Genomic DNA, 112,881 nt, shown 5'->3' with positions numbered 1-112,881 from the left:
ATACCTACATATTTTAAAACCATTCATCTGAATTAAGTTTCTTTCTCAATCAATGTGGCACATGTATGACGATAACAGATGATGAAAATGCTTTTTTTAAAGAAATATTTTTATTATTGAACAGTTGAATTTCTGATACAAGATCAATGATTTCTTTGCTGTGATACAATATGTACAGTATATACTATTTAAAAACATCATTTGATTTTTATATCAGCTCTGTAAAGAAACTAAGACAAATAAAATTACAATAAAAAAGATGAATTATGATTACTTTTTTTAAAGGTTTAACTCAAGTTTTACAGTACTAGAAAAGTTTTAAAATGTTATAAATCTGAAAGTTGACAGTGAGCTCATAGGATACAATTCTGAAGGAGGAATGTGCTGAATAGAATCTAAATGTAATTGAGAATATATTTTAAAGTATGCCTAAAGTCTAGAATATAGGAGGCGTGGAGGCTGAAGGGTAAAACAATTGGCTTCCAGGGTCTTGGGTTTGAATCCCAGTCAAGACTGGGATTTTGAATTTCAGGATTTTTAACTTTTGACTCCACTCAACTCTAATGAGCAGGCCTACCTGACATTTGTTGGTAGAAAGTTAAGGTGGTTGGCTGTGGTGCTGGCCACATGACACCTTCATTTATCATTCATCTGGTACAGAAACAGATGACCAGTACACCATGGATTTTGTACATGATCTGAGTATTGAACTATTTACTTTATATTCTTAAAAAAAAATTTTTTTGTTATTACAGTGGTTATGTCAAAATAAAAATAAACAACTAATAGGCCTACTTTGAATGGTAAAAAAAATCCAGTAACAGATTCATTGAAATTGCATACCAAAATAGCTGCTTATTGTTACTGACAATGCATTAGATTGAAGTAGGCCTATTCATTTTTCTTTTAAATACATTTCTACAACAGTTGGAAGCTACATTATGTATTTATTGTTTTTAACAAATACCAATTTTACTGATACTAAACAATCACAACTTTGTGGTGACAAATAAGAAAGGTTTCAATTAAAAAAGTATAAAATATTAGTAGCTAAATTGTTATATTTTTTTAAATATTTTAAATTAATAAATAATTAGCTCCATTTTATTTTCATTTTTTTTAGTTGAATGCATTATTGAATGCTTTTATAACAAAACACAGCCTGGTATATCACAAAGCTTCTATAACAAATTATTTTTTAGGTGAAATTTTTTAGAGAAATCAATAAATGACTCAAGGAAAGTGACATTTAAAAAGGAATGAACTAAGTCTTTTTAATAAAATAAAACTAATTGTTTGAAGAGACTAAAGTAGTGAATAAATGGTATTATTTAATCATGATTTGAATATATAAATTAGCACTTAAAACAGTGTTTTAAATGTAATAAAGGTTTACATATTTTTCAAGACATGTAATTAGAAATTAAATCTGGCAGTGATAAAGACTCTGTAGAATCAAAATGCCATCAACAAACCTTTTCTTTTGATAGTTGTTGTTGTAGAGCTTGATGGGCTAATCTATCTCCTCGAGTGTAAAACCTAACAAAATAAAGGGAACAAAAGAAAATTGTAGCTATCACCAAGCACATTAGGGATTCAATCATACATTATTAAACCTTGCCTAAAAAGCAATTGAGGAATAGTAATAAAGATATATTTTCAAAAATAGGCCTAAGAAGCAGGAATCGAATATTTCAAAATAAACTCATTTCTACACTATCATAAATACTGTGGTCAGTTTACACTGAAGTATTATGACCAACTGCTTAGATTACTTTTAACAGATATCAAACACATTAGAACTTCAAGAGCTACCAAACTTGATGTTTCTGCCCAAAGACAAACTCGACTAGCGTCAAGTACAGCGGCGTTGATTTGGTGTATTTATGAACTGATAATGTGCGCGCCAAGAACACAGACGAGAAATGATTTCAAGAAAGAGATTTAAAGATTTACATAGATCTAGATCCTTGCTCAAAACGAGACATAACATATTGGACATTTTTAAGCCAAATACGAACGCTGACCAATCACGCAGATGAAAGGGGTTGTGTTGGTCTTTCGACTGTCCAATAGCTGAGACGACAAAGGGCGTGGTGTAGAACGGTCATTGTTCCAACGAGGGGACACAATACCAGTGGCCAACAAAAACTTTGGGCGGGCGACACGATCGATTAACAATAATGGTCGGCGCGTTGACGAATAATTCAGTGTACACCATTTCATTGGAATTGTTTAGAATACACATAATATGCTCTTTTAGTGGGGATTGTATATAATAGGCCCTACAACACATGAATACAATCAGTGTATATTATGGAAAATTACATCAGCTATATTAAATCATTAAATATCCTCTTTTAAAGAGGTTTGATATGTACAATATCGACAGTTACACACGGCAAAGCTTTAGCTGTAGAGATTAGAATACGCTACATTAAAGATTAGGCCTATGTAGTAAATATCAAACCTCTTTTAAAAGAGGATATTTAATGATTTAATATAGCTGATGCAATTTCCTGATCCCCATCCCCTTTTTTTCTTTTTGTTTTTATTCCCAATGTGGCGAGTTGAATAAGATGGCCCCATGTTATTTTCATTGGTCAGGGAGAGGGGGAGAAATTTAAATGACTCGATGGTGTCCCCTTGTTATCCTTAGTATCGACTCTTTTCTACATACTATCAATTAGTATTATAAGTGATTTATTATGACAATTGTATCTTTAATGTAGCGTATTCTAATCTCAACGGTTGGTCACATCGCCATGCAGTATAGTAAATATCAAACCTCTTTTAAAAGAGGATATTTAATGATTTAATATAACTGATGCAATTTTCTATAATAGGGCCTATACACTGATTGTATTCATGTGTTGTAGGCCCTATTATATAGGCCTACAATCCCCTCTAAAAGAGCATATTGTGTGTATTCTAAACAATTCCAATGAAATGGTGTACACTGAATTATTCTATACAATTCCCTCTAAATATTTATTACTTGATTAAGAAGGCCTACATAAAATTGACTACGTTTTTATGGATATATTGGAGGAGCAATGATTATGCAAAATATGGTGGCAAAATATGTAGGTTTTCACGGGGAATACTGCTTTCTTTATTAAACTTCAGACTTGGAGACAAAATACTTTAAAAAACAATACCTCCTTTATACAACTTATAGAGCGATTATTTTTCTCTTAATAACTAATTAATGCGACATTTTACCCACTACACCCTCTAAAAAAAACTAGTGATCAAGCGAATGTATACATCCCCTACACTTTGTAATATTCTTATGATAGGCCTTAACCCTTAGACCTAGAAGACGGTGCGCAAAATGTTCCAGGACATTAATTTATTAAACTCTTGAATACTATAATGCCTACATGCAGAAAAACAAGAAGATAAATATTTTCTGGAGCCAAAATGTTATTTTCTTTCTTTCTATATTTTGAACAATCATAACTGTCAAACTAGAGTTTTCTCAGTCTGGCCAACGAAACGGTCAAACTAGAGTTTTCTCAGTCTGGCCAACGAAACGGTCAAACTAGAGTTTTCTCAGTCTGGCCAACGAAACGGTCAAACTAGAGTTTTCTCAGTCTGGCCAACGAGCTAGTCATTGAACAATCATAACGGTCAAACTAGAGTTTTCTCAGTGTAGCCAACGAGCTAGTTATTTATTCTCCAACGATATACATCAATTTTCCAAATTTCAAGGAAACTCATTAGAGCCGTTTTCGAGATCCCTGACTACCCAGGATTTTGAGTTTTGAGACCTGATTTTGTTTTCTACGAAGATCCAAGACGAATAGAAGTATTGTGCGGAAGTATCATCATTTATAAACAAATTAATTGGACACATTTTGCATTTCTAAATGTGTAGCCAACTTAATGAACCTCTAGTATTGTCATTTTACATGAAATTGATTTCACACAAAGATTTTTTCGAAGAAATCTCAATAACTACTCCAGAAATTAAATATGCATCTTGTCGTTGACGAGTACAGAAGTTAAACAATGGAAAAGTGAAGTAGTAGGTCACCACTGATATATATATATAATAAGTCTACATTGTCATTGATTCTTCTTATTTTTTATTTTATTTTGTTTTCCTTTTTTTTTTCCCTAGCGAGACAATTCGGCTACTTCTTTAAACATGTTTTTATTTCCTACATTTGACTGCGTAGCCTACTGGATTATAATCTTACAAATAAAACAGATAAACAAGAATGGCAAAAGTTAAAGCTGGAAATGTACATATAAAAACAAACACAATGCAACGCTCATAGACTTATACATAAGATATATTACTAGACTGGAAACCGGAAATAAATTCTTATCCGCGACTGATCGGTCGTGAACATTTTGTAGAAAGCTAGATCATTAGTATCTATAGTTCCATAGTTGGATCAAGGCGTTGTTTTGTAAAGTAGTTAGGCCTAAATAAAGTAAAGTTGTTTTTTTTTTAACCCTTGCCTATGTAACTTGTAGTTGTGATCTTTCGATCTAGACCTGCAGGCAGTTTTAATATTTACTATGCAAGATGTTTATACAGCTTTTAAATTCTCAAATAAGATTAGTTATAAGAAACTAAACAAAATTATATTTACTAATATGTAATAGACTCTGAGTAGACTACTATTTTTTAAATACGATCAGTTGATTTAAAGAATTATTTGATTATTTGAAAATTGAATTTGCACTTAGTTGAGGCTATTGGTATCTGGGCCTACAAATGTATTTTTGGTCTTTTAAAATCCTTTTTTGGCTCCATTTTAGAATCACATTTTAACCATTTGTTTCCCTTTATTTTTAATGTACTTTTTTTTTCCTTAAATGTACAAGATTTCTATGCAAGGGCAGTAATCAATGTTAAAAATACAGACATCGCCATAGTGCACAAAATTTTCGATTCTGTATTAAATTTACCGTTTATTATATTTTGTAGAAATTTTGTAGAACAAGGTAATTTTTTTTTTCATTTAGATTTTTTAAAAATATTGCAATTATTTATTTTATTAGGACTAATTGTTGCTGAAAATACAGACTAGTTGATACAATTATGTCATATTTAGCTAAGATAAGATAAGATACAATATTCTTTATTTGATCTAATCAAATGGAAATTTAGTTTGACTACAATTGACAACCTCAGCGTAACTACTGTACAATAACAATATATATGCAAATACGAACAACATTCACACATGAAAACACATACACACTCATAAACACTTTCATTCCCTGAAACACAATAGGAAAGGAATAATAGAAAACAAATGAGATTATGTCACAATGTAATCAGGTCAAAAATTTAATGTAACAATTGGTACAGACAATTTATATAGAAACATGTTTGAAATCCTCACTAATCATTCTATTTTTTTCCCTATGACGATCTTGTTGTCATAGGCAACCATTTATTTTCCTTTGGAGTTTGCAATGTGCTTCGGACGTGAAGACAAGCCTTATTTATTTACAATGTGCTTGTAAAAACTTTGCTAATAATTCGCTTTTATTAATCTGTAGGGAGGCTGGCATTCCATTTTACAGTCAAAAGAGTTGAGATGAAACTCTTGGAACTCTAGGCTTGTAAGCCTGATTGAACAAAGCCATCTCCCTAAAAGGGGTCCAAGCTAATGTCCATGTTTCACAGAGCTCTTTCCAATGAGATGGACACTCCGGACTAAAGCAAATAAAATTACAGTAAAAACTATATTAATTGTTTGCCAGGAAAATTTCTTTTAATATTAATAATCTTAAATCATGGTTTGACAATATGATAAAATACCGAATGAGAAATAAGATGACTAGCTGTAACTGAGAACATTTTAAAGTATAATCTACACCAGTGTTTCCCAAACTTTTGACCTATGTGTACCCCTTTTATAATGTAATTTATTAACAGAACATAGTAAAAATCAGCATAGTTAATGAGGTGCAACATGTACCCCCTCCAAAGTCTTCCCGTACCCATGGGGGTACGCGTACTCCACTTTGGGAAACACTGATGTTTTTTGTACTTGCAATATTTAAAATAATGATCTAATATTTAGCATGATTAGGGGAAGGGCATGTTAGCTGAGATGATCTCAGGTTCGAATCTTAGTGAAGACTGAGATTTAAAATTTTAGGATTAATCCACCCAACTCTAATGGATACCTGATGTTAACTTGGGGAAAAAAAAGGTGGTTAACCGTCTGCCATAGAAACAGATGACTTATCATAGATCACGAGGACTGGAAATGGTACTTAACTTATTTACTTACTATTTGGGAAGATACAAATTGAGTGCAGACTAGTGGTAATGTTAGGTTAGAATAATTAGGAAACAAAAATCAGGAATAACATGGCCTGAATGGTGTCATTTGCGAAAGACTTTGACAGATAAAAATTGCCCCAATCTAACACATATTTATGGTAACATTTCTACAAATACAGTAGCAAGCAAATTGAGATGTTTTTGTTTGACACTAATCAAAGCTTCGATTAAAAATTGGCATTTCTAATCACACTGTTTTTTGTTTCTTTTTTGTTAGTGTGGCTTCTAAGTTATTTTATTATCATCAAGATAAACCAAAAAAATGCCAGTTTGTCACTGGTGAATTAAATTTTTCAATTAAACTGTAACCACAGCAACACAAACAGATAAAAAAATACATTTAAAAAGTTACAAATTGTAATCGTATTATTTTATTCATTCTCTTAACCCTAACCCTATTTTATTATCATCAAGATAAACCAAAAAAATGCCAGTTTGTCACTGGTGAATTAAATTTTTCAATTAAACTGTAACCACAGCAACACAAACAGATAAAAAAAATACATTTAAAAAGTTACAAATTGTAATCGTATTATTTTATTCATTCTCTTTAGTTTTGAAAGACATAAAAGATACATTAGTTGGAAACAGCCGACCTTCATCAGTGTCACATATGAAAAACAGACTACTCAGGTTATAACTAATCATTCAATTTCACTAAGAAACACATTTAGACGTTTAAAAAGTCACTAAATCGCTGGGAAAAAAAATTAAATGTTATTGGCCCAAAAGATTTCTTGTCATTCTTTAACAGCATTAAATACACTTTTATTAAATAATAGTAGTTTGTGATGTAACAATAGAATAAATATTGTGACAACATGTAAATCTAAGTAATGTATATATTGTGACAAAGATCAATAATAAAATCATTGTGATAAACCAGAAAAGTGAGAAAATCTAAATATTAAATCAGATTTACTTTTTAAAAGCTACACTAAGATAGATAACATCAGATCAAATTTATACATCATACATTCTTGTTTACTAAATTTATATCTGCACTGACATTAAAAGACTTTCTAGCTAGTGAAATTTTATTTTTGAAGTCAATAAAAATACAAAAATTCAGAAGTGTTAATCTTTGATTTTAGATAATGAGCATTGCTTTTATCTAACGATTTTAAAATTAAAAGGAATTCTGTATAACAGTAACTGTGTTGTTTTTTTTAAACAGTCTCAGGTGTCATGAACTAGCTCAGTATAGTACTAGATATAACATACATGATCATAAACTTAGTATTGTTTCAATTACTAATCAAGGAAATATAATTCAGATTTATCGCAATCTAGATCTCTGGGCAAATAATCCCATTTATTATTTCCCAAATCAGTGATTTACATACGTCTTAATTTTAAATACTTAAATAAATGACTATAGAAAAATTATTTTATTTTTGATTTAGATGAAAAATGATCTGGATATTCTTTTAACACTAGGAAAAAAAAAGATTACAAGGTTTAATTAAACTTTCTTTTCAACATGAAGATTTATAGAAATATTTCAAAAGATTAGCATCATATATTGTGATTTGAAAGTGTCCTGAAAACATTCTCATTAATTGAAATATTATTAACTGTGCATCAATCATACTTTTTCTTTGATACTATTCTATCTAATAATAAACATTACCTAAATAAGTTATTTAGGTCGCTGTGAAACAAGTAAACAGCAAAAATTCATCAGAAAGATAGAAAAAATTCCGGTGACAAAGAGTTCAAAAGAGAAGCCAGTCACTATTACGTCTTCTCTTTGAATTATTTAACTGAGAATGTTCAATTTTAAACTTTAAATACAAAAAATGGATCAAGCAGTTCTTATAATTGATAAGTGGCTAAAATTGACAAATATATGGAAAAAAACATTAAAGAACCAGAACAATGAAAGACAAACCTAGATGTTCAAATAGTTGCTGCCATATACCCTGCTGCTATATGTTGGGTAACAATTTGTCAAGAGAATCAATATAAATTTACCCTACAAAAAGCCAAATAATGTTTGTTTTTTACAAAAACGTGACAGCAGTTAAAAAATATTTTTACAGAATCTTATTGATTTTATAATAATGGGTCACAAATATGAATTATAAAAAACAGCAGGCTCTCTCCAAAATGTTTATAGTAAATAAAAGTGAGACTTTAAATGAACAAAAAAAAACAACAATTTCCAAAAAACAAATTCTCTTGAGGACTCTCAGGAAAAGGATTTTAAGAAGGAATGATGTAAGGATTTCAAATAAAATAAAACTGTTTACAAACATTTTGAAGAGACTTAAGTATTTAATACTGATGAAAGTTGGCACTAAAAAAAAAAAAAATTTCTGACCAGACATGCAAAATGTAATTAAGTTTTAGATATTTTTTTTCCTAGGAAATCATTTGTTTCATGTATTTAATTTGAAATGAAATGTATGCCAGCGATGTTGAATCTGAAACAAATCACATTAAATAATTGATTATCTCAGAGATGGGAACTCTTCTTTCAGTAGAACATATTTCCTGCAGTTGGGACATGAACGCTCTTCCTCCAACCATTTCTGAATACACTGAAAAAGATAAATAAATCATGAATTCATAAACATAACAATTGAACTATAAAAAGTTAAGTAAGAAAAAAAAAAAGAGATGGAACTAATCATTTCAATATTGCTTACCATCTCATGAAATTTATGATGGCAATCCAACGTCAAAGCATCCTCAAAGTGAATAGTTTCATGACAAATGCTGCAATCTGTGTTGCGAGGTCCTTGGCCTGACAGTGATTCCTCTGAGCTGAAGGCAGTATGTCCTGAGGCCTGAAAGCAACAAGTCACAATCAGTGAGCACTACAGACACAACAACAAGCAGAAGGTTAAAAATATGAAGAAACAAACTTCCCTGATGCTTAGAGCAAGTGGTCAAAGGGTTTTATAGTCATAGAAAGAGCTGGGCACAATATAACTTTAGATGACAGATTTACAGAACCCATCATGCCATTGAATTAAGTACAAAAGTGTAAACTAAATGGTATGAGTGAAAACAAAATGACATGAGTGTAAACAAAAGGGCAAATGTAAAAACAAATTCTAATAAGAGTGAAAGCATTGTTCCACAGTTTCTACCTGTCCTGCACTATCCTCAATGATCTTGTCAGCTATTGCAGTAGAAAGTTGGATTTCTGAAAAATCAGACAGTGTCCCACCATTGGCCTTTCTCATTTCTCCAATTATTTTCAGGATTGCGTTTCTGCAAGGCAAATATATGAAATGATTGTTATGTGTAACATACATTCTCTTCATAGACTTATGTACTTTCTACACTTCACATAAATGACAAAATATAGAAGTGATAAACCACACATTCTTGCTGGGCTCAATATTCATTTTTTTTTCTATAGCTAATAAAGTTTCTTATTGTAAAAGCAACTCAGAATAAAGCCTCTGCACTACATATTTTCAATGAGTCATACCTTGGGTAGTTAGGAAATGTCTCCTGGATAGTTTGGACTATCTTTTCTAGTGAAGTCTGTGACTGCTGGGTTAAGGACGCAGATGGCTTGGGCATTAACCCAATTGACATGAGTGGACGGATTGGCAAGCCATGCTTAACGATGCTAGGAGCTGGTGACTTGATGGTAGAAGTCTTAGGAATTGCAATTTTGGGCATGCTTCCACCAGCTAAACAAAAAAAAAAAAAAAAAATTTATTGTCAAAGTTTCTGATTCACTATTTCCATTGTATGCGTAATAGTACATTTTGATTTGAGAATAAAAAAAATAAAAATTGTGTACTCTCATACCTCTTTTAGCAGCACTAGGAATGCTGTCATTGAAGTTGCTTCTGTCTAAACTTTCAAATCTGTAGCTTTCAGCGGGTAAAGTGTTCACCTCATGATCTGAGTCGACAACAACAAAATGATAAAAACATTACACAAAAAATCAGGCCTGATCATATTGGATCTGATTTAGACTAGATTAGATTCAGACTGATCACATCTAATCTAACCAATGACATCCACATTATTAGTATTACACTATCAACTTTGCTGCAAATTTGTGTGAATTCTCAGACCCAACCCACCCATGAAAAGAGTGCAAGCCAATAGTAGGAATTGAAAAGGTTTAAAAGATGTCAAGTCTAGTTCAGATGGTTCAGTGACCACAAAAATTTAGGGTATTATGTGGCCTGCATCCTTGTCAACTTTCTCTCCCCCATCAATTAAAGCTGGATATCCTAAATGCTACAATGAGAAATCATACACTAAAATTGAAACCTGAGACTCCCACTTTCAAGGATTGAACTATTTCCAACCATGCCACCATGAAGTTATTCATATTTAGTTAAAGACTTTTTTCAAAACGTGAATAGTGAAAACATTCTAAACTTCATATTTACCTGGAATAATTGAAGCCTTTGGTAACTCCTGAGAAAAACCAAAACAAAAACTTGCATTATTTTCATTCTTGAAATAACTTATGATAAAAACAATTCTATTTAAAATTGTTTAAAAAATTTTTTTTTTCAAATGTAAATCTAGTCACATCTAACCATTTTTTGGATTGGGCTCTCCATGACTATCAAGATTGGTGCTGACAACTGTTGCAGGCTATCCATGATGAGGTCAATGTCAACCAACTCTAGATGTGATGAAGTCTACAAAAAATAATATATATCAAAAATGAGTTTATTCCTAAAAGCACAAAATCAAAGCACCCATTGTGGGACATTTAATGTTAGATTCTTTCATAATGAGCTCATTTTACATTGCAGGCCTGTGTTGAGAAATGAAAGTATTTAATAATAAAATGCTAGTATCTAATATGGTTTACCTCACTTCGAACGAGACATTCATTGCAAAGTTCATAATGATGAAGCCACTCTGTCTTTTTCTGAATAAGTTTACTGAATTTATCTTCCCCCTGTCTGGTACTGAAATAAAATATAGCAAGAGCATTTTTGACGTATGCCAATATTTCCTGAAGATATTTTCTTACTAACACAAAACGACAAGGTACTAAGTTATAAAAAAAAACATTCTTAAGATAGGTAGTCTTTCTAACCTTGCAAGAAGTCAGGATCAATATATATATTCACACTACCTAATATTTGCATATTATTACCTTGCCAGGGATTCGTCTAAAATCTTGATATTTTTTCTAGCAATATCCTTATGTCTTTCCAGCCATCTTGACCTCTCTGTCTTTACCTCTCTCTGTGGATAGATCGTCAACCAAAATTTCAAAACAGTAAAAAAACAAAGCAAAAATTGAACAAAAACACTAGAACTTGTGTTATGAGAATGTCATTACAAGGGAAATAATATTTCTGATATGTGTAATTCTTTACATAGATTGACTTATTATAATATAAAATATTAAGTACAATGAAAGAGAAACCATGCCAAATGTTTAAATAAGATTTCAAAACCAACCTCAGCGGCCTGACGCACAATTCTTTCTTTCGATAGTTCCTGTTGTAGAGCTTGAAGTGCTCGGCTATCTCCTTGAGTGCCGAACCTAACAAACACAAAAAATGTGAAAATGACCACAATGTGTCAATGGGGGATTGAGACACCAAGTAGAAAAAAAATAATTCTGTTATCCATTCAATTGTAGGTTAGAGAAATGGTGGACATTTAGTGGTTTCTACCTAACCTGCATTGAGAAATTATACGTGAATTTATTAGTAAAATAAAAATTGATTACAAATAAATTAAGGAAGCAGGGATCGCAAAGTTCACTGAACCACCCAAAATAAATTGTTGATCTGTTAAAGAATGTTATGCAGAGACAGAACAACCATCTGTAACTTACTTGTTAAATGAATTCCATGTGTTATAGCTGCTCAACTGATTCTGCAGGAGGAAAATAATTAAAATAAGCCACTGTAAAAATGATTCTGTACTAGATAGAATTTTTTAAAGGTAAATAACTCTTTTTACAAAAAAATGTACTTACCTCTTGGTTGTCTTCTCCTTCAGTCTGGGTTGAACTGTTTTGTAGCTCATTATGATAACTAAAAAGGGATGAGTCACTGCTGTCAGGAAATGATGCAGAAGGAAATGGCTCAGCATACTGGTAACTTGTGTGGTCTACATCCCGGAATTGGGCCTCGGCCTGTGAGCTGCGTTCTGCTCTACTGCTGGTAACTGCAAAATTGTTTCTCTTTCCAGGGGTTCGAGAAAAACCTGGTGGCTTTGTTACCACAGGGAGATCATTCTGGGGTGCTTGCACACTATCAGCAAGCCTCTGATCACCAATGGATGGCTTGAGCCTGGATAGCATCCAGGAGACAGCGTTACTTTCAAGTGATACAAGGGCAGATGATTGAAGGAGAGAAGAAGTAGAAACATCTGGTTTATTTAACCACGGCCCTTGGCCAGGCAAAGTCTGCTGCTCAATTAGCTTTAGTGGAGTGGAGGTTTGATGTGTGGCAGCCATATCTGCTAGAGTCGATCCCTTGCCTGTCCAGCTGGCATTGCCCTCATCACCCTTGCTCCAGACATTTCTTAATTCAGCATCGGCAGATATACTAAAACTATTGTCCAAACCTTGATTCTCAGCAATCTGGCTCAGAACTCGTGATTTCTGGATCGGCGGCTGTCTATCAGCGGTGGAAAACGAAGGCACCGATGAATCCTGGCTAAACGAAGGGAAAAAACTACTCTGCGCTAGCCAAACATTCTTTAGAGGCTCTGCCCTCGTGGACCAGATGTTGGTATCAAAGACATTCTGCTGAGCAGTAATGGTTGTGAAAGGCACCAAAGAGCCATCGTTGGGACAGCTGTCAACCCCAGAGTCAAACAAGTCACGCCTGACTGGCTTCTTCAGCTCACTAAGACTGGCCTGCTCTTTTTCCACAGAGCCATTATGGCTGTTCACCTTGCCAGGCCACATTACCCCAGAGCCGAGTTTGGCTTGGTCTGTGATGCTGTCCTTGTCAGAAGTGGAGGCCAGAGATTCTCTGTCATCATCATCTGCAGCAATGCTACTTGAGATGCTGCTTTCACCAGACTGTGGAAGCCTCTGAGTAGCAAGGCTCATCAATGGCCTGGAGAGAAAAAATTCATGAAAATCAAGACTAAATTTGGGAAATTTCCCATTAATACATCATACAGCTATTTTTTTCCCTGTTGCTGTGGTCAGTTTACAGTGATGTAAACTGCTAAGGTTAACTAAAAAATATCAGGCACACATTAAATATGCAAAGCACTAGAATATGAATAAGAGAACGTCAGCTAAGAAACCCATTCTAAAAGAACTCATGACCCATCTTAGAAATCTGCTTTCTCTGGTCAGTAAGGAGAATCCCATCGCTAATGACACTAATACTGTTTACACAATGTCTATCAAAACTATTGACCACATAAATACAAAAGCTATCAATCAAAACTATTGACCACATAAACACAAAAGCTATCAATCAAAACTATTGACCACATAAATACAAAAGCTATCAATCAGAACTATTGACCACATAACTACAAAAGCTAAGTCATGAGCAATGTCCTTATAACTCAACTGATTACCTGCTGGTAAGCCGAGTGGTCAAGTTGCTCTTCTTGCCTCTGGATGGCAAAGAGATTTTCGGTACTTTCAGTGGCATGGGTGACGGAGCCTGAACCTTAGGCTTATCCAAAGAGCTGGATGTGGAGGCAGGTGATATTGATCTATCTCCTGACAAATCAGAAGCATCTGAACTATGGACATAAAGGTAATTTTAATTGTTTCCCTTTCTTCAAAGTTATATTGGTCAAATTTTCTTATTGGATTCAGAGTTAATCACCATTTACCACATTTCATTTAAGGTCAAAGTTAATATCGAAAAAAAAAAAAAAAAATTTAAACTATTAATTTTGTATTATTTGAAAAAACAAAGGGTGTCACTTACTGCGGAGGAGCCATGCTAGAAGTTACGTAGTCCTCTTCTGGCTCCTTAGCTATGGCTTCAACTGAAGATACTTTTGAAGACTTTGCTGATTTAGTCAGAGTGATCTCATCAAGAGAATGGTAAGAAGACTTCATAGATGGAACAGGTTTCAACTTGTCTCCTAGTTTTGGCAACTTTCTGCCTACAGTGATGAAACCACCATTAGCCTCATCGCTGTCCTCCTTCTCTGCCAGGGCATAGGAGGGAAGCTCAAATGTATCCAAATCATTGTAGCCTCCCTTTTTTTCTTTCAGACTTGGAGGAAAGAACTCTTTTGCAGCTGGGTTCAAGGTGAGAGGCTTTAGTGTGTCAACCAAGGGCAATGGCTTCTTAGAGTCAGCAGTCGTGCCAGTAAAGTCATTAATTTCACTTTGTTTCTTTCTATTTTCCCAGGAAAAAGGTTTGCTTACAGTAGGCTTACTAGATCTAGTTGAATCCTTTAAGCCTAAATATCTGTTATTGATAACTATGAAAGAGGGATGAAGGCACATAAATTGTGGTAACCCGCCAACAGATTCTATTTCCTGTCTCGATTCTGGGGCTAGGTTCTGCAAGATGTCGAAGACCAGGTGTCCGTTAAGATCTATCAAACTCTCATTTTTCAACAAATTTGCAAACAATCTGAGATAAAGTAAAATGGGAATGATTATTTTGTAGTCTTAAACAGAAAAAAAATACATACAAACACATTACTGTTCAATTTTTTTTTACATATACATACTTTACATATCTACATATAGGTCTATATTTAAAAAAATAAGCTTAATTAAATAAGAGATAACAAAAAAAAAAAAAAGAGTAATATTCCTACAAGAGTTCCTAGTTTGAACATTAAACAAAATGAACCACTAATATTGCCACTAAAAAAATTCTTTTCAATTTTTTATAAAAAATCTAAAACTACTGCAGAAATTAAATCATCTTCCTTTGGGTACAGAAGTTCAACTGTTTATACTTACTGAAAGAGTCCAGTTTTATAGTTGTCATGCCCAGGTTTTGGGAGTTGGAACTGCTGGTCACTGCTAGATGGATTGGTACCAGAAACTGCACCATTACTGATGCCTGGTGGTGGGATAGCAGCCTCGCTGTGAATAGAAATTTTTGAACAGCTCAAGAAAAGACCAAACCAAACAACTTTTTTATATCACTAACAGGCTATGTAAATTTAAATCATTTCTCCCAAGAGATCCATATTCTACAAGTCTACCTTTCTTGTTCTTCCTCTAAGGAGTAAGCACTCAGGCGTGTCCTTTCATCATCTCCTGCAAACTGGAGGTCAACTGTCAGGAAGTTTTTCACTTTCTCTTTCTTCTTCTTAACTTTCATAGACTTCTGCTTAGTCTGAACATAAAAATAAAAAATAAATTCAGAGTTGCTTTCTAATAATCGAAAACTTAAAATTCATTTAGAGTTTTTTTCTAATAGTTAAAAACTAAAATTTCATTTAGAGTTGCTTTCTAATAATTGAAAACTTAAAATTCATCAAGAGTTTATTTCTAATAGTCAAAAACTTAAAATTCATTTAGAGTTGCAATGATTTTCTTATCCGACGCTTCAACGGGACATTTATTACTCACTGAAACAAGCAATTCTGGGTCATCTTTCTTGAGTAGTGTCACTTGGCAGTCAGGAGCTACTATTTGACTGACATCTGGCAAAACTACAGAAAAAAAAACAAGTAAGTTATGTCTAGGTTTTTTTCTAAGTTAAATTTTAGACTTACACATACACATACAAAATGAGAGCTGACAGTTTTCAGATCTATGTTATGTAAATGATGTGCTAGTAGGTATTGAATTATGATTTTAGATTGCAGAATTATTATTTTTTTAATGAAAACAGCATGTTAATATAATATAGTAATAAATATTTTGTAAATATGTCTAGCATGATCCAACTAGCTTTTTTCACAGTTGAAAATATTTGATTTAAAATTAGTTGCATTATTAAAGTATAGATTATACACAATCTAATATATTTTCTTCAAAGCATAAGTTTACAATAACAAATGAAACTAAGCACTGGGCACTAGGTCACCAAAGCACCAACACTTCATACTGTAATTTGGATGAAAAAAGACCAGTATTTAGTTATTACTGATACTAACAGCCAAAACAAAATGGATAGAAGAAACACACTTCTATGACATTAGAAAGACACTTGTATATGATTAGCAACACATGACACCATGATGTCACTAACTCACCTTCATGTGGTGGTTCTGTGGTCACATTTTCTTCAGCCTCAAGAGGTTTTGTTTCCAGAGCAGCTAATCTGGCTTGAGCCCTTCTTTCTTTACGAAGCCTCTTTTTCTCACATTTGGTCTGAATTTTTCGAGGGCTGAATGGGTAAAAAAAAAAAAAAAAGATATGGTACAATGAAATGATATTTCGGTACTTGAATTCACATTGTAACTCATTACGATTCTAACAGCCTGCACTTTACATTATACTTAATAGTGTTTCTTCAGACAAGAACCAACCTGAAAGCTTTGGTCTTTAATTTGGGCTTTGGTTCTTTAGGTGGTTCATCGGTCTGAGTGGAAGTCTGAAACAAAGACATTTATTTCAGTTTATATACTTTTAATTATTTATACACAAAATGTAGTCAAACTTTGAAGTCATAATCCAACTGATAGGAAGGTAATGTAGATCTCCTACAACTCAACAATGCAAACTGCCTTGTTTTTAAGTTGTTTATTTATACCTACACAATGCACGTCTCATATTTATCATTGGTAAACTTTGGAAAGCCACATTTCAAAGTAATATTATTTTCTTCCACTATGTATAGACTTGATTATCACTTTTGATCTTGATGTAATCATAGACATGATGAGACAGAATCCTGGTGAGGACTGAGATCTTTAATGTCGGGATCTTTGGGCACCTCTGAGTCCACCCAGCTCTTATGTGAACCTAACATAAGTTGGGGGAAAGTAAAGGTGGTTGGTCATTGTGCTAGCCACATGACACCCTTGTGAACCGTAGGCCAAAGAAACAGATGACCATTACATTATCTGCCCTATAGACCACAAGGTCTGAAAGGGAGCTTTGCTTTTTTTATGCATGGTGAGACCATTAAAGTGTGTTGAACATGTGCATATTAAATTTTATAAACCAAGTAGAATGCTTACTAATTGTGAGTATCCTTTTCAAAATGACTAGATTTGAGGGCACTAAAGTTATTTTCTTCATTTTAAAATGTACACACTTGGGGAAAAGTCAGATTTCATAATATTATTATTTTCTGACAATAAATAATGCAGGTATGATTTATTTAAAAGAGAATATTATAATTAAAACAACTAAAGGGTTTAATTTCTGAAGACCAAAAGTACAAAAACAAGAGCAGTTTTTTTCCCAACTTTTGCATTTAAAACATCATATTTCAGTTAAATAAATAAATAAATATATATATATAGAGAGAGAGATAGATAGATAGATATTCTTATGAGAAAAAGTGGATTGGATTAAATGGGTCGAATCTGATGCTGTTCTGTGTATTAAAAGTTAAACGACACAGCATGTGGGTGGGCGGGAGGAATGTTATTCCAATATTAGATCTTACAGTTATTCAAAATATAGATAATGATTTTGTAGTCATTCACAATATATAGACTAATCATGACCTCAGTTTTATCATCATTATGCTGAATAATTATATCTCAGTAATTCTCTCTTCATAACCTGCTAACAACAGCTGCTGACCGAGTCACAACGAAAGTCAACGGACAGATCAGAATGAAAAACATATATAATAATTATAATACAGACTACTACACCTTGAATACTTACTCCTGTCTCTATATAGTGCACTTGGGATGTAGAATACAACCACCATATGTAAAACAAGTTTCAAGCTATCATCAATTAATGAGCTATATTTATATTTACCAGATCCAGTCATTGCTAAATATAAACAATGCGTTATCTAAACAGTTCAGTTTTAAAACTTGCCCAAAATAAATCAAAATAAAACAAATGGATGACGTCATCTAGTGATGATTTTAATCTCTAAACCAAACCAACAGAATCACCTCTCTCTCTCTCCTTTATATTTGTTTATTTTCATTTAAACGTATTGCAAATCTCATATCGCTTTTGTTTAAAAAAACAGAATGTGTCGCATTTTTAGATTAAATTGTAGCAAGAGGTACATGTTTAGAGAATAATAGATGCAATACGGATGAGTGAAGTAGTCTTATATTTGAAGTGACATCAGAATAGCACGATAGTTAGAGCACAACTTACGGTCTCCGTAGAATCCAGCATGGAGAAATTCACATTCAACCCTTCAAACGGCTTCATGGGAGCAGACGTGAAGATGAACTTGAGAAAGCTAGACATGCTCCTGCCTAACCCACGAAGGCCTGACAGGGGCGCCCAGACAGAGGCGAAGCGCCAAATTTTGGCTTCTGTGTTGTATCCAGGAAAGCGCACTCGGTGCAGCTGCCCCACTAGTGCAAGTCGTAGATCGGCATCAAATTAAGCCCAAAAACTAAGACAAGTCAGAGGTGGCTATTTCAAAGTTAGTAGGAAAGAAGTCCCAAATGAGTTGATTTAGTCCAGTCACAATTGACGTTGGTGTATTCAACAACAGAAAATGTACACACTGCGAAATTATCGGAACACAAATTACGAGAAATGATTTGAAAAGCGAGTTTTGCAGATTTTTAAAGATCTTTCATTGCTGAAAACGAGGCGTAACATTTTGAAAATTTTTAGCCACTAAAAAATAAAGCATCAACGCTGACCAATCGTGGGGATGAGAGGGGGGTGCAGTCTATCGACATAGATAGGGCGTGGTCACAGAGCAAACGAGAGGACACGATCCCAGTGACCAACACCAAACTTTGGGCGGGCGACGCGTTCTATGGACAACAATGGTCGTCGCGCTTATCTGTTCGCCCCCCCCCCCCTTTTTTTGGTTTCCATTTCATGATGTCGCGAACTAAGATAAAGATTTTGCTTTATACAATGAATAAATTACGAGGGCACGCGCCGAGTTTATTTTCAGTTAAGTCAATTCAAATTACTAGATGCTGTCCTCTGCTTCTCATTAGTTTTCAAAAAAAAAAGTAAATAGTGTCCCCTGGTTATCATAAGACTTCACTCATTTCATTAGTACATAGATTTAGTTCGAACCCTGGTGATGAATGGTATTTTTAATCTTTAGGCGCCTCTGAGTTCACCCAGCCCTAATGGGTACGCAACATTAGTTGGTCGTTGTGCTAGCCACATTTCACCCTCGTTGACTGTGGGCAACAGAAACATTTGGGTTTATTAAAAGAAATTTCTATAAATCAAATAAGAACATAAAACTAAAATGTTATTTAACCTTTGTTATGCCAAAGGGACCCCTCAACTCAAGAAAACATTAAGAAACTGAAACAGACACAAAATAGAGCAGTGAGATTCATAACAAACGAATATTCACATTTGACTAGAGTAACACCTTTAGTAAAATCACTAAATTTAGAAAGCTGTCAGGAAAGAAGACTCAAAAGTAAAGTAGCAATTATACATAAAACACTGAACCATAATCTTCAAATACAAAAACAAAATCTAATATGCTAGGACAAATTTGTACAAATGCTTGGAATAGGTTGCCTGAGCCAGCCAGGAAAACTAGTGACTTGGCAGAATTTAAGTCATTGGTTAACATGCACGACTAGATGCATAGGACGTAATCATCTTCTTTTTTTTGAAGTAACTTTTACATCACCTGCCTTATGGACTGCATGGTCCGAAAGGTCAACTTTAGTATGAAAAACATTACATCTTTAATATAATCTTTAGTGTAAACTATTTAAGCAGATAATGCATCTTGCATTCAATGTATGGAATATAAGTCCCCCCCCCCACCCCAACCTTATACAAAGTGCATCGTCAAAGTAGCACATACGATTCTATTGATTTTACATTAAATATATCAAATACAATCTAACTAACTAAATCCCAATCGTCAAAGAGCGTATGTACGGTTAAATGTACCGGTGTTAGCTTAATTTAATTCCCATCAAATAAAAGTCGGAGAATCTTTTCCATACTAACATTTAATATTGAATATTTAATGCAGTGCATACGATCCCATTTAAACAATGTGTCTTTAAAACAGTACTTAGACCTCTATTTGCATCTTTAATGGGTGTTTCTACTACTCTCTTTGAAAAGGTGCATCTTTAATATAGTATCTTTCAGTAGCGTATTGCAAATGTAATATGTACTAGATCTAATTTGGTGAACTAGAGTATTCGTGCTGTATATAATGTAGATGCATATACAACTCCGTACAAGCAGTGTATTGTTGATGCACAGCTTTCTTTAAATACTATATTTACTACATAGTGGAAGTGTTCAGAGAATGGAGGCAGATCCATAATTAGCAAGCTTTTGAAATGTGTGTGTGTGTGTTTGTGTATCCCGTGTATAGAATACACAAACATTAAACAAAAACTATTATAATAATGTAAGTTCGAAATGTCAACAAAAAAAACAACACAACAGATTACTGTAAATAACATTTAGCATAGAGTGGCATTGACAATCTCTTAATAGGCTAAAGTATACTTTGAATACAGTAGATCTCTCTTTGGCTATCGTTGTAATGTTGTTTTATATGATGCAAAGTTTTGGGACAGATTTCATGAAGAATAACCAAGATATATATATATATATATATATATATATATATATATATATATATATATATATATATATATATATATATATATATATATATATATATATATATATACATGACTAAGTCACTAATGTCAAACGAATGTCAAAGAGTGTCAACATACACAGTATTGCTAGGTCACATATGTCAAAATAGATCTATATATATCACTAGGCCATACATACACAGTATTACTAGGTCACCAATGTCAAATAGATTCCCATATACAACCTTCCCAAGTCACCAATGTCTAAAAGACCTAAAACTACAACCCTAATATATCACTAGCTTTAAATAGACCTACTTATACAACCTCAATAGGTCATCAGTGTCCAATATTGTCATCATTATTAATTCTATTATTTTACGAATTTCATTCCTATCCAATGTTATCTGTTGTTTTTTTCTGGGTTTGACTGAATGCGCAAGTACAATCGTATAAATGAAATTTAAAAAAGTCATAATAGAAGTTTTTATTAGGAGGTCGGAGACCAAATCGGAATATTACCAAGAAAAAAAAAACACAAACAGAACAGTATGCTTCTAATATGTGTGTACAATGCACATTGTGTTTACTTGACTTGTAACTTGGACTGTTTGATGGTGTACAGTGTTTAAGTTGGTAAGTTAGGGCCTACTGTTGGGAGTCTTTAAATAATTTTGTTTAAAGACTCAAGTCTTCTGATTTAGAAGTGTACAAGTGGCTAGGATAAGAAAAAAAAAAAAAAAAAGATTTAAACCTTGAAAAAAAAAGGGTCATAAAAGGGAGGTAAATCTAATGAAGTGGATTAGATGATGAAGTAGTCTTTCAGTTTTTAAGCTCCCTTTTTCTTCAGTCTCGAGTGGGAGATTTATTCAAATAATCAGTTGCCTTTCCTTTATTGACACCTCAGACGATTTAAAGGAAGGTGTTACAAGCAAATGTTCTTTCAGTTTGGGGCCCCTCCTTGTCAGACAACGCACGACGCACCACTTGACTAGGACTACAAACAAGACACTGAACACTTGACCATCTACCACTAGACTTAGTGCCCGGGGGCAGTCTACTCAGGGACCATCGTCCACTAAAGAACAGACGTGTGACCTGGGGACAGCGCGACGACAGGTAAACTAAGTGAAGCGTGGCTCCGGTGACCTCCCTACCATGACCGTAATCTCGAACGCAGCAAACAATACAATGACGTCACTCGACCCCACGCTCAGACGCCTTAACGAAATTGTCGAAAAATGTTTCAGTAACATGGAACCACCACTGGGAGTGTCAACAATAGGAGGTGTTTTGTTCAAGTTGCCGGTGCAAATGTGCGTTCACTTAGACCACCTTTACGTTTAAACACGCCAGTACATACACCTCCAAGCTCCTTGTCAATAATGACTCGACTTGTTCCATGCAATGAATGCCTGCTTCATTTTCCAATATTACACACCGAAGTTATGTTTATGAAGCAAACCAGAACTTGACATGGGTCTCTATTGTAGGACGTAAACAATGTCAACAATGTATTCAGAAAGTGTCCTACCAAATTAAAAACATCTTTCCGCATATTGATTTGGAATCGTGAATATCACATTTTCTAAAGAAACAGAGAAATTAAAAATACTTTTGGCTAACAAAACAAAGCAAACCAGAACTTGACATGAATCTCTATTGTATCAGCTAAACAACATCAGAAATGTATTCAGTAAGTGTCCTGACAAATTAACAAGCCTTGTTTTTTAAAACAAAGTTTATCTCATGGAAAAAAAAAAAAACGTTAATTACTGCAATTTATCTGAAAATGGCAGGGTTAGCTCCCTTTCTGCAATATAAAACAAAATTAATTAATTAGTATTAATTGACTAATTTATTGGTTAATTTTCTGATTGATTAGTGTATTGTCATCAACTACGAATAACTATACAAAATGTTCAACTTGATCCAAGAATGGGAAATGGGAGAAAAAAACGTGTCGAAACGTGATCAGGAAATTAAATCCATATATACACCCAGATCTCTCATTAAGTAGCATTTATTCCCTTTCATTCAATATCAAACAAAATAATTAATCACCAATAATTCATTAACTAATTGGTTAATTTTTTTTGTATTCATTAACGTCTCGGCAAATACAATGAATAATTGTGCAAAGTTTCAACTTGATTCGAGAATGGGAAATGTGAGAAAAAAAACATGTTTAAACCTTTTACCAGACAGACAGAGTGAGCTGATATAAGCTGATATAAGCTTTGTAAGAACATCATTCTTCATCTTGACCAGGAATCGCGATTAACACACTGTCCTAGCTGGCACCTGGAGTCGTAGTATTTTGGATGAGTAGAACTACTTTAAATCTTCAACAAAAATAGGAGAATTTAAAAAAAAATTCAAATATTGAGGAAATTATTTTTACCATGAGACACTAGATGTTCCTAAAAAAAAACGCGCAATAAAAGCAAGCAAAATATTTCCCCTTTTCGATATCAAACAAAATAACTAATTACCAATCAATAGTTAATTGACTAATTAGTTAATTTTAAAATCATTTATGTTGTGATAAGGAAAATAGACAATTGTGTCAAGTTTTAACTTGATCCAAGAATGGGTGAGAGAGACATAACGTGTTCAAAATTTGTACCAGACAGAGTTTATATAAGCTTTGCAAAAAAGAGTTTTAAAGGCAGTGGTTCATGTTATTAAGTAAGTAATGAAATGGTGAAATGTTTTGCTTTCAAATGGCTTCGTCTATAGGTCAAGAAAATGTACGACTCAGGCATTAGGAGTTCATGCACTAGATGTGACATGGGTGTGACATTGGAGTAACATGGATTTGACATTGGTGTGACATAGATGTGTCATGGGTGTAACATGAATGTGACATGGGTGTGACATTGGAGTAACATGGATTTGACATTGGTGTGACATAGATGTGTCATGGGTGTAACATGAATGTGACATGGGTGTGACATTGGAGTAACATGGATTTGACATTGGTGTGACATAGATGTGTCATGGGTGTAACATGAATGTGACATGGGTGTGACATGGGAGTAACACTGATTTGACATGGGTGTGAAATGGGAGTAACATTGATTTGACATGGGTGTGACATGGGAGTAACATTGATTTGACATGGGTGTGAAATGGGAGTAACTTGGATATTACATTGGTGTGACATAGATGTAATATGGGAGTAACATGAATGTGAGATGGGTGTGACATGGGAGTAACGTGGATTTGACATTGATGTGAAATGGGAGTAACTTGGATTTTACATTGGTGTGACATAGATGTGACATGGGTGTAACATGAATGTGAGATGGGTGTGACATGGGAGTAACATGGATTTGACATTGGAGTGACATAGATGTGACATGGGAGTAACATAGATTTGACATGGGTGTGATCACAGAAAGTGATTTAAAATTCTGTAGTTTAAAAAAATGTTGTTTGAGTTTGCTCATAGACCATGCATTCTTCGCTATTGTCGTGTTTTTTTTTATACAAAGCTGCTCATAAACCTAAGTACTTTTTGTACCTACAAAGGTAGAATTTGTCTTTTTTTTACATATGACAAAATAATAATATTTATCTTTATATTTATCTATTTACTTGTTTATATTCATCATTACATTTTTTAAGTTTATTTTTTAAATTTATTTACTTATTTTTATTTATAATTTCCTTTTATTCACAATGTCCCTGATCACTAGACTAACCAGAGTTATTGGAATAACTTGTATAAGACTTTTAATATTGTTACTTATTGTTATCGCTTACTTTTAAGGAGCGCACTGGCGCACCGTTCTGCACAAGTGATAGAAGCCATGTGGATACGAGAAGAAGGACTGCATTAGATCCGACTGAAGTGATCAGCAAGGGATAGGAGACTTAGCTGTCTGGAACTAAGAGCAGTCCTTCGTGCTACCAGAGAACTGGATTAAGGATTGAAGCGACACTGGAATGTGGGTGGGTAGTCGGTATTAAGGTTAGGGTAGGAAAGGACAGGTGGAACTTAAAGACTCATTGAGAATTAATGGCTGAAGTCACTGTTTGTGTGTTTTATAACTGATAATAAACACACATTCTCTTATTCACTTGGTTGGGTGCTTGTCTTAGATATACACCAATATTGTCTTCAAGAAATAGTGTATGTTTAACAGAAACATAACATGGGTGGCGAGATTAGACTGTGCAAAACTCACGTATGCCTGGACCAGGAACAAGAAAAATATAAACAAATAATTAAAAAAAAAAAAAACAAGGCTTATATTAAGCCTAGTCGTTTCAGTTTGGATCAGCCATGTAATTAAATTTGAAATAGATCAAACAATAATAGATCTAAGCGATAACAAATATTTTTACCTATTGTTTTTGTTTAGCGCAATTTCATACTTTTAGTGTTTTTTTTTTTTAATAAACTGTGATCCTATCACTTGTCTGGACCAGCTGGAAAAAAGGGGGGGGGAAGGGAAAGAATGGAATATCTTGGTGAATATTTTCTTGATAGCTTTATAAATTTGTAAATATAAAAAAGGGAACGACCTGAATTCGAACTTGTGGGCTAAAGCCTTCTCAGGCTACTCAAGCCAACGCTGTAACACTGTTAGCGACGAGTCTGTGAACAAGGAAGATGGTATCTATTGTTTCTATTTCACGTTTGAGTTTACTAAGCCTAATATAAAGGAGACTAATTCAGCTTGTACCACCACTTTAGTCAAGGACTATTTCTTTCCCTTGTTTGAGATACCAAACACAAAATTGTATAACCAATAGTTAATTAACTAATTGTTGTTTTTTTTCATTGAGACTTTGTATTGTCAGGTAAAAGAAATAATTGGGCAAAATTTCAGCTTGATCCGAGATTGGGTGTCGGAGAAATAGCGTGTAGAAACATTTGGCCAGACAGGCACACACACACACAGAAAGAGTGAGTTGATATAAGCTTTGTAAAAAGGAGGACAGAAAAGCGAAAGAAACAATGGGAAGATAACACCAAAAAGTGGACGTCACGCTAGTGCTAGCTAATGATGAAGAAAGAAAACTCAGTGAAGAGAGAATAACTGAAGAAAAACTCTAAAGAAAAGTATAGCTTTGAAGAAAAGTACAGCTTTGAAGAAAAGTATAGCCTTGAAGAAAAGTATAACTTTGAAGAAAAGTACAACTTTGAAGAAGAGTACAACTTTGAAGAAGAGTATAACTTTGAAGAAGAGTATAACTTTGAAGAAGAGTATAACTTTGAAGAAGAGTATAACTTTGAAAAAGAGGAAAAATTAAGAAGACATTATAACTCTATAGAAAAGAATAACTTTGAAAAGTGAATAACCTGTGTCTGAGGAAGTATTAATTAACTGTCAAACATATCATGGAAAATAAAGGACACTAAATCTGTTCTTAATTTTGTTGGAACAATGCTTCGATAACAAGGTTACAAAGAAGTTTGTGTGGAAACTCAAAATCAGTTCCCGAAGTGGGCAGGAAAAAAGGCAGGTTTCAATATTTTCATAAGAATATCTGTATTAAATTCTATCAGAAGTGGTCCACCCAGGCAGGTATTAATATTTTCAGAAAGATTATCAGAATAAAATTCTATCAAAAGCAAATGACAGAGAAGAATGGAGAAAGAAGGTTGACAGTGTGGTGCCCCAAAGGTCCAGCAGACCAAGGGATAGGTGAAAGTGAATGTGAAGTTTGATGTGAACCTGTTTTAACTGATGTCTTATAATGAATATCTAATTGATCTAATTGTTTTATAAAGGGTTAATCTCTTATTCAAAGCCTCAAGATAAAAAAAACATTTCCATAATAAAAAAAATAAATCCTTTAGTTTTGTGTTCTATAACAGTATGTGTCCTCTGCAGTTCACGTGATAATATGAAAAACTACTTATTAATTATTGTTTTAAATTATGTTGAACTTATTTTCATAGTAAATAGATTTTTTCTCTTTAAAAAAAAAGTTAGCATTTTTTGGTTTATTTAGTATTTAGTACGATAGAACTTATATAACTTACTAATAAAATTGTAAAAAATCTAAAACCGTTTGCATAAATGTGTTGAAAAATGGTAAATGCTGATCTCCCTTACTAAAAAGCCTCCAGTTTTTGTTACTATTAATAGTGAATAGTTGTAAAAATGGTGTACTTTTATGAAAAAAGCTGCTTGCATAATTAATTTAAAAAATTAGATTTTTCGCTTTTAGAAAAGAAAAAAGTAGCCGTCGCATCAGAACTTTGAATGATCTAATGTCCGATTTTCATTTTCTCTTCTAGTTTCTGAGATCGAAACGGGACTGATGGACGGACAGACAGGCCACACAAAACTAATAGCGTCTTTTCCCCTTTTGGGGGCCGCTAAATATCAATACCTAGAATGATGTCCAGTGTTTTAAGCAATAAAAACAAACTGGGGGGACAAAGGGGGGAGGTAGGAAGATGGACAGAATGACATTTATAATTTCTGAACGTTTTTGTCATTCCATACCAAAGTTAAACAAGGAGATTAGATCAATGTTCCCTTTGATTTGATCCAGGATTTAATAGGGTGTCATGTGGCCAGTACAATGACTAATCACCTTCATCAACAAGGACAAAAAAAAGAAAAGGTAAGGGGAGGTAACTATTTGGAAACTTAAATCAATGTGTTCTATTGCTGAACACACAGACACACAAAGCTGACACCTCCAGACCAGTAGCTAGCTTAGCTACCCAACCTGTACTAAATATTGAAGAGTAGCATTTTTTTTGTGTTGGCCTGCATAAACTGTGGCTACATTTGCTGCTCTTAGAATGGGCTTTTGTTTTTGTCACAGCAGGCTCTGCCCCAATTCAATACTAAACCAAAACCAGCGATTCATCTGGACGCATCCATGTCTTTCAAGCCTCACAGCCTGACACATAGACTCAGACAACTCTTGAGTTATGTGAAGCAATTATACCAGTCATGTATGTATGTATGTATGTATGTACTTTTATTAAGAAGAAAATCTAGCAACCAGAAAGTTGTTTTTAGGATGAAAAGTGAAGACACCTCAGTTCTAAGTTTAACATGATAGTAGAAATGGAGTTTAGAGCTAGACACAATAAGTTTATCCTTTTTATTTTTAGTTTGTTTAATTAAGAAGCCATTTTAGACATTCTATTTACATGGAAGAAATAAGTAACTGAACTGCTAGTCCTTGAAGGGAAACAACTAGTGACCCTTCATCTATTAGACCAGTTACATCCCCTGCTAAAATATAAGGTATTTTTTCTTTTTAAATATCCAGACTGCCTTTTTTTTAATAGCAGTACAGTCTTGCTGATAAGCAGCAAAAGATCAGCAATTATTAGGCTCAATAAAGGTAGGCTACTACATATAACATTTTGTTCCCTGTATATTTTACTTGAGCGTGATACCCCCATATGGATTTTCTTTACATTGTTGGTGAAATGGACCATTTATAATATTCCCCATTCGTTTCTTCTAATTCTTCCTCGTTTTCATTATTATGTTGGAGCGTTCAGATGACTAGACCAATATATGAGGTGAACTGTTGGAGCATTCAGATGACTTGTTAGACCAATATATGAGATGAACTGTGCAGTGGTTTCCTAATCAGGGAGATCTCCATATAGTTTTCTTTCTTTAGGGGTGTTTTGGGGCCCCATTCTGTTATTCAGACAATCGATTACTTGGACAGACCCTGTCATTCCCAACATTTTACTGTATCAGTGATTTAAAGTGATAACAGTGATTTAAAGTTTCTTTCCCCTTTTGTATTTAAGTTCCTCCGCTGTTCTATATCAATAAGCTTTTCTTTTAAATAAAAAAAAATAAAAAAACTACTTACAAACTGTTTGACATCAGTGGATGGTAATGATATACATATATTACAGATGAAACCCCAACACTCTGGTGTAGGACATTTTATATCTAACATTTCCTGTGGACATAATGAACACATTGGTTAGTTTAGAATTAAGTACAAGAAATTCAATTGAGATTTAATTTAAACCAAATATATTTGTATCAGCTTATCAAAGTTCCACAACATGGCCACTTAATCTCTTGTATCTCAATCTGTCAGTACACTTGGCTATCAAAACAATGCCACTTTATACCTAAATCTATTAATATATATGCAATACACATTCTATCAAAACAATGCCACTTTAAACCTAAATCTATTAATATATAAGCAATACACATGGCTATCAAAACAATGCCACTTTATACCTAAATCTATTAATATATAAGCAATACACATGGCTATCAAAACAATGCCACTTTATACCTAAATCTATAAATATATATGCAAAAGCCCTGACATCTTCTATTCTTCAACTTGGGCTGGATGAAGTGAAATAAGAAAAATTAAACCTGTTATTACATACCATATGCCTAGAACAACTGAGCACCTTTCATGATTAAAATGGTAGCTGTTAATTTTCCCCAAAACAATTTTGTTATTTGGAGTTTTGTCCTAATACGCTTTTTAAATAGCCAACATACTGATGTTTAATAGCAAATAATTTTACTTCCTTTTTTTAAAGCATTTTATTGACATTGGTGTGAATTTCCTTTCTCTCCAACTTTTAATGTTCAATTTTATACATGTCCTTTTTTAAATACCAAGTAAATGCAGTCGAAATAAGCAAAAGCAATTGAAAAAAACTAATTGATATATTTTTTTTTGTTGAGAAAGTAAAATATTTGTATGAAGGATTTTTAACATTTGAAGCACTATTTTATTGTTTTTTTCTAGGGGTAGGGGCACTCTAGGCAACAATGGAAAAGTTCAACGTTAATAGAAACATAATCAAAGTTATCCAGAACCTCTACAAGGATGCCACCAGTGCAGTGTATTTCAACAATAATATTGGAGACTGGTTCAAAACCATAGTTGGAGTAAGACAAGGCTGCCTACTGTCACCAACACTCTTCAATATCTTCCTTGAAAGGAAAAATGGAAGATGCTCTCGAGGGCTATGAAGATACTGTTAGCATTGGAGGAAGAAGAATTACTAACTTGCGCTTCGCAGATGACATTGATGGCCTAGTAGGGACAGAAGAAGAACTAGCTGACCTGGTGATACGCATTGACGAGACTTCCACAGCATATGGCATACAAATAAATGCTGAAAAACTCAAATTATGACCAATAGCCAACTGGGCCTTAAAAGGGGCATCAAAATCAGACTGATGCGCTCCCTGGTCATGGCCACATTTTTATATGCTTGCGAGACTTGGGCGCTGACTGCAGAGCTAGAGAGGAGGATCCTAGCAATGGAAGTGAAATGCTACAGAAGGATCCTAGGTATCACATTTAAAGACCGCATCACAAACCAAGAGGTTAGAGACAGGGTTACTGCAACGATCGGACCCCATGATGACCTGCTAACTATTTAAAAAAAAAATGCAAGCTTAAAATAAATGGCCATATTACAAAGACTTGCAAAGACCTTCCTTCAGGGAACAGTACCAGGAAAAAGAAGAAGAGGCAGACAGAGAAAGTGATGGGAGGACAACATAAAAGAATGGACGGGCCTACCATTGAAAGAGGTTTTAATCAAGGCAAAAGACAAGGAGGAATGGAGAAAGTCTTGCTTGGTGCCCAACGATCTAACAGACTAAGGGATAGGTAAAAGGTAAAAAAAAATTAAAAAATGGGGAATTTAATATACTATGACAAGGAGTGTCCCTTTCAAACTGTTCCACAGGAGGAGAAAAGGTGAAATGACAATTCATGGGTAAAAAGTGTATTTTGGAGAGTATTATGATGTACAAGGCGCATTAAAAGGGGCTTGGGGATTCTGGCCAAAAAGCCACATAGAGTCATCAAATATTTCAATATAGAATTGTCTAACTGAAGAATAGCCTGAGATTTATTGTAGAATTTTCTTTTTGACAGGAGGGTGGTATTATTATTATTATTATAGCTTTTATATGTTTATAGCATGCTCAGAGCGCTTTTTGGTCCAATCTCATTTGTGACCAGTGGGGGGGAGGGGGTATCTAGGAGTTGGTTTTCCGTGCTGCCTTTAGGCGCTCAGTAAACACAACTCTGCCCGAGTCGGGTGTCGAACCTCGAGCCCCTTCTAGGTAGCCAAGCCAAGTTCAAGCGCACTTGGCCTCTTTACCACGCTTCCCACAGGGAGGGGATAGAAAGGTGATAGTAGAATTCACTGGCCAAAGGTATGTGTGTGTGTGTGTGAAAGGGCATTATAAAGCTTTTCCAATTCAGCATTACAGCTAGTAGAATTTGTGAGATATAAGTTTATTGGGGGTGGCTGGGAGGGTTGTTTAAGTGCAAACTGTTTTATTGGAAGGAGGGTTGTTTAAGTGCAAACTGTTTTATTGGAAGGAGGGTTGTTTAAGTGCAAACTGTTTTATTGGAAGGAGGGTTGTTTAAGTGCAAACTGTTTTATTGTAAGGAGGGTTGTTTATGTGCAAACTGTTTTATTGAAAGGAGGGTTGTTTAAGTGCAAACTGTTTTATTGGAAGGAGGGTTATGTGCAAACTGTTTTATTGGAAGGAGGGTTGTTTAAGTGCAAACTGTTTTATTGGAAGGAGGGTTGTTTAAGTGCAAACTGTTTTATTGGAAGGAGGGTTGTTTAAGTGCAAACTGTTTTATTGGAAGGAGGGTTGTTTAAGTGCAAACTGTTTTATTGTAAGGAGGGTTGTTTATGTGCAAACTGTTTTATTGAAAGGAGGGTTGTTTAAGTGCAAACTGTTTTATTGGAAGGAGGGTTATGTGCAAACTGTTTTATTGGAAGGAGGGTTGTTTAAGTGCAAACTGTTTTATTGGAAGGAGGGTTGTTTCTGTGCAAACTGTTTTATTGGAAGGAGGGTTGTTTTAGTGCAAACTGTTTTATTGGAAGGAGGGTTGTTTAAGTGCAAACTGTTTTATTGTAAGGAGGGTTGTTTAAGTGCAAACTGTTTTATTGTAAGGAGGGTTGTTTAAGTGCAAACTGTTTTATTGGAAGTGCAAAAAAAAAAAAAAAAAAGGAAAGGAAGTTATGGCCAAACGAAGCAATATAAAGCTTGGAAACAAATCAACAACCGTCACTGGTGCATAATGCTAGTTTATATAGTCTACTATATTTGGCAATCACAACATTGCTGCTTCATAGCCATAAATCTATAAATATTTCCATACAATAACATGATCAGTTTGTACCTAAATCTATCAATATTTCCCTACAATAACATGTTTGTACCTAAATCTATCAATATTTGGCTACCAAAACATGGCCACTTCATACCTAAATCTATCAATATTTTCCTACCATGGTTTGCACCTAAATCTTTGAATATTTGACTGCCATAACATAGCCACTTTGTACCTAAATCTATTAAGATATATTTGGCTATCACTTTTTACCTAAATCTATTTGGAGACTTGGCTATAAAAAAAAAAAAAAAAAAGAAGAAGAAATTAAAGTAGATCAACAAACCTTATCAGTTATCTTGTCCCCAAAATTGTGTTTATATGTTTTCCAACAAGATTTATGAAAGTCTATAACACAATTAGCTGTACATTGTAGTCTAATAAAACCCTGTTGATCAGAAATAAAACAAGCAGACTGGTTAACAGTTTTCACAATTGTCTGTAAATAAATATACACCAAAATTTCTGGTACTGACTTATGATTGTTGACAAATATATACATGGCACATTTCATTTCAGAGACTAGTAGTTTTAATTAAACTTTGGCCTTAACTATTTTTTTTTAGTTAAACTAAAAGTTAGCAAACTTTTTAGTTAACTTTTGCCCATCACTAGAGACTACAGGATGTTACAGAAGGTGACAAGGTGATCTAAGGATGCAAGCTACCAAGGTTTTCTACTATATCTAAAGATGCAAGCAACCAAGGTTCTCTACTATATCTAAAGATGCAAGCAATCAAGGTTCTCTACTATATCTAAAGATGCAAGCAACCAAGGTTCTCTACCATATCTAAAGATGCAAACACCTAAGGTTCTCTACTATATCTAAGAATGCAAACAACCAAGGTTCTCTACTATATCTAAAGATATAAGCAACCAAGGTTTTCTACTATATCTAAGAATGCAAACAACCAAGGTTTTCTACTATATCTAAGAATGTAAACAACCAAGGTTCTCTACTATGTTTAGTAAGAAGGAAGAGACTGAGTGATTCATGTCTTCACATGAATCAATGGGAAGGAGTTTTTTTGTTTTTTTTTAATATATCTCACCTTTCCAAAAAATGCATAAGATTAATTTTCAATGAACAACTTTACTATAATGTTTTTATTTTTCAAGGCAAGTGTTTGACTAGAATTATGTCAGAATAAAATATTTGCTTTCAATAAGACCCATCAAGAAATCTATATCTTGAATAATGAAATATTTATTTAAAAAAAGCTTACCTTATAATCTGGTGCTTGTTTATAAATTTCAATAGATTTCTTATCTTGATCAACATGATAGCGACAGACTCCATCAGGTTTAGGAGGCAAACATTCTTTTAATTTTTCATTTATTAATTTCTGAGGATAACAAACAAATGTTCAGAACTATGTTCATATGAACATTTTTTTACAATAACTATTATATAACAAACAATGGCGCAGTAACCATGGCACAAAGTAGTTTATTGCGCCCAGACCATGACTAATTGGTGTCCACAGGCACCATTTAATGATAGTTAATTATTACTTTTAACCTATTACTTGTAAGAAGTAGTTACTGAAATGAGTGTAAGGACACCATTTGTTGTAAGAAATAGTTATTGAATTGAATGTCAGGACACTATTACTTGTAAAAGGTTGTACATAAATAGCAATATTGTGTTTTTTCTTTTTAACTCTTTCTCTCCTAATTGACGATACCATCGTTGATTTGACCTCATTAAATTAAATTAATGTTTGATTTTATAAACTTTACTTTGTGTTATATAAAAAGAGCATGCTTTCCTAACTCTATACCAAATAAAACACTTTCTGATAACAAACGTTAAAGTTATTTCAGCTTAATTAAAACATGGTAGTGAAGTATTAATGAGCAAAACGAATAATTCCATCGGAACGTGGAAAATAATTACGGAGAGAAAGAGTTAATGTACTGATACATACTGTTATAAACCTGGTGGTGGCACAGATGGGGGTAGTGGTGTGAGTGTAGTCAGCCGACGCAAAACGCCCCAGGCCAGCGCTAGACGAGCGGTCAACCGTGACGAGTTACGACGGTCAGCGGAGACGAGTGTCAACACGGCGGTTCGGGAAGGATCGACGGCGGTCCAGGAAGGATCGACGTCGTGAACACAGCTCAGGAGCGTCACGAGAATTGTAGTCATCTGACCACCTAGAAATGTTGAGGGGCGTTCTGTCCGGTTCTAGAAGGCCAGTAGGGACCCTATATAAAGAGCGGAGGTGTCGCAGTCAAGACGGTCGAGAAAAGGGGCTCAATACAGCAAGGTTCAGAAAGGAGGTTCACGACAAGAGTTCAGAACATGGTCGACTACAGCACAGTTCAGCGGTGTGGTTCTGTACGGAGCATTACAACGGTTCAGTGCGGAGTACTATCAAGTACAGTTGAGACGAACGGCGTCTTGATCTTGGTCTGTGATCGAGTTCGACACAACGAGCCTAGTGTGTGAAGTCAGTCCTGAACTGTTGAACCCAGTGCAAGCCCGGAACGAGACGGAAAGGCCAGTGCAAGAGTTGATACGGCGGAACGGTGTTATCGGAGAGATATTTGTACAGTGTACGTGTTGCCAATTGTACAGTATTGGCTGTTATTTATTCAACTATTAAAGTGTTACGTTACTTTGGAGCCCTGAGTTGTCAAGTTCTTTAAGTTGGTGGTGCAAGGTGCAGTTTGCAGCGAGCCTGGTTAGTGAGATTCGTAACAATACAATAAGACACAATTAGTTTTCTATCCCACCCAACCTTCTTTTTTCTTGATGTAGGGCCCACTTCATATTCTTGAAACCAGGCCCACTAGTATCTTGCTAAGCCATGTTAAAGAATATAAAATATATAGATACAAACTATTTCTTACAATTACTTTGCTTCTTACATACTCTTCTATTTTTGTTTACTATTAAAAGAATGAATGTGCAGGGAGAGAAAGCACAATTGAAAAGATTTTTTGGTTCAGTTCTGGTACTGAATCCAACTGAAGAGAGACTTACATCTAATCGATTAGGCTCCGTTTCATTTAGACTTTGAAGTGCCATGGGCCATATAGCATATTTACTTTCATTTCGTAGAATGTCTAGCCCACAAGTTAGATAATTCTGGGCTTCGTTAAAGCTGTTGGAAAAAATAAATAAATTGGATAGCATTTTGAAATATGTTAGAAAGTATACACAATTTAGCTAATTTAAAATATACTATTAATTAATAGCTTCAATAAATGTAATAGAAAGAGAAGATATATGAGAGTGGTCTGAAAATTTTCTGACCCTTCAAAGTTATTTGTATTTCTCCACATAATCCTTATAGCCGCTTTCTGCATAATTGTTTACAAAAGTGATAGCCATTTGTGAGATGAAAGCCTCCAAGCACAACTTAGAGTTTAGACACTATACATGCCTACTATTTGGAGAGATGAGGGCATTGCTAGAAGTGCATGGATGTTCTATGAGATTATGCAGAGAAATAAAATTAATTAAAAAATAAACTACATGTTTCATTGTTTGGTTGGAAACTTTTCAGACCACTCTCGTATAATCTAAACAGTTCGTTATTTTGAAATTTGATAGTTCTTAAGTCTATCTTGGTGAAATAAAAATATCATTTGCAGATAGCCCATGCTGTTGAGGCAAGGCTGCTCAGTCTTCTGCCTGTAAAGGTAAATGTTACAAATTAGGCCTTTGCCTAAGCTGTCTTTCTGAAAATGTTCCTGCACCCACCACAGCTCTATTTGGTCTCTTACTTCAGTCAATTAAATGTGATTGGTCACTCTTCTGGCTAGCATTCCTAGTCGACCAATCATAAGAGAGATCTTACCTATGCAGCATTAGATAGCCAACTCCTAAACCATAATATGCAGCAATGCATCTATCTGTTTCTTTGATACATTTTAAACGTTCAATAGCAGATGGAATGTTCTGGAGAAAAAAAAAAAAGAAAGACTAAATGTATAATTCACAAGTGCCTGCTGTGTCTGAGATTCAGGTCCAGGGTGGACTATATAGTTTGATTGAAGTTTTTCATTATGGTTTATTTTCTATCACAAGGAAAGAGACTCCTTTTACTCACTATTACTTACAACCACATATGATGGGGGCAATGTGGCAGAGTGCTAAAGCACTTGGCTTATGAGCTGAGGGGTCCTAGGTTGAAATCTCAGTATAGACTGATATTTTTTTTTTTTAATTTCAGGATTGATCGTTGTGCTGGCCATATGAAACCCTCGTTCACTCTTGGCCCTAGAAACATATGACCCTAACCTTTACATTATCTGCCCCATATATCACAAGGTCTGAAAGGGTCCAAATCTAAAACAGTAATTATTTTAGCACTTCCTTTAAGAATTTTTTTTTTGATCGTTTATTGATGACCTGACCTGATTATTCAAAGAATGTCTGGGAAAAAAACTAATTAACTATGGGATGAAACAAAATAGTACACACAGCTACTAAGATTACTGACATAGCTAATATGACAATCAAGTGATTGAGTTCTAAGCATCTTGCAAGCTAGAATTAATGGTTCAAGATTTTAGACTTGCTAAAAAAGAAAAAAAAAGAGCAATGGGGAAAAGGATAAGGGGGAAGAAGCAGTCATTGGGAGGGCCAGAAAAAAACAAAAACAAACTGTAAACTGATTACCCTTGTCACAAGCCAAGTAGGTACTGTGTAGGTGACCTAACATTGAACCTTGTTTAAAAAAAATAATTTTACATTGAATGGACAAAGAACTTGCGGAATTATTGCAACTAAACAATCAACTATTATGAATATATCAAGGCATAGCTAATTGTAATTAAAAAAAAACAAGTGCCATCCTTATAGTTCTAAAACATACATACTAAGAAAGGATCAACAGTTTATAAATATATATTCATCTGCTCAAACAATACTTACAAGAGATGTGTATATAGAAGACATAGCATGAACATAATTTAACATAAGTAGATCATCTTTATTAGCCCTGGTTATCTGTAGGAATAAAACAAAAATCACAGTAAAAAATGTTCAAAATGTTCCATTTCTTTTAAATGAATGAATTTTTTTTCTTTGTCTTAGTTTATTAAGCTTAACCAATTAGATGCAAATAATTAAACTATAATTTACTGCAAGTAGATGCAAGTAATAAGAATGAATTCGAAGCTCTGCCACAAGCTATACAACCTTATGTTCTGTCACAAGCTAGACAGCCTAATGTTCTATCACAAGCTAGACAGCCTAATGTTCTATCACAAGTTAGACAGCCTAATGTTCTATCACAAGCTAGACAACCTAATGTTCTGTCACAAGCTAGACAGCCTAATGTTTTATCACAAGCTAGACAGCCTAATGTTTTATTTGTTTCTTCAATATTAAAGACCAAGACATCTATTCCAATCTGCCTCGTCGTTAATTTCAAATTAGGTTGGACACACCACAAATCACTTAATCTCAGCCCCACACATGCTGAGATGGTCAGTCATCTATCTATATATATATTAAATATCACCAGTAAGTACACTAAATCATGTGTTTTTTTTTTGTTGTTTCAAGATAAAACTATCCAATTTGTTTTTATCTTTATGGGTTATCATTCATTTCTTTGCTGATGACTGATCATTTCATTTTTGGTCACTTCATCCCCGGTCAATTCATCCCCAAATATTTTTTTTAGTCAGTGTGTAATTGTACTGATAGTGCATTTACTTTAAGGACCCATTTGATCTATTATATAAATACTTTTATTTAGAATGTCTGTTGCTATTTTTGACAGTTATTATAGTGATTATGTTTCTCTTCATTCTTATTGAGAAGTCTAATAGTATATGTAAATAAATGGATATACTGTGATGCGGGGGTTTGTATCTATTTGATGTAGGGCTGTCAATATTCTGCACATATTGATTAAGTAACAATCAAAGGCCAAGGTGTGGTGGAAGTAGTGAAAATCTTTTGAGAGATAGAAGAAAGATTTGAATAATTATGATCATGTCACTGATAACTTATCTCCAGACGGCCATTTCTTCACTTTATCTTTATGTGTCAATAGTTCTTTCATGAATATGGGCGCGTCCATATTTTACCTTGATATACAGTTTTAATTCTTCAAATAAATGCTAACTTCAACCCTCCTCTGTAGCTGATTCATATCACCCATTCATATTGCATATAAACGCTTTGTTTTAATTCATTATAACATTAAAGTTATAAATTGTGACACTGAAGAACGTCCAAGGAAGAAGTATGCAACATAGGCCAAGAAATTATGATTATTTTTATATTACGATTATGAAGAAATGTGATAGAGAAGTATTATAAAATTAGTTTTAATATGAAAGAAAAGTGATCTAAATTAACCTTAAATGCAATAAGCGTTCAAAAATTACCTCTAATCCATTCAAAGATATTAATGATAATGCTGTATTACAAAGGTTTAATGATTTATTGTATCTGGAGGAATTATACGCCTCTATAATATGTTGTAAGACATTATGAAACTCATCAGCTGGAACTACTTCTGGTGGCTGTATAGATGATTAAAAAAAAAAAAAGAAGCAAAACAATATATAAGTATGCTAATGGGGTTCAAAACATGGTTGTCTTAATATAAATAATAAAATGATTAATGTATATAGCTATACTACGATGTTAACTGGTTAAATTATTTTAAAAGAAAGAGTTCCCTTTTTGTGTTACCAAAAATGGACTATTATTTTTCTTCCATTTCAAATTTTTTTTTTCATAAGCTATTTATTTAAGTTTGATGTAATATAATCAGTCACTGATGTTAGTGTGATTTAATAATATCAGTCACTGATGTTAGTTTGATGTAATATTATCAGTCAATAATCCCAGTTTCATGTAATATAATCAGTCACTAATGTAAATTTTATGTAATATAATCAGTCACTGATGTCAGTTTATGTAATATAAGCAGTCACTGATATCAGTTTGATGTAATATAATCAGTCACTGATGTCAGTTTATGTAATATAAGCAGTCACTGATATCAGTTTGATGTAATATAATCAGTCACTGATTTCAGTTTGATGTAATATTATCAGTCACTGATTTCAGTTTGATGTAATATAATCAGTCACTGATGTCAGTTTATGTAATATAAGCAGTCACTGATATCAGTTTGATGTAATATAATCAGTCACTGATTTCAGTTTGATGTAATATTATCAGTCACTGATTTCAGTTTGATGTAATATTATCAGTCACTGATATCAGTTTGATGTAATATAATCAGTCACTGATTTCAGTTTGATGTAATATTATCAGTCACTGATATCAGTTTGATGTAATATAATCAGTCACTGATTTCAGTTTGATGTAATATTATCAGTCACTGATATCAGTTTGATGTAATATAATCAGTCACTGATTTCAGTTTGATGTAATATAATCAGTCACTGATTTCAGTTTGATGTAATATTATCAGTCACTGATATCAGTTTGATGTAATATAATCAGTCACTGATTTCAGTTTGATGTAATATTATCAGTCACTGATATCAGTTTGATGTAATCTAATCAGTCACTGATTTCAGTTTGATGTAATATTATCAGTCACTGATATCAGTTTGATGTAATCTAATCAGTCACTGATCTCAGTTTCATGTAATATTATCAGTCACTGACATCAGTTTGATGTAATATTATCAGTCACTGATTTCAGTTTGATGTAATATTATCAGTCACTGATATCAGTTTGATGTAATCTAATCAGTCACTGATATCAGTTTCATGTAATATTATCAGTCACTGACATCAGTTTGATGTAATATTATCAGTCACTGATATCAGTTTGATGTAATATAATCAGTCACTGATCTCAGTTTCATGTAATATTATCAGTCACTGATATCAGTTTGATGTAATATTATCAGTCACTGATATCAGTTTGATGTAATCTAATCAGTCACTGATATCAGTTTGATGTAATCTAATAAGTCACTGATTTCAGTTTGATGTAATATTATCAGTCACTGATATCAGTTTGATGTAATATTATCAGTCACTGATATCAGTTTGATGTAATATTATCAGTCACTGATATCAGTTTGATGTAATCTAATCAGTCACTGATATCAGTTTGATGTAATCTAATCAGTCATTGATATCAATTACTTCAACAATATACTCATACCTCATTTTCTTTTCCTTTCTCCTTCTTTGAACTAAGCATATCACCTAGTCTGTAGATAATTAACAAAAATGAAACTACACAAAAGTTACCTACAAAAATAACAGTTCGTTATTTCAGATTTACAATAGATCCTCAAATATAGGGTTCCAAATCCTAACCCTAAATTTTCATGGGCTGACTGCCCCCCCCCCCCCCATAGGAGGTGTAGTGGCTGAGCGGTAAATCGCTTGGCTTCCGAACCGGAGACCAAGGTTCAAATCCTGGTGAAGACTGGGATTTTTAATTTCGGGATCTTCGGGCGCCTCTGAGTCCACCCAGCTCTAATGGATACCTAACATTAGTTGGGGAAAAGTAAAGGCGGTTGGTCGTTGTGCTGGCCACATGACACCCTCGTTAACCATAGGCCACAGAAACAGATGACCTTTACATCATCTGCCCTGTAGACCACAAGGTCTGTAAGGGGGAACTTTACTTTTTTACTTTTTGACTGCCCCCATCCCCTAATAAATAAAAATGCTCCACATATTTAAAGTATTTTACAAAATGACATACAAAAAAAGATTGGATGCTTGACTAAGATGCTTAAACTGCTTGGCTAACTATAAAGGGTGCTCCAGCTCAACACCCGACTTGAGCAGAGTATCATGGAAAACCTTCTCCAAGATACCCCCTCCAAATGGTCACCAAAAGCATGAAACCAACATCATGACTATATTTTATTCCAAGTGCCATGGTTCGGTACATCTTGGCATTAATTAATGTATTTTAATGCACAGATTGTCAAGAGGTAACACAGTGACCAAAATATGTGATCTCGACTCATCAAATGAGACCTTTCAACCATTGAAACAAATGTTAAAAGCTGAACTTAGTAACAGGACAGAGAATGTGTGGCTTTCATCTGTCACTAAAAGACTAATTTTAGCATATCCTCAAGTTTACTTGGTCTCTTGAAATGTTGGACTTGATATTAATTAGATCAATATTTATGCTGATAGTGTTCTATAATCTATTATAATAAGCAACTCTTTTAATTTACTCAAAAAAACAACCCTACCTGGCATTACTCATCTTCTTCTTAGCTGTTGAGAAAAAAATGTTAAGATATATAAATGAGCAAAACCAATGTTTATAAGAGATGAAGAAACCATTGAGTTCAAGACTATAGAAGCTGCTTTACAAAGACACTGTTAGAGCATCAAAAAAAATATTAAGAGTTTGCCTTTACCAACATTTAAAGTATTTTACCTTGTGATGCATGAATTCAGAAAACAAAATCGACACAAATCATCAAAACTTTGGATGACAACTATGAATGTATATCAGTACATTTACAAATGTAAGAATTTAACAAGGTTTAGTTGTTCAAATTTAATATTTTTAGGCTAATTTCAAAAAGGAATTATAACTAATAGCTCTGGGTACTTATCATTGAGTAAACTGAAGCTTTTGTAAAATTGTATAAACTTTTTAACTAATTTCTCCATAAATTTTTTTTTTAAAACAGTAAATAAGATTATTTTTATAAAGGTTATATCAACCTGGTAGAAGTTTGTACATGTTATTTCTCCAACACCTATTCTTGGATCAATTTTAAACTTTGCACAATTATTCATTGGCACAAAGAAGACATAAATCAATCTAAAATTAACTGATTAGTCATTTAAGTACTGATAATTAATTATTGTGTTTGATACCAACAATGGTAATCAATTCTTCAGTATTCACAGATACAGCAAAAGATGTAGGGTTTTGTCTTCTTAGATAATTGTTCTCACATCCATTCTCAGATTAAGTTATTGAGTTAACTCTTGAGTTAGTCCTAGCAATATTTTCAGACTAAGTGATTGTTTATATACCAAAACTTTACAGGCTCAAGTTTGTTTTAAATTCAACAATTTTTGTTTCAAATTTTCAACCTGAGTGCTTTACTGCTGCACATACATTCACAACCTTATCCTACCTTCATCTATTTCCTGAGCCTGTTTCAAGATGTGTTCCCGACGATGATCTTTCACAAATCTCAGAGCTAGTTTATTCATTTCCTCAGCTTTATCAAACTGACCAAATTCTATGTAAAGTTTGGCAGCTTGATAATAATTCTAGATACAAACAAAATATTTTTTTTTAAACTATAAACAATGAGCACACACACATACATATATATAATCATATTTAAAGAGAGACTATGAAATAAAATCGATTTAATAAAATAGCATATTTTTTTAAATGTGTCTAATTGTAATTGTTTACAAATGTTTTATTAAGAGAAGCACTTACTTTATATGATGAGCGGTCTAATAACAAAGCTCTTTTATTATCACAATAAGCTTCCCTGAAAGAGAATATAAACATACAGGAAACATTGGAACCATAGAAAAGGACATAACCATACAAGGAAAATTGGAAGCATAGAAAGAGGACATAATCATACAAGGGAAAATTGGAAGCATAGAAAGAGGAACATAATCATACAAGGAAAATTGGAAGCATAGAAAGAGGACATAATCATACAAGGAAAATTGGAAGCATAGAAAGAGGAACATAATCATACAAGGAAAATTGGAAGCATAGAAAGAGGACATAATCATACAAGGGAAAATTGGAAGCATAGAAAGAGGAACATAATCATACAAGGAAAATTGGAAGCATAGAAAGAGGACATAATCATACAAGGAAAATTGGAAGCATAGACAGATGACATAATCATACAAGGAAAATTGGAAGCATAGAAAGAAGGACATAATCATACAAGGAAAATTGGAAGCATAGACAGAGGACATAATCATACAAGGAAAATTGGAAGCATAGAAAGAGGAACATAATCATACAAAGAAATTTGGAAGCATAGACAGAGGACATAATCATACAAGGGAAAATTGGAAGCATAGAAAGAGGAATATAATCATACAAGGAAAATTGGAAGCATAGAAAGAGGACATAATCATACAATGAGAATTGGAAGCATAGAAAGAGGAACATAATCATACAAGGAAAATTGGAAGCATAGAAAGAGGAACATAATCATACAAAGAAATTTGGAAGCATAGACAGAGGACATAATCATACAAGGGAAAATTGGAAGCATAGAAAGAGGAATATAATCATACAAGGAAAATTGGAAGCATAGAAAGAGGACATAATCATACAAGGAAAATTGGAAGCATAGAAAGAGGACATAATCATACAAGGAAAATTGGAAGCATAGAAAGAGGACATAATCATACAAGGAAAATTGGAAGCATAAAAAGAGGAACATATTTTTACATGTTATTCCTTACAAACGAATGGTTCTAAGGACACCAGACTCAGCATAGATAGAGGCTTAAGCCTAGAGTAGTACTGTCTTGAGTTAGCTTGATGTCTGATACAAATGGTCACTGTTCACATCTTTGTAATACTTTTAGTTTCCTTCAAAGGAACAGCTGCCAAACACCAGCCCAAAGGGTAAGATTTTCATGTTCAATCAATTATTGCCTGTGCTTCAGTGCTTCCATTACAAACTCATGTCACATTCTATTGCCAACAACATGTTTTGTTGACCTCCAGACCAACAGCCACCACAGTCACTCCTTCATAGTGTCAGTGTCAACTTTGCCCCCAATCCAATCAATAAAAGTCAACATAGGTTGGATAAATTGTATTGTATGTTTTATATTTTCTCTGGTAACTATGGGAGTCCAATTCTATTTTGCAAAGTATCAGGTTTTTAATGTGGATTAGTTGTGTCACAACTGCTTGACTATGGCTTGGCTTGGCCACCTAACAAGGGGGCTCAAGTTCAAATCTAGATTCGAGCAGAGCTGTTTTTGCTAAGTACCTACAGGCTCATGGAAACCTCCCAGACACCCCCTGCCACATAAGATAAATTGGAGTTTATAGTGCACTGAGCATGCTACAAGCATGAAAGATGTGCTATATAAATTTAATTTGTATTATAGTATGTCTATTCTATTTCAGGGAGTTTAAGCATAAATAAGACTTTTTTCAGTTTTAGAACAGGTTAGGATCTCAAGAGGGATAAAATGCCAAAATTAAAAAAATGTTATAACCACTGTACAAACAAAAAAAAAAAACAAAAAAAAAAAAAAACTTCTTACCAATAATTCTTGAGCTGCAGATTAGCCTGTGCTCTGTTGCTATAATGTTGACTGTTTAATGGACTGTTGGGAGAATTTCAAGTGTCATGAGTCAACAGTATAAAAACACTTTAGCAGAGTACATGTCATATAGGTTACAGCATGAATTATGAGAGAAAAAAGAGAGGGGAGATCCAAAGCAATTAATCCGTTTTATAGCTACCAAATTAAATGATTATAAAGAAAGAAACATTTTATTTTCATAAAAAAAGAGTATTACTGCACTACTAGTGTGTGTGTGTGTGAGTATTACTGCACTACTAGTATGTGTGTGTGTATTACTGCACTACTAGTGTGTGTAAGTATTACTGCACTATTAGTGTGTGTGTGTGTGTGAGTATTACTGCACTACTAGTATGTGTGTGTGTATTACTGCACTACTAGTGTGTGTGAGTATTACTGCACTACTAGTGTGTGTGTGTGTGTGTGTGTGAGTATTACTGCACTACTAGTGTGTGTGAGTATTACTGCACTACTAGTGTGTGTGTAAGTATTACTGCACTACTAGTGTGTGTGTGTGTGAGTACTACTGCACTACTCGTGTGTGAGTATTACGGCACTACTAGTGTGTGTGAGTATTACTGCACTACTAGTGTGTGTAAATTTCCACAGTTGGTACATTTAAAAATGGTTAATAGTTATGCATATATTTCCATATGTTTTTTTGTTTTACATACAAAGCTTTTGTTTTATAAAGCACAAACAGCTGTTGATTCTATATTAAGGAGTCTGATGAAGATAAAGGTTAAATCAGATTTTTAGTATCCCATTTCATTTCCAAGATATAAAAGTGATTTCAAGACAAACACAATAGCAAATCTAAAATGTAAAAGAGTTCCCCTATCACACCTCGTGACCTAAGGGGGCAGACGATTTTAAGCTCTGGTGTTTCTATGGCTGATGGTTAACAAGGGTGTCATGTGGCCAGCTCAACAACCAACAAATGTCTGGTATCATTTAGAGTTGGATGGACTAAGGGGCATGCTAAAAGTCCAAGAATCAGAACCCAGTCTTCAAACTTGAACCCTCTCAGTACAGAAGCCAAGTGGTTAACTATTCAGCCATAACAGACCAAATCTCTAAAGGGTCCACAAAAAAAAGGTTTTGTTTAATATGAAGAGAGTGAAATAAATATGCAATTAACAACTAATCTGTTTGCATATTAGTGTTTTAGTCATGATTTAAGTGCTCAAATGAGCTTTTAAGTAACAAATACATAATTTGTTATGCTTAAAATGCATGTTTTTTTGTGTTTTTTTTTTGCTATATACTCACTCAGTCTCTACAAGTGCAGTAAATAATTCCAAAGCTCTCTTACTGTTTCCCTCCTTTAATGCAGTGTTACCTTGTTTAAATGTTATCTCTTTGTCAATGGAGACTTCTTTTTTATGACTCTGTAATGTTATAAAATGGAATTTTTTTTTTAGGTCAGATCCATTAAAAATAGGACGGATCAATAGGGAAACCCTGTCAAACCAATAAAACAATGTTGCCTTGACATACAGAGGCAAGTAGAAAAAAAAAGTATATATATATCAGGTTTGAATAGGTAAAGACAAGGGACAAGTACATTGTTTTTTTTTTTTAATCTATCTGTAAGCACTAGCCTATGTAACCTTACTTCTTGCTTGCCATTAATTTGTGCACTGCAGAAGAAGACTATTTTATTCTGACATGTTTTCATCTACACTAAGACCTACATCAGTGTTTCTCAAACATTTTTGACCTATGTGTACCCCTTTTATAATTTTTGTAATGCTGAGTTCCCCTCATCCTCCTCCCCCCCCCCCCCCCCCCCCCGGCCACACTTAAATTTATTAACAGAACATAATAAATGGGTATTTAAAAAAATCAGCATAGTTAATGAGGTGCAACGCATATCCCCTCCAAAGTCTTCCCATACCCCGCTTTGGGAAACACTGACCTACATGAAACATTTGATAAAAAAAAAGTTCAATGCCAGTTTAATATGTGAGAAAAGGTTTTCATTGTTTTTCTTCTCAAACAGTTCCCAGTAAATGCAACTTTACTGCACCAGAGATTTGGTCATATTTGGGGCAGCTTGTTCCCTAAAGAGAATTTTCTTAAGAGATACCCTTTATGTACGAATGGTCTAGTACAGTCTCAAACTTTGGTCCCCGAACCCACAGGGATCCTCAAGATGATCTTAAGGGGTCAGCAGAAAGATGAAAATTGTATATAATTAAAATAACTTCTTCGATAAAAGTTTATCTGATCAGATAATTTAAATAACAATTATCTCAAGACTCACTACTGTTTAATATGCCTGACTGGATATTCCTGACTGGGTATTGAACTTTTTTTTTGCACAAAAAAATGAGAAACTTAAGCCCATGTTTGAACAATGATACTAGAAATTGTGGTTACAAAACCTGATCCCAATTTTATATCCTGCATAATGGGTCATTGTAGAGAAGTACATTTTTTGCAATAATGAGTCTCATCCCAACTAAAATAAACCTACTAGAAATTTGTGTTGCTTGAGATTTTCAATTGCTACTCAAAAACATTTAGCTGGACATACATTCACTAATACAATCTCACCAACCTCGTCCAAGACTTATTATTTTAAAGTTATAATTTCAACAAAGACTCCTTAAACAAAATGTTTTCTTTTGCATTTGTAATTTGTAAAGCATGCATTTATGCAGCTTTTCACTTCGGGGTCTGTGGGTAAGTTTTGACTATATAAAGGGGTCCCCAGGTCAGAAACGTTTGAGAACCACTGGTCTAGTGAATATGTTGTTTTCTTTTGGGAAAAATTTTCTGCCCAACATATTCAACAGAGAAAAGCCAGTATAGCTCAAGTAATTCTCAAGGGCAAATGCTTTCCCCCGAAATATTTCACTGAAGGAATATATATATATATGAATGAAAGCTTACATTTCTATCAGCTATTAATTTCTTTGTAAACTCTGCTTTGTCCACACCGTCTCTACCATAAAAAACTAAATGTTGGTGAACTGTGGAACAAAAAAAATCATCGTAAGTTGATTAAATCATCGTAAGTTGATTTACTTTCAATTTCGATTTCAACAGTAGGAGTGATAGTCTATTAATGTCCATGGTGCAATAGAAATAAAGTTCCTATTTCTGTAACTAATTAAAGGTCATCAAAGGCTTCATGTCTCCAGCATGTTTGTTTGTTTTACATGTTTTGCATTTTCCTTCAGAACTGAAGCTTATTACATCCTAGCCTAAAAACATCCAGCAGGACATCAGGCGTTAGCGTCAGGCAAGATTTAAACATGGGACCATCATGATGGAAGTCCAGAGGGTATACCACATGACCAGGCAGCACTCATTAAAGGAGTTTTAATCCGTAAAAATGTCCCATAAATTAATATCAAGCAAATAACAAACCACTTATCTGATCTTACTGAAATTGAAGAAATCATCAAAACTAAATTTAAATGTCTCGAAGTTTTCTTAGAATAATAATAATAAAAAAAGTACCCCTTCCAGACCCCGCTATCTATAGATGATATGAAGCTTATTTCCTTCTATGGCTGATGGTAGATGAGGGTGTCATGCAGTGATCGTAAATATTAACCACATTTATTTCCCCAATAAATGCCGGGTACCTATTAGTTAGGTGAGCTGAAGCATGTTATAAAAACCCCAAATTTCAAAAACCTAAGTGTTCAGAGAGGGGTTTGAACTGGAGTCCTCTCTGTATGGAAACCAAACACTTTACTGCTCAGCCACTATGAACCTCCTTAGAATAATATATGGGGGAAATGATTTGCTTTATGGCATGAAATTGAACAAAATAAACTGGACCAACAAGATGTTTTATTTTAAGACCTTAGGTCTCAAGTGAGATTGTAGTTCTTAAATTTAATTCCTGGTGCACCCAAAACATTTTACCAAGTTCAGCTAGTTTTAATGCTTGACAGTGTATGGGAGACTGCCATTTAGTTGGTACTTAACACTCATATTAACATAAGCAGAACACATTTAGTCTAAAAGACTGAGGCCTACAAGGAAAATGTTATTGTTTTATTGTTCACATAACATAACTGAATTCAATGAACTTACTAGTTTTAAAGAAGTAGATAAAACAAATGCTAGCTTTTTTTTTCTTGTGTTCATAAGTTTTCCTCAGAGGTGCCCTGTTGGGGGGGGGGGGGGAATAGAAAAACAAAAATTATGATTGTGAAATAAAAAAAAATGTGGCTGATTTATTTAGAGAAAAAAAACAATCATAAGGCAAAGACCTGCTTGTGTGAGTGATTGACTTTAAACCATACAATTGCAATATATGAAAGAACAAAGACCTGCTTGTGTGAGTGATTGACTTTAAACCATACAATTGCAATACAAAAAAAAAAGACCTGCTTGTGTGAGTGATAGACTTTAAACCATACAATTGCAATACAAAAAAAAAAGACCTGCTTGTGTCAGTGATTGACTTTAAACCATACAATTGCAATATATGAAAGAACAAAGACCTGCTTGTGTGAGTGATTGACTTTAAACCATACAATTGCAATACAAAAAAAAAAAAGACCTGCTTGTGTCAGTGATTGACTTTAAACCATACAATTGCAATACAAAAAAAAAAAGACCTGCTTGTGTCAGTGATTGACTTTAAACCATACAATTGCAATATATGAAAGAACAGAGACCTGCTTGTGTCAGTGATTGACTTTAAACCATACAATTGCAATATATGAAAGAACAGAGACCTGCTTGTGTCAGTGATTGACTTTAAACCATACAATTGCAATATATGAAAGAACAGAGACCTGCTTGTGTCAGTGATTGACTTTAAACCATACAATTGCATATATGAAAGAACAGAGACCTGCTTGTGTTATCGATTGACCTAAAATTACACAATTGCAGCACAAAACAAGTGATAGAAACCTGCTTGTGTGATTGACCTTAAACGATACAACTGCAGCACATTTGAAATGATAGTGTTTTATTTTCTTACAGGAAATGTATTGATCACATTTCCTCCTCCTCATGCTATATTATATATATGCTATATTATATTTACTATAATCCCAATATGATCATTGAGATCTAGATTTGTACAATCATGTTTCTCATCTTCCAGAATTACAATCAAGCTTACATTATAATTGTCTTTTTTTTATTTTTTTTTGTAGACACCATGCATTTGATGAGTATACTATTGCATTGCTTGAATTGGTATGTGTATATTGTATATAAGAGAAACATGTGCAATATAACTCCTTTGCTAATTATTTGAACCAATACAAGAAATTATTTTATTTTATGCATACAACAAAAAAAAATCACTTTAAATGAATCTGTTAATCTGTCAGCATTTAAAACTAAGACTAAGACTGCTTTATTGATCCTTATGGAAATTTGTGATTACAAGGACTCTTTTCTCATATAAACACAACACAACAGAAACATACACATACATAGAACAGAAACAACATAGAGAGTTCATTCAGCGACTACAAACAGGCATCTTGGTTCTTTTCATGTTTCTTGATCAACGAGTGGCATTGATATAGTCTGACCGAGTGAGGTACGAACAAGTTTTTGTACTGCTCTGTTCTTGTTTAGATTGACAGCAGTAGCCCACTTGGCGACGACCTGACGTGGTTCTGATGGAACGGGAGGCTGTTATCTTCCAAGATTTTTCCCATTTTTCTTAGACACTTTTATTCAAAAAGTTCCTTTAAATATGGTAATGTTGAGTGTAATTCTTGATGCCCTTTTTGTGATGTTTTCTACATTCAAGCATACAATATCACTACTGACCATTAGCACAGGAAAAAAAAAAAAAAAAAAAAAAATTGGAACCTAAAGGAAAACTATAACTATATTCAGTCAACATTCAATTGAACTGGATTGAATAATGGCACAGGCATTAGACCCATTCACTGAAAAATTCTAGGCTCCAATGGACAGGAGGGAGGGGGAGATGAATGGTGTTTTCCCCAGTATTCAAAGGTAAAGGAATTCCCGATAACAGCAAAGAAAAAAAATACAGGTGTTAAAAAACAAGTGACAAACTTAAGGAGAAAAAAAATTTAATGTCAAGCAATGTAGTAACAAATAACAAACATAAGGTGGTGTTTGTGATTGGATAGTATGAACTTAGAGTGAAAGTAAAAATGCTTATAGTGGTAGCATTTAACCTGTTAACTACAGCCGTAATTGTAAGATAAGATTATTTTATTGATCCAAACAAATGAAAATTCAGTTTGACTACAGCATTAGTACTATAACACAAAAGGATATAGATGCAAACACATAAACATTATACAAGGGTAAAAAGATTGTAATGATGCAAAAAACAAAAAAACAACAAACTCACAAACACAACCAGGGATTGAGGAAGAGGGCTCCTATGCTTTTCTTGCTGACGATGATTGACCTTGAAACACCCTGACTGACACTGCAATAAAATGTTTAAATCTCTCTTTCTAGCCTCAGTAGAGATTCAAGCCCTCGGGGGAGTAATGGGTGCTGATTGTCTTTAAGGTTTTTATAGGTTGTGGAAAGGCATTTTCTTGAAGAGACAATGAGCTAAATAGTTCTTGAAGAGACTATGAGCTAAATAGTTCTTGAAGAGACTGTGAGTTAAATAGTTCTTGAAGAGACTGTAAGTTAAATAGTTCTTGAAGAGACTGTAAGTTAAATAGTTCTTGAAGAGACAATGAGCTAAATAGTTCTTGAAGAGACTATGAGCTAAATAGTTCTTGAAGAGACTGTGAGTTAAATAGTTCTTGAAGAGACTATGAGTTAAATAGTTCTTGAAGAGACTGTGAGTTAAATAGTTCTTGAAGAGACTATGAGTTAAATAGTTCTTGAAGAGACTGTGAGTTAAATAGTTCTTGAAGAGACTATGAGTTAAATAGTTCTTGAAGAGACTGTGAGCTGTTAAATAGTTCTTGAAGAGACTGTAAGTTAAATAGTTCTTGAAGAGACTGTAAGTTAAATAGTTCTTGAAGAGACTGTGAGTTAAATAGTTCTTGAAGAGACTGTAAGTTAAATAGTTCTTGAAGAGACTGTAAGTTAAATAGTTCTTGAAGAGACTGTGAGTTAAATAGTTCTTGAAGAGACTGTAAGTTAAATAGTTCTTGAAGAGACTATGAGTTAAATAGTTCTTGAAGAGACTGTGAGTTAAATAGTTCTTGAAGAGACTATGAGTTAAATAGTTCTTGAAGAGACTATGAGTTAAATAGTTCTTGAAGAGACTGTGAGTTAAATAGTTCTTAAAGAGACTATGAGTTAAATAGTTCTTGAAGAGACTATGATCTGTTAAATAGTTCTTGAAGAGACTGTAAGTTAAATAGTTCTTGAAGAGACTGTGAGTTAAATAGTTCTTGAAGAGACTGTGAGTTAAATAGTTCTTGAAGAGACTGTAAGTTAAATAGTTCTTGAAGAGACAATGAGCTGTTAAATAGTTCTTGAAGAGACTGTAAGTTAAATAGTTCTTGAAGAGACTGTAAGTTAAATAGTTCTTGAAAAGACAATGAGCTGTTAAATAGTTCTTGAAGAAACTATGAGCTGTTAAATAGTTCTTGAATAGACTATGAACTGTTAAATAGTTCTTGAAGAGACTGTAAGTTAAATAGTTCTTGAAGAGACAATGAGCTGTTAAATAGTTCTTGAAGAGACTGTAAGTTAAATAGTTCTTGAAGAGACTGTAAGTTAAATAGTTCTTGAAAAGACAATGAGCTGTTAAATAGTTCTTGAAGAGACTATGAGCTGTTAAATAGTTCTTGAAGAAACTATGAGCTGTTAAATAGTTCTTGAATAGACTATGAACTGTTAAATAGTTCTTGAAGAGACTGTAAGTTAAATAGTTCTTGAAGAGACAATGAGCTGTTAAATAGTTCTTGAAGAGACAATGAGCTGTTAAATAGTTCTTGAAGAGACAATGAGCTGTTAAATAGTTCTTGAAGAGACAATGAGCTGTTAAATAGTTCTTGAAGAGACTATTATGAGTTAAATAGTTCTTGAAGAGTGTATGAGTTAAATAGTTCTTGAGACTATTATGAGTTAAATTGTTCTCGAAGAGACTATTATGAGTTAAATTGTTCTTGAAGAGACTATGAGCTGTTAAATAGTTCTTGAAGAGACTATGAGCTGTTAAATAGTTCTTGAAGAGACTATGAGCTGTTAAATAGTTCTTGAAGAGACTATGAGCTGTTAAATAGTTCTTGAAGAGACTGAGTTAGATAAATCTTCAAGAGACTGAATTAAATAGTTCTTTGAGAGACTATGAGTTAAATAGCTCTTGAAGAGACTTTGAGTTAAATAGTTCTTCAAGAGACAATGAGTTAAATAGTTCTTCATGAGTATGAGTTAACTTGAAGTGACTGAGTGAAAATGTGTAGATGAGAGTGCCAAGCTTTGAGGTCAAAGAGACATTCAAGCTGATAAGCAAAGGATACTGAAACATACAAAGAGTCCTTGTTTCAGCTTCTACTTCTTTCAATGTTTTCATTCACAGTGCATAAACACTCTTCATTAAAAGCATGAGAGCGCCAAGCCTTGAGGTCAGAGAGACATTCAAGCTGATAAGCAAAGGATACTAAAACATACAAAGAGTCCTTGTTTTAGCTTCTACTTCTTTCAATGTTTTCATTCACTGTGCATAAACATATACACTCTTCAATTAAAAGCATGAAATAAATATGACATTGGAAACCAATGTATTACATTTATCTCCTGACTGGAACTATCTTCTATTTCATTACTTGTTACAGCCTGAAGGAGTAATGGGTTGCACATTCAGCTTCTCTTTCTGGGTTTATTTCAAATAACTATTTTGTGAACAGAGTTGTCCTTTTCACTACAATGCTAATATTAACTCACTCTGAATCTTTCTTGAAAGTTTGGACCACTTCATCATCATATTTAGCATAAGAGCTAATGTTTGATGACAACACATGAATCAATTTTAAAAAATTAACCAATTAGTTAATCAATCTGACATAATAAATTAATTTTGTTTTTTGTATAGAAAATGTACTAAACTAAAGGAAAATAAACGTTTTTACTATTTAACCATTGTTGCTTTTTTTTTTTTTTTTTTAATAATTTTAATAATTATTTTTAATAAGACAATTGTAATTTTCAATCAATGTAAAAAATGATTTAAGTTGGCAATTGTAATGGTATAACCAAAAAAAAAAAAAAAAGTCTGATGTTAAAATTGCGCTGGTTTCTAAAGACAGTTAAGAAAAAGTACATGACTTATAATTGAGCTAAAATCACTTATGTAGATTTGGCAATTATAAAAAAAAATTAGTTATGCATCATTCCTTCCCAGTTTACATTGCTAAAATGTATGTGTTATATATTTCATTGTAGAGTAATAATGTATGCAAAACCAATCAATCGATATAATGGGCTTCTAATAATCAATGAGCCATGACAATCAATGTAAAGATTTGCTACTGTTGTACAACTGGTTGTAGGTATTCCTTTATAAGGATCTCTATAAAACTATAAGAACTATGCCATGAGGACTCTACCAGGACTAAAACACACTTCAATATAATTGGGTGTTTGATACAACTGAGTATGAGGTAATAAAGCAAACCCAGAGTACGATAAATGTTATAAAGAAATGTATTTTGAATCACACACACATAAAAAGACCCCTTACAAAACAGGTTAGCATAATAAAGAATGATAACAATTTCTTGACTTAAATACCAGGATGCTAGAACTGCACAGACACACACACAAAACGCAAAAAAGAAAACAAGAAAAACAAAAAGAAAATATTAAAAAAAAAACAAAGCTTACATGAAGTCTAAATGTATCTATTAGACAAAATAGATCAGTGCGATAAGAAATATTTTTACCAATTGTTTTTGTTTAACTTTAAGCGTTCTCAATGCTCTATGATTCTATCACTTGTCTGGACCAATTGGGAAAGGGGAAGGGAAGAAGGGGAGTATCTTGGTGAATGTTAACATCATCATATTTTAAAAGCATAAAAAATGTTCACTCAGGGGCTTGAGTACTAAGGGGAATAATTCAACTTATCCACATCCCAATTACTTTCCAGTTTTCAAGATAAACAAAATAATACATTAACAATAGTTAATAAACTATTTGGTTATTTGTTTTTTTATTGATTCATGTGTCATCAGGTTAAAGAAATAATTGTGCAAAATTTCAACTTAATCCGAGATTGGGTGTGAGAGAAATAACATGTACTAACTTTTTATCATACAGATGACAGAGTAAGATGATATAAGCCTTGTAAAACTTTTTGCTGCTGGAATAAAAAAGTTTTACATATGTTTCTCAACTTTGTCTCACAGCCTATCTCACCTACCAAACTATCTCAACTTTGTCTCACAGCCTATCTCACCTACCAAACTATCTCAACTTTGTCTCACAGCCTATCTCACCTACCAAACTATCTCAACTTTGTCTCACAGCCTATCTCACCTACCAAACTATCTCAACTTTGTCTCACAGCCTATCTTACCTACCAAACTATCTCAACTTTGTCTCAAAGCCTATCTCACCTACCAAACTATCTCAACTTTGTCTCACAGCCTATCTCACCTACCAAACTATCTCAACTTTGTCTCAAAGCCTATCTCACCTACCAAACTATCTCAACTTTGTCTCAAAGCCTATCTCACCTACCAAACTATCTCAACTTTGTCTCACAGCCTATCTCACCTACCAAACTATCTCAACTTTGTCTCACAGCCTATCTTACCTACCAAACTATCTCAACTTTGTCTCAAAGCCTATCTCACCTACCAAACTATCTCAACTTTGTCTCAAAGCCTATCTTACCTACCAAACTATCTCAACTTTGTCTCAAAGCCTATCTCACCTACCAAACTATCTCAACTTTGTCTCAAAGCCTATCTCACCTACCAAACTATCTCAACTTTGACTCAAAGCCTATCTCACCTACCAAACTATCTCAACTTTGTCTCAAAGCCTATCTTACCTACTAAACTATCTCAACTTTGTCTCAAAGCCTATCTCACCTATCAAACTATCTCAACTTTGTCTCACAGCCTATCTCACCTACCAAACTATCTCAACTTTGACTCAAAGCCTATCTTACCTACTAAACTATCTCAACTTTGTCTCAAAGCCTATCTCACCTACCAAACTATCTCAACTTTATCTCAAAGCCTATCTCACCTACCAAACTCTCAACTTTGTCTCACAGCCTATCTTACCTACTAAACTATCTCAACTTTGTCTCAAAGCCTATCTTACCTACCAAACTCTCAACTTTGTCTCAAAGCCTATCTCACCTACCAAACTATCTCAACTTTGTCTCAAAGCCTATCTTACCTACTAAACTATCTCAACTTTGTCTCACAGCCTATCTCACCTACCAAACTATCTCAACTTTGTCTCACAGCCTATCTTAGATATCTTAGCCTATCTAGGGTTAGGGTAGACTGTTCTAAGACTGGTCAGAATGTTGTCTCTACAACATATCTGCATTGTCATCTGATATGCACTTTGACTGTTATTACAATAGTTCTTAGTTCAACCTTTGCCTGCCGTACAGAAAGAGGTTTGGGCTTGGATCTAATTATTTTCAATTCTAATGGATGTCTGAAACTTACAAGTCAAGTCAAATAAGACATGACTTTATGAACATAAGACATGACTTTGTGAAAATAAGAATATGACTTTGTGAAGCTAAGACTTATGAATTTGTGATGATACGGCTTGGCTTTATGAATATAAGACATATGACTTTTAAGAAAAGACATGACTTTTTGAAGATAAAAATAGGACTTTGTGAAGCTAAGACTTATGAATTTGTGATGATACGGCTTGGCTTTATGAATATAAGACATATGACTTTTAAGAAAAGACATGACTTTTTGAAGATAAAAATATGACTTTGTGAAGCTAAGAATTATGAATTTGTGAAGATAAGACATATGACTTTATGAAGGTAAGACATATGACTTTGTGAGGATAATACATGATTTTGTGAAGATAAGACATGATTTTGTGAAGATAAGACATGACTTTGCTGAGATAATACATGACTTTGTGAAGTTAAGACAGAATTCCAGTGAGAGCTTTAGGACAGAATAGATTCTCAAGTAATGGTGATGTCAACACAACGATCCTAACAAGTGTCCTTAATAAAATCTGTTGTACATAAAGCAATAAACTCTCCACCCCTTGTACTTTCTTTTTAAAAAAGAACAAAATCAAAACTAAATTCTGTGTGATGTGTAAGCATGCATGTGTGTGTGTGGGTGTGTGCAAGTAAATTGATTCCTCACACCCCAACTTATAGCATAACAAATCCACTTTGAAAGAAAAATCAATGTCCATTTAAAATAAGTAAAAGAAAATGGATATTATATAATATGCACCACTATTACCTGACGAAAAAAAACAGAAGAAGGCTAAAATACACTTAATGTCCTGAGCTGAAATATCTCTCTCCTGAAATATCTCTATCCTGAAATATTTCTCTCCTGAAATATCTCTATCCTGAAATATCTCTATCCTGAAATATCTCTATCCTGAAATATTTCTCTCCTGAAATATCTCTATCCTGAAATATCTCTATCCTGAAATATCTCTCTCCTGAAATATCCCTATCTAGTTACTATAAACAAAAAAGAAGAAGTGGGTCTTTTCCGCCTGAACATCACACAAAGAAAATAATGTTCATTAAAACAGCTGGGCTAATCCACACCTGAACAACATCACTGATCAGATAGTTGAAAAGAAAAAAAACTCAAGCAATTAAAAGAAAAAGTCAATAGTAAAGCTAGAACAAAGAAAAGTTTCAAAAAATCAATAGTCACATGAATGGTAGTGTAGGTAGCTTAATGACAACTAATTGTTCTTTTATTGATGATAAGTTTTGACACACCAGTCATTCTATTTGTACTGAGTTGGCTAGATCTACCGATTCAGTACAAAGACTAGATTTACTCTTGGTATACCCCTGAAATTTGAATAGCAAAGTTGTGAGTCAGACAGTGGCATAGCAAGGGAATCAGGGGCCCCTGCATTTTGACATTCGACATCATGACATGAGATAATGTACTTAATAAATATATAAATCTAATGTGTGAAATACATGCAACATGGTCACTTATTTACATAACAACATGAATAGCAAGAGGACATGCCATTGGGCTTTCCTTATATTTAATGTAAAAAAAAATGTGGGCACTCATTTGGGGGCTTCCCTCAAGTAGGGCCCGGGAGATTTTCAAATTTGCCCCCCCCCCTCCCCCGCTACACCACTGGAGTCAGAAATAAGCAAGAGATGGCCCTGGCTGGTTTCAAACATATTGCTGTAAGATTCTGAGTGGGACTATTTATTTATATTATTTATCTTAGTCAGAAATAAGACAGAAACAAGAAAAACATTACAAAATATTGTTTTTTAAAGGCAATACCTCCTTTATACATCTTATAAGGAATAGAGAGAGATAATTTAGCTTTTAATAAATAATAATTGCTAGATTTGAAAAAAAAAAAACTATTTGAAAGATTTTACTAATAAAACAGTTAAGACAGAAAAAAAAAAAAGCTTCCTCTACCTTTCTGTCTAATCAAGAGATATAATCCTTACAACAGTACTCTCAAAAAGTTTTCATTCACACACATTGTTAAAAATAGAAATGACATGCAAAAAGAAAAATAGTATAATCTAAAGGACCAGTGGCTAAAGGGGAATCCCCTCAAACATGTGAGAATTGGAAGTTTCCAAACACCAACCTGTTTCCAGGAATACATAAAAGAAATATGTAAAATTTAACAAGACTGCATTTGATATAGCTGACACTTCTCCAGCTAGTTAGTATCTACACTATTTTATCAATTTCCTGATTGAAAGGACTCATTTTAAGATGATTCTTCAGCAAAGCAAAACACACACACACACGCACACCAAAACACATTGACACAAAAATTGCTAGGAAGAAAAATGACATGCAGAGTGGAAAAGGAAAAAAACAAGTACTAAAAAAAAAAGAATAGGATTTCAATGCTTGTGGTCTCTAAAATAGACTGGGACCTCCCATGAGTCTGCCCCAACTCTAACGGGTACCAGACATACCCTGGGAAAGTAAAAGCAGTGGGTTGTTGTGCTGGCCTCAGGACACCATTGTTAACTGTCAGCCAAGAAAGATCTTTACATCATCTACCCAAATAGTTTATAAGGTCTGAAAGAAGTCCCTTTACCTTACCTTTTAATTACAGAGAAATGCATACAAATATAAGAAAAAAATATTTTTTTAAAAATATACATATAAACATTAGTGTGCTTAGTTTAGTATTTCTTCATGTAAATGTTGATTATAAAACTCTGTAAAGACTGTTTAGAATGTACTTGTAAATGCTTGTACTATAATAAATATGATCAATGATTGTAGCTTGAAACTTTTCATTCATTTAATTATAAAGGTGAAATTATGAAATGAAATTAATTATTACAAGTCAGGCTTAAGTGTATTGGATCCTGCATAAAACAATTGCATAGAAGTATTTAAAACATTTAAGGTCTGGGTTAATTCATTAATTCAAAGTTCAATCTGGTTAATGGAACCACAGGTTAATCAGTCTAGCCACTTATTTGGACCAACTCCTTATGTAAAAAAAAAAAAAAAATCAGTAATATGGGCCAGCCAGTGTTACAAACCGTGTTTGTTTAGTTTAACCTACCCCTGGTGTTGGAAGGTTAACCCTAGTTGGCACAAGATGATGAGATCCTGGTCAAGAGGTACACACGAATTTGTGTAACGGTAAATGAGGTGTGTAAGAGTTGTAGTGAGTGTCAAAGTTAGTGACAGGGCTCTGAGAGAGTGACAGGGCTGAGAGAGCCAGTCAGTCAGAGACTGGAGATATTGTCAGAGTTAGTGACAGGGCTCTGAGAGAGTTAGTCAGTCGGAGACTGGAGTTTTGAGTTAATCAAGATTGGGGTTAGATTGTGTTGGATTATATAATTAACTATTTTTGTTTGCATTGCTTTTGTAGATATGATAAATAGTTTGATAAAGTGTTGTATTAACTATACAAGTGAGTTGAGTTTCTTTGGAAAAAGTGGTTATATTCCACTATTAGATGTTAAGATGCTCCTGTCGTCTAAAAGACTGAATTAGGGCTTGGAGTTGCTAGCCAGTGACCCCCCCCCCCTCAGACAACGATCGTCACAACCAAAGGCCTGGAGGGTTTGTGATAGCCAGTTATTAGGACAAACATGATCATGACCGAGTGTGGTATAAATAAACGGATTTGATTGTATATACACAAAAAAAAAACACACACAAAAAAAAAGACAAGAAACTTTTGTGCTTAAAAAACAGCACGGAAAAAATGACCACAAGAAACTTTTGTGTTAAAAAAAAACAGCACAGAAAAAAAAAAGACAAGAAACTTTTGTGCTTAAAAAAAACTGCACAGAAAAAAAAGACCAGAAGAAACTTTTGTGCTTAAAAAAACAGCAAAAAAAAAAAATGACCACAAGAAACTTTTGTGCTTAAAAAAACAGAACAGAAAAAAAAAATGCCTAATTGCCACAGAGAGGAGAAAATGAATAGTGAACAAAATAAATGGATAACTTTATTAGTAATTTAAAATATGCAAGACTATACAAAAGGTCCTTGTAGTAAAAAAAAGAAAACAAAATGTCATGTACAACAACAGCTCAATGTATTAAATACAAGGTAAACCAGAAGTGTTAAGGAAGAGCAAATCAAACTCATTAAATATTTAAAGAACAGACACAAAAATTTTGTATAATGATTTAAGTTCTGCTTTTGGTTGGAGATGGGGCATGTAGAAGGAAATGTTATCTCCATATGTATCCCCTTCAGACATGATTTCTCTGACTAAACGCACATGTCTATGCTGCAAAAACAATTTTCTGATACTGAATATAACACCTTACTTTATTTGAATAAATATAAAATACCAAAGGCTTTCAGATACACGCAAGTCTAATCATTAGCATACATCACATGTTTTTACCTAATAAGTCAGGAATACAAAACATATGCTCCTCCTTCAGAATAGGTGTACCAAAGTTAATGATGGCCAACAACTAAGTAGTATAACCAGTACATAAGTTAAAATCATGTAACAGATGTCAATGGTGACCAGATCACACACACAGAGTTTAATAAAGCAACATCCCTTAAGTCTAAATTATGAAAAAAAATTTAAGTGTATGTCAGAGTGAGACAAGAAAAAATTCAATAAACAATCATGGCTAGCTACATTTCAGTAGATGAAAAATTACATTTTCTGTTGCAAGTTACACACTAGAAAGCTTTCCATCTAATTAATTTTTATTCCAAGTAATCATGTTCAATGATAACAAATGACTGGACAGGTGGAATATTTTGATAGTGTGCTTCACAGTCCATTGTCAGTTGATAAAGTTTTTTGTCAAACAGAATGAGCAACTGAATTTTTATGTTATAGAGAGACATTTTTATGTTATAGAGAGACTCAATACCCCTAGGACCATCACTTTCTTTTTCTGCCTCTATTTCTTTTTCCTGGTACTGTTTCCTGTAGGAAGGTCTTTGCAAGCCTGAGGACTTTGTGATATGGCCACAGTAATTAGCAGGTTATTTTGGGGTTCAATTGATGTATTATTTGCTGTTTCTAATTTCTTCATTTGTGATGCAGCTTTTGTAAGTTATATTACTACATTGTATTAATTAAAGATTTATGTGTATGTAGCAAGGAAACAATAGTTTAACTGTCTATGAATTTAAGAATTTTTATTTAATTAATTATATCTTAATGATCAATTATTATTTTATATTGGTGATAAAAGCCCATAAAGGATATTAAATATTAGTTCTAGTTAATAAACTGGAGCTCATGTTTATTAATTAGGGGTGCACCGGATAGTAGCTCTGGCTCCAGCTGAATATCGGACAATTTTTCACTATCTGGCCATATCACTGCAGGATAGTTGGCAGGATAGTAAAAAGTACACATTGTACCTACATTTCTATTAATATGTATAAATTGGACATCGTTCCTTTAATGTCTCTTATTGAAATTATTAAAGTTTATACTTAAAACATAATAAAGTGCTTAAAAATATATGAATATTCACCAAACATATTTTCATTACAAAGTCAAGGTGTTAATTTAATTAGAAATAAAACTTTACATTATAAATATGCTTTACATACAGAGCAGCAATTGTGGGCCCTTTTTTAAAAACTTTCTCTTGACCTTTGAGTTGGCTAGTTAACATGAAAGGTGTGGATGTTTTTTTTCCTTCTAATATTGGTTTTCCTAATGCTCTTAGATCTATATTACTGTAGATCTAAACATAGATCTCAATAATAGGCCTACAGACTAAATTTAATCAATGCTTCTGCACCATCTAAGATTGAAGCTATAAATAGGTGTAGTTGCATGTCCTTGCTTTAAATAAAATATTGTTTGCCGCAAATGAATAAACCTAAACCACTAAACATTGACCTACAGCACTTCAGGTTCTAACTGGAAGCTACCAGCCACTTACAAGCTCTAGACGCCAGGACCAGAGACGGTCAGAGATGGCATTTAAAAAACATGCTTGATGACTAGTTTGTGATAAACATATCTGTTAATAAATGATGTTAAACTTTAATTTATCATTCAATAATAGATTTTAAAACAATAAGGTCAATAAAAGTAATAAGAATAAATTAATAAGAATATAGGTAAGTGTTATTTGAAGATTTGCAAAATGTTCAGTAACATGAGCTATTTAAAAGTCATGTAAGTATTTGGCTCCGGCCGAATAGCATATTTTACTATCCTGCCATATCCGGCTCCGGCTGAAAATCAAAAAGTACTGTCCGGTGCACCTCTAGTATTAATATGATTATTTGATGCTGTCATTACTTTAACATATATATATACACTTATAAAAGGCAGATGATGTAAAGGTCATTTGTTTCTGTGGACCACAGTTAACAAGTGTGCCATGTGCCCTGCACACTGACCAATCGCCTTTTTTTTCCCAAACTTATATCAGGAACCCATTAGAGCTGTGTGGACTTGAAGACTCAAAGGCGCACTAAAAATACCAAAATAAAAAATCCTAGGATTTGAACCTGGAATCCCCGGATCAGAAGCCAAGCAATTACCTCTCAGCCACTGTGCTTCCACATATATATATATATATATATATATACAAATATAAGCTAAAATGATTTAATCTTATAAAGTTTGTAATGATGAGAAATATTACATTCTTTACACTTGCTACATCAAGAAAGGCACAACAGAGTGAGACCAATACTTCCCACTATCTTCACACTCCAAAGACTATTAAGAATTATGGCTTGTGATCTAAACATTCTTTATAAACGAAATCATGCAACAGAGGAGTGTCATCAAAGTAACAAAACAGATCAAACCTTGAGCTTTGGTGTATGTTTATTGTCTACCTGAGAGGACATGTATATTAACAACAGAAAGAATAGTGAATTCATTAGTCCTTTAGTGCCCATACTGTTATTAGTGTTGTACAATTTATTCACTTTATATACAGGTAATTTTTTTTAAATAATAAAATTAATCATCACAAATATATTTCAATTTATAAAAAGTAAATACAAAGCTTAACTTGTTTTGGCTGCCAAATAGTAATTACTTGTGAAACTATCCATTAATTTTTTTATCTTTCAATTGGTGCAAGAGAAAAGAGTGTATGGGAAGATTAAATGATATCCAAATATTTGAAACTGTGTTGTATTAACAACTTTGCATGAACTTAAATTTTATAGGTAGTGAAACAAAAAATGTATATATATAACTAAGTTTAACAATTATTAATAATAAGTTCTCTTTCCAAAACATGTAAGACACTTAGTGGATTATGATAGAAAACACAACTATTTGCTATATACACTGAGTGTATAACACATACTTGAACATGATAGAAAACACAACTATTTGCTGTATACACTGAGTGTATAACACATACTTGAACATGATAGAAAACACAACTTTTGCAGTATACACTGAGTGTATAACACATACTTGAACATGATAGAAAACACAACTATTTGCTGTATACACTGAGTGTATAACACATACTTGAACATGATAGAAAACACAACTATTTGCTGTATACACTGAGTGTATAACACATACTTGAACATGATAGAAAACACAACTATTTGCTGTATACACTGAGTGTATAACACATACTTGAACATGATAGAAAACACAACTATTTGCTGTATACACTGAGTGTATAACACATACTTGAACATGATAGAAAACACAACTATTTGCTGTATACACTGAATGTATAACACATACTTGAACATGATAGAAAACACAACTATTTGCTGTATACACTGAGTGTATAACACATACTTGAACATGATTGAAAACAGAACAAAATATCCAGCATACAACTGGATAGTGGGTCATCAGATTTAACTAATGAAAATACCAAGACACATATTCACCAAAAGAAAACATAGTAACCATCAATAACTCAACTGCAATGGATAATGTGTAGATCTTTCCCCAACAGAAAAAAAAGGCAATACTCACCACATGCTTTTAAAAATTTCCTTGTTGCCTATTTCATCAAGTGCAAAATTCAAGTCTATGGAGCCTTGCTTGGACCTTTCCTCCACGTCATAAATGTAGTTTAAGATTGTTTTCAAGTCACTTTTATTTTCCTGAAAATGGACACACAACAGAGGTACGGAATGTACACGAAGCTACACTCCAAAAGAATATATAACTAATTTAAGATTACATGCCTACATAAGAGCATATTTTGAGACCAATCCAACACCTGCCTTGGGATATTTTCACAACTAAAATCTCTGGTGTACAAATACAAGAGTATTGATGAGTATTGAATATTAAAAAACGCAAGCTAAAAAATCTATGGCCATATTACAAGGTCTTCGGGGCTTGCAAAGACCTTCCTTCAGGGAACAGTACCAAGAAAAAGAAGAAGAGACAGACAGAGAAAGTGATGGGAAAACAAAATAAAAGAATGGACGGGCCTGCCACTGAAAGAGGCAAAAGACACAGAGGAATGGAAAAAGACAGTCGACAGATCTTGCATGGTGCCCCAACGGTCCAACAGACTAAAGGATATGTAAAGGTAAAATAGTTTTTGTAAGCACTTTATAACACAGCAGAATCTTATTACAAAGCTATTCCACTGGGAGTGCAAAGTCATTAATATTATTTAGTTGACAGCACTGATCTTCACTAAACTAAGTCATTAATATTATTTAGTTGACAGCACTGATCTTCACTAAACAAAGTCATTAATATTATTTAGTTGACAGCACTGATCTTCCCTAAACAAAGTCATTAATATTATTTAGTTGACAGCACTGATCTTCACTAAACAAAGTCATTAATATTATTTAGTTGACAGCACTCATCTTCACCTAACATCCTGGACATTGTTGATCTTTTTTTATTGCAAAATCTCTCAAAATCTAATTTTTATTTTCTTATGTATTTTGTTTAGGTTCATATATATTTCTCCATATAGCTTTATCTTCTTTCTCTATTATTGTATTTTATTGTTTTAGTAGCATTTAAACCTGATCTTAAAAAATCAGAGGGCAGAAAATATATGATAACTTTAAGCATGACATTCTCCAATAAGATTTGCCATTGCACTGGCATCATTTGCAGTTACAATTTTTTTCTAGTTTTTTTTTTTAGATGCTGAGTGGTAAAGCACTTGCCTTCTGAACTGAAAGGTTGCAGGTTATAAATCTCAGTGAAAACTGGTATTTTGAATTTCAGGATTTTTAGAATGCCTCTGAGCCCACCCAACTCTAATAGGTACCTGATAAAAGTTGGGGAAAACAAAAGGGGTTGGTCATTGTGCTGGCCATATAACACCCTAGATAAATGCCAGCAATATAATCAGATGACCTTTACAGCATCTACCCTATAAATTGCAAGCTTTAAAAGGGTTACATTTTTTTACTAAAATGGGTGACTGTTCTGAAAAAAACAATAGCCAGTTTTTCACCCAGATTTTTTTTACATTTGTGTGTAAACAAGCTAACTCAAGAAATCCTATTTTTAATGACTAAAATGAAGAAAATGAAAAAAAAAAGTTATATCTGAAATGTCATTGTCCTTTAAAACCATTCATAAAAATTTAGATGTGTCAGTTATAAAAAGTTTTTATGAAAAGGTCACATCTTCATTGTTTCTGTGTCTACACTGTTGTTTTTTCTTTAATCAGAGTACAATGAAATGACTATACTAAAAAAGGGAAACAACTTTTACTCTTGAATCTTAGAATCAGGCTACTAAAGAGCTTAATTAAACCTAGATTCAAAATATCCATGCACTCTATGTCGAGCTAAAATATAATTGATATACTGAGCTATAAGCTATACTTGTAGTTTTTGACAATAGATTGGTTAAATTTTTTTGAAATATCTTAAGTTAAGTGTTCTTTGCCTGCCACATAGATCATCAATCTTTTTAACTTGCTTCTGTTAAAGAGCATTTTACATTTAAATTTTGTCCAAGAGGATGGTAATATAGACACAGTGTTTAAATACACTATTAAAAAGTATCCCATCAGGAAATTCTTATTCATCTTCCCCTTCACCTATCCTTAGTCTGTTAAACTGTTGGGGCACCACACATTTTTATTACAGATTTTTTTTTTTAATTTTGAAAACTTGATTTGGAAAATAGGACTTACTACTAATTGATAACAACGTCTGAATATAACTTCTGCCATTTCTGACATTTCCATTTCAGACTCTGTCAAAGATGTTCTCATGTTGGCCCTGTAAAAGACAGAAAAAAGAAACACATTGAAACTTCTATGATTAACAAGTAAAAAAAAAAGAAAATCACAACAAAAGACACTTAGAAATAGACAGAGAGGATGACAGATAAAAAAGGATTTGTTGGTGACAAAACTAATTTACTTTAGTTGCAGTTGGAAAATTCTAATTTCTTTGTGCGTATGTTCAGCAAAGAACCTTACACAAGAAAGAGCGCCACAAATTACAACTGCCGGCCAACACATTTTATTTTTGAGAAGATGTGTGAGAGCGTGGCAAAAAAACATTTGGCTACCTATCAAAGGAGCTTAAGTTCGAATCCCCAATCGAGCTGAATTGTGTTTGACAGAGCGCCAAATGAAGGCAGCACATAAACCTTCTCACATGAACCCTTTCCCTACTAGTAAACAAAAGAGATTGGGACCATAATGCTCTGAGATGCTACAAACACGAAATCATTGAACTATACAAAAGCATTTGAAAAAAAAGCACTAGAGTAAAAACAGACCTGCCTACCAAAAAAAGTCCAAATGCGTAACTCTGATGGTCAAAATGCGTATTTGGCACCAGAATGCGTAACACTTACGCGAACCACTATTTTGTCATATAGATCTATATATATATATATAATATTAGAATCTAGATGTCATGATTAGATCTACAATCTAAATCAATACGACAATAGAGATGATATCTAGACTAGATTCGGATCTATGTCTATATAATAATAATGAATATAATCTACTCTAGATGTGGGCTCAAGAGTGTTACCGATGCCGTGGATCCGCTACAAACGTAGGTCTACTCCAAACTTTCGTAAGCCTACCTTCATCCTTGATCTATTCTATACTAAGACTAAGAATTTAATCTAGACTAGATGGTAGTAAATGTTATTGATCTAGATCTAGTCAATCTAAATCATACTACAACTAAATTGGATCTAGATTGTAGAGTAATGTAGAGACTCATAACATAACGTATATAATCATCAGTCGTAATGTCTAGCTAGATCTATTCCTGTATAACAAGTTATCTAGATTCTAGATCTAGAATCCAGATCTAGATCTAGACTAGATATCTACAATGTCACTCAATGTGTTTTGAATCGATAGCACTTCGATATTTTTTTTTCTATACAAATGAATACGGGAATCAGGGATTCAACATAATTAATTTCTACTAATGAACTTACAAAAAAAAAAGTCACGTTGGTGTATCAGCTAACTGACGGTACCAACTAACTAACTAACTAACCCTAACCCTCACTCTCGCGTTCTTCATTTCTAGACTAAATCTAATTGCTTTTAAGAACCAATCAACGTATAGATCTGGACACAATGTGTTCCCCCACCTTTTCTGCTCTCCCTCCCCCTCAAGAGGACGGCTTAGCGTGACCTCCGTGACCGATGGTAAGCTAGGCAAGAGAAGGGGCGGGGGAAGGATACGAAATGCGTAACGCGACGGGTTGAATGTGTATTTGCGTACTGACGGTCATTTTTGGGAGATTTTGCGTAACGAATACGCATTTTGCGTAACGGTAGGCAGGTCTGGTAAAAAGAATAGCCACTGCAGGCTCAAATCATTGTATGTTCAGTGACTATTGACATGGAAGATGCTTTGCAGGGGTAAAACAACAACAAAAAAAAATAAGTCTTATTTCAGTATTTCAATATTTTCAGAGAACTGTGATGATCATTGTGGATGTACAACTAGTTACTCAAACTTTTCAATATTACTGATGGACTAAAGAAGAAGAAAACTGTTCCATTCCTGACTGAAGAGTATCATTTTTTACAAAGCTTTTATATCAACTCACTTTGTCTGTTTATTAAGTAAAAAGTTTGTAAAAGGGTCTTTATCTGCAGCTGCGTAGATTAGGCCAGATACGACCATATTTAACAATGGAGTCAACAAAAACGCTAGCTGTGGCATTCATACTCTCCCGCCTTGACTACTGTAACGCCATGCTAGCAGGTATACCTGATGACAAAATAGCCAAACTGCAACGTAAAAAGAACAACGCCGCACGAATAGTATTTAGAAAAACAAAACAAGATTCTGCTACTACGCTCTTGCGCACGCTCCAATGGCTTCCCGTGAAAGCGAGAATCGATTACAAGGTCGCCACACTTTGTCATCAGTGTATATATAACAAGGAGATGCCCTTGTACCTTAGAGAACTGATTACTCCATATGTCCCCCAGAGAGCCCTGCGCTCAATGGACTCAACGCTTTTAGTGGTGCCACGTTTCTCCCTTAAAAGCTACGGTCTGCTGGCTTTTTCAGTGCATGGACCAAAGGTTTGGAACTCACTCCCCATTGATCTCAGACAGACAACATGCTATACCACTTTTAAGAAGAACATTAAGACCCACTTGTTTAAAGCTTTTTTAGATTAGTTTTTTATTTCTATTGTCGTGTTTGTACTTGTAATGTTATTACAGCGCCTTGAGCCTACATTTTGTTTGTTAACAGCGCTTTATAAATAAAATTATTATTATTTTTTCTCCTACACCCGTCCTTGGATCAAGTTGAAAGTTAGTAAAATTATTCATTGGAATAGACAAGACATGAATCAACTAAAATAAAACAACAATTAGTCAATTAATTACTGGTAATAACTTATTTTGTTTGATACCAACAATTCTTCAGTATTCACAGAGATGACATTATTTCTTCCACACATACTATCAGATCAAGTTAAAACTTTTGTCAATAATTTATATATTTACTGTACCTATCAAAACACATGTCAATTAAAAAATTAACCAATTAGTAAATAATTATTAGTAATAAACTATTTTGTTTGATATTGAATAAAGGAAAAAACATCTATTTTATTGAGAGACAGTTGTAGGTGCAGAGTTCTTTCCCTTATAAGATTAGGTTTTTTTTGTTTTTTTTTAAAAAGGATTTTTAAAAATAATTTGCTTGTTCTATAAATATTCTTTCTTTAAACTCCAAATTTTTAAACTTTTAAAAAATGTGACCTCATATATTTGCTTGATTTGTTCAATCTTAACCATGTGAGTACACGGATGACAAGACTTGGAAACTAAGCACACAGACAGAATGTGTCTTTGTAAGAAGTAGTGGCTTTTGTCAGTATTAGATTTTGTAAGAATTAGTGGCTTTTGTCAGTATTAGATTTTGTAAGAAGTAGTGGCTTTTGTCAGTATTAGATTTTGTAAGAAGTAGTGGCTTTTGTCAGCATTAGATTTTGTTCAAGTTCATAAGTATGCACAAAGTTGTGAATGATCCTATATGATGATATCATATCCACATGATCCACAACAAACTATAGCCGCAAAGAGAAAGTTAGAAATATAAATGATTTTTATTTACCTGTCTCTCTCAACAATCCCATTGTTATAGAGAAGTTTGATCCAGGCCTCAGGCAGGTTCAAAGTGACTCCAAAAAGAAAAGGACACATGGCCATGCCTAGCATTTTCTGCTGCTGTTCCTGTATGAACTGAACTGAGTTTCTTTGCCACATAGCAATGTAATCACCTTAAAAAAAAAAAGCAAATTTCATGCCAAAAAAATAACAAAAGTAAGAGATAACTATAAGAATGTAAAAATGTAAGGAACCTTCCCCCCATACAGGGCTAAGGGGATTTGATTCAAGTAAAACTTGTAGGTTAAATTCTCAGTGTACTGTTTACTTAATGAGGATCACTATTTATTTTGAGAGTTGTGTTGTTATTATTATTAATAACTTCAAGGCAAAGAGATCAGCCATTAGCAAGGAATATATTACTATCATTAATTGATTATTATGGTCTCCCAAAGTAAGAAAGGCAGATTCAGAGTTGATAATTTTGTAATACATTGAAGAAAGGCAGTGTTAAAATTAATTTGATTACAGTTGTATATCCTCAAACTCAATCAAATGAGATGAATAATCCAACGATGAACACAAATTCACACCAAACATGAATCACTGGTACAAACTGTAAAAGTACTTAGGTAGCTTGACCGACAAAGTGCTATCAATATTTCACCATGAGCTGAGAACTAATGTCAGATAACTAAGAACAATGACAGATAACTAATAACAATGACTTATAACTAATAACAATGACAGATAACTAAGAACTACAGACCAACAACCTTGATATCTTATTTGTCATTTATAGCTTTTCAAAATTATAAAACTTTTTTTTAGAACATTATTGGCTCTATTACATGAGGACATGAGGAATACTTTTCTTACTTATCACTCTAGCTGTAGATCTATATGGTTTGAGATTCTTAAAATAACTTTTAAGCTACCACTGCCACTTGAACTGGAAACATAGTATATAGCCTATATATATATATAATATTTATATATATATATACATATATATTAATATTCCTAATGAAATTTTGACCACTGAGAGCACGAGAACTAAAGTAATGATCGACTGCTGGGCAGTGAAAAGCCTAGACCTATTATTGACATGCTAGTTTCATTAATTGTCTGAATTTTTTGTTGAAGTCAAACCACAGTCTCATGGGGGGCAGACATTTGCGATGGTTCACAATGAAAGTGACATACAAGCGTACTTATGTTTTTTTGTTTGTGATGAATTTATGAATTTTAAATAAACTTTTTGGCAATTTTTAAATTTCCGTGAATTACTTATAAAGTAAAGTACCTCTTTTAGACATTGCAATCTATAGGGCAGATGATGCAAAGGTCATCAGTTTCTTTGGTTGACAGCTAACAAGGATGCCATATAAGTGGTCAGACTAATGACCAGCCTATTAAGTTTTACTTTCCCCAACTAATGTCAGATATGGAAATGGACAATTTTATAATATATGTACCCGGTACCCAATTGTGGTATAATACCAGGTGTAATGGTTGTAAAAACTGACCATGCAGAATCTCTGAAGCCCTGAACAACCTTATGAATACCGGGTTTTCTTGACAGGGAACTGATGCAAACACTATTAAAAATAAATGGCCTCTCCACTAAGCTAAGCTCCATCCTTACCCTAACTCAGGTGTTAGTTGAAAAGCTTCATAAATTTAAAATATCAATATCGCTGAGGCTGTCAATTGTAGTCAAACTGAATTTCCATTTGATGGGATCAATAAATTAGGCAAAATTATAAACATTATCATACCCAAATAGTCAGTCCAGAGAGCATAATCCATCTCTGCCAACTTGTGTGCTTCACAGTTATTTGAGCAAGAATCCATTAGAATACAAGGTTCAAAGTGAGCTGTTTAGTAAAAAAAAAAAAAAATTTGTTCACATAATAAGCTTAAAATGGCTATTTCCTCAATTAAGTTTTAAGTTTTATTCCCTGATAAAACAATCAGTAACTGTTTTTTTTTATTTGACAAGATTGTTTCAGACATTCATTACATCTTAGCCAATCCACACCCAGGACTACAGGGGATAAAAGTAGGCATAGTTTTAATTAGGGAACACTGAGACAAAAGTCTGAAGCAATTACATTTTGTGTATTATAGAGCAAAACATAAAAACTATAGTCAATGAAATAGATGTTCACACAAGTTTCACTCAAACATTACATAATATAAATATATTACATCTATGAATTTACATAATATACATATATTATATATAATATGAACTTTACATCAGAAAGTTGGATTATATTTAATGATTTAATAGGCAGGTGAACAAAGGCGTGTTAGTGTGTTTGTTTTTATGATCAGGGCTTGGGATATATTCTCTCTGATGATAAAATGTTTAAAGTCATGACTTGAAGACTTTTAAAAGGTATTCCTTTATCTTTAAAATCTTTTTATCTTTCTTTTGGATTTCATGATCTTCTCAAATAGATATAGATTTATGAAGATAAATGTAGATATCTACTCTAGTTTATTTCACTATCTTTTTTATATTAAACTTTTTATTTCTCTCTTTTTTTTTTTTAACTTCCTGGGTGTGGGAGTGATTGTTCTTTGTTTTGATAGCAAATTCGATGCAGTACCAACATTTAAAAAAAAAAAGACAACATTATGTTAATGGTTCCTCTTTTTACTTTATTTCCCGGGACCCGAAAAATGTAAATAATACAATTTCTTAGTGCATTTGTTCATCTCTTATGAAATTTAAAGTGATTAAATGTGTTTAGTATTGTGATTTTTTTAATATTTATAGATTAAATGATTAATTAAAAGGTTAAATTTTCAGCATATTGATTTTTAAATGAATTTTAAAAATATTTTCTTTTTCCGTACTCAGTTTAAAATTAATGAAAAAAAAATTTGTTTCAATAATTTATTTGATTTACTATACTTTTGTAGCCCATTCATTTTCCTTTAAAATAAATATATTAGATTAATTAATAAAATAAAAAAGTTATAGTTGTTTTAGTAACTCAACCCCCCGTGAAAATTTGTGTTCGTTTCAGAAAACTCCATTTTTTCTATCGAAAAAATTAGCACAGAAAGAGTTAAGTCCAGAGGATGTCAGGACGCTTAGGACAAACTTAAAAGCACAATAACTTTAGAACCAAATGCTAGCATCATAAATTTGGTGACCCATTGGTGTTGAAAGCATTTGTTAGGTACTTCGATAAACTGACCTAGATCCATTTTTTTTTTCTCCCAAAAAATGGCTGAAAAGTGTGTCAGCACATTTTACCCTTTTTTAGGGGTGGTCATTTCCATCAAAGTTTTAGCATATTGTGTTTGATTTGAGGACTAATTATGATTACTTTTTGTAAACATAAGATATCAGAGATCATTTTTATTTGCTTTTGAAGCCAATCTGTTAAATTTTTCTTAACAAAAGTTTATGTGAAAGTTGACATTTTTACAACTTTTTTCCTATAAAAGTTACAACAATGCTGTTTGCTACAATTATTTATCATATTATGAAATGAGTATATTTCAAATTTCATTAAATTCTCTTGGCGCACTTTAAAGATATTTGATATTAAAATTAACAAAGACAAAGAAGGGTAAAATTTTCTTTTTTAAATAAAATAAAAGTGTTTATGGTTACATCAATCTCACTAATTCTATTGAATTTAGCATGTTAATATATATATGTGTGCTAAGTTTGAACTTTGTAGCTTGGCGCACTCTTTAGATATTAATTTTCAAAGTTGATGGTTAAAATCTATTTTTAGTAACAACCAACACTGTGATTTACTGGAAATGGTCAATTTCTGTCTATCACGAGCTATTTTTAGAAGCACACATAGGAATTTTTCATTTAGATTAACTTTTATAGTGTTTGAATGCTAGATTATGGAGAGGGAATGTGTCTTTATTATAATGACTTTGTAATCTGCAAATTTTAAAGTAAAAGTTTAATTACTTTAAAAAATATTATTAAATATTACAATTTTTTTTCATATTTTTAGCTCAGCGAACTAATAATTAATTATTTTTTTCTGTGTGTTGTTTTTTTCTATTAATATACATGTAAATTAATAGTTAATTAATGAGTACATTATATTTTTAAAATGATGAGCTATTATTGCACAAAAATTCAAGTAAAAAATCTTTTAATATCCTCTAAAAAAATCGCAAGGTTTCTTTTTTATTTTATTGTCCGAAGCAAGAAATTTTTCATTTACAATCTAATTTTTAAAGCATTTAAATTAAGGCATTTTAAAATGATTAATTGCCAGTGCTCTACAAAAAGGTTAAAAACTGTTTTTTTATGAAGTTTATGAAACTTATAGTCATTAAATTTTAGGAAATATTTTTCTGCGCAGTGCTATTTTCATTTATAATTTATAAGAATGATCTATCTGACGCATATAAATAGCTATTTAAATACAGTAAAATTATAATTAAACAAAATAAAACACAATACAGATCTCTGATTTGTTTTATTCTTGATTTTTGGGCTCCTATGATGACAAAATCACATATATTTTTATTTTTTGTCGAAGGCTTTTTTATATATTAATTAACTTTTTTTCAAAGATTTTATTGCTTGGTCTTATTTTTTTAATTTATTTTAACAGAATACTGGTTAATGTAAAAGAGTGTGAAGTTTCAACCCCATATCTTTAAGACTTTTTATAATGCAGTTAATTTAAGTTCAACTATCAGTTGTTTCGGTCACAGATTTTTTTTTTATTTACAAAGGCTAAAGAAGGCTCATTTTTGGCCACTAAAAATTTAATAACTTCCCTCACAATTAACTCAGCAATATCAAATTGGTATCATTGGAAAGCATTTCTCAAGCTCTATCTAACTAAATAGGTTCCATTGCACTGTGATCATTTTGAAATTTTTATCGAAGTACCTACATTTGTCATCCTCTTTCATTCTATTACACATTTGTTGGTGTAGGATAAATCTAAATTTTTTGGTGCAATTAGCAACTACCTACTAACCTTGCCTAGATCTATAATTATAGTATTATAGTATATAGATAGTTTAATCTATGTCTCTAGATATTATATATAATTTATAAAAAGATCTAATTAAAATTAGTACACATATAATTAAATATAATTAGAATTAGACATTACTGAGACTGAGTATTAAAAATTATCTTATATTATTAAAACTATTAGTACTAGTGTAACTAGATCTAGATCTAATCTAAAGGTTATTAAAATTATCAATTATGTCATTAGTCTATAATCTATTAAAGTTAATTAAAGAAAAAAATTAGAATAGATCCAAAATTAAGAGTTTATAAATATTATTAAATATAGATCTAATGTTTATTAAATAAACTCAAATTATAGTAATTAAATTATTATTATAGAGATTTACTTTAACTGTTACTGTAGTGTATATAATATATAGATCTAATATTAATATTGTAAAATGTGATAAAATTATAAGTCAAGACTTTAAACTTTAAGAATTAAGTTTAAGTCTAAGTCAATTAACTTTAATTAAGAATAATAAGAAGATCTGCTAAAAAAAAAATAAAAATCTAATGTTTAAATGTATCAACTATCAACATAACATATGCCTTTCTACCTATGCCTTCTAAGTAGATACTAAGATAAGTCTCTAGATATTGACCGAGTAGATCTATATTAATATTAAATATAGTGATTATAGTCTAGATCTAGATTTTAGATCTAGTCTATATCTAATTAAGAAAAAAAAAGAAAATAGCGGTTCTATTAGAAACCGTAAATAAAGTATATAATACGGAAGCGGAAGGGTATTAAATGCTTTCGAGTTATGCCGCGTTACTTTCGCATTCTGTTTCGCATCGTTCGCGTTATTGACATGCATAGACGTGGTATGTAGGCAAGTGTGTGGGGGGGGGGGGCGATAGCACCTACCATTCAGTTTAATTTTTGTGTAAAAATCACAGTTTGTGAACATAATTAGTCAAATAACTATGTAATGCATTCTATTTATTGCTATTTTAACTCATTGGTATATTATGAATTTTAGTGGAAAATTACACAATTTGTGTAAAAAAAAATGTCACTAATATAAGTCATATAGTCCTATCATTTAAGGCAATTTGGCGCCTAAGCTGGTCTTTGAAGCGTTTGCGTGGGGCGACTCTGTTACGTCGACCACCTTTTAGCTCACTCAAAAAGACTGCCTTTGGCTTACGTTCGTCCCCCATACAGGATACATATGCTGACATAGATGAGAGCACCTGGTTGCATGCGGCCTCAGAACGAGATAGCAGGAGGTCACTCACAAAGGCCGGGAGATACACATTTGAGACCAAAACAAAATCCGTTGCCTAGGACAGACGCAGACGGCGAAAAGAAAATCTAAATCGACCACCTGCGGGCATGGTTATGCTTGCCCTGGATGTGGCAAAATATGTAGGTCACAGCTGGGGCTGCACAGCCACGGGAAATACAACATTCCTTACTGATCTTCGGACTCGAAGACAAACCTTATTATTATAGGCCTATCATGCTATATTTTACCTTATTCTATCGAGTCCCTTCCCCCACCCTTTTTCCGGTCATGTGAAATTAAATCATTAGTAGGCTAAAAACTATAAAATGGAGAAAGGATATTTACACAGGTTGAGAACCCCTGTCTTAGTAGGTTCATTTTGATCCGCTTGTCCAATTTCTACGACCTGTCTGATGTCTCCAAACTGTTCAATATCTTCAATACTAGAAATATCCGAAACATTGAACCTGTGGACATATATTTTTCTTAATAATTTCAATCTAAAATATTTTTAAAAAAAACGTATCGCTTAAATAATTCATATTGAATGATGGCTTTATGGGTATTGGGACTCTAATTTCAGAACTAGATCTTGGAGGTCAATAATGCACAGTTTTTGAAACATCTATTGGCAAAATTTCAGGCACATCTACTAATATGTTATCATACTAAAGTTTACTAATTCAATATATTAATAAAGAAAACAACATACTTTTTGTGTGTTATTATTTTATTCAGCATGAGTGATAAATTTAAAAATTTCAGAAAATAAAATGAAATGTTTAATTTTTTGGCCAACTATAAGATAAAAAGTTAGAAATTTATTCCTGAAATATAAAATTCTGATTTTCATTTCACAAAAGAAAAAAAAAGAACCTTCGTATAACAAAATGTAGCCAAAAGAATGAAAATTCAGTAATGGACAAAAATATTAAAAGTGAAAAAAAAAAGAGTTTATTTCTCATAATACCTGTTTTACAACAATCATTTGAATGATATAAGCTGTTGGAAGTTGAACCCATCTGAGAGACATCTAGTGTCGAAACATCTCTTTAACAATTTCAATCAAACATAAACATTATCCCCCCCCCCCCCCCCCCAATATCCCCTTAAACCTTAGAATACTGAAAAAAAAATAAAAGTATGTGACATCGTGTGGACTATTGCGATAAACAGTGGGCGGTGATTCTGGCCCACACAAAGAATGTGATTAGAATGTTTCAATACATGGCGTCAACCATATTTGGGTTACCTATATTAATAAACAACCTGGTCATCCCGAAGATAATCTACTTAGCAAATATAGTAGAACCTCCTCCTAATTTCATAAATAGCATCAACACCACTATCAGAAATTTCATATTCAAAAACACAATAAGGAATATAAAACATACAACACTCATACAAGACAAAAAAGAAGGAGGGATAGGTTTACTTGACATCCACACAAAAATCAAAACACCTAGAATAAAATTTGTAGGGAAAGTAGTTAGGTCTCCCAATAACTTCCCCCTAGTATCATATTATTTTGGACTAAACAAACTCCTCCCCATTCAAAACAACACGCCACATCATTTTGGTAACCATACACATCCATTCCATAGATCACTCACAAGTCACATACCCAGAAATGAAAACTTAACACACCACGACTCAAAAACAATACACACTACAGTTAGAGTCAAATTAAAAGAAAACCTAAAGTTAGAATAAAGTGGGTCAGGGAGTTAGGGGTTAAACCAACAAACTGGACAGACCCATTCACGCATTTACACAACAAATACATAACACCCAAAGCACGAGAAGTGGTCTACAGATAACTATTCGGGATGACCGCAATAAAAGGAAGACTCAACTACAACAGGGTTCAAATATACCTGTGCAATTTGTAAAAAAGAAAACCAAACCCCAGAGAGACACTTATTTAGTGAATGTGAGCTGGTTGAGGAAGCAAAAAAAAACTTAAGAAGATAAATTGACACAGTCAAACCTGTGCAAATGTAAATACTGCTATTTTTAAAAAAATAAAGTACCTAAAGCCATAAATTTAAAAAAAAAAGAGATGTCAATGTAATTATTTTATCAGAATATAGAAACCTTATTTGGAATACCTACCTACAAATTGTCTACCATAATAAAATGTACAATAAACTATTGTTAGATTATATGTATAAGAAGATCACTGAACGCAAAGTGAAACAATATAGCACTAAATCAATGTAACAAGATTGTCCATTAACTTAAAGAATAGGGAATATAGATATATTTATGTATATGTGTATGCGTGTGTGTATGCGTGTGTATGGGTATATATTTCAAATGATTCCTTTATACATTTAAAGACCCTTTTGTTCCAAGGGGGGAAGGAAGAAAAAAAGAAAAGAAAAAAAAAGAGGGGAAAGGTTTTCTGAAATCCAAACCCAGAGAAACACCTATGTGGTAACTGTTGTGTGCTCAATTATAATTGAAACACTATGAACAACTAAGTCACTTAGAGGAGTGCCCCACCGCTAGTGAACCCATCAAACAAACTCACAAGTGCTTATGGTCCTCCTCTACAAGAGGAAGTTCATCAGTAGCACACCGTTACCGGAAGTCGGAGTCTTTTATCACAGACAAGAAATGTTGTTGTTCGAAGGAACTCACACCACTACAAACTTAAAAAATGAAGGAGAAACTTAGACAACGCCAGCGCTTCGTCCCAAGAGAGATTACAAGAATATACAAATTACCGAAAGAGTTTCGATCCATCAATTGTCTCATAAACAATGAATGCCATTGATATTCTCATCATTAAAGATCAGAAATAGACCGAAAAACTACTTAAGGATATCTTCATGCTTGTCATCCATGTGTAGTTGGAACTGAGGGCAGTGCCTCCTGCTCAGTACTACCAAGTCTGTTAACTTATTGACAATTATTGCAGCATTATGCCAAAATTTTATTGATTTTGCAATTATGTTTTGTAAGATAATGTTCTTGTATCTCGCCTCTAGCTTCTTGTTGTTACACAACTAAATTTGATAGCAATGTGATTTTAAAAATAGAAATTGCTAAACAATAGTTGGGTAGTAATGACTTAATATGAAACAAACATTTGTACATACTTAAAGTCAAAAAAACCTAAGTCCTATTGAGACCATACTTCTAAGGATCTTTCCCGGGAATTTACTCGCCTGCCCTGGCCTCTTGTTGTTACACAAACCCTATACTTATATTTCATGCAACTAAGATATTGCCACCTTTTCTTGCATATGTCAAATTGAAAAAATTTCGTTAAAAAAAAAACAACACTATTATGAGTACGACTCTAACAGACCCCTGTCACTTAAAGTCAATCAAGAGAAATTGTTGGAAGCAGAACTCCCCAAATTCTGACTTTTCCAGACATGATTGTCACCTTGGCTATAAGGACGTAGTGTCCCCTGTCTCAAGGGAGACAATCGAAAATTGTCAAGAAGGGCGAGTTTATATATATATTAATATATATATATATATATATATTGTTACGTATTTCTGAATTTTCTGGCTAGATGTATTAGTTGGCACACAAATAAAAACACAGCAAAGAACTTGACGACTAGACTTTCAGTTTCATATAACTTTAATGACTATTAACTCTAACAATTCGTTACTGTAACATGTAGCGTAGAAGACTGTACAATTTCTGTCAGTTTACAGTTAGCTATACTTCGTTGTAATTCATCTCTTCACTTCGTTGCAATTCATCTCTTCTCAACTTGCATCGAGCCGTATTCCACAGAACAGACCAACGACACACTTCCCAGTATCGCTCCAGGTCTCCCAAAGCTGAACCAAGTCGTACTCAAGTCTACTAATCAGAGCCGCACACGTCTTACATCGACTTATCGACTGTAACGGCCCAAGTCCACTGTAGTTCGCTGTATAGACTTTAACGACAGTAGTCCACTCCAGTTAACTCTACCCTAGTTAACTTGCATCGAGTCGTACACATTTCTCTTCCACAGAGCCGCACACGTCTTACATAGTCTGTATCGACTGTCACGACTCACTCACGACTCCATACGACTGACTTTCACATTAACTCTCTGGCTTATATAGAATCCCTAATCGCTTGTCCAAAGTTGCACAAACACGGCTAGTATCCTCTGGAATAACACGTGAGGAAACGTCACATCCTGTCTTTGTTTATACATGTAGATTCCAGAAAACATCGGCTGCAGTGTCATCTTGCCGGGGTCACAAGTTGTGACCTCTATCTGTCACTGGACATTGCTAGTACCTTTTGGAATAACATGTAAGGACACGTCACATCCTGTCTCTGTTTATACATGTACATTCCAGGGAACACCCGCTGCTGTGTTATCTCGTCGGGGTCACACGTTAACCTCTTCCTGTCACTGGTCATTTGTAACACTATATATATATTTGTTATGACATCAACCTTGTTCTTTCCTTAAGAACGCTTGCTGCAGTTTATCCACAGACATACCAAAAGCAGTGGCGTCACTAGGGGGTGCAGGGGGTGCGGTCCGCGACACCCGTTAGGGGGGTGACACCCAAGTGAAAAAAATGCACGTTTGGAATAACTGACAATTTTAAAAAAAATGTCAGTGGCTAAATATTGGAACATGTTATCCACACTGGATAAATAGATCTATAAATATTTTTAAAAATACTTCGGCAAAACATTTTTTTTTATGAAATTCTACAAATTGTTACATCATACTTTATATTAAATGCAGATGTGAAACTTTACTCTCAGCTACATATTAGCTGCATGTATATAAACACTGCTTTGATTTTCAACAATGTTTCTATCGAATGTATTGAAATAATAATAATAATAATAATGGAAAGCGTGGTAAATTAGTGGCAATAGATATTTCTGAAGATGAACGTAAAAGAAACTCTAGCCACGCTTGAACTTGGCTTGGCTTGGCTACCTAGAAGGGGGCTCGAGGTTCGACACCCGACTCGGGCAGAGTTGTGTTTACTGAGCGTCTCAGTAAAGGCAGCACGGAAAACCAACTCCTAGATACCCCCTCCCCCCCACTGGTCCACGAATGAGCTTGGACCAAAAGCATGACAGTAGCGCTATATAAAAGCTATAATAATAATAGTAATAGCTAGCATCGTAATATCAGAATGCCAACCAATTTTCACTGTTTAACAAATGACGACATTCTTTAGGCATAATATCTTATTGAAATCTCACATATAATTAAAGTAAACTTTGTAGAGTTGGAAAGAAAATGAGTGGCAATTGATATTTCTGAAGATGGTGATGTAATTTCCGAAAATGAACGTAAAAGAAACTCTAGCCAAGATGAAGGAAATGTTACAATGAATCAGTTGAATGATATAGACTTCAATATTTTAGGGAATAGTTTCTTATTGTCGTGTAACAATGTCACAAGAATGGCGCAGAAAGTTATCCAGAGCAAAGGGAAAAGTACACCAGTTGTAAAAAGAAGGGTTGTGATGCCTTCTATTAGGGATGATTTAGTCACTTAATAGCGATTGTATTTTGTTTTTGTTTTTTGTTGTCAACTATTTTCAACTAATACTATAGAAATGAAATAGAAATTAATCACTTAATAAGTGGTGGAAATAAAGTCCGAAATTGGAACATCAATGACGCAGGAAAACTAGTCATCAGGATTGAAAACTTGGAAAACATCCGGCTACAACTACATTTGACAAGGAAGTCTTCGCTATGATAGGTGTAAAGAAGAAAAAAAAAATGCCCAGGATATATTGCACGAACTGTTTCTATAAAATCAGAATATTTGACATTTCGTAACCATATTAACGACAAGTCTTTATTGAATATAGAATTTCCATTAAGAAGATGGAAATTGTTGTGTAATGAAAGTGTATCTATAATGTTGAAAAGTTTATAAATGTTTTAGAAAACTACATAAAAGATATACTTAGAAGAGTTATAATTACTGTATTTTGTTTGAAAGCACACCTGACATAATACATTTTAAGGGAGAAAAAGTTGGTGTGATCTACTTAACATCTTAATATCTACTTAATATCTAGAAATGAGTGAGCTTAAATTTAGAATATGTCGAGTTCAGGAATATCAACAAATGTAGCTTAGGTGTATGGAGGCGCGGTAACTGCGTGGTTAAGTTTCACCGAGGGTTCCAAGTTCGAATCCTGGTGAAGACTGGGAGTTTGAATTTCGGGAGCCTCCGGGTCAACCCAGCTCTAATGGGTACCTGACACTAGTTGGGGAAAAGTAAAGGCAGTTAGTAGTTGTGCTGGCTACATGAAACCTTCGTTGACCTTTATATAATCTCTTCATAGATCGCAAGTTCTTTACTTTATTTTAGCTTCGGTGTATGGAGCCTAAAGGAGTACAGGAAATTTTAAGAACCAAGATAAAAGCTATTTAATTGTTGACTATAATATTTACTTAATCAATGTGGTCAACATTATTTTTCAGAAAATGCTTCTTTGTTAAAATTTTTGGTACAGTGGTAATAATTTTTTCGTTCTTAAATTACAGCCTATAGAGGCGCCGCTTAAGATGTATTGCCAGATGTCTTTTATCTTACCAATCGTTGCTTTGTTTTATTTTTGGGATTGTAATTTACTTAAGGTTGCATTTTTAGCAAAATTGAAATACAGATAAATTGTAACAACTGAATTAAAAAAAAATAATTGACGCTTATTTTATAGTTATTTAAAAATCAGTTCATGTACTCAAGTATAAAGTATGTGTATTATGGCTAAACAAATAAACAAAAACACGGTAATTTTTCTTGGCCTGTATTGAACCAGTTGATGTGATGGTTTAGCTATTTCGGCTAATCAGCTTCCAGAAAGTTTGGTGATGACGTATAAAGTTGTTGTTTTTGCCAATGGAATACTGTGCATAGACATCGTGAGAAAACCCGTGTCACGGTGAAAAAAACAAAACAAAAAACAACAACAAAAAAAAAAACAAAAAAAAAAACAAACGAGGGAGTATATTTAAATTTTTTTTTTTTATAACCCGTGGTATAGCCTTCCGCAAAAGGCCAAAGTCGGGTCTGTGAAAGTGTAGGGACCACTGTAGCTCTTATAGCACACATTGTTCTTATAGAACGTCCAATTGGCTTCAATTTGCAGAGTGAGAGAGGAGACATAATATTGGTAGTGCACGGGTGTTTTCTTTTTTATTTGCTTCTGTTAATGCAGAACAATAAGAGTACAGCATATAATGTACTTACGTAATGTAGCTATGTCATGTTCTATGTTTTGTAGTAAAAATAAGGCCCACAGGAGAGTCGGACATACTGCATTGTTATTGCTACACCGTTAGCGACGGATAAGCAAGATAGCGTGATGAGTTAACGGTATATATAGAGAGTACCCTTACGGCTAAGGGCCCCGCATCTGAAGCTCTCCCCGGGCCCCGCGCATGGCTAAGGCCGCCCCTGGATAAACAGTCTGCTACTGACCAGTATTGCAGATGTGCTTAGACGTTGATGTTTTATTGTGTGTATTTTCGCTTTGACTCCCTGTGGTTGTATTATAGGTATACAATTTAAACGTGGGGGGAATGTCGTGAATTTGTTTATTTGGTTGTCACCCCTTAGTGTTTGTTTACATTCAGTGAAATAGAGCTTTGAATGTAACATGGTTTTGTTATTATAAAGTTCATCATCTACTTATTGATATTTTCACCCATTGGAATATTATGAATTTTAGGAGAAATCACACAATTTGTTTAAAAAATGTCACTAATATAAGTCATACGGGCCTATCATTCATAACCTTCTTCCATCGAGTCCCCCCAACCCTTCTTTTTTTCCTGCTATGTAAAATTTAATCATTGGTAATAACTATAAAATGGAGAAAGGATATTTAGACTACCTGATTAATCGCTTTTACTTTACTAGGCCAAAAATAAGGATATTCCAATATGGCGATATTTTTACAAAGCTCATATCAACTCATTCTGTCCATCTATTGGTCTGTCTGGTAAAAACTTTGATTGTGTTTTTGTTTCCATTTGCCACTCTCGGATCAAGTTGAAACTTCGCATCATTATTCATTATACCTGCTTTTGAACGCCTTCAGACGAGAGTTTGTCAGAATAATTTGAAATCTCTCGCCTGCCTACGACAGTTACCTAGTGGTGGTTCTATCAACCCTTCTATATAGATCTGAGACATTGGTGTTATAAAGAGTAAATATAAATAAATATAAATAAATAAATATATATTTATAATATATACAAATATAAGAAATATAGTTTATGCAGAACGTATAACACAATAAATTCAAATACATTTTTATAACATTTTTAGAAACATAGATAAGATCATTTTAAATCTCAGAAGTATTATCCTTATCGATAAAAAAGATTATTTTTATTATTATCTATTATTTATAGTTAGTCCAAAGCACAGACAAACTAGATTTTACAATTATAGATGTAATGGATTTCCTTTCAATTAATTTAACGATTACGTCTTACGCGTCATGCATCTAGTCATGTATGTTAACTAAGGACTTAAATTCTGCCAGGTCATTAGTTTTCCTGGCTGGCTTAGGTAAGGCATTCCATGCTCTAATAGCAATAGGGAAGATGGAGCATTTGTACAGATTTGTCCTAGCATAGAGAACGAGATATGTGCCTTCATTTCTGAGTATTCTATTCGGTTTTGTTTTTTTGTATTTGAAGATTATGATTCAGTGTTTTGTGTACAATTGCTACTTAACCCTAAAGGCTTTATAAATTTTGAGATTTTACTTAACGTGTTACTCTAATCTATAGACCTATTCAGTTTTTTTAAATCCTATATTATCAAACTTTCAAGCACATCTATCCACATTAATAGGTGTGACTGGCAACACTATTGCAGACTCCTTGGCCCACCAGGGAGAGTAAAATTCCACCTACTGTACAGGCTGTAAGTTTTCATCATGCTCTGGTTGTAATTAAAAAAAAAAACAGAAATGGAAAGTGGTTTGAGTGCTGGGACAAGTCCCAAAAATCTCGTGGAGTCTAGGAGCCCATGAGGCGTCCTGACCGCACTTCCCCGTGGTGGAGGCTGTCCAGGCCTGAGCAAGCTATTATAGCACAGTGCAGGACAGGCCACTATCCTGTTGGCTCGTATTTGTCACGACTATGGTCTGGGAAACCAAAAATTCTCGATCTGTATGGTGACATTTATGCACTATGCAAGACAGCAGGGTTTCTGTCCAGGGCTTTTGCTAGAGAGGATTTGAGTCTTTCAAGCCCTCACTCTAATGGAGTTTGATGATGATGATCCACATGAATGCATACTTAAGCAAACCAATATACTAATAAAGAAAAACAACATATTTTTTTAGTGTCCATCTCATTATTTTATTTGGCATAATTAATGCATTTTAAAAAATTCTGAAAAGATGTTGAAATTTTAATTTTTAGCCAACTAAAAGATAACAACTTAGAAATTTATTCCTGAAATATAAAATCCAGATTTCCATTTCACAAAAGAAAATATATTTGAAAAAAAAAATAATTTCTGTATAACAAAATTTGACCAAAAAATGAGAAAATTTAGTAATGGACAAACATTTTAAAGTAAAAAAAAAAGTGTTCATTTCTATTAGTACCTGTTTTACAACAATCATTTTACTCGCTATTTATCAGAAATTCAATGCTAAATGGCCATACCCCAGACACTATTACATGGCTGATAACAGTATAGAGCTACATTGGATAACAGTTGCAAACTTTGCTTATTTCAAAACTGCAGTCAATATAGTCGTAAGAAATCATTAGCAATTAGCATGAATCATTGCAACCATAGTAGTGCAAGCTTAGTGCATTTCTTCCATTAATACCATTAATACCAGTTGGTAGCATGAATAACATGTGAACTGGAAAGCATTAGAAAATGAACAACTTAAGATAAAAATAAAAATAAAAAATATGTCATTTACATCTTCCCAAATGTGAAAGCATGGGCTAGTAAAGATAATATAAGCTTAGACATTCTAGAAAATATCATTAGAAAATGAACAACTTCAGATAAAAATTAAAAAAAAATTAGGTCAATTGCATCTTCACAAATGTGAAAGCATGGGCTAGTAAAGACAATATAAGCTTTGACATTCTTGAAAATATCATTAGGGACTCGTGGTTTGAGTTAAAAATTAGATATTAAAATATAACTAATAATGCCATATCATGATAAGTTTTTGTTTAGTTCTATATTTACCGTTTATCTTTACACAGCTTTCGATATAGGACAAAAAATATTCATTTCATTACCAGCTAAACTTTTTTTTTTTTAATTTTTATAAGATTTTTTTTTTTTGTCTTTTTCTTTGACAGTGATAGTCTTCACAAATTTTGGTCTACTCTTTTTCGTCTTTAAAGCTTTGAATCTGGTTTTCGGCCAAGTCTTGAAGTCTTGGAACAGCGCTGGCTTCCACGGTGGGTGTGGTTTGTCCGGAGACCTAGAAGAGAGCAAATAGAAAGAAACCTTTCCGTGAACATCTGGCTAGGGTTACAGGTCCTTCTAATGAACATACGAGTCAATGACTGCTCGTTTATAGTAGCGTGTTCCGGTCTGTGCTTCTCTGCTTCATACAGGAGACGAGTATGCAAATAGGGAAGCAGAAAGGAACCCCAGTTAGTCTTAGGACTAAGTCCATTGCACTGCATGGGATGAAAGAAAACCCCAACAAACATGTCACTATTCACACTGTTCCTGAAGGGTTCGGGTTTGTTTTTTTTTCACTTTGAGCTCGCTTCTAATCAGCTAATCTTGGGGTACGAACCATCAGTAATTGGGATGCAATAATTGACACCATGGGTCCTTATAAAGATACAAGCACAATTTTAGTCCATTCAGCAGGGTGTCATAAGGGAGGCAACCCATGCTTTTAAACGACTGTGTATACTGTATAGTGTGGAACAAGGGAGGCAGCCCATGCAATTAAATATAGGGTAGTGTGGAAAAAAATGGGAGGCAATCCATGCAATTATTTAATGGCAATAACTTGCTATTTCGCGAATAACCAATCCAAAAAATGTAATTACTAAATAATTTTAAGTCTTCGCAATGTCAACCACTATGTTGCATCAGGAGAATTATGATAAAAATAAATATACATTTAATTATTATGAAAATAGCACCACACTTTATCACATTCTAAATAATACGGTAACAAATTTGAAAACCACCATACCTCATATAGTTGGTCCCTCTCAAACTCAGTTAGGGCCTGCCAATGCTGCAGCCACTCATCCTCAGAATGAGACTGTGACTATCAAAAAAAAATACGGTATAAGTTTTATATTTTATATCTAATAAGAAAAAAAAATCTAAATGCAATGATACACAAGGTAAAGAAAACCTGCTTCAAAAGCAGTCATGAGTTCTCAAACTTTAGGCAACATTATGTGTCTTATAAATTATCTATATGTCGTAAGATTTTTTTTAGAAAAATAAATATAGAAGTAAAAAAAAAGTACTTAAATCTGCCTAAAAATATTTAAAAAAATACATTTAGGCTACAAAACAATTAAGTTGTTAAAACCTAAATACTACTTCGTACTAAAACACACTCTACGCGGAGTAGCTTAAATTAAACTCTACAATATGGAATCATCCGTACATCTGTATTACACATCTTTAAAGATTTAGGTAGTAAATGTTAATGTAAATTACAACATATCGTGCATAACATATAAAAATATAAATATCAATAATACCTCGTTGCATTGGATGCAGGCCTCCACAAGACTCTTGTATTTATTCCATTTAGATCTGTCCATGTCTCTCATTGAACTGCAATAAATAGAAACAGAATAAGTGAAATGTTTCACCGATTATTCAGCGATCGACATCAGGTTCTAAATTTTTAACATTAACGTAATAGGCTTCTAAACTGAGGAGCCTGCGATTTTAAATTAATATTTTTTTGTCCAGCTAGTTTCCTTGGCATCTTTTTTTTAGGAAGGTGGTGCAGTAAATGAGGTTGGTCGTTTGCTGGCCATATGGCCAAGATTTCAATGGGGGTTAAGTCATTGCCAACCTTTTTACCACAATGTTAATATTGATTATTGCCGCTGACCCCCAAACTGTATAGGCACTGCCGTTCGTTTGGATACATCAGCTGCGTGGAGAGGGGGGAAATGATGTGTGGGCGACATCGTTCCGACCACAGCGAAACCCAAGGCATTCATCCCATTTCCATGAGATGATTCGCTTTGCGACTGAAGAGAGCCAAAGAATATGTTTTCTATTTAAATGAATAATAAAACGACACAAATAGGAGCTTAATCAACAAGCTCCACTAGCACAATAAATACCTTTGCAAAGCCTTTTCCACTTTTTCTTTCAATTGTTTCAACCACACACTTCTTTCCCTTTTTAGCAGCTCCACACTTCTTCTCTATGGACAAAGAGCAATAAGCTTCGTCCATTAAGCCGGTTAAAAAGCATAATGACATAGCAAATGTTCAATTGATTGAAAGGAAATCCATTACATCTATAATCTGTCAAATCTAGTTGGTTTGGGCTTTAGGCCTAATTATAAAGCGTGATGATAATAATAATAATCTATAACATCTATAAGGATAATAATTGAAAGATTTAAAATGATCTCATCTATGTTTGTAAAATTATCAATAATTTATTTGAATTAATAGTGCTCTACTTCTGCACAAACTTTCTTATCTATATATTATATTTATTTATTTATTTATATTTACTCTATCGAATGGATATAAGTAATCTAAAAAGGCTCTATACTTAATAATTTTGAAACCAATAAAAAAAAATTACCTCAGCTGCTTGACGCAAATTTCTTTCTTGGGCTAGCTCAAATTCCAAGCTCTGAAACACGCTGCATTCTGCTCCAAAGTAAGAAGGCCTGGTAGAAATTTATTTAAAAAAAAAAGATTTAAGGGGGCCTCCACACAAAATATATCTATTAAGTGTAAAGGCAATAAGGGAAAAACAAAACATTTACAAATTTTCCATAAATATGACATTCACTTATTAATATTAGTTATATCCTTTTTTGATTGAAGTGTTATGAGGGTTGGGACATCGACAAACGTTCTGCCCAGGACCTCCACTTAAAATGTTAGAGTGGTAAAGACCGTAAAGTGTCTGAGCATTAAACACTGTTTCCTAGTTGCCATTTAACATAATTTAAGTAAAAGTAATGTTAACTTCCCGATTCAGACTTTGCGCTCTATAGGGCTGATGAATTTATGGTTTCCTTGGCCAACGGCTAAAGAGCAGGGTGTTACGTGGCCAGCACGACCGACCACCTTTACTTTCCCCAACTAAAGTCAAGCGCTCAGTGAAGTTAGGTAAACTCAGGGGCGTCGAAAAATACCGAAATTCAAAATTCTTTACCGAGATTGGACCCCAGGACCCCAGGCTCAGAAGCCAAGCGCTTAACCACTCAAACACTACGCCCCAAACATAATGTAAGGTTGAGCTCAAAACAAATATAATTTTTATAAGAAAATTTCGTAATGCTTATGTTGTAATACTTACATTTCGACTGGGTTTTGTGGATGACTTGTTGCAGGTGGTGGCTGTGAAAAGATGAAAAAGGTAAGCTAGTATACAAGTGTGATAAAAAAAAAAAGAGGATACGTCATAAAATAGTATGGGTCATATTCACTCTATGTCTTTATAGGAATACCAAAAGTGAAGAGGTATAAGACTTACTACGTCGTTCTGTGTTGACATCTGATTCCTACTCTCTACAGGTTGGATTCTGTCCATGTAGGAAATGGGAAAGAAATCTTCTTCCTCGTCCTCGGTTATTGCCTGCCCTTGACTTGCTGCTAAAAATGGATTTCTTCTACCGCCAGGACTCCGCGAAAAGCTTCGTATCAGGGAAAGACCAATCGAGTTTTCAGGAGAGACGGGTTGTGGAACTTCGAGGTTTGCAGTCAACCTGTTTGAGCGCATGCCTATTGTAACTCCACCAATCATCGTGCCCATTTGAACTGATTGGTGATCCACTAGATTTGACCTTTCCACTAGAGGAGAGCTCACGTAAGGGAGAATTGGTGCCATCTTCCATGGGCCTCTGACAGATAAGATGGGTCTGTCGAACGGATCTATCTCTTGGGGTGGATAGTCTGGTTGAAGACGTGTCAAGACGCGTGAATTTCGAGTGGACTCCCTGGATGACATGAACTCGTGTATATTAAAGCTGTCAGACAAAACTTCATCTAACATTTGGCTCTGTTCTGGTATTGGGGGTCTTATTTCTGAAGCCGAGTTGAAATAGGTGTTTCTGTGTACCGGGGGTCTTATTTCTGAAGCCGAGTTGAAATAGGTGTTTCTGTGTACAGGAGGTCTTATTTCTGAAGCCGAGTTGAAATAGGTGTTTCTGTGTACCGGGGATCTTATTTCTGAAGCCGAGTTGAAATAGGTGTTTCTGTGTACCGGGGGTCTTATTTCTGAAGCCGAGTTGAAATAGGTGTTTCTGTGTACCGGGTCTTGAAGAAATGAACTGGATGCTTGGTGTTCCGTATGGCCTATAGTGTTGACAGCTTCATCATTCTCATGTCCGAACAATGAACGCCTTACCGGCTTTCGAATGACTTTGCTGATAGCCCCTTGGCTAGCATTCAGTGACATGGATTCTGGCATTTCTGGCAGTTCTTGAGAATTCTTATAGGCATATCCAGTCGCTTGAGCATTCATTTCATTTTGATCAGCTTCTTCGACCTGTCTGATGTCTCCCATATCTTCAATACTAGAGATATCCGAAACATTGAACCTGTGGACATATAATTTTCTTAATAATTTCAATCTAAAAGTTTAAAAAAAACCGTATCGCTTAAATAAATGTAAGCTTGAAAATACCTAATAGTAATACCTTTTAATATTTTTTTTTGTCTGAGAAGTGGAGCGGCTCTTGTAATTCACATATATATGTATATTCCTTGTCCTCATTCTGATTACCAGTAAAGAGTTTTATTGTAGCCAATGTCATGTAATGTTGCTACCATTTCGATATATACATACAGAATTAAACTTGAACCGACTTATGTTTGGAACAGAGATTGATGATATGGCAGTTTTAATTTAGATGGGAGGGAGGAGAGAGAGGGGTGGTTGAGAGTAAACAGACTAGACGATATTGTGTTACTTAAACGTAGGATACCATCGTTGATTTGACCTTATTAATTTACATTAATTTTATAAACATTACTTTCTGTTATGTAAAAAGAGCATGCATTTCCCTTTAATTCTAGACCAAATAAAACATTTTCTGATAACAAGCGAAAAAGCTTAATCATAACAGGGGAGTTAAATAGTAATGAGCAAAATGAAGAATTCAGTAGAAACGTGGACAAATAATTACGGAGACAAAGAGTTAAAGATTAAACAGATTCTACCACAACAGATTCTACCACAACAGATTCTACCACAACAGATTCTACCACAACTTCACAACAAAAGCTGCAAACTACAACAAAATGATAGTGATACTTACTCTTCATCTAACACCACTGATCTGGTGTCCTCGTCATCGGAGGATCCATTACTAGCCTCGCTTTCATCTAAATAAAAGAGATCGTCAACTGGACTCTGTCGTGGTGTTGAGTTTCTGATCAAGGCAGCTCGATCTCTAATCCTCTCTCGCATTATAAATACTGGCCCAGGCTATTTTTAAAAAAAAAGAAAAGAGACTTCGTTATGACTGCAGTTCAAAATGTTTAATTCAATCGCAGCCCAGATGAAACTGGAATAAAATATTTCTCCTAAAATCGTATTTACTCTGATAGCTTATATTGTAGATATAAAAACAAGGTATTGTATCTTATTTGTAAAGTGTTATGTTTAGTTGATAGTCGTTAAAGACATCTACCTAAAAAGGAGGCGTCGGGTTTGAATCCCATGCAGACTAGGGATTGATCTGAGTTGTGTAAGCTGGGCACCCAAAAGGCTGCATGAAAACCTCCCAGATATCCCGCCCCGCATTTTCCCAACCTCAAGAAAGATTAGACCAGATTATTAAACTAATTGGTTCATTTTTATTGATTTAATGTATTGTCATCGATAAGGATTAACTGTGCGAAAATGGGATGAAGGCATAAAAAAGAATCCACCCCGACAGAGTGAATGAGGAAATACGATTGGTAAAAGGAAGTGTCAGAAGAACCTAGCGGTCTACAAATGACCTGATCTAGAGCAAACAATGTTAGAGAACAAATACTCACGTTATCATTCTCCCACACCCTCCGGCGTATGTACACCCTTCTACCACCTGTAAAATAATTCATTATATATTTAATACATTTTTACAGATTATCTAATAATTACTTTCTAAATAATGAAGAATTGTCTAACCACAAGCGTGCTTGCATTCCATGTATACATTTCATTATAGTTTATAAACATTCAAATATTTATATTACATACACTATTATACACACGAAATGTGAATGTTAGGTGGAGACTAATTGTTTCAAATAGAAAACACTCACTATGTAAAGTTAACCGATAATAAAGACGGACCCTTCTTACAGCTTGCGCATGCGGCCTAGCGTCTGGAGCCTCGAACACGAAATCGTCTTGGATGGAGTGTGAGCTATCAAAAGAAAGACAACAAAACAAGACAATGTTAGCTGCTTATTTGTTTTTTGTTCTACTAAACATTTCCTTAAGTTTTGGGGGGGACCGGTGATTGGGTTTTCAACGATGACCCACCCAACTCTTATTCGTTGCTGTTGGCCCTCTTACCGTGAAGAGCACCAGGTACAGGCCTATCCGTTAAGAGAAATTCTTCCTTACGGTCAACAGGATAATTGAGACACGGACACTCTGATCCTTCTTCTACCTTCTTTTAGAGCGGCTTTCTACAGGGGGGCGTGCAGCCCTATTCAGAAGAAGCATTATCGGCTACATTTATCATAGATAAAGAGAGACGCCATGTTTTGTGTTATAGGATCCTGCCTTATGACGTCTGGATCGCTTTACTCCGTCGACCGAGATATCACTTAGCGAAAAGTGACCCTTTTTTTTTTCAAGGAAAGAATCAGGGCGTGCGGAAATAACTACGAATAGTAAACACATCAATTATATTATTGCAGCAACATAATCATCATTACATGATATTATTTCATTGTATTATTATATTATGGTGCATGTTTCATTTACAGTCAACCCTTGATAGTCCGACGGTTAAGGGATAGGAGGAATATCGGATTATCGAAAATGTTTGATTGCCAAAGGCTAGCTGTAAGTCCAAGAATAGGACCGTGCATGTCAAGGAAATTTAATTTATGATGACTTTCAATGCTATTAAATAGACAATAGATTAAAATCTTTTTCTCTTCTTTGGCTTTCAAATGTATTTCTTATCTCTACGTTCTAATTATCATTGTCTAATTATCATTATCATTATCTAATTATCATGTTGGAGAGTTCATAGAATCTGTTTCTATATCTGCGCTGTGGGTTCTAAATAGATAAGAATAGCTTTTCATCTACTAGGATGTTTGGAGGTCAGTGTCCTTTTCAGGTCTCTCAGTAAATGTATCGTATCTTAAAGATTAGATGAGTGACTTCAAAAGAGAAAATATTTATTTCATGTGTCAATCAAGTCATGCATGTTAACCACTCAGCTAATTCGTTTTCCTGGCTGGTTTAGGTAACCCAGGACCATTCTCTTAATGACACTAGGGAAGAAGAAGTACGGTTTATTCCAGGGTATGAAATATAAATGTACCTTTGTGTCTTTCTATTATCTTTAGGTTATTTAAGACAATGGTTGTTGTTTTTTTTTACAAATAAATATAGAATATAAATAAAATAAAGTTCTTATTTAAAAAATAGTTCACAGTCCTTATCTTTTTAGGATTTATATAAACAAAATAGATTTAATTATGAAAATAAAAATGTTTACTATACCAACCTGCTGATATCCGTAGAGGACTCGTATAAAGAGTCTGACTGGATGTCAACATTGGCCTCCTCAAGTGATTCTTCGAAACTTGACATCTCAAAGTTGGAGAGTTCGTTGATAGAGTCATCATCAAGATTGGGAAATTCGTTTGCCTCTTCTTCTTCTTCTTCTTCTTCTTCAAAACCGAATTCGGGAGGTGCCATGACTACGTTAGCGGCGCGCCCATACGCCTCAAATTCTAATCTGGCTTGCCTATCTACTTCAGCTAATCTTGCTTGCTCAGGTGACAAATTTTCTAATTCGACTGACTCATTTTCTGATTCGGCTGACTCATTCTCCTCAGCTTCTAATCTAGCTTGCTCGTGTGCCCGAGCTTCTAATTCGGCTCTCTGGAAATGCTCGGCTAATAATCTGACCTGCTCTCTGGCTTGCTCAACTAATCTTGCTTGCTCAGGTAACTCATTTTCTGAATCGCCTGACTCATTTTCTGATCCAACTGAGTCATTTTCTGATCCAACTGAGTCATTTTCTGATCCAATTGACTCATTTTCTGATCCAATTGACTCATTTTCTGATCCAATTGACTCATTTTCTGATCCAATTGACTCATTTTCTGATCCAACTGACTCATTCTCCTCAGCTTCTGATCCAACTGACTCATTCTCCTCAGCTTCTGATCCAACTGACTCATTCTCCTCAGCTTCTGATCCAACTGACTCATTCTCCTCAGCTTCTGATCCAACTGACTCATTCTCCTCAGCTTCTGATCCAACTGACTCATTCTCCTCAGCTTCTGATCCAACTGACTCATTTTCCTCAGCTTCTGATCCAACTGACTCATTCTCCTCAGCTTCTGATCCAACTGACTCATTCTCCTCAGCTTCTGATCCAACTGACTCATTCTCCTCAGCTTCTGATCCAACTGACTCATCATCAGCTTCTAATCCAGCTTGCTCGTGTGCCTCAGCTTCTAAATCGGCTCTCTGGAGAGCCTGGGCTGATAATCTGGCCTCCCTACGTGCCCGAGCTTGTAATTCGGCTCTCTTGTAAGCCTCATCTAAAAATCTGGCGTGCTCACGTTCCCGAGCTTCCATTTCGGCTCTCTGGCGAGCTTCAGCTAATAATCTGGCTTGCTCACGTGCTGGAGCTTGTAATTCGTATTGCTCTAATGCCTGAGCTAATAATCTTGTTTGTTGACGATTTGGCCTATAATCAACATTGTCTTGCTGGTACACGCTAACACCAAAGCTGGCAATATTTTTTTCTTCTCTTTGTTTGGCACTGGCTTTCTCCTTTTGTTCTTTAGAACTAGCTTGCTCTTGTGCTTCTTTAGAACTAGCTTGTTCTTGTGCTTCTTTAGAACTAGCTTGTTCTTGTGCTTCTTTAGAACTAGCTTGCTCTTGTGCTTCTTTAGAACTAGCTTGCTCTTGTGCTTCTTTAGAACTAGCTTGCTCTTGTGCTTCTTTAGAACTAGCTTGCTCTTGTGCTTCTTTAGAACTGGCTTGCTCGTGTGCTTCTTTAGAACTAGCTTGCTCATGTGCTTCTTTAGAACTGGCTTGCTCATTTGCATTTTCATCTTGACTGGGTTTCTCATATGCTCTTTCTAGGCTTGGTTGCTCCACGGGCTCATGTTCTTGGATGGGAGGTCCACATGCTCCTTGTTCATTGGACGATGCTGAGGACGCCTGGATAAATCAAATTATAAATGTATTTAGTTTTAATTTTCCCATTAAGAGATTACAATTTGTTTTTAATTTGAAATTTTAAGATATGTTTTAAGCTTTTGTTTACGTTTTGATGTTAGGTCTGATCGCATCATTACTAAAATGTTTTTAAAAAACTACAAAAAAAAAAAACAAAAAAAAAAACAATTCAGATTATTGGTTAAGTTCATACTAATAAAATATATATTTTGTTTTCAAGGGAATGTACTCTTTGTTTACGTGTAGATTTGTCAATTTGAGTTTTCGGTGCTAAAAATGTAGGCCTACATACAATATATAAGGATACTAGAATCTCCAGTTTATCAATACGATCGTATTCTCCACAAATGTTTAGACCGGCCTCCTAAATTCTGAAAATCTCCTATTGAATGTACACAATTTCATAGTTGGGAGACATTTCACTTTTTTTATCTCGTTAATATACAAGAGTTCCTTTCAATGTTTACATAAACATAACAAAAAAAGAGAAAGGACCAAAAAGGAATGCCATCCCAGTCATCGGTTTTGTATGTACCACCCAGTCTGGTATGGCATCTGTGACATTAATATCAGTTGGAAAAATTAAAATACTGAAAATGTAGTAACTGTGCTGTGGTATGTAAATATTTTATGGCGAGCGCAATAAAGGGCGTTCTCAATGGAGGTAAATGAAAGAGATGGTCCTTCAAGGAACCAACACCTATGTAGCCCATGATTGTTCCCAGTACGGCCACAAGCACTTTCATTGTTTTATCTGTTAAATTTTTTTTTTCATTGTATTTATCAGTATTAAAATACAGCCCCCATGACTTTATACCTAATAGGTCACAGAACACACGCTACAGTTGGGATGATTTCCAGAAGCGCAGGATGTAGCATAGTCTATATCTAGATGCTTTTCATTTCGCTATTTGGTAGGCAAGAGAGCTTCCTGGTCAAGGGAGATCATTTTATGACTTAATTGTACCGGGCATACCTTTTAAACGAAACCTAACAGACAGACATCATGAACCCAAGAAATGTTGAACATGATGGCCGCCATTTATAAATACTATTAATTAATTATTATTTATATATGCAGGAAAAAGGATAGGATATAGAACAAATCGTATGTGGCTATGTAAGCGAAGCCTCAAGTCTAATAAGGGTTTATTTAGGAGATTCAAACCAGAGTGTTGGCTTCCTTTAAGACAGCACAGTTCTAAGTCTGAGCTACAAATATAAGGTCTGAGTAAAGATTACAATGTTATTAATGCGTCAGTGGTATCTTTGTTTTCCTCATATGTATATATATATATATATATTATATATATATATATATATATTATATATATATATATATATATATATATATATATATATATATATTATATATATATATATATATATATTATATATATATATATATATATTATATATATATATATATATATATATTATATATATATATATATATATATTATATATATATATATATATATATTATATATATATATATATATATTATATATATATATATATATATTATATATATATATATATATATATATATTATATATATATATATATATATATATATATTACATTTCATGTTCATAAAATAGGTGTGAACGATGATTTCCACTTAGATGGTGGGAGCGGGGGTTTGGAAGTCAAAACTTAGTCAAAACGTAGTAAAATAAATAATTTTGAACCAATTTGTTCTAGCCTATGGTACAGGGAATTTTTCCCTTATCTTTTGTGTCTTTCTGAGTATTTCTATTTCGTATTAGAAGATTATGGTTTAATGCTTTATGTATAATAGCTACGATCCCTTCCATCCTTAAGGGTTTTTAAATTTAATGGTTTTACTTAACTTTAACTTAACTTACAATTAGATATATATTTCAACTCAAAAATCGTGAATAATAACAATTTTATTGTTCAAGCTATTTAAAGTTAATTTAGTAAAAAAATTATAAAATGCCTACATCGGTTCAGTTGTACTAGCTGTCTTGAGCTACAAGCCAACAACCCACCAACAACATGGGAAAGGGGGGGGGGGTGGCGAAAAAATGTTCAGACCTTGTCGACTTGAGCGGAAACCAGGCGTATCTTCTACATCCAAGAACTTTTTACAACGCTTACAAATTATGTAGGCAACACTATTCCCCCACTCCAAAAAAAAAAAAAACAGAAAAAAAAAACCCACAAACACACCACGTTTTAGTGAAATTTCATGACGTTAATTTAGTTTATATACAGTGTTCAATTAATAACAGGCTAAATGAAAAAGAATCTAAAAATTGTGACAACATTTTTTTTCTTTTTTATTAAATTCTAAAAAAAAAAAAAAAAATATCTCACGGACCTCACTGTAGGAGCCTACATCGCTCCTCTGGGCTCCAGCTTCTAAAGGGGGCTCGAACGAAAATGTTATCTAGTGAGAATGTGAGAAACACTGCCTTACTATGTTTTATTTCAAGTCATTGTATAAGTGACTTGTGCTTCTGATTATTTACTTTGTATTAAACCCAAGAAAAATATTCAACGCTGAGTTGCTTCATTTGAAGTATAAATGTGTATGTCAGATCATTGTGGATACAATGCACATCTCTTCAAATAACAATCGTGATAATTATTAAGAAAGTTAAAGAAATGTTGAAAAAGTTGCACTGTCAATGGTTTTTGTATAACGAGTTGTTTATTTTAATAGGCTATTTTAACGTACAATAACAAACAAGTGAACATATCCACATGCAGACCATATAACACTGTTAAGCAGTCAAAGTTATCGATGTATGTTATTATTTATGAGTTATGATCATTTACGCTGTTCAGCTCATCAATTTACGCTGTTCAGCTCATCAATTATAATAGTCGCTAATACAGCAGAATAAGCGAGTGGGCAGAATGAGATTTGTTTTTAGTGTTTATCACAAAGAACAAGATGTCAGAAGTCTGTAGGCAGTATATCCGAAATTGTTCCTAATGCTTGGTTTGTAATGTTACTTAAGGGATACGACAACAGTGCGAATATGAAAGGAAAAAATGAAATGGTCTACAAAAAAAAAATGGATTTAAATCAAAGGCCAATTTTGAAACAAGTGTCCAGCTCAGTGTTAGTTTAATTTTTTTTTTCTAGAAAAAAAAAGAGGGGGAAGGGCATTTTTTATTTGGCATGCAGGCGGCCATAAAGCCTCTCGGCGGCCCTGGATGGGGGCAATAATATATATCCACGTGTTGAAACTTTAATGAATTATGTGTTTAAATGAAGGGAGTGGGAGGGGAAGTATGGAAGATGTTTCCTTAATTGTGTTTGTGTTTTAACACCAAGCTGCTTTCTCTGAAGGCCCAGAAGTTTTTTTTTTTTTTTTTTTTTTTTTTTATTAAAGTACGTGACCAGCGTTTGAGTGTCTTTATTCTCAGGAAACAGGACACCCACAACATTATATATATATATATATATATATATATATTCAAAATCAAGATGTGAATATTGGTATATTAGGTCATGTAAAATAGAATTGTTTTATTTTTATAATAAGGTCCATTTGGCCTCACAAGACAAGGGTAATTTAAAGTTGTTACGTAAACAGAAATCATGGCATAAATCTACATAACAGTGCAAGTGAAAAAATACAGATATAACCTTTTAGTAAAATGATTCATCACCAGCGTATTGAGCTGACATATAAATATTTCTATAAGATAATTAGTAGGCCTACTTACAGACTGGTCTGTGTTCAAATCCTGTTGTTCGGGGTCCCTGTTTTCCTCCAGATGTTCTGTGTCTGGTGGCTCGGTGTTCAAGACTCTAGGCCTATCCCCACAACTGAAGAGTTTAAAAACAGGCATACTGTAACCTTAGCAACAACGATGGCCGTGTGTAAGAAACAAGAAAAAAAAACTGAACAAATAATCCTTTCGAATCACTCAGTAAAATCCAATAGAAGAATATATATGCACTGAATCACTTTGGGTGTTGGGCTAACACCCAAACTGTGCTGAAAAGCACAATCGGCAGTGACGCCAACACAGAGTGTAGCCTACCCAACAAGGAAGCTTACAGAGTCCAAAACATTATGAATAGCTAAGAAATTTGGGGTTTGGGTCCTCGAAAAAAAATTCGAGAATTAGACGATCGCACTTTTTTTCGGGGCTCTTATAGTTGGGTCTGCTTGACCACAACGCACAGGTGGTGACCAATCGCGCGATGGCTAGCGTCGGTCCAATGGCGTGTCGACTGAGGGCGGGGCTACAGGAAGTGGTCAAAGACAAGGTGACACGCGACCGAGCTCGCGCTGGACGGCCATTATTGATGATGTAGTGATTTGGCTTATCAATTACCCTACCATCCCCCCGTGGATATTTATTCATTGTTCATTGCTCGACCATATATATATATAAATAGAGAAAGAGAGAGAGAGAGAAAGATAGATAGATAGATAGATAGATAGATAGATAGATAGATAGATAGATAGATAGATAGATAGATAGATAGATAGATAGATAGATAGATAGATAGATAGATGGATGGATGGATGGATGGATGGATGGATGGATGGATGGATGGATGGATGGATGGATAGATAGATAGATAGATAGATAGATAGATAGATAGATAGATAGATAGATAGATAGATAGATAGATAGATAGATAGATAGATAGATAGATAGATAGATAGATAGATAGATAGATAGATAGATAGATAATTTTTGTAGTTCCAAACACTTTAGTTTTCTTGAAGCCCGTCTTTTACTACTGCGCACTTGTACAGTCCGTGCCACATTAATATGTAGGGAGTCAACGGAAGGTGTTGATTAAAGGGGACAGAAGATTTTGAATAGTCGAGGACGCTATCATTTAAAGTTTAAGTTGATTGGTAAAACTGTGGTGGAAAAAAAAAATTCCCAACCCAATTTTTATGTAACCTTCCAATTTAAATTTCTTGAGATAATTCCCATAATCGAGCATGTGTGATCTATTACTATTTAATTAATTGATTACTTAATGGCTATTATTTTATTAATTTATTAACGTCAATGTTGCCAACTAAATATTTTTTTAAAACGAAGAGCTTAGAACATTTGATTCATCAATGAAAAATAGTGAACAATAGACTGAAAGAAAGCTTTATTTGTAAAGTAGTTATGAGACGTATAGTTATTGTTTTTTGAACCCTAAACTACGTAAAAGAACATCGAAAAGAAAAGCACTCGTATTCTAATAATTATTTTGACATTTTTATAAAATAATACAGATCTAGAAAAATCTATTTTAATGTAAAATCTAAAATCATATGGATTTTCTGTAGATAAGATAAGAATTTTTGAAACATTATCTCAATGAAAACTAATGGGACATGGCTTTATATCATACGTTGGCGTAATTATAAAGTTTTGTAATAGGGTTTGTTGGACTAGTCCGTTTCGTTTCTTTGATTAAAAAGTATTGGGCCGGAAGTGGCCTTTTTCCCTATATATCTTTGCATTTTTCAGTTCTCTCTTTAAATTAAACTGACATTATTATGCTATAATTTTAAGTGTGCCTGATAGAGATACAAATTCTGCACAAAAATACGGGTAGTTGGGATCAAACCCGATAGAGGCTATAAAAAGAAAAGACCTGAAACTAGCGCGTAAAACTACACATTTACAGTACTTTATTTGATGAGTATTTTACCCAAGATCTGTGTTGTTTTTTTAGGACTAGCTTATTTCAAGTACCCGGCATTTTCCAATACACAATTTCATACACAAAATAATTGTTGAAAAAAATTGTAGTGATTTTAAACTTTAAATGATTACTTAAAAAGGTGTTACTCTAATCAATTTTGAATATTATTTTGTTATGAATGTCACTGTCTATTTTGTTATTTTGTGTCTGTTCTAGTTTCTTAAATTTTTCTTGTGTAAAGGGGTCGTTTTTCTCCTAATGGGTATACCTGATTTCTCCAAGCAGCCTTTGTAAAATATTGGTCCTAAATAATGCTATGTTCATAAGCGAAAAATCACATAGCTGCATTATGATGATTGTACGTGTTAGTTCAAAATATTTTATATTACTAGGTAACTAAAAATAACTGTATAAATAGACGTAAGTTTCATTTTTTTCTGTTAGACAAAGTCATATGGCAAATTTTTGTTTATATCCTAATTCTAAAAAGGAATAATAATAGAATTATACACTAAAAATAATCACTAATTTTTTTTAAAAATAGTTTTGAAAGTCTAACTGATAAGATTACAAAGAGAGTTTGTGTTTTTGCAGATATACACAAGCTACACTATGAGTCAGTCCATCTCTTCTAATGTTTAGAAATGAGTGTAAAAATGTAGGCTTCGATATAAACCTAAGTACTAACTTATTAAATAAGTCATTATAAGTAGAAGTATTATAATGAATATTGTATAGATCTAGATTGACTAGATTATAGATAGATCTATAGATAGATCTCTAGTTTAGTAGATTAAGTATAGAGTATACACGTATTACAGTATTATTAAATCTATGTCCTATGTCTATATCTAGGTATAATATGTATAATATAATATAATATAATATATATATATCAGGCCTACAATGCCTACATCAGTGGCCAGTAGTACTAAAACTAATGTTAAAATTGTTATCTATAAATAAGAACACTTGGCGATAAGGAGACATCACATTGGTAAGTGGAGGATCGGTGATGAGCTTATGGTCTCACTAATCGCTGTGGCCATTCAACTTTTTTTACACCGTAAACAAAGAAATTGATAAACAAACACACACGCACACACAAAAAGAGCGTCTTTAATCCTCCCAGATGGGATCCTGGCTTCTATAAATAAGAACACTTGGCGATAAAGAAGGAGACATCACATTGGTAAGTGGAGGATCGGCGATGAGCTTATAGTCTCACTAATCGCTGTGGCCATTCAACTTTTTTTAAAACCGTAAACAAAGAAATGGATAAACAAACATACACGCACACATAAAAAGAGCGTCTCTAATCTTCCCAGATGGGATCCTGGCTAAGTGTTGAAGACGGCGCCCGCCCAAAGGTGGGACACACTCGATTACGACAATATCTAAACTCAATGAGGCGTGAACAACTTGACCGTCAAGTCCCCCGTGGCCCCCTCGAGAGGAGGTGACAATGTCGTAGCGCATAATCCGTTTACGACGCCTCGACGCGACCGTCCCTCCTTACCTCGTTCGTTTGTACTACCTCCTCATATTACCGCCCCCTCCCCCGTACGTTTGATATACACTCTCGGTGTCACAAGGTGGTAAAAGTAAAGTACCGGTAAGTAACGAGGGGGATGGAGGAGGAAATAGGAGCATTTCAAACAATAGGGAGGAAACAGTATAGTCAAGAAAAAACAGAGAGGCGTCTCCGACGCACTGCCCTACCCTTCTCTGGTGTCCTCTGAGCCCTGTCCCACCCCACAATTCATCCGTGAAGACAAGCAACATAGCACTGGCTGACTCGTCAAGGTTTGCAGTCCATTCGAATGACCACCAACTAGATGTAGATTTAATTGTTATCTCTACAACGTGGTCACAAGTTGTACAATAACTTTGTCTTGGAGAGCGCGATCGAACTCTACTGTGTGGACAGTAAGCAATAACACTGCCTGACTCGTCAAGATGTCCAGTCCATCTCAATGACCACCAACTAGATGTAGATCTAATTGTAATCTCTTCAATGTTGTAACAGGAGGATAATGCCAGCGTGTAAACGAGTAAACATTCTGTGGCATAAAGGGAGAATAGAAAAAGTGTCTGATTTTAAGGTTGTGTATGTGTGTTTTTGTAAATGTCCCCGGGTATAGTGGTGCAGAAACATTTTTTTTTTAGTAAAAAAAGTTAATAAGTTGAATAAAATGCAAAACTGACATTCTAAACATCATCCCTCGCTCCTATTCTGTTTGCTGACACAATTGTATTCTGTATTGATATACTATCCTATATTTTTATATGTAGTGGTCTAATGGTTTATAAAGTTAGCATTCACAGTAATAGACAAAACCGCATAACAAAATACATTTGAAAGATCTTGGAATACAACAGAACTTATTCCAGCCTATCTCCAACATGTTTTCAAGTTAGACTTATCATCAGTTTCTTACACGTTGTGGTATCCTGGAGGATAATCTCGAGTCTTTGAGTTAATACTGGTATTTTATGTCTCTATACATCCCTATTATTTCCCTTCACTATAGATGATCGTCAATAACTGCCTACCATGGCATATGGCCTACATATTTTGTCTTGAGACGCATTAGGCTATTTAAGCCAGAAATAAAATCAAAATATTTCTGTCGTTAATGGTATCTGGCACATGGCGCCTAAATTTAAACTCCACACTGAGTTTGCCTATCAGCTTCGCCAATTGTCGTCTTTAAAGCTTACTCAATTGCCAGTAGGATATCCAAACATTTGACCAAGGATTTAAATGAAAGACAGGAAATATTCAATCGGGCTCAGACTCATTTCAAAGTAAATAATACATAAATTAAAAAAAAAAAAAAGCTGATGACATAACGTCCACCTCACGGTCCCGCAGCTCGTTCTTGTTTAGACATTTAAAACGTGACAGATACAATAAAAACCAAAAAAAAGTGTATATTCTCTTTTTGTTTATAAAAAGGTCTAAATTAAACAGTTCATGGGGCGTTCTTCAAATTTCAACCCAAAATGTTTACAAGAAAGGTAAATTATTTTTAAGAGGATTAGTTACATTAACAATATTAGGTTTTCCCCCAACCTATTTCATTTGTGTTAATTTTAGGTATTGAACCTTTAAACCATTCAATGGCTTAGTTGCTATTTCTAGGGCCCCAGGCTGCAAAATAGTGACCTCCTGCCCTTAATTGGGTCAACTTTAAGGTGCGAAAGTGTGTTGTGGCCTACCTGTAGGCAACATAAGCTATAAGAAAGACGCCCCTACCCCAATAATTTATCTAGATATAGTTACAGATTATTTTGAATGAAGAGCGAATAAAAACTCCATTTTCTTGATACAAATATACCCCAAATCATTTAAGGCCCTTATCAACTCCACACCCAGTCCTGGGTATTGTATTAATGTCAAACAACATTCCTATCTGACAAAGTTATCAAATAAGGAGCGCAATTGAATTCAAATGTGTGGACAGCACGCAAAAAACAACACCTGACATAAAGCGCCAAGATTTGCAGTCCATTCAAATGACCCACCAACTAAATCTAGAGTTTCTAGAGCTAATTAAACTCTCTTCAGAGTTGTATGTGTAGGCCTCCAAGTAATTCTCAAACACAAAAGGAGTGTTTGTTTGTCTGTACGTGAAATATACCATTAGAAAAAAAAATCCTAAATCTTATTTTAATTACAATTATCTTATACAAAATGCAATGGATAGCTCACTCTGCCTCAGTTTTTTTTTTTTTTAATTCTCTTGTAGCCTAATGAAAGCCGATTATTCGCATTCAGTAGGTCTAAGAATAATGGTCACTAATTTGAGTCCTAGACCAAGTCTTTGCGTTGATAGCTATATTGTAGGCCTTCACTGCCCTAGAAAACAACTCAAATAGGCTATATCTATTGTGGCTTTTTATGATAAACAAAACAATTCCAGAGACGCCAACTAGAAAAAAAAAAAAAGAAAAAAAAATGAGCTACAAAAAGAAAGATTTAGAAAATTTGATTCTGAATTAGTAAAAAATAATATGCAATTTTTACAAAACTTAGCTTTTCAACACTTCCACAATTTTATACCACAGATAGGCTACACCAAAAAAAAACGTGGATGAAAAATTTCTAATAAGAAACGTGGGTTATGAATCTACTTCTCAAGGTCTACTTCTCAAGGTCTACTTCTCAAGGTCTACTTCTCAAGGTCTACTTCTCAAGGTCTACTTTTTTTTCTACACCTGATATTAACATTCCCCATCTTTCGCCATCAGCGTCTTTTCAACAAACGTTTCCAGTATTGATTTAATCATGTCAAGTAACTCTACATGCATCACATTATCGGTTTTTATTAATATTATTACATCAATGACTTTGTTACTTAACACGAGTTCTTTGAAACGGACAGTGGTCAGACAACATTATATTATAGAGTGCCCTAAAGACCTTGTAGGCCTAAGCGTTATGTTATATTAAGTAATTTAAATTAGGACAAATAAAGTTGTCACGTTGTTTTGTTGAGACTGGAGCTGACACGTCAGGGTCAGTCGTCGACACTTGACATCAGTTTTATTTAGGATTTGTCGGGGCTGGTATTATTTTAGTTGGACACTTTCGACGGAGGCCTTACCAATGTCTGTACCTACTTTAGGGTCAAGTGCTTCCAGGTCAACTGGGGAGGGAAAGGGGTGATGACGAAAGCCCTTGACTTGGTGGTCAAGTTAATCTTCACTTTTATGCTGCTGTCGTAGTCGAGAGGCTCAGATCGTGTCTGGCGGGTACGGATCCTCTCCATACACGCGCCACGACACAAACCGACGCACGGGTTTACTGAGGGATTAGAGGACGCCATCTTTTATCTCCCCTTGATGTCCAAACAATAAGTAACGACGACGATAGACTGTCCGTGACGAGAGGAATCCGGCGCCCCGGGTGTGAGATAAGGGTGCTGCCCCAATTATTGAACTGTGTCATCCCCTTGACCATATCTTCTTGATGTATTTGAAGCAGTAAATGTTAAATATCTTTTTCTACAAAAGAATTAGGGCAATTAAGTTACAAAGTCTGTGTCCAAAATGTAGGCCTACAAGAGAAAATGGACAAAGTAAAAGAGAAAAAAAAAAAAAGCAACCTAATTGTTTATTCAGAAATGTCTATCACCGCAGCCTCTATCTAAATTATTTATTGGAATGTAATCTATATCTTGATAAAAGAAAAGCTTACACTCCGACCATTTGCAGGTGACATAAGATCACAGACCTATATATAATGTGAAATACATGCATTGCCTAAGGAAAACAAAATATATATTTTTTTTTAAATTAAAGGAGTTCCTTTATTTTACATCCATTTCATTATACAGCAAATTATCCAGTCATTCATACGAGAATGCATAATCTAAACATAAACATGTATTTATTCACAAAAGTCATTTAATACAACTCTATATACATACATAGGGGGCGCTGTGGTCAAATGTGGCCAGCATAACGACCAACAGCCTTTACTTTCCCCAACTAAAGCGCTTGGCTTCCGAATCTGAGGTCTGGGTTCAAATCTTGGTGAAGACAGGGATTTGAATTTCGGATTTTTAGGGCGCTCCTGAGTCCACCTAGCTCTAATGGGTACCTGACTTTAGTTGGGGAAAGTAAAGGCTGTTGGTCGTTATGCTGGCCACATAACACCCTGCTCGTTAACCGTTGGCCAAAGAAACAGATGACCTTAACATCATCTGCCCCCCCCCCCCTTAGATCGCAAGGTCTGAAAGGGGGGAACTTTACTTTATATACATACATGCACACCTAAAACAGACAAACAGTCGAATTTAAATAACCTTCATCAGAAATTACCATCTGGTCTGCCGTGCAATGTAGCCTACTCCATTATAAATGGAGGGAGGGGGGTATGCAAAAGTCAAAATGTTCGTTTTTTTTTTCTAAGGCTTAAAAATGTAAACAAAATAGTTATGGCTGATTGTGTTATTTATCAAGAATACAAAAAAAAAAAAAAAAAAAAAAAACAACTTTAAAAAAATGCTTTTATTAAGCGTGGTTGTATTAATTAGTTTAGATCAGTCACTTGATTAAATTTGTTATAGATCTAGACTAACGATAGTAAATCTGTGCGATGACAAATATTTTTGACTCTTTCTCTCCGTAATTATTTACCACATTCTGGTGGAATCAACGTTGGTATCGTCTGTTAGGAGGTAGAGAGTTAACAATTGTTTTTGTTGAACGCAATTCCATGCTCATAGCACTTGTCTGGACCAGTTGGAAACCGTCCTGGGTTCGAATCTCGGTGAAGTCTGGGATTTTGAATTTCGTAATTTTCAGTGCGTCCCTGTATCCATCCAACTCTAATGGATAGCTGACTTTAGCTGGAGAAAATAATGGTGGTTGGTCGTTTTGCTGGCCACATGACACCCTGCCCGTTAACAGTCGGCCACAGAAACAGATGACCTTAACATCATCTGCCCTATAGATTGCAAAGTCTGAAAGTGGAACTTTATTTTACTCCTATATGTAATATATCTTTAAATAAGATGCTTATATTTATATTTCTTTTTTTTTCTATTGTCTTTTCATCAAGCACCACGCCATTGATTGGATTAAGTAGAAAAGCATAGAACAAATCTAAATGAAAATGTGGCATGTTTGTAATTTTGTCTTGGCAATAATTCTAATGACAACAATATATTTGCCAGTTAACTTCCAAAAATAAATTACAAAACGTAGGCCAATTAAACTGTGGTAGATGAGAGCTAATATACCTTATTGTTATTTAAACTTATCTTCAAATCATTAGTGCTAATATAGAATGTACCGTAGGCTCATAATTTCTTAAAGTATTTTTTGTTTCTGAAGTAATTAAGAAGTTCTCTTTAATATCAACTGGGATTTGTTCTTTTACATCATTCTCATTCGTAGAATTGGATTGAGTCTAATAGGAGCAATAAATTTGCCAATCTGTAGAGGACATCAGTGATTTATATGTGAACCAAATTTCCAGACGCTGTTAATATTTATTATATTCTTTTGGGAAAAATTCAGATAGGCTTAATACTCGAATATACTAAGTCTACATCTAGATGATATGTCAACAGATATGTAAAATGATATATTTATTTTTTACATGATATGTCAAATTAGATGATACATCTATATGATAAATAGATATAGATAGTAGGCCTACGTCCAAACACTAAATCTAAACGATAAATCCATTTACTGCATCTAGATGATTTGTCCAAAAAGGCTTGCTATATCTAGATGATATGTTCACTAATCTAATCCCAATTTACTATATCTAGATGATATGTTCACTAATCTAGATGGTATCTCCATTTACTATATTTAGATGGTATGTTCACTAATCTAGATGGTATCTCCATTTACTATATTTAGATGGTATGTTCAATAATCTAGATGGTATCTCCATTTTTTATATATTTATATGGTATGTCCAAATTTAATCTGTTGCTGTGAAATACAACTCGTTGAGCAAAGCTTGCGTAGCCCCATCCCATCGAGTTTGGAGACTGAGCCCACTATACTTCTAAATAATATCTAGATGACATCTCAAAAAACTCAATTTACAATCAGTCAAAAGGTGAAATGTTTTTTGAGTTTAAGACTTTTGACTGATCTGACACTAAGTTTTTGAAAGTTTTCTTGGTCATTATTAATTGCATATACTTCTATTTTTCATTTTGAAATCGTTTAGATTTTTTTTGTATAATTGATAATCCAAAAAAAGGTCATAGAACAATGTTTAAAATGTTAAAACAAAATAAGGTTGTATTAGTTGGGTGTGGGGAGGGGGGGTTACACAAAGAAGGGGAAAAAAAGACAGTTATTTAATAAATTATATGGGTTCCTAAAAATATTCACTGAGATAATATAAGTAGGCTATGGGAATCGCTGGTTTAGACTGTATCTATTTCTGCGAAAGAGCTGATGTCAAAGTTAATCTTCATTTATGTAATGATCTACTGCTGCTGTCTTAGTCAAGTGGCCCAGATCGTGTCACACCTTGTCGGGTACGGATCCACTCCATACATGTGTCAAACGACAAACAAACGCAGGTCTATTGACAGATTAGTGTTCAACCAGTTTGTCATTGCCGGAAGGGGTAATAGATATAAGCACTCCTCTACGGTGACTCTACCTATACAATGCTTACTATTGGCATGCTTCTTAAATGTCAGCTAGTAAACCAATCAAAAACCCTGGCCTTTTTTTTTTTTTTAAAGTCTTTAGTCTAATAGTTGGTTTTTGTGGCCGAGAGGCCAAAAACAATAGAGCTTGATTTCGAAACCCCACTCAACAGAGGGCACGAGTTTGAATTCCGACTTTTTGCAGCGTTGGGTTTACTGAGTGCCTAAGAGCAGCACAGACCACCCCTCCCCCCCTACACACATACACGCACACTTTTGTCACAAAAGAAAACGGATCATAGAGTATTGAGTGGTCATGATTTCCCTAGAAATTAAATTGTTAATATTCACTTCTATAGTCGACCACGACGTAGAACTCTGGTTTAAATTATAATCATCTTAAAATTAAATTTGGTCTTGATATCTAGAATATATTTTGATCAGGCGTTGATCAGACGTCGGTGGAAATTACCGCAAATAGAGGTTGAGGAATGTGCTTATTGTATTTCGATGTGTAAAATACTTTAACAATTTTTCAAAAGACAACATCTATATTGTATCTTTTACTAGTTTTTACACCATATCTATAATGAGATCCAGAATTGTAATCTAAATTACTGTCTTTTAATTATATCAAGTCTAGATCAACAAACTAAAATTTTCTATACTCTAAATAGATTTATACTTGGGCGTAACCATGATTATTTAAACGGGTGGGGGGGGCGGTTGGGGTAGGGGAAAGATAAAAAAAAAATATATATATCTTGTTATCCCTCAATTATTAGTTATTAAGGGCAGAGAGCTCGGTCTTACAAAAAAAAAAATGATTCATCAACTTCATAAAGTAGGAATAGTCTTTAAAAAACAAAACAAAACACACACACACACAAAAACTTTTTGTGTCAATCGAAAATTATCTCTCAGTTAATGGTAGGCCCTATGTTGCTTGATAGATTGAATTGTCACACCATCAATGACAAACCTAAACTTTATTTTGATTGCCTATTTTTTTTTAATAAGTAGGCCCTACATACGTGCTTGATATGTCGTAAATACATGTATTTGCATCGTATTAAAAAAAAAACGTGTATGTATTTATGATGTATGATTGAATGCTTTGTGTTATAATGTGCAGGAGCGACTGGGTGTCAAAAAACGGCCCAGGTATTTCTGTACACTCCTGCCCATAAAAGATGAAGCCTAGTAGCACTGTCTACGGATGTAAATTATTTCCGTATTAAAATCCGTATTTCGGAAAATGTATTGAATTAAATTAGGATTATTTAGGACATTCAATGCAGAGAACTCGATGATCAGAGGGACACTGTTAAAAGAGAATAATATGATACCTGTACCAATTTAATACGTGCCATTTGGCATTCATGAATTCATGAGACCCTTTAGTTGACCCTACCGGCACTTTTGGGTATCGCCCACCGAGCATTAGCCCTAATGCCAACAAAGCCAGTCCGCCCCTGATAATGAGAGAGATGTAGGCAAGGGTTATAAATGGAATGCTTGTAGTATATTTAGGTCAGATCAATAAGTTGTGATATATATTAGTAAAATATGATTCAGCATTTTTTTTTGGTTTTATTGCTACTTTAATTTGTTATTCTTCTGCCAGTTTATTTGTTATAACATAATCCACCGCCATAATTAATTCGTGTCTGTTCTATCTAGTTTATATATGTTCTAAGGAGCTGAGAACTCCCAAACAAAGGGAGCATACTCTAATTCCACACTGTCTACTGCACGAGAAGATTATAATTATAAGCTTAATAATAAGTTAATAGTTCAAACACATCTAAGAAGATTATAATTACTTGAATTAATGAACAAATTTATAACAGAAATTATGTAAAACTAGTCGTCTTTCACCAGTTCAACAATTTTAAGTATAAAAACTTTTTTTTTCCGCCCCCACCCCATGTCGAAGGCGCCGCCCCCAACGCATGTCAGATTTTATCATCTAAGATTCAAAAGTAGAAGTTCAATAAATCAATACAAAGTGGTATCAAAAGAAAGTTTCAGTTTCAACATGTTAAAGCCAATCAGTCCACAAAAACGTGTGTAGGCCTTATTTATTCCACAAATAAAATTTTATAATTATTTTTATTCATATTCACAATTGGTTGGGCACTTATTTTGCTGGATCCATAGGCCTACGACTTTGTATAATTTTTTAAAATATAATTTTGTACTTTTTTAAAAATTTCAATTAAATTGGTTTACATGTCAAAATGTATACAGTTAATAATAATAATGTTTCTTATATAAAATGTTTATAGAAACCATAGGTGTTAGTATTTATAGTACCATTTGCTTTGCTTTGTATAGATTTCAAGTTTTATATTATGTGTCCACTGCACTTCATTGTTTAAAATTTTATTTAAAGAATAAAATTAAGTTTTGATATAAAATTTTCCTCTTAGTTTTTTATGAAATTTTCAAAATTGTAACTGTGGCTATCTTTTTTTTTGTGATTTGATACCTATAGTTGAGTCATTTATTTGAAATGTTGGTGGTAAACAAAGGTGAACTCTCCTTTTACACAATGGTTAAAAGAATTTTTTAATAATATGATAAGCCCACTTGAATAGCTTTAATGTTAAACTAGAAACAAGACATTTTGTTACTAAATATAACTATAAACACAGACATAATAACACTGCATTCAAAAAAGAAAATCATGTTCAAAAGTTTAAATAATCATTTTTATTGATCACTTAGTTTTGAAAAAAAAACAACTAAAAGACATAATTTTAACCAAAAAGCAGGTAATCAAATTTTGAATTTCATAATTTGATATTTATCCAAAAAATAAAAAGGTCACAGATGAGATACACTGTATGACAAAATTCACATTAAACAAAGCATAAAAAGAGTTCATATCACCAAATAATCAAAACATATATTGAACAGCAACGAAATAATAAATAAAAAATGCTAAAAAAATAAAATAAAATACACATGAGTTTAATAAGATACAAGTTTAAAAAAAAATAGTTTAATAGATGATATAAAAAGAAATCAGAAAAATAATACCTCATCTAAAGAGCAAATCAATTTAAAGCCTTTCCTTGTTTCATTTCATTGAGTGTTTTTTTAAGATCTTGAAACAAGCTCTGGTACTAACTTTAATTACTTTTTAATGGATCTACATTCTGTTTTATTAAGTTGCTGTGAGTCTTAAAATTGTTTCAGCTGCACAAAACTATACAGCTTACCGACCATCTAACCTGCCACAGCCAACCCTTTTACGTGACCTTCTTTGTCCACCTTTTCGACTCCTAGATGGCTGTTGCTCGTTGTTCTGACTTGTTGTTCTTTGGCTAGATCTTCGACCTGCTGTGCTACATCCACTTCTTTTACTTGCAGTGGAATGGCTATATTTTTGTCCAGAGTTTGTATGACAGACACTTTTGTGTGAGGCAAGAGGGCTGGTGGCTAAGTTCGCCTGAGGAATAATGATCACAAAAGTTGAGCACTCACGAGAGCTTAAACAAGAATAGAAATATAAAGCTACTTGTTATTACCAAAAGAGGTATTTGCTTCACTCCAAGGGACATAAACATGTTAAGATTTGCTTTATCATTTGAGCAGATTGTGACAGACTTTAATTAAGACAGACACGAAATATGTTTTAATGCAATTGTTTATACATTCATTGTCTTTGTTTTAAAACATTGTAACATATTATGCTGCAGGTACTGACAGAAGTTTAGCAAAAAACCTTCTGTTTTCTTCAATAATCTTTTCCACTCCAAAAGAGTGAATTGTGAAACCAGAAATAGGACATGAGAAT

General features: G+C 33.7%; 3 protein-coding genes across 5 annotated transcripts in view; all 3 read right to left on the bottom strand.

Annotated features, from left to right (window-relative positions):
- Positions 1–5,280: 5,280 nt before the first annotated feature.
- On the bottom strand, positions 5,281–75,160 carry LOC106063911 (uncharacterized). Its single transcript, XM_056009817.1, has 39 exons — positions 75,013–75,160; positions 71,202–71,300; positions 69,428–69,593; positions 65,995–66,082; positions 63,843–63,973; positions 48,372–48,445; positions 47,214–47,293; positions 45,585–45,703; positions 44,271–44,333; positions 42,451–42,505; positions 42,134–42,272; positions 41,228–41,252; positions 40,171–40,219; positions 38,402–38,539; positions 36,933–37,007; positions 35,854–35,954; positions 35,034–35,154; positions 33,268–33,387; positions 32,328–32,429; positions 28,721–28,813; positions 16,712–16,776; positions 16,436–16,569; positions 15,807–15,889; positions 15,437–15,570; positions 15,189–15,314; positions 14,191–14,850; positions 13,829–13,999; positions 12,258–13,350; positions 12,114–12,154; positions 11,732–11,816; positions 11,421–11,512; positions 11,130–11,229; positions 10,849–10,953; positions 10,696–10,723; positions 10,100–10,195; positions 9,771–9,978; positions 9,424–9,547; positions 8,977–9,117; positions 5,281–8,868 (listed from the first exon to the last, which is right to left on the bottom strand). The coding sequence occupies exons 2-39, from the start codon at positions 71,275–71,277 to the stop codon at positions 8,779–8,781; spliced, it is 5,391 nt and encodes a 1,796-aa protein (XP_055865792.1). The 5' UTR covers positions 71,278–71,300; positions 75,013–75,160; the 3' UTR covers positions 5,281–8,778.
- A 10,868-nt stretch (positions 75,161–86,028) lies between these two features.
- On the bottom strand, positions 86,029–99,366 carry LOC106063912 (uncharacterized). The gene is made up of 12 exons (XM_056009662.1): positions 98,985–99,366; positions 93,580–95,255; positions 92,150–92,253; positions 91,883–91,929; positions 91,156–91,325; positions 89,370–90,435; positions 89,193–89,233; positions 88,467–88,554; positions 87,992–88,074; positions 87,392–87,467; positions 86,866–86,943; positions 86,029–86,130 (listed from the first exon to the last, which is right to left on the bottom strand). The coding sequence occupies exons 1-12, from the start codon at positions 99,108–99,110 to the stop codon at positions 86,029–86,031; spliced, it is 3,657 nt and encodes a 1,218-aa protein (XP_055865637.1). The 5' UTR covers positions 99,111–99,366.
- Positions 99,367–111,772: 12,406 nt separating this feature from the next.
- LOC106068968 (uncharacterized) overlaps positions 111,773–112,881 on the bottom strand; it is a 7,720-nt gene continuing 6,611 nt past the window's right edge. For all 3 annotated transcript variants that reach the window (XM_056009361.1, XM_056009362.1, XM_056009364.1), the window contains one exon: positions 111,773–112,533. In XM_056009361.1, the coding sequence (XP_055865336.1) occupies positions 112,300–112,533 (234 nt within the window). In that variant the 3' untranslated portion in view covers positions 111,773–112,299. The remainder of the gene's footprint in view (positions 112,534–112,881) is intronic.

This window comes from Biomphalaria glabrata, chromosome 14 (assembly GCF_947242115.1).
Source record: "Biomphalaria glabrata chromosome 14, xgBioGlab47.1, whole genome shotgun sequence".
Taxonomy (NCBI): Eukaryota; Metazoa; Mollusca; class Gastropoda; family Planorbidae; genus Biomphalaria; species Biomphalaria glabrata.
This window is presented reverse-complemented; position numbering and strand designations above follow the sequence as displayed.

What these genes read in the sequence shown, in the direction of transcription:
- LOC106063912 (XM_056009662.1), bottom strand. Translation starts at nt 99,110, where the DNA reads ATGCCTGTTTTTAAACTCTTCAGTTGTGGGGATAGGCCTAGAGTCTTG. An exon ending in TTATCGGTTAACTTTACATA is followed by an intron (nt 91,930 to 92,149) that starts GTGAGTGTTTTC and finishes ATTATTTTACAG; the next exon opens with GTGGTAGAAGGGTGTACATA. An exon ending in CCTGCATCCAATGCAACGAG is followed by an intron (nt 86,944 to 87,391) that starts GTATTATTGATA and finishes TTTTTTTGATAG; the next exon opens with TCACAGTCTCATTCTGAGGA.
- LOC106063911 (XM_056009817.1), bottom strand. Translation starts at nt 71,277, where the DNA reads ATGGATTCTTGCTCAAATAACTGTGAAGCACACAAGTTGGCAGAGATG. An exon ending in ACCCAGAATTGCTTGTTTCA is followed by an intron (nt 15,571 to 15,806) that starts GTGAGTAATAAA and finishes TTTTATGTTCAG; the next exon opens with ACTAAGCAGAAGTCTATGAA. An exon ending in ACCACTCGGCTTACCAGCAG is followed by an intron (nt 13,351 to 13,828) that starts GTAATCAGTTGA and finishes TTTTCTCTCCAG; the next exon opens with GCCATTGATGAGCCTTGCTA.